This window comes from Diospyros lotus, chromosome 4 (assembly GCF_014633365.1).
Source record: "Diospyros lotus cultivar Yz01 chromosome 4, ASM1463336v1, whole genome shotgun sequence".
In the NCBI taxonomy this organism is placed as follows: Eukaryota; Viridiplantae; Streptophyta; class Magnoliopsida; order Ericales; family Ebenaceae; genus Diospyros; species Diospyros lotus.
In genome coordinates, this window is record NC_068341.1 from 44,918,642 (window position 1) to 45,045,435 (window position 126,794).

Below are 126,794 nucleotides of genomic sequence, written 5' to 3' on the forward strand. Positions count from 1 at the left end.
ATGTATGGTATGACTATGAGTGAAAAGAACTAGTTGTCAAATTCTCATGAATGAATGTTAAAAAATTTCAATTCTGCCAATATAATAAATATAAAATATAAAATTATTTGATTAATTGTTTCAATTAGTTTAGCAATCAGTATTATTTTAATTCACTATTACTTGTCCGGCCACATGATCTGTTACTTTTTCTAATCAATTGCGTCCAAATCACTACTGAAGAAGAAATATATAACTACCAATCAAATCTTTTTCTTCGAAATGACTACTATACATACGCATATGTGCTTGTGATGAAGTCGAGCTACAAAGATTAGATTAATTTGTGCAGCGTATGCTCAAAAATACATCAATCTCCTTAGATTGGATTTTTAAAAATACAGAGAAAATTTATTAAATGGATTTTTTTTTTTTTTAATTAGTGGCGGCAATGCAGTCAGTCAGTCAGTCACTACTACTAGCTATTTAAAGGTATATATATATAGTAAAAGTATATTATATATATCACACGTGAATAACCCACAAACTGTCGAGCTCTTCTTGCCGTGGCGGCTCATGGGATACATATGAGATTAATAAAGCGCGATTGATAATTTGATTATTTGATACTCCCAATAAATAAAGTAGACATCGTCGTCATCGATCAATTAGTTGAATTTAATGCTTTTTGGCTGTGGATCCATACCAAGCGCACGCACAATGAGAGCGATAGCAGGAGCTGCTATTTTTATTATTATTATTATTATTATTATTCACACAGACTAATTCGTGTTTCGTTTGGAAAGGCGGCCGCCATTCCATAACGAAAGGCTATAAAACAAAGCATACGCAATTGATATCCATCCAAATGGAATTAGATTGCGAAAATATAAGCAAGGATTATTAAAATAAATACTACCGAGTTTAAAAGGAATTCTGAAATATATATATATATATATATATATACTATTCAGAGACCAATCTATCTATTTAACAAAATGTTACATTTTGTTTCACTTAATCACTCTCAACTATAATGATTCTAGCGTGAGTTATATTTTTAGGAAAATAAACTCTAACAAGTCTTTAATAGAATTCCTTGTGAACCCGACAGTTTGCAGATAATCGTTTGCCTTTTAGTTTCAAAATTAGAATTTTAAATTTAGAGAGATGCATGGTAGTGGCACACTGAACACCATTAAGGGTGAGTAATTGTATAGATTAATCGAATTAATCGAACCGAATCGATTGATTTAATTGATTCGATTCGATTACTCTTAATAACCAGTTCAGTTCAATTATTAATTTATAAAAAAATTAATTAACTCGGATAACTGAATTGCACGTGACACTTCCCCCCCCCAAAAAAAAAAACACAAACTCCCAAGCCTTTTCTCTCTTATTCTCTCTACCAACACTCCCCCCCCCCCCCCCTTCTCTATCTGCCACCGCCAAAAATCCACCCTCGTAAACCCAACACAAACCCCAGAAACCCCCCATCTCTTTCTCTGCTCTTTCGACCCTCCCTTCCCCTTCCTTTTCTCTGGTTCTTCTGCCCTCCCTTCTTCGCGGCAGCAACTGCCCCCCCTACCTCTCTTTTTCTTTGCCATCCCTTTCCCTTCGATCATCCCCTTCCCCTTTTGTTCTTCATCACAAACTCGCTGGTGCGACGGCAGAGGCATTTGCCATTGCTCTCTCCGATGAAGACACCGATGCCGTGGACTCCAGTCACTCCATCTCAGCCCTTCGTCAAGTAAATTCTTCAGAACTTTTTTTTGTATATTTTTCACTATAAAATTAATTTTTAGATCTATACAAAATTAACCTTTGAATCAATCTTATTTTTTAATAAATGAGACATCATTGTTGTGAGAATCTGATAATCGATTTCGATCATCGAAATAGCCAACCGGCGACAACAATGATCGATTAAATTAGTTTCAATTAGTTTGGTTAGGTGAGTTTTGTTAGTCAATTCGGTTCGATTATTCTCTTTCAAACAAAATAGTTCAATTTGATTAAGAATTTTCAAGAAGTTTAGTTCAATTATAACCAAATATTCACCCCTAAGCACCATATGACGTTTTACATGCTATTATTGTCGCTACCCATCTTACTTTTTAAAAATAATTGCGAAATAGACGACCATGTGTTTCACATTCTAGAAAGCTTTCATATCAGCTTTTAGCCTTCCTTTTTGTCCGTCTGTATAAGCTAGCCCTTCCAAACACGCTGAATCAAAACCGTCTTCTTAGTCTTCTTTTCGGCCTCTTTCTGTGCTAGGTCCGACCGACGATTGTTCAGCAATAGTGATGAGGATGTACAATACATACAGAGATGAATACAGAGGGATGCAAAGACAAAGGATCCCGGGCCAGTGGAAGGCAATAAATAGATGGATGAAAGACCAAAACAGAAGAATTGCTGGTTTTAGCTTTTGTTATACTAGTATAAATAAATGAAGAACTACCACTACTACTACAACTTGATTTCGGAAATGAGGTCACAAAATGACCAAAGCACAATTGCAGATCTGCAAACCTTGAAAGCACCCATTCTTTTACGTCATAATTCTTGTCCTAACAACGCTCTAGTAGTACAAGATTACAGTTAAGAATGAACCCAAAAAAACAAATTCCTCCGCCTTTTAACACGATCTAGATACCCCAAACAGACTACTCCCAGGATATATAGTGGTCCCTTATAAATATAGAAACAGTTGCAGATTGAGCAGCCATATATATCTCCCCTCCAAAGTACTGCCAATCCAAACCCACAAGTCGATTCCACTTCGACAAGAAAACAATATTTGCCAAGCGCATTGGAACCGAATCCTCAATTAACAAATGAAGAGGTGAATGAGGTGCAGTCAATCACTGTCTATGCTTCCACCGTAAGATCCGCTGCCAATGCCACCTTGCAACGAGGAATGGCGCGGGCCAGAACCGTCCAGTGAGAGTCCCCTAGCATGGCCAGAGTGACCAGAACAGCCATCTAGTGACAGGCCCCTAAAATGACCGGCCAAATTAGGACCATCCATTCTTTTCTCCTGGAAGAATTTCTGTCTCTCAACATGTTTTGCAGGTGGAGGTGGAAGCGCTGAAGCTGGACAAATCTTGTTTGATTCTTGAGATGGCTCCACACTCAAGGGCCGTATAAGAGGCCGGTGCAGCTTTTCTCGTGGACTCAGAGATCCAAACAAATCCCACGGCCTCTCTTTTTGGCGCTCTTCATCTTCAGGCCGTACACATGCTTTCCCTTTCCTTATCCTTTCAATATGCAAGTTAGTCCAAATTAGAAACTTACATATATGAACTGCATTGAACTACAAACAGCATAATGTAAATACATTATATTACACATCCCTTTTCGAGTTACTGAAAATTGAGCCTACAAAGAGTATTCATCCACGACCCAACATAATAATGGTCAGACAAATCTCTCATGATTGAAGTAGCAGAACCTAGAATGAATATAATTATTTGTACCTTTGGGAAAGCTGTTCCGCTTCCTCTTCCTCTTCTTCCTCCTGGACAAAGTGATTTGAAGATGTTGGCCTACGTGAAACAAGCATATCATGCCTTGCAAGTACTTTTTGCAGTTGCTCATTCAATTCAATTGCTCGAGAAACCACCGCCTCATCACTGAAATACACAACCAGCGACAATTAACATTGCAAATGTCACACTACAAATGATTCTCCATCAAGCTTTCCACTTTGAAGTAATTATTTGTAGTTTAGCTCCCTCAGAGAATAATGACTCCCTCCCTAGCTTTTTCTCAATATATATCAATAACAGGAGGGGATAAGAGCAAATAAAAAACAAATAAAATGAAGAAAAGAAAGATAGATCACAAACAGAAAAAAGGACTAAGAGCAAATAATTGAACAGGAACAAAGAATAGAAAGGTGGGATGGAGGAGTAGATGTCACAGTGCTACAGGCTGTAGCATCTCGAAATCCTAACTGCTTTGATGATGGAGTAGCAGCTTGAGTCCACTCTTTGTCTGGCTAGGGAGGACAAGCAACCTATCTATGGAAGGCTCCACCTCCAATGCTAGATTTAGTATCCAAGATAGATACCTCCTGTATGACAGGATAATCCACCTGGAATCCTCTCCCCATTCTCCAGCCATATCTCCTCCAACTTCCCACAGAAATTTGCTATCTCTTCTGATTGCGTAGCTCTTCGCCTTCACATATCTCCAATAGCACAACAATTTCGTGGTGCCCACCATTTCCATTACAATAACTGCATTTCCATTGTGACACTATTCCACACATGATTATAGCCTAAGCAAATCTAGTTGCTTTGTATCACTGGGATGATGACATCAAAGATAAAACGTAGAAATGCAGTGAATGGCTGTATGTGTTCTATAGAACTTCTTTAGTCGTGTTTAGCATTGCAATTGGTCTGTCCTTGATAGTTTTGGACAGTAGATGGAATAGAATTCGGTAACCACAAAAATATTTATTTTGAAATGCTATGGGAAAACTAATGAAATGCAAGAGGCATCTAAGATGGTTTGTGTTGGTGAGAAGACTAATAGACATGTCCATGAGAAGAGTAGATAGAATGAAAGAAGTTTGTAGTAAAACAGGGAGAAGACACCAGAAAAAAGTGACATGGTATATAATGGCCATAACAAAAGATATGATCATGTAGACATGATAGGTACAATCCATGGTATATAAACAAGACGCTGCATTGAGAGATCAGGGCTAACTCCACAAAAGCATTCCAGATAACCAAAAAACAACCTTCTAGATCGACTGGGGTACAAATGGCTTACCCTTGTCCACTGGAGCAGAGTCTGAAGCTAAGATGGGGCTTCGTCCCCCCTTTCCAACCTTTACCGTCTTTACTTCCTGTACCCTACAAGGAGACTCCTCCCCAAGAATGCAAATAGAGTTTAGGAAAGGCATAGGAACTGCTGATGCAGCAAGCAGAAAATCCATTCCAAGAATGACTTTGAAGTTATCCAAGGGTACAGACATCAGACTGGTGGTCCTTGTACATGACTGCCAAGCCCTCAGATTGTGGGCTGGGCAATTTAGGAAGAAACAGATAGAATGAGGAAAAGGAAGAACAAGAGAACAAGAGGGAATGAGAGAAAGTCAAGAGAGAGTATTGAAAGTAAAGAACTTGTAATTATTCTCGATTATCCTTCCTCTTACTGTCGTGGGTCTCTTATAGAACCTCTAGCAACCATAACAGCAACTCTTAACAATATAACACCACAGCTATCTAAGATAACAGCAAAACAATACCGTTAGCTAACCCTCTAACCACTTAACCCACATCTAGTAAGCAATTAACGGCTCATACAAGTGGTTATTACCGACCATTTACTAATTTACCCCTAAGGTCGTGACAATCCCCTCCCCTTCAAACAATTCTTGTCCCCAAGAATTTAGAACTACTGTGCCTTCTTCGTCACCCAATTCCCACTGGTTCTTCTTCATTTTCGTCCTCTATTCCTTCCATGTTAAGCAATTGTTTTTGGCAACGATGGCTGAGGCTGAATTTGTCTCCACACTTATAACATAATCCTAACTTCCATCGTTGCTCCATAGTAATTGATTTGGCTGCATTAGGGTTAGGGAAAACCTTAGAATTCATGTTCACTTGATCCCCTTCCAATGGTTGATAGAACGAACGCTAAATTTCCGTTGCCATCATGTACTTATTGGAGATCGCTTCCAATGTGAGCTCTTGTAGGTTTTCCTTCTCCATCGCCTGCCTTACGAATGTAGGCATCGTTATCTTCACCATTGATTGCAATTCTTCCCTCAGTCCACTGATGAAACTGGACACCAAACATTGCTCTGTCAATCCCGATTGCACAATACACATAATAGATCTCAATTCTTCAAACTTCGCTTGATACTCCACCACAGACCCTTCTTGCTTCAATTTACTAAATTCCTTGATCACATTGGCCATGCTTCTTTCACCAAATCGCTCGCACAACCCTTCAGCAAATTCTGCCCAGCTACCCTGATTCCCTTCATCTTGGATCCAGCCTTGATACCAAGAATCTGCTGCATCTTTCAAGTAAGCCGCAACCAAGTTGATCCTATGCTCTTCCGATATCCTATAGAATTGGAAGAATCTTTCTTATCCACCATCTTGGTTTCATCCCATCAAACATTGGAATCTCCAATCTTGGCATGGGTGGATGATTATGAATCAAAGGCTGAAAATTCCTACGCTGCGTCTCCTGATCTGTAGGCTGGTCCTCTACTTCAAGAAGCCCCTGAGTTCTTGGACAACTTCCCTGGTGTGGCAAAATCGAATCAAAGATCTGCTGTAGTGGAAAATCCAGAAACGATCGGAATTGGGGAAAGGAGGACAGCATGCTGAGCACGCTGTTGAGCATCTGCCCATACTGCTCCATGGTTTCCTTACACTACTCCAAAGCCTCCTGATTTTTCTCCGACTCCCTCCGCACTGATTCCCTCAAAACCGCCACCTCCTCCTTGCTTTGAACCATCGCCTCTTGAGTTTGTGACATCCCAAACTCCAAAGCTTCCATCCTAACCTCCAACTGCTTCATCCCGGTGCCCTCTACCATAGCCGATTACTAGGTTTCCCGATCAGGTTCGCCTCACCGTCTGGGTCAGAATTGCCCCCCGATCAAAGCAACAGCCACAGCAGTGCACCAGTCGGAGGTTGCACCATCTAGGTCAAAATCGCCTTTCGATCAAAATGGCAGCACCTGCCTCGAATTCGTCCATTCTGCCTTGTCTTGCGTCCGTCAACCCAGATCGTTGTTCTTGCTCACTTCTGTCAACCCAGATCACTGCCCTTGCTATCGTCCATCCATTCTGCTTTGCCTTCACACATCTTCAAATCTGAGCCGCAACAAAAACACAGCTGAGGATTGATCAGCTCTAAATTTTCCGAAATCATCGGAATTTGCTGCTTCTTGAATGCCTCCTGCCACTCGTTCAATTTTGCACCCAATCGTTGATCATGTCTTCATCCTTTGTGGACCGATAATCCACAATGCCAAGCCGATCGCTGTGGGTCGCTACAATTTTGGGTTCCACACTCTCGACTTCAATCAAAATTACCTCTTGAACGCCCATTTCGCATTCAATTATGAACCAAGATTGTTGGAATTCGATTGAGTTCGTCAAAGTCATACTGGAATTAGTTAGAACCACAGCCAAGAACCGTTGGCTCTGATACTACTTGTCAGGCCCTTGGATTGTGGGTTGGGCAATTGAGAGAATTCGAGTTGAATTCCAAGAAAGAAGATATGAATTTAGGAAGAAACAGATAGAATGAGGAAAAGGAAGAACGAGAGAATGAGAGGGAATGAGAGAAAGTCAAGACAGAGTATTGAAAGTAAAGAACTTGTCATTATTCTTGATGATCCTTCCTCTTACTGCCATGGGTCTATTATAGAGCCTCTAGTAACCATAACAACAACTCTTAACAATATAACAACACAACTAACTAAGATAACAGCAAAACAGTACCGTTAGCTAGCCCTCTAACCACTTAACCCTCATCTAGTTAGCAACTAATGGCTCATACAGGTGGTTATTATCGACCATTTATAGATTTACCCTTAGGGTCGTGACAATGACCAAACCTAAACAGGGACCCCCTTTGCCGACCCCACGTTAAGGCATGTAGCTTTTGATTGTAAAACCATGTTCAACATTCACTCCTTTAGTTTTACTCCTGAATAATCGACAACAGTGAGATGCCTCTTTTCACTTCCAGCTCCCCCACCCCCCAAATATATATCACTAATCACTCTCTCTCATAGAGTTTCACCAATTTATTCTCTTATTTATGTTCTTTAAAAATTTCATTTTACTCGTTATTCCCAAAATTATTAGCCATTATTATTAAAGACCTACAAAAATGTAAAAACACAGAACACACAAACGACATTCAGCTAAGGGCACAAACATATACATAACGACATACCGAGAAGTCATTGCAAGATGCATTACTCTTTGCTTTTGGAATGAACATTGTTCAACAAGATCAAGTGTGAACTCATCTGTTGCTCCCTACAGAAAAAAAGGGTCAAATTGTATAAGAACATTGTATTAGCAGTTAAAGTTCATGAATGAAGCAACAAATTAAACCACAAAGGTTATCATCATGAAACCACTATGGGTCACCTCTGTTGTCATGACACAAAAAAAGTGGGTGTTAATCGAAATTTAATATGAAGGCATATAAAGCCTGTGGTTGGCTCAAAATAATTAATAAATGTAGGAAATCAGAATTGTTCTTCCTTGATCATTGAGTATAAACGGAAATCCTCTTATAGAGGAAGAGATTACAACATATGGAAACTATCTCTAAACAAACAATTTAAAAAAACAAAGGAAATATAGATCAAGATATGTAGAAAAAATCAGAATAATTCTTCATATCTCCAATACCATGTACACTATGAACTTATAGATACAAACTCCTAATAATTCTCCTAAGTTTTAGGAGTAGATTACATTCCTAAAAATTAGAATTAGATCACATTCTACTAGATTACAACAACTAATTTACAACAGATAAATAAAACACAAAACATATAAACAAAACAGATAAATTGAATTTAGATAACACTATAGATAGCACCCATATCTTCTTAGCTCTTGGCACTCAGCTTTTCTTGTCAACACTCCCCCTCAAGTTGGGGAGTGGATGTCAATCATACTCAGCTTGCTTATTATAACTTCAAATTGGGTACTAGGCAATCCTTTGGTGAAGATATCTGCTACTTGATAGTTGGATGGTACATAAGCAATTTGTAGGACATTAGAATCTAATTTTTCCTTTAGGAAATGTTTGTCAATTTCAATATGTTTTGTCTTATCATATTGCACCGAGTTATGAGCTATGCTGATAGCCGATTGATTGTCTCCCAACAACTTAATAGGTTTTTGCACTAGAATCTTCAAATCTCTAGGATAATTTTCACCCATAAAAGCTCACACACACCTAGGGCCATGGCTCTAAATTTAGCCTCTACATTGGATCTAACTACCACCCCTTGCTTCTTACTCCTCCAAGATACCAAATTCCCCCCTAAGAATACACAATACCTAATTGTGGATCTTCTATCCACAAAAGAACCAGCATAATCCACATCTATATAGCCTTGGATATTCAAATTAGCCCCTGGAGTGAATAGGATCCCTTTCCTTGGAGTAGCGTTGAGATAACTTAGGATTTTTCTCACTGCATTCATATGAGCTTCAATAGGGTTATGCATTGACTTATTAGGCTAACAACAAAGGATATGTCAGGCCTAATATGAGAAAGGTACATTAGCCTCCCTACAAAGCATTGGAATCTCCCTTTATCCACTTCCTTTTCATTAGTATTTGCTTGTAATTTTGTGTTGGAATCAACTAGAACCCTTGCCCCTTTTCCTCCAAGTAACCCAATTTCAACAAGTAAATCTAGGACATATTTCCGTTGGGACAAGAAGATACCTTCCTTAGAGTGGGCCACTTCAATGCCTAAGAAGTACCTTAATCGTCCAAGGTCTTTTATCTCAAACTCCCGAGCTAAGTTCTGCTTTAGGCAACCTTGTTCATTCAAATCATTCCCCGTTACCACAATGTCATCGACATATACAAGTAGAGCAATTACCTTCTCTCCTTTATGTTTGATGAATAGGGTGTGATCCCCTCGACTTTGGTGGTATCCCATAGATAACATAGCCTTTGAGAATCTGCCAAACCAAACCTGTGGGGATTGCTTGAGCCCATATAATGCCTTCTTGAGTTTACACACTTGATTGTGCCTTGTTTTTTCATGCTAATATCCTAGAGGAATTTCCATGAAGACCTCTTCCTCTAAATCTCCATGTAAAAAGGCATTCTTGACATCAAGTTGCTGCAATTTCCATCCATAATTAGCTGCCAATGCTAGGAGAACTTTAATAGTAGTCATTCTAGCTACCGGTGCAAATATTTTTAGATAATCTATAACATAAGACTATGTATAGCCTTTGGCAACTAGTCGTGCCTCATACCTGTCAAGTGTCCCATCAAACTTGTATTTCACATTAAAAATCCATCTACAACCTACCGGTTTTATCCCCTTTGGTCTGGGTACTAGCTCCCGTGTATGATTCTTTTCTAGTGCTCTCATTTCTTCTAACATGACCTCTATCCAATTGGGATCTTTTACTGCCTCCTCCACTGATTTGGGAATAGTAATTGCATCCAATGAAGTCAGGCTGCTTTTATGGATAGGAGATAGGAGATGGTAGGATAAATAGTTGGCTAATGGGTGTTTGGAACAAGTTATAACCCCTTTTTGGATAGCAATAGGCAAGTCCAAATCTGTAGACTCAGGTTGAGTTTGAGGTGGGTTCGAAATGTTGGGTGAGTTCTCACAGTATGGTATTTCCAAACTAGGATCCGGGGCTGTTGTTGAGTGTAGTTGTAGATCACCAATGGACTGTCTTCTCTTGTATACATAGGGAGAGCCCTTATACATAATACGAGAGATAAGCCTAGAATTTGTCTACTCAGTGGGAGAAATCGATGGAATTGGGGAGGCATGCATTGGGTCAGCAAGAAGAATGGGATCAGTATTCTCATGTGAATGACTAGAACCCAATGGAGTTGTTTCAAGAATAGGACTGAGGTATTCCCACTCTATATCAGCTAGTCTACCAATGTATTGCATGGCTGGAATTGGGTTAAAGAATGACTAGGATTCAATGAAAGCGACATCCTTTGAAACATAGAATTTACGTGTTGCAAGGTGATAGCATTTATACCCCTTTTTGGTCGGAAAATATCCAAGAAAAACACATTTAAGGGCCCTAGGATCCAATTTGTCTCTATGTATTTTGAGTATGTGGACAAAACAAACACATCCAAACACCTTTAGAGGTAATGGTGTATGGAGATGAGGTCAAGGAAAAATGATGCTAGAAGCTGGAAAGGGGCTTTGACCATTAAGAATCCTAGAAGGAACCCTATTGATAACATAGGTGGCTGTCAACACCGCTTCACCCCAAAAAAAAATTAGCCATGATGATGATGTAGGATAGTTCGGGTGACAGTGAGGAGGTGTCTTATCTTCCTTTCAGCCACCCCATTATGTTGAAGTGTATCAATGCAAGATTCATGGATAATGCCCTTCTTTTGAAAGTAATTATGTAAATGATTGTTGAAATAATCTCTTGCATTATCGATTCTAAACCTTTTGATAAAGGTGTCAAATTGGGTGTGAATCATTTTACAAAATGAGGGCAACATAGACGCAATGGAAGCCTTATCTTTTAGAAGAAACACCCAACACATACGAGTACAGTCATCGATAAAATTTATGAACCATTTTGCCCCAAAGCAATTTGGTATTTTGGATGACCCCCAAACATCAGAGTGAATCAAATTAAATGGTTTAAAGGAAAATTTATTGCTGATAGGATAAGAGACTTGGTAATGTTTAACAATAATACATTCATCACACTTAAAACTACTAGGATCTAAAGAATTGAACAAATCTGGAAACATTTGTTTAACAAGACAAATGGAGGGTGACCTAATCTAAAGTGATGTAACCAAATAGCAAAAAGATTAGAAGCAGATTGGGAGGAGTAGGCTATACTATGTTATCTCCTTGTAGGACAATGACTCTTCCCTTCCAAGGTATAGAGCCCATTATGAACCTTAGCCACACCAATCATCTTCCCCATGTCCTTGGCCTGAAACTTACACGTGAGGTGAGAATACACCCAAGCAATTCAAGTCTTTGGTTAACTTATGAATAGAAATCAGGTTTGTAGTTAATCTTGGGACATGCAGGACTTGATTAAGTGGCAACCAAGGGGTTAGAGCTACTCTGCCCTTTCCAGAAATTGGGACAGAGGCTCCATTTGCAATGGTGATTTGTTTAGTTGGTTCAATGATGTCATAGGTTTCAAAGGCATGGAGATCAGGGGTCATATAATCCGTGGCTCCTGAATCAAGGATCCACTGGTTATTCTTATCAATTTTAGAAGTTGTAAAAGTCTCAAAGGTTAAGAGTTTTACCTTGTTGTACCAAGGAGTAGGATGCTCCATCTTGGAATGTCCGAAGAAAGGCCTTTAATTTGCCTAGCTCCTCTAAGTTTAACTGAGTAGGATTAGCTTCTATTGAATCCACTTTATCGGTTTCTTCTCTGGAATCTTTATTGGAAAGGTAGCTTTGGTGCTTCATATTTTTGAAGCCTCCAATCCTGCTCAAGACCACTTCTTTCCCATGCAACTTGAACCATGTTTCCCTAGTGTGTCGTGGCCTTTTGCAAAAGGTGCACCATTGCCCTTCACGGTTAGGTCCACGATTCTGAAATCCAGGTTGAAACCAAATTTTCCAAGGATTTGAATTCTAGGTTTTCCAGGCTTGATTCCTCATCCTCCTTGTTTGCTAATCATTAGTGCTGACCCTTCGTTGTTGTGTTCTATAAGCATGGCGTATCTTCGATTTTCTTCACTCCTGATGATGGCATAGACTTCATTTAAGTTGGGGAGTTTATCCTTACCCAGGACTTGAATCCTCACTTGATCAAATTCTAGATCAAAGGCCAGCTATAAACTCAACTATTCAATCTCTTTCAAAAATCTAAATAAGAGTAGAAGCATCCTCTTGGCACACCATTTTGATAGCTTGATAGTGATCAAGCTCCAACCATAATCCTTTCATCTGGTTGTAGTACTCCGTCACTGTCAAGTGCCCTTGCTTGGTAGAGTTTATCTTTGTTTTAACCTCAAAGATCACTGAAGCATCCTTGACTTTCGAGAAGGTTTGTTGGACAGTCTTCCATGCCTCCTTGGTTGTACTTAGGAACATAAAATTCTGACTAATCTCTGGCTGCATTGCACTCCACAGCCAGGACATAATCCGTGAGTCTTCCACATCCCAGGCCTTAAAGGCTAGATCTGCTTCCTTTAGTAGAATTTCGATTAGGTGATTCCCTTTCCCACGTCCTTTGAGAAGAGTCTTAACCAGTTGAACCCATTGTAGATAATTCCTACTGTCTAACTAATAGGACTAATGAACAATCGACAATTCACCAACTATAGGGGATTGATCAACTGGAACTAGATCTCCAGTTATGGAGAAAGGAGGTGTGTTAACATTTGAAGTCTCTAACATGATCTCCAGAAAAAAAAAACGCAAAACGATGAAGGTTCTGACGGATGGGAGAAGAGGCTATGCACTAAAGGCACTAGGGTTGCTAGTAGATCAAACCAGAATTGAGTGGCTTTGATACCATGTACAAGAAATTAGAATAATTCTTCATATCTCTAATACCGTGTACACTATGAAGATACAAACTCCTAATAATTCTCCTAAGTTTTAAGAGTAGATTGCATTCCTAAAAATTAGGATTAGATCACATTCTACTAGATTACAACAACTAATTTACAACAGATAAATAGAACACAAAACATATAAACAAAACAGATAAATTGAATTTAGATAACACTACAGATAGCACCCAATAACACTATAGATAGCACCCTTATCTTCTTAGCTCTTGGCTCTCATCTTACCTTGTCAACAAGATACATATAGACATAATCAGACAAGATTCCTAAATGACATTTAGCAATCATTCCCAATTTAGGCTTTAACATTCTCCATCAAGCTGGAGAGTGGATGTCAACCATTCCAAGCTTGCTTATCAAAACATCAAATCTCTTTCCAGGTAGCCCTTTAGTTAACACATTTTCCACTTGATTTCCAGATGATACATATTGAATTCGAATTAAACTAGCATCCAATTTTTTCTTGATGAAGTGCCAATCAATCTCTATATGTTTAGTCCTATTATGCAGCACAAGATTATGGACAATGTTAATTGTTGATTGATTGTCACAAAGTAGGTCAATAGTACCTTTAACCTTGATCTTAAAGTCTTCTAAAATAATCCGAAACCACAAAAGCTCACACGGTCCAAGGGCCATTGCCCTAAATTCTACCTCTGCACTAGATCTTGCCACAACACTTTGTTTTTTGCACCTCCAAAACACCAGATTTTCCCCCCAAAAACACACAATATCACGTGGTAGATCTCCTATCAACTATGGAGCCACCATAATTTGCATTAGTGAATCCTTGTACATTCAATTCAGTTCCAACCTTAAACAAAATATCTTTACCAGGTGTTACCTTTAGGTAGTTCAAGATTTTCCTTACAGCTTACATGTGTTCCTCGGTTGGGCAATATGCATGAACCTATTTACTAGGTTGACAGCAAAAGCAATATCAGGCTTAGAATATGAGAGAGATATTAATCTGCTAACAAGTCTCTGGAACCTTCCTCTATCTACCATTTTTCCCTCTGAATTCTCCTGCAATTTGAGATTAGGATCCATAGGTATGCTGGAACCTTTTCGTCCTGTCATTCTAGTTTCAGCTAGAAGGTCAAGAATGTACTTGCGCTATAATAGAAAAATTCCAGCCTTCAAGTAAGCCACCTCAATTCCTAGAAAATATTTAAGCACCTCAAGGTCTTTGAACTCGAACTCCTTAACTAATTTCCTTTTTAGAATGTCTTGTTCTTCCATATCAGTTCCAATCACAACTATATCATTAACATACACTAAGAGTGCTATAACTTTTTCACCTGAATGTTTGAAAAAGAGAGTGCGATCACCTCTACTTTGAGCATATCCCAGACTTCATTACCTTAGAAAACTTGTCAAACCATGCCCGAGGAGACTATTTAAGCCCATATAGGGCTTTTTTTAAGTTTGCACACTATACCTAGGTCCCTTCCCTAAAATCCAAGGGGTACTTCCATGTAGACTTCCTCTTCTAAATCCCCATGTAAGAAAGCATTCTTTACATCTAATTGTTGCATTTTCCACCCAAAATGAGCTACTAGGGATATAAGAATTCTCACCATTGTCATTTTTTCCACTAGTACAAAAGTCTCAAGGTAATATATGCCATAGGATTGAGTATAGCCTTTGGCCACTAGTCTAGCTTTATACCTTTCCAATATGCCATCAACTTTATACTTCAAGTTAAATATCCATCTGCATCCAACCGGAGTGACCCCCTTAGGTCTAGGCACTAATTCCCATGCCTGATTTATATGTAAGGCATTTAGGGGGCGTTTGGTATAGGAGAAATTTTAAAATTCCTGAAAATGTTAAGTTGGAAATCTATATTCCCATGTTTGGTATAACTTTTTTATAAAAAGAATTATGGGAAATAGGATTCTTGGGAATGATTTTTAAGCAACTTTCCCACAAAAAGATTTCCATGGGGGGGTTGGGAATCCAAATTTTCCATGGACTTGGAAATATTTTTAACAAAGAAAAAGACTAAAACACTCTTTACCCTTTTATAACCCCATACAAACATATTATATATTATATATATGTAATATATTTATATTAAATATATTGTATATATACATATATGTATATATATTCATATATTATTATTAAATATAAACATATATATTATAATATATTTATATTATTTATTATAAAATATTATATATATTAAAGTAGATATTCATACAAATATATATTATGTATATATATTATATATATGCACACGCATATATATACATAATGTATAAAAAATAACAATTTTTTGACTTCTTAAAGATATTGTGGGTCCCAATATTTTATACAGTAGAAGGAATTTATTATTTTTAAACAAAAAATCAAATAAGGGTAATTTTGGGAAAAGAACATGAATTTCCAAGAAGTTGCATTTAAACCAAACATAGGAATGTAAGATTCCCATAAAAGAATACTCAACATTCCTGAAAATATTTAAATTTAACCAAACATAGAATTGTATAAATCCTGAGAATCAAAGATTTCCAAGAACATTCCCAGAAATTATAAATCCCAGGAATTTAAAAACTTTTCTCGTACCAAATGCCCCCTCATTTCCTCTTGCATGGCTTGCTTCCAATTCTGGTCTTTTAGAGCCACTTCTACTGACTTAAGAATAACAATAGAGTCTAATGAGGTCAGGAAGCTTTCGTGGTTTTGGGAGAAACGATAATAGGATAGGTAATTAGTCAAAGGATGCAATGTACAGCTTCTAACCCCTTTTCTCACAGCAATTGGTAGATCTAGATCATCAGAAACAGGGCTGGAAAAGATGAATCTGATGATTGTGCAATTTCAATACTTGGGACTGGGACTGATGCTGGTAAGGGCTAAGATTCTATAATAGGCTGCCTCCTTTTAAACACATAGGGAGAACCCTTAAACCGAACTGGAGATGGAGGCCTGTGGACTGCTTGCTTAGTACATTCCGTATATAGAGGAGTAGGGATGGTAGATTGAGCTAGAAAAGTAGGGACAATAGAAGAAGAATCAGCATTAGAAAAGGATGAATCAGAACTAGGCAAAACAGATGTCTTGGGAGCTGCTGGGGCTGGTGCTAAGTTAGGATAAGTATAAAAATCAAAGAAGTCTTGGTCCTCATTTCCTCTAGTCTCCCCCTGAGGACCAAGTTGCAAAGATCCAAAGAAGGACTGAGATTCAAGAAAAAAGACATCTTGGGAGACAGAGAACTTCCTAGTTGGGGGGTGATAACACTTGTAACCCTTTTGGGTTAGAAAATACCCTAGAAAAATACACTGAAGAGCACAAGGATCAAGTTTATCCCAATGTATTCTGGGGATATGTACAAAGCACACACAACCAAACACACGGAGGGGAAGAGGAGTATGCAAATAGTAATCTGCAAAAATAATGATAGGCACTAGGATGGGCTGCAATGATTGAGGACTTTAGAGGAGACTCAGTTGATGACATAGGTTGCGGTTAGAATAGCTTCACCCCAATAGGTTTTAGGGACATGATTCTGATGGAGAAGGGTTCTAGTCACATTAAGGAGATGTCTCATCTTCTTCTTAGCCACTCCATTTTATTGTGGAGTGTTTATGCAGGAAGACTCATGTATAATGCCCTCGTGTTGGAAGAAAGAATTCAACTGGTTATTAAAATAATCCTTGGCATTATCTATTCAGAATTTTTATACAGGAGTACCAAATTGAGTGGAAACCATTTTGCAAAAATAAGGCAAGATAGTACTAATTGCAACCTTTTCTTTTAATAGAAATACCCAACACATGCGAATACAGTCATCAATAAAAGAAACAAACCACTAGGCCCCAGAATAGTTGGGAGTTTTGGATGGTCCCCAAACATCCGAATGAACTAGGGAAAAAGGTTTAGAAGATAATTTGTTGCTCATAGGATAAGACACCCTATGGTGTTTGGATAGCGCACACACATCACATTGAAGCATCCTAGGATCTAAAGATTTAAACAAATGAGGAAACATAGTTTGTAATAAAGGAAAAGGAAGATGACCTAGCCTATAATGCTGAAGCCAAATGTTGCAGAGGTTGAAATGAACTGAGATGAGCAAGCAATGGTAGGTTGCCGCTTTTCTATAGGATGGTCAGCCTTGTGTAAGAGGTACAATTTGTGCTCCTCAGCCACACCAATCATCTTCCTTGTGGTCATGTCCTGAAATGCACACATATGAGGATAGAAGATTGCATGGCAATTTAATTCCTTGATTAGTTGATGAATAGATATAAGGTTGGTAGCTAAATGTGGGACATGAAGGACTTGTTTGGCTGATAACAAAGGGCTAAAAGTAATTGTGTTGTGGCCAACAATAGGAACAATGATTCCATTAGCAATAACAATCTGTTTAGGGCTTACAAGGGGTTGATAAGTGTCAAAAGAATTTAAGTGAGGGGTCATATGATCAGTAGCTCCTGAGTCAAGAACCCAATTGGTATTTACCTTAGAATTTATGTATTTACCTTGCAAGGCAAGAGAGCAGGTACCATCTTGGATTGTCTTGAGGAAGTTTTTAAGTCTGTTCATCTCTTCTGCATTCAATTGTGTAAAATCAGATCCAAGAGACTCAGTTTTACCTGCAGATTCACCTTCTCATTGGTCTTTGCTTGATAGATAGGCTTGAGTCTTGGGTGGAAGGCCCTTAAATCTGCCCATCTTGCTCAACACTGCTTCTTTGCCATGGAGTTTGAAGCAGTTATCCTTAGTATGCCTGAGCTTTTTGCAATAAGTGCACTATAATCCTTCTTGCCCTGAATTTTTCATTGAATTTTCTGCCTTTCCTACCTTAAATCGTGTCCCTTCTCTATTGCTTGACACCATGGCCGAGCCCTCTACATTGTGATCACCTACCATTGCCACCCTCCTGTTTTCCTCACTTTGAACAATGAAAAAAACCTCATTAAGAGTAGGTAACTTTTCCCTACCAAGCACTTGGATCCTTACTTGATCATACCCCGGATTAATCCGTTTTAGAAACTCTACTATCCTGTCCCTTTCCTGAATTTGTTTAAGTTTGATAGCGTCATTGCTACACTTCATTTTGATATCTTGATAGTGATCTAATTCTAGCCACATCCCCTTCATCTTATTGTAATATTCTATTATAGTGGATGTCCCTTGCCTTGTCCTACTAATCTTAGTCTTAACCTCAAAAATTATCGAGGCATCTTGGACCTTTGAATAGGTTTGTCTCACAGTCTCCCAAATATCCCTAGCTAAAGTTAAAAACATAAATTTTTTACTTACCTCTAACTACATGGCACTCCAAAGCCATGACATGATTGATGAATCTTCAATCTCCCATGCCGTGAAGGCAGGATCTGAATCTTTTGAAGGGGTTCCAATCAGGTGGCCTTGCTTTCCTCGACGTTTGAGGAATGTACTCATGAACTGGGACCACTACAAGAAGTTTCTTCCATCGAGCCAGTAGGATGGATGCATGCCGAGCAGATCTCCCTACTCCCATTGGTTGCTGATCACTTGGATAGGATTCGGCAGTGGTTATGACTAGAGTGGCCTCGGATATTTCGGAAATGCTTTAAAAATTGAGCCGGAAAAGAAGACCCTTGATCAGAGACAATAGAAGGAGACCCTTGATCGGATCTAAAAGTGCCGAACAAGAGGGCTGGAAAAAAAATGACAGATCTGAAACCCTAGAGGCGGCGACGCAAAGAAGTGCAATGAAGGCACTACTAGGGTATTGAAAATATTGGTAGTGGAAGGGATGGCTCTGATACCATGTAGGAAATCATAATTGTTCTTTCTTGATCATTGAGTATACATGGAAATCCTCTTATAAAGGAAGAGATTACAACATATGGAAACTATCTCTCAGCAAACAATTTAAAAAAAAAAAACAAAGAAGGAAATATACAAAGAAAAAAATATAGATCAAGATACATATAGACATAATTGGGTAAGATTCCTAAATGACATTTAGGAATCATTCCCAATTTAGGCTTGGGAGATCTACTAGCATCCTCGTGAATTAACAATAAAAGTCATAAGCTTTATAGCCCCTAGTTATAATATGTTAACTTGCACAAAGTAGATGCTCCTGTCAAAAACTTAAAAAAAAAAAAAAAATCAGTATTCAACTCTCTGAGGATGATCCTTGGTAATAACCGTGAGGTTGCTCCTTGTGGCTAGAAGGTCATGGTTTCAGGCTGTGGGTACAGCCGTACAGCCACCTTGCAGAAGGGGAAAAAAAACCAACGGTAAAAGGTAAAAACAAAATAATCACCCCCAAACCCCCCCCCCAAAAAAAAAAAAAATTGCAGAGGAACTGCATAGTCACACTGGGGTTGCCTATTTCATCATTCAGCTCTCAGTTTCCTGACATCAAAATTATGAAAGAATAAGTTCACTACATTTCACCTCTCCACAGACAAATTTGTGTCCTAGAAAGTGCAAGCCAGCTCATAGAAAGAGCTTTCACATCTAACCCATTTAAGATTGAGAATAAGTCAAGGTACCGCACATCATGCTTGGCGCTAGATAGATTGATATTTGCACATCAATACCAATTTTTCCTTTGCTTTGTCCCTTTAGGTATGATTCACCATATTTCTAGTCCTGGAAGTATGTTAACACTCAAAATCCTTTTTAGAGAATCAAGGTTGAATTGACCAACTCAAAAGAACTAGCTCTAGTATATTAATCATATACTAGTCCTGAAAGTATGCATACACCCAAAACCCTTCTTAGAGGATCAAGGTTGAATGGAACAACTCATGAGGCCTATAATAGGTTGGGTATGTTAACCGTATAACATCAAAATTACAAAGATACGACCACTAGATATTTTTTAGTAAGGGAACAACGGAAGCTGCTAAAAATTTATTGATTTTCATCAAGACCCTATGGTTGTACTAGGGGTAAATTTGTAATTCTGTTTACATTTGTAAGGCAGTTATTAGCTGTTGTACTCAAGCAGCTGCTTGAGTTGTACTTTGAATAACTGACAGTTTATTTGGCGCCATTGTTTGCATGGATTAGTTATAAATTAGCTAATCCATCTGAATGAGTAAGGCATTGAGGAACATTCACAGAATCTGATTCTCTCTCTCTCTCTCTCTCAATTTCTCTCCCTTAATTCTTTGTTCTTTCTCGTTCCCCTCTGCATTCTTCTCTCATTTCCCCCTCATTTCTGCCCTAATTCTCTTCCTCATAAGAGAATTTTCCTTGTCACGTCCTTAGGACCTGACAACATTTAAATTGTATAATCAACTTATCAGCATCCACATCAAGCACCAAGGCTTGTGTCTTGGCTGTACTTTTCTAAACTGTTTAGCCATAACAAACTCCACTTGTGTACATTCAGAGTTTCTGAAATAGGTCCCCACGAGATCTTACACCATATGAACAGCCTATTGAGTGACAGGCACATCAAAACAAAATATGTGATAGCCTTGTTATATAAAAAATGTCAAAAATATACCAATATCAAACACAAAACAAACATCCAATGGCCTTATATTCCAAAGGAGTCAACAAATCTCAACCAATCACTACAAAAATTACAAGTGTTATGAGATTGACATCATAATACTGAACATCAATTCACCAACACACCTCCGGATGTTGGGTGTTGACAGCATCAAGGACTTCTCTCAACACCTCCATGGCAGAGCCAGCCTTCTGAATAATACTGCACCAAATAAAACAGCAAACTAAAATATTTTCCACAAAGGGATTCAAAAAACTTCAATCAGTATCCAGATAACCGAATACAATATATTAGCCATTTGTATGACATTCAAACATATGTAAAAGCCATACAATCACCTATGAATTTTAAAATTTTGGTAACTGGAACAACTCACTTTATTAGATACAACCTTCTATCCAATTCACAGGCCAAGCAAGAAAATCATCCAAATTAGTTTTCTACTACATATCATGAAAGCTGGGAATGCCTATTTCCTATATATAAAAGTCTAGACATGCCACACCTATTCTTAAATGAGAATTTGTACCTTTGACCCCACAGAAGGAAATTAAACAACTCAGGTACTTTGCAACTTTTAATGACAGTTGGTACGCATTATCTGTCGTACCGAGGTTTAGAAATGCTGCATCCATTCTTCACCGAGAATTCCACTTTGTTGCTAAGTACCTGATGTGGATTTAAATAACCCATTGTCAAACCACCAGATCTAACAGGTATATGGAGGTAAATTTTCCAGAAATTAACAGAAGTTGCTGGAAGGGGAATTGAGAGAGGGAGGGAGGGAGGGAAAGATTCAAGTTAATCCATTCATGAATTCCATCCTCAGGCTGTGGCTCTTTATATATAGCCTCACAACCACCCACATGCACCCATGTGCAGTACAAACAGAAATATAACCACCTCCAGTTACTGGACAATTATCTATAACAGAAAAGAAAAGACAAAATTACAATAGCTACCCTTGGCATGTGACAAATACAAACCCCCCCGGGGGGGAAACATTTCTTGCCCTCAAAAAATCATAACAGCTAGGCCACTCGGGGAAACTGCTTGAGAAAGTCTGGAAGATACTCCCATGTTGTATGATCAAGACTTAGGTGAGTCCATTGGACCAAGACTTGAGTCAAGGGCAGGGAGTCTCGGTAGATCACCCTCTTTTCTAACACTACTAAGGGTTCCATATTAATTACTGCATCTTCCAACGGTAAGGGAATATCCTCATTGGGTCTGTCCTCAAGTCCAATGGATTTCTTTAGCAAAGAAACATGAAAAACAGGGTGGGTTGACACTCCCTCCGACAACTGTAATCTGAAGGCCACCTCTCCCACCTTTGCTAATATGGAAAAGGACCACAGTACTTGGGATTTAGCTTTGAGTTAGGATTGTTAGAAAAGAGCTGCTACTAGAACCTTTTGAGCTTCAAGTACACCATGTCCCCCAACTCAAATGACCAATCACTCCTCCTCTTGTCTGCCATTTGTTTCATTCTATTTTGTGTTGTAGTTAATTCCCTTTTAATCACCTGTAAAGCCTCCTGCCTCTGCTGTAAGTACTAATCTACTACCATCTCCACACTCGAGTACTGCATAATAACAGGTAGTATACGGGGGTTTATAACTGAATAGAGCTTCGAATGGGGTCCTCTTCAGTGAACTGTGAAAGCTGGTGTTGTACCACCATTGGGCTAGGGGTAGCCATTTGTTCCAACTCTTTGGTTTAGCAAAATAAACACACCATAGGTTAGACTCCAAACACTGATTTACTCTCTCAGTCTGTCCATCTATTTCTGGGTGATATGCTGTAGATAGATGCAATTTCACCCCCAAACTCTTGAATAATTCTTGCCAGAAGTTACTAGTGAAGATCTTATCCCTATCTGGAACAATGGATGGAGGCAATCTGCGTAACTTAACAACGAGTCTAGCAGCCCTCTAGCTACTTTCGAGGCTGTGAATGGATATGCCAAGCTCATGAAGTGACCAAACATGGTTAACCTATCCACCATCACAAGAATCACATCCTTCCCTTATAACTTAGGTAATCCTTGGAGCTCCCTGTTTGTAGATGACTTGTTTGTCTAGGATGGCAGGGGGCTCCAGAGGGGGGCTGGTGTCTATGACTCCCAGAGGCAGCATAGGACTCACAGGTTATACTCCTGCAAACTTCTTAAGCAATGACACGTGGAACACTAGATGAATTTGAGATCCTTCTAGTAATTTTAGTTTGTAAGCCACACTCCCAACCTTTGTCGCAATAGGGAAAGGACCATAATACTTGGGACTCAGTTTGGAAATGGGGTTTGTTTCTAGAGATTTGAGATGGGTTGCCCTCAACTTCGCCCTTTATCTACTAATTGTTTCATATGATTCCGAGCGTTGGCCAGGTCCCTTTTTAGCTGTTGTAGGATTTGTTATCTCTGTTGGAGGTGTTCCTCCATTGCTGCAACAGTTGTGGTATCTGGAAGGGCTAGTAAGAGGGGTGGTTTGTACCCAAATAATGCTTTGAAGGGAGACATTTTAACGGAACTATAGTGACTAGAATTATACCACCATTGAGCTAGAGAGAGCCATTTGTGCCTAGAATTATACCACCATTGAGCTAGAGAGAGCCATTTGTGCCAACCTTTAGGGTGTAGGAAGCATAAGCATCGAAGATAGGTCTCTAGGCATTGATTGACCCTTCCGGTCTGTCCATCTATTTAACGATGGTAGGCTAATGACATACTCAGTTTACCCCCAAGGATCTCAACAGTGGCTCCCACAATAAACTAATGAACACCTTATCTCTATCTGACACCATGGTCTTGGGGATGCCATGCAACTTAACCACTTGGTCTAAGAAGATTCTAGCCACTTCCTGAGTTGTGTATGGGTGGGTGAGGCTTAGGAAGTGAGCAAATTTCATAAATCGATCCACCACTACAAAAATGCAGTCCCCTCCTTCCCCAGATTTTGGCAGCCCCTCTATAAAGTCCATTGAGACACTCTCCCATGCCTATCCTGGGATTGTCAATGGTTGTAACAGTCTCGAGAAGGCCACCGTCTCATGCTTGCACCTCTTGCACGCATCACAAGCCATAACAAACCTAATCACCGACTCCTTATGCTTAGGCCAATAGAAGAGTTGCTTCACCTTATGATAGGTGTTTTGCATTCCTGAATATCCCCCAGGAGGAGACTCATGTAAGGTTTGTAGGATCTTCTTCTTTAGTGCTTCACAGTCCCCAATGACCAGCCTTCCTTGATATCAAAACAATCCATTCACTAGAGTATACCCCTTCTTACTCAGAGGGTTTACAATCAACTGTTCAAGTAGGGCCTTAGTCTGATCATTAGTTTCATAACTCACTGCCACTCATGACACCAATATGGAATTAACACCATGTTGGTTATTGATGTTCCTTCCTCTTGACATCAGGATAGGACATCAGTTACAATGTTCTCCTTTCCTTTCTTGTACTATATGACATAGTCTAAGCCCATTAACTTGGTCATCCCCTTCTTTTGTAAATGAGTGTGAAGTTTTTGTTACAACAAAAACTTCACGCTCTCATGATCAGTTTTCATTATGAATTAGCCCCCCTCAAGGTAGTGTCTCCATTTTTCCACCACAAAAATCACTGCCAATAGCTCTCTTCCGTAGATGCTTAGGCCTGCATGTTTGGGTGCCAATGCTTGACTTATAAAGCCCAAGGGTCTCCCTTCCTACATAAGGACAGCTACAATACCTATGCCACACACATATGTCTCTATCACAAAAGTCTTACTGAAATCTAGTAGGCCTAACACTGGGGCCTCGCTCATTGATATCTTTAGTTGCTCAAAAGCCTAGCTATATATCAATATGTCATCAAAGAATACAAGGATAAAGTTCCTTAAGTGAGGCCCAAAAATTTGATTAATCAGGGATTGAAATGTAGCGGGTGCATTGGTAAGGCCGAAGGGCATAACAAGGAATTCACAGTGTTCGTGATGGGTCCTAAATGCAGTCTTTGGCATGTCCGTTGGGTTCATATGGATTTGGTGATAGCTAGACCTGAGATCAAGTTTAGAAAAAATGGTAGCAGATTTCAACTCATCCAATAGGTCTTCAATAAGGGGAATAGGGAATTTGTCTTTGATTGTCACAACATTTAATTGGAAATAATCAATGCAAAAATGCCATGAGTCATCTTTCTTTTTTACTAATAACACAGGTGATACAAATGGGCTATGGCTTGGCCCGATGAGAGATTTCTAAAGCATCCCTTTGACCATCTTTTCTATTTATGTCTTTTGGTTAGGAGGATAACGTTAGGCCATGGTATTAATAGGTTTTGTCTTAGGTTTTAGGTTGATCAGGTGGTCAAGGTATCAACTAGGGGGTAGGGAATTAGGCTCTACGAAAAGATCCTCAAATTCAACTAGGAGTATATTAAGAAGGTCAAGTTGGTGTACCTCTATGTTAGATTGAAGCAAGCTGCCCACAATCAACATGAATTCCCCCTCTAATCCCAAATCCTCCTCCATCCGATCTGTGGCTTGAATGGAAAAAAATTAAGCCACTTGATTCATCTTGTGCTTGAGTATCTTCTACTGTCTTTTCCCTGTGATCATTTTACATATTCCTACCTCCTTGCTACCTGTTAAGGTCATTTTCCTGCCCTCCTCCTTGAATATTACCTCCATTTTATTGAAGTCGAAGCAGATTGGACTCACATGTTTCATCCAATCTACTCCTAGCACCACATCACACCCCCCTAATTTAAGTAGCTTGAGATCAGCCTCAAACTCTTCTCCTTGCATCTCCCAACAGAACCCCGCGCATGTTGATCGGCTCGTAACCTTATTGCCATTGGCCACCATCACCGTTAAAGATTGTGTTAACTAAGGAGCATGTCAACGTCCGAGCTGTACTTCATCCAAAAAACTGTGGGTGCTCCCACTATCAATTAGGATCATCAACTTACAATCCTCCACCTTTCATTCCACTTTGATTATTTTGCTATTAGTCAATCTCTTCAGGGCGTGCAGAGATATCTCACTATTGTCTTCATCTTCCTCTCCATGAGAATTAGGTGTGTCTTCCTCCTCTGCTGCTTCTCCTTCTTCCACTTCTAATAGCAATAGTTATTTCTTACACTAGTGGCTTGGGAAGTACTTATCCCTACATTGAAAACAGAGGCCAACTTGCCTCCTCTACTCGATCGTCTTCCCTCCTTAAATTGTAAGGGAGGGTAATGGTAAACTTCAAGCCCCTTGAGATCCTTTGCTTATCTCCTCGATATAACTCTTTCCCCCTGGTGTTAAAACACTTTGGTTTCCCCCATTGGCTATTGATCTTTGCCTTCTCATCAATGCCTCTACCATCATCTCATGCAGCCTTGCATTGTCCGCCACATGCTTAAGGGTCTTATGTTGTAGCACCTTCACCATCGGCATCAATTCTTCATTCAAGCCACTTATAAAGCTTGGAACGAAGTAGGCCCCTGTCATGTATGGGTTATGAATTAACATGCCTTCAGCTCATGCAATCTTAGCTGATATTCCAGCACCAATCCTTCTTGTCTAATCTTATTAAACTCCTCCACTATATCGGTCAGCCCTCGATCTCCAAACCTCTCGCATAATTCCTCTGCAAAATCATCCCACCTACAGTCGCCTCGCACCTTGGACCAACCTTGGTACCATGCATTGCCCTCATCATTGAGATAAGCCTCAACCACGACCACCTTCTATCTCTCTGTCACTCAATACCACTCAAACATCTGTTCACATTTTCTAATCCACCATCAAGGGCTCACACCATTGAACAATGGAATATCCAATCGCGGCATAGGAAAACCATGTTGAGTTTGCACTACCGGTGCTTCCTGTCTACGTCCCCACACATTCTCATCAGTCTCCGACTGATCTTCTCCTAATTCAAAAGTTCTGATAGCCCTCTGATTCACTCCCTACTCGAGAAGAATTGGATCCAATCACTCCCTAGGAGGGATTGGGAGAAATTCATACCTGATTTTGCTTAGCAAACATCACCATGAATCCCAAGAGTTGCTCTCTGATCTAAACTCCCAATTCTTCCCGAATATGAGTAACCGCCCCATCTAGTTTCCTGTCGACCGCCATGATGGCCTCGTGATTCCTGTTGGAGCCTAACTCCAATTGGTCCACCCAAGCTTGCAAATCAATCACTGTTGAACCAAACTATTGCAACTGAGTCTCTAAATTCTTCATTCTAGTTCCTTCAGCCATTGATGGTATTCGTGGAAAGCCCTCCGGCCAAGGACAAGCTTTGATACCAAATTGTTAGATCTTAAGGGATCTAGCAATTGATCAGGCAATTAATCTCCTCCAATAGGAAGGAAATCATAGAAATCTGAGAGAATTATCGAGAGAGAGAGAAAGAGAATTGGAGGGAGGAATACAGAATTGAATTTGATTGAACTTTCTCCAAATGCCTCCACTAGTTGGATCAGCGTCTTTTATGCTAATCCTCCTGTCACATGGGTATTTCTCACTCAAAAGCCTAATCGCCTAAGTACAACATGTTAAGGCTTCCCTAGGTACAACATACAACAACAGTCTATAACTACCTTTCATTCACCTATACAACACAGTTATAATTGGCAAGTACATGACACCGCTGTTTCTTCATCCAATTCCCATTTTTTGCTATTTGGTTCATCTTCCCTTCTCTTTTCTCCTTCTCCTTCTTGGTTTTATCTTATGGATGAAAGAGGAAACAACATCTCTTTGTTCAGCAAGTATTTCAAGCTCTCTTGAAGCACCTACTTTACTTACCTTTGCTAAGACCAGCACCAAATCCTCTCCATAGATAGCTGCCAAGATATCTCCAACAATATCATCTCCAATGATTTCCTTGGTGGTGCCTATAAGATCAACACAGTCTGTTGCCAAACATTGATATTTTTTTTCTTCCCCCCCCCCGGCTCTATTCTGTAGATCCTCAAATACTAGCTTTGCATTATTATCAGGTATTGGAGGAGTACCTATTTCTTCAAGAAAAAAAGACTTAAAATCATCAAAATACAAAGTTGATGTGATCGTATATGTTCTGACATTCACAGCATCTCTTACTTCCTTATTTTCAAAAGACATCTCCTCAATTGGTGTCACGTCGATTTTCCCATCAACTAACATTCTTTCCTTGGCATCCGGTATTACCTGGTCCAATTCAGCTAATTCAATAGCTTTTTGTAGATTGAAGGTATTAGGTAGGATTCAAGCTTCTACTGGAATTGGTTTTGCTGCAGTAGATCTTAAAAGAAGTTCCATTGGTAGGCTAAACTAAAATTTTTTTGACATCAAAATTACTAAGTCATCCAGCTTGTGGTTGAGGTTAGCGAGTGTTTCATGTTCTTCTTGGATTCCTTTTCTTGTTGCAATGCATGCTTCCTTGATTCGTTTTCTTGTTGCGGCGCATTCTTCCTCAATTCCTTCTCTTGTTCGGCACTTTCTACTCAATAGCAACTCGCCTCCACCTAAATCTGTCCTAAGCCTATTTCCAAATTGTCCAGCCTGGTTTCTAATTGTTTCATTTGATTTTCTTCTTCCATCTCCACTGCTTGCCTCGTTTAGATAGTCACCTAAGATCAGAAACAGGCTCTTGAATCAATCATTTCTGTCTCAGCTAGCTCGCCGGAAATTGCTTGGCTTTGCTTCAATTAACAACAGAGATATAAGTATCGCCTCACAAGTTAGCAACCAAAAATCGACTATGTTGAAGTAACTGTTACGATTGATTAACCTAAGATCGGCTAGAATTCTTGAAATTCGCCTCTTGATATCAGCTAGATCTACATAACTAGTATCCTCTGAATCAATCGAAATTACTGCCTCCTAGTATCACCTGCTAAAATAGCCTAAATCTACAAAAATTGTTTCTTGAAATTGATCGACTCAGACAACGCTTCCTAAAATTGATTGCCTCTATTGCAGGTTCTTGAAAATCGCCTGCAATCAACTCCCAAGGATAACCTTACTATGATACCAAATGTCACGCACCTAAGATCTGAGTTAGGGCTTTTTAGGTAGGAACCAAGAATTAGAGGGAGAATTAGACAGAAAGAAAGGTGAGAATAGAAGAGATCGAGAGGGAGAACAGAGAATTGAGAAGGAAATTAGGGAGAACCGAGAGAAAAGAGAGAATCTAAGAGAGGCAATCTGAATATCATTCCACAGTACATTCTCTAACTACTTTAAACTATTTATAGGTTGTTTTCTCTTTCAGTTAGTAGTTAACTAAAAGGTACAATATGAATCAACATCCTAAGGTACAATACAGCCAATGCATTATACTACAACTACTAGCACATTTACTACTATACCCTTGGAATCGTGACAAAGTGGGCCATATCACCCCCACCCACCTTATACCTCTCTTTCTCGGAAACAACTATTACCAACAATACCTTCTAGATTCTTGCTCCACTCACTTCCAGATGCACGAAAATCTAAGTTCAACACTACAATAGGAGTCACTTGGGGTTGCTCGACTAGTCAGTTGTGTAAGCAAGTGTTTTAAAAAGTGTGCTTTAAGCACAAACCGCAACACATTCAGAGTTTTGTGTGTGTGAAGGTCAACAACTTTAGCATAGTGAGAGGCCCCCGGTCCACTGGATGTACCAAAGACGATCCAAGGGATAGGGGTAGGAGAGTAAATTGGTTGGCTAGCATAACAGCCATGTGCCCCGAGGGGGTTGTAGAGTTGGAGGAGAATCCAAATTTAGTTAGAGGAGGAGGAGACGAAAATATAAATAGGAGAGAAAATTGTGGGAAAGGGTCTGATTTTTTATTTTGGACTCAGTTCTTAGAGAGTTAAGGGCCTCTCGAATGCCCTGTTTTCCTTGTAATCCTGATCCAATTGGTGGATTGAATCAAAGTGCAGTGAATTTTTTTTAGGTACCCATCATTTTGGTATCAGAGAACTTCGATCCTCATGGTGAACTTAACGGAGAGAGTGGGTGATTTGGAGTCGAAGATGGATGGCATGCAAAGGGGAGTCAAAGCCATGAGAGACTGGATGGCATGCAAAGGGGAGTCAAAGCCATGAGAGGAGATATACAGACGATGGAACGGAATGTGGCAGTGATAATCGAACAATTCGCCTTCATGCAAACGAAGTGGGACAAGCAGGAGTGAGAGAAATAGCAAGTCCAAGGAGAGCGAAGGACCTTCAAAATTCACCTTGGATTCCGAAGTAACCCCTAGAATTGGAGGCGGCAACGACTTGGAAGGAGGAATCGGGGGTGGGTGTCGGTCAGAAACACGAGGAAGGCAGCTAGAGATGCCTACATTCGAATGAGAGAACCCGAATGATTGGATATTCCGAGCAGAAAGGTACTTTGTGATAAATCAACTAACGGAATAGGAGAAGATAGACACGGTCGCACTATGTTTTGAAACCGCGACTTTGGCTTGGTTTCAATGGGAGTCACAGCTGTAGAAGAGAATGTAACATTGAGATAGTGTTAGCTTCTTGTTTACTATTCCATTTTATGTTCTTCCTTGTAGCTGTTATGTTATTATTTGTGTTAGGCGGTAATGCCTCATTGTCGGTTAAGTTGCATATATAAGCAACTCTTGTTTAGTTGTTGTTATTGATTTTATTCATTCAATAAGATTTCCAGTGCACGAGTATTCTTCTTCTCTCTGCCTCTCAGTCTCTTAAACCCTAGGCCTCATTCTTACATGGTATCAGAGCCAAACACGCTAATGGCGTCAATTCGTGAAAATCGATCCTCCTCTCCTTCTCCTACTAGATCTACCTCAAATCTATCATCGGTCTCTCAATTCGATTTTGCTGCAGTGTCTAAGGCTTTCAGTTTCATTCCACTGAAGCTTGATTCAAAGAATTATATCTTTTGGAAGGCTCAAATCTTAGCAACTATAAGAGCCTTTGATTTGGTTTCATTCTTGAACAACTCATCTCCTCCTTCAAAATATGTGCTCGACTCGAATGGAGTTAGTTCAACTGTGAATCAAGAAGTCAATCCAGAATACATGAGCTAGCTTCGATCTGATCAATTGTTGTTAAGCTGGCTCTTCTCCACAATTACCGAAGAAGTGTTAGCGCAGATGATTCACTGTGAATCATCTGTCAAGGTATGGCTTATCTTGAAAAATTGTATGCTAGACAAACTATAGCCAAGTCATTTCAGCTAAAGCAACAATTAAGATCTGTTAAAAAGGAGAATTTATCGATTAATGACTATGTTTTAAAGATCAAGACCATAAGTCATTCTCTTGCAACTATAGGAGAACCTTTAAGTGACAAGGAGTTGTTGCTTGCAATTCTTAATGGTCTAGATCGAGATTATGACACTGTTGTGAGTTTAATCACCTATCAAATGGATGATATAGATTTCAAGAAGGTTTAATACTTGTCACTCATGCATGAACAACACTTAGCTGCTAAGAATGTACCTTCATCTTCTCTACATTTTGATTCACTGTCCTCTCCTATGAATGTTAATATGGTTTCACATCAAAATAATGGAAATTCTGGTTATAATAGAGGAGGATATTCTCAAAGATGAGGAGGTCCTGGATTTAGAGGAGGTAGAGGCAGAGGTAGATCAAACAGAAAATTTTACTGTCAGTTGTGTGGGAAACCAGGACATTTAGTGGATAAATGCTATTATCGGTTTGATCGAAATTTTACTCGAATAACCAATCAAGGCACTGGTAGATCCTCTGGTGGTTATAATTCTAGAAATCAGTTAGATTCAAGTGCTTATATGGCTACCTTTAGTGATTCTACTAGAGTTTACTCTAGTGATAACGGTTCAATGCTAGGCTCACCATATAATAACACTCCTGAGCAATTTGCTACTCCACAACAACCATCTTTTTCTAATCCAGCCTGGTTTGTGAACTCCGGAACCACAAATCACATTACTTCGAACCTTAACAATTTGTCCCTGCATTCACCTTATCATGGTGGGGACAAAGTTACCATTGGCAATGGTAAACAGTTGCCTATTACTCATGTCGGTACAGGTATGTTAAATACCTCTTCCAATTCTTTTCTTTATATTCCTAATATTCTTCATGTTCCTAGTATACATAAAAATCTTCTAAGTGTTTCTCAACTTACTAGAGATCATAATGTGGTGGATGAATTTCATTCTGATGTCTGTTTGATTAAGGACAAAAGATCCGGGGAGGTTCTTCTACGAGGACACCTTAAGGATAGGCTATATCGACTAGTTCTAGCCTCTTGTTCTGCTGCAACAAGCACTCCAGTTCAATCCCTAGCGCCAATTTCTGTTAATTCTGCTAGTACTTTTTCCACTTCCTGTAATAATAGGAAAGTTTGTAACCGACAATCTTCATTTGTTCATGAATTGTTACATGATGTAAATTTGGCTCAAAATACTGGTATATGCCAGGATTGGCACAATAAATTGGGTCATCCCTCTTTGAATGTTCTTCGGACTGTGTTGAATAAAATTGAAATTTCTTGTTCATCTTCCAATTTAGTTTTCTTTGATTCCTGCAAGATGGCAAATTGCATCGATTGCCTTTTTTCTACACATGAGATTACTGTTGTTTGCCCCTTACAACTAGTATATTCTGATCTATGGGGACCAACTCCTATGTTGTCAATGCAAGGTTTTCGGTATTAGGCCATTTTTGTGGATGCTTACACTAGATACACTTGGTTATATCCTTTAAAACTAAATCCGATCTTCTATCAGTATTTGTTACCTTTCATAAGCTTGTTGAAACTCAATTTCAAACCAAAATTCAAGCCTTACAAACTAATAATAGGGGAGAATTTCGTGCCTACAGAGTAATGGCATTCAGCTTAGGTTTACGTGTCCTCACACTCATCAACAAAATGAGGTCACTGAGAAAAAACACCAGCATATAGCTGAAATGGGATTAACCTTATTGGCCCATGCAAAAATGCCTTTAACATTTTGGGTTGAAGCTTTTCTAACTGTTGTTCATGTGATTAATCTTCTTCCTTCCTCATCGATTAATTTTCAGACTCCATTTGAACTATAATATCAGAAGTCTCCCAATTATCATTTTCTCCAACTGTTTGGCTATGCTTGTCTCCCTTTCCTTCGGCCTTACAACAAGCACAAGTTTGAGTTTCATTCAACCAAGTGTATCTTTATTGGATATAGTAGATCTCAAGCTAGTTATAATGTTTACATCCATCTGGTCGTGTGTATACAACCCAACATGTACAATTTAATGTTCGGGATTTTCCTTACTCCACCATATTTTCTTCCTCTAATGTGCCTGTTGCATTACCTCATGGTTTCAAGCCTAGTGTTCCTTCTACTGAATTTCTTCGTTCTTTTGTTTCTTCATCTCCTTCTTGCAAGTGTCCCTTGGTAGCTCATTCCCCAAGTTCTTTTCTGAGATCCACAGACACTGTTCCTTCTTCTGCCACCACATTTCCTCCTACATCATCTGCCCCTCTTATCTCTAAGACTCCTAAACATAAACCTGTTCTAGTTCCTTCTGTTCACCCTATGCTCACTCAGCTTAAAGCCAAACAACTTGTTACTTCTCCTCATGCCTTAGTGAGCTCACTTGAACCTACATCAGTTAGAGAAGCTCTTTTAGACTCACGATGGGTTAAAGCCATAGAAGAAGAATATGTTTCCCTACAAAGGAATAATACTTGGGAATTGGTTCCCTATACTAATGATATGAATCTCATTGGGAATAAATGGGTTTTTCGGGTGAAGTTTAAGCCTGATGGGTCCATTTTAAAGTATAAAGCCAAATTAGTTGACAAAGGATTTCTTCAAAATCCAAGTGTGGACCATGCAGAAACCATTAATCCAGTGGTTAAAGCTCCTACCATTAGAGTTTTGTTTTCCATGGCAGAGTCTTTTGGTTGGGAAATTTAACAAGTGGATGTTAACAATGCATTTTTGAATGGTGATTTAGTTGAGACTGTGTATATAGCTCAACCAGAAGGGTTTATTAATTCTGCTACTCCTCATCATGTTTGTAAATTGAAAAAGTCTTTGTATGGATTGAAACAAGCTCCTCGTGCTTGGTATAATAAATTGAAGGAAGCTTTAATTCACTGGGGTTTTGTTAGATCAGTTTCTGATGCTTCTTTGTTTATCAAGCGAACAACTGAGTATGTGTTGTTTCTGTTAGTATATGTGGATGATATATTTCTAACCGGATCTAGTTCTACTGCACTTCAGGCCTGTATTCATGATCTTGATCAACAGTTTGCTTTAAAAACTCTAGGAGCTATTAATTACTTCCTCGGGTTTGAGGTGTATAGAAACAAGACTGGTCTTTATCTTACTCAAACTAAATACGTTGTGGATTTGTTGAAAAAAGCTGGGATGGAAGATTGTAAGCCTTTTGACACTCCTATGACTACTGGTCTTTCTTTAACCAATGAAGGAGAAGGATTTTTTAATCCAGCTATCTATAGAACAATTATAGGATCTTTACAATATTTAACCTATACAAGGACTAATATTGCCTTTGCTGTTAACAAGTTGAGTCAGTTTTTAGCACATCCTAAATGCCAACATTGGTCAGCTTGCAAGAGACTGCTTCGATATATAAAGGGAACTACTGATTTGGGCTTGTTTTTCTCCACTACACCTGGAAATCTAACCTTATCAGTATTTACTGAAACAGACCATGCTAACTACAAGGTCACCAGGAGGAGTACTAGTGGATTTTGTGTTTATTTTGGTAGCAATCTTATAGTTTGGGGTTCCAAAAAGCAGTCTGTGGTTGCTCAATCAGTAGGGGATGCTGAGTATAGGGTTGTTGCCTTGGGAGTGATGGAGTTACTATGGCTTAAGTCATTGTTTACAAAGCTGGGATATTCTATTATTTCAACTCATGTTGTATGGTGTGATAATTTGGCAGCCAAGAATATGGCTGAAAATCCAATTTTTCACTCTCGCACTAAACATGTTGGTGTTGGTGTTCATTTTGTTAGAGAAAAAGTTGAAAATGGTGAAGTGGAAATACGGTATGTCCCTACTTCAGAGTAAGTTGCTGATATTCTGACTAAGAGTCTACCTCGGGACAGGTTTCAACTCTTGTGTGGCAAACTACAGCTTACTTGGAGTCCTATATGTACTGGTAAACAAAGATATACTGCAAAGGAAGCATTTTCTAACAGCTTATGTGCAGAGACACTAGAGAAGCTTGATTTGAGGGGAAGTGTAGAAGAGAATGTAACATTGAAATAATGTTAGCTTGTCGTTTACTGTTCTGTTTTATGTTCTTTCTTATAGTTGTTATGTTATTATTTGTGTTAGGTGGTAATGCCTCATTGTCGGTTAAGCTACATATATAAGCAGCTCTTGTTTAGTTGTTGTTATTGATTTTATTCATTCAATAAAATTTCCAGTGCACGAGTATTCGTCTTCTCTCTACCTCTCAATCTCTTAAACCCTAGGTCTCATTCTTATAGCGGCGAAGGGGAATTCGGAGTTGGGAAGGCTTGAAGCAGGGAAATTCTAGGCAAGTTTCGCTCCACTCAAGAAGGGTCATTGGAGGAGCGTTTCTTGGCTCTCCGGCAAGAAGGAACTGTCAAAAAGTATAGGTTGATGTTTGAGACGTTAGCCACGTCCGTATCGAATGTTCCTGAGGCATTTTTGGAAGGCCAATTCCTAAACAGTCTCAAACCTGAAATAAGGGCTGAGATCAGGGTGTTGCAACCCCGAGGGCTTGATTGGATCATGACAGTGGCTCAAAATATCGAGGACAAGAATGCTTCAAAACTGCTTCAGGACAACAGGACCACCAAAGAGTGGGTACCCTCTTGCACCATCTGTCACCAACCGAACGTCCCCTGTATCAACGAAGAGTTCAGTTTCCTCCCAAAAGTCCGTGACCCCAACGGGACTCCAATTTCACGCCTCTGGAAGTGTCAAGAATTTCCCTTTTAAACAGCTTAGTGAGGCCAAATGGAAGGCTAAACGTGAAAAGGGCCTTTGTTTTCGCTGCGATAAGAAGTATTTGGTAAACCATAGGTGCAAAAACAAGGAACTCCAGGTTATGATAATCCATGACGAAGAAATAGGAGAGGTTGGGGGAGAGGAGGAAACATTGGAGGGAGTTGGTGAGTGGAGGGGAAGTGATCGAGCTATCCATGAACTCAATTGTGGGATTGACTACACCACAAATGATGAAGCTAAGAGGACACATAAAAGGGCAGCCAGTAGTGGTGCTTATTGACGGAGGAGCAACACATAATTTTATAGCAACCGAGCTAGTGCAGCAGTTAGGTTTACCAAGGGTGGAAACAACAAGATATGGGGTAATTATGGGAACGGGAATAGCAGTGCAAGGGGCTAGAATTTGCAAATGATTGAAACTTAATCTCCGAAATCTGCAAATTGTGGAGGATTTTTTACCTCTAGAATTGGGGAGCTCAGATGTAGTTTTGGGAATGAAGTGGCTATCAGCCGTTGGAAAAATGAATATGGATTGAAAGACCCTAACGATGAAATTTCAAATAGGAGGCATAGTTGTAACGTTGTAGGGGGATCCTAGTTTGAGCAAGACCTTGGTGTCCTTGAAGGCTATGGTGAAAGCCTTTAAGGAAAATGGGGAGGGAATGCTGTTGGAATTGGGAACCCTGGCAACCGAAATTAAAGATGATCAGAAGGAAGCTTCAGTGATACTAAGGGGGGTGTTGGCTGAGTTTGAGAGGGTTTTCTTTACTCCAGAGGGGCTACCACCTTGCAGGAGGAAAGATCATGCCATAAACTTGGTTTCAGGAACCACCCCAGTTAGTGTAAGACCGTACCACTACCCTTATTTACAAAAAAAAATGAAATTGAGAAGGTGGGAGAGATGTTGGCAGCTGGAATTGTTCAGCCTAGTTCCAGCCCATTTTCTAGTCCTTTGTGGGTGGCTCTTGTGTGGACTATAGGGTTTTCAACAAGGTCACTATTTCGGACAAATTTCTCATTTCGATGATAAAGGAGTTACTTGATGAGTTGCACGGTGCCATGGTCTTCTCCAAGCTCGATTTGAAATCTAGTTACCATCAAATTAGAGTCAAGTCTGAGGATGTTCCCAAAACCGCTTTCAGGACTCATGAAGGGCATTACGAGTTCCTAGTAATGCCATTCAGGTAGACAAATGCGTCAGCCACCTTCCAATCGTTGATGAATGATATTTTCAGACAATATTTGAGGCGTTTTGTGTTGGTATTTTTCGATGATATATTGGTGTATAGCAGGAATTTTGAACAGCACACACAACATTTACGTTGTGTCTGAAAGGTACTAACGGACAACCAGCTCTTTGCCAACAGGAAGAAGTGTGTGTTTGGGTAGTTGGAAATTGAATATTTAGGCCATATTATATCCCAGCAAGGGGTTTTAGCTGATCGAAATAAGGTAAAAGCTATGTTAGATTGGCCTACTCCTACAACGGTGAAGGAATTGAGAGGGTTTCTTGGCCTCATATGGTATTATAGACGTTTTGAGAGGGATTATGGCAAGTTGGCAAGGCCTCTAACGGAGAGAATAAGGAAGAACAATTTCTTTTGGGATGTGGCAGCCGAGCAGGCCTTCCAGCAACTTAAGGCTAAAATGGTATCTCTACCTATCTTAGCCTTGTTGGACTTTGGGAAGCCCTTCGTCGTTGAATCTGATGCCATGGGACAAGGTATGGGGGTTGTATTAATGCAAGAGCAAAGGCTTATTGCTTATTTCAGTCATGCTTTTAGTCAGTTGGAGAGGAAAAATCTGTTTATGAGAGGGAACTGATGGCCACAGTGTTTGATGTGCAAAAATAGAGACACTACTTGTTAGATAGAAAGTTTGTGGTTCAAACTGATCAAAGGAGTCTCAAATACTTGATGGAACAGCGGATGGTGAGTCCAAAATACTTGAAATGGATGGTGAAATTGATGGGGTTCCAATTTGAAATACAATATCGGCCAGGTTTGGAGAATAAAGTTGCTGATGGGCTGTCACGAATCTGCCACCTAGCAAAAATAACAGCCTTAACAGTGCCTAAGGTGGTTCAAATTGATCAGTTAGCCAATGAGGTAGAAGCAGATGAAATATTGCGAGGAATTATCAAAGATCTCCAAGCTGATCCTTCTTCACAACCTAGCTTCTAGCTAGTGAACAATCGTCTCCTTTGCAAGGGAAGGTTGTATTTACCAAAGGGATCCACTCTCATTCCATTGTTACTTCATGAGGGGCACGATGGAAGTGTAGGAGGACATTCAAGGCTCTTAAAAACTTACAAAAGGGTGGCGGCAAATGTCTATTGGCAAGGAATGAAAGAGGACATATATCGGTATGTAAGTGATTGCTCGGTTTTCTAACAAAATAAATATATGGCCTTAGCACCAGGGGGACTCTTGCAACCCCATCCTATCCCAAACCAAATTTGGGACAACATTGCTACGGACTTCATTGAAGGATTGCCAAAGTCCGGCAAGATGGACTCAATTTTGGTGGTGGTGGTGGACAGACTTAATAAGTACGGGCATTTCATTGGCCTTGAACACCTGTTTACAGCTAAGGAGGTGGCAGGAATTTTTTTTAAAGAAGTGGTGAGGCTTCATGGAATGCCAAGGTCCATTGTATCGGATAGAGACAAAATTTTCATTAGCAAATTTTGGAAGGAGATGTTCCGACTACAAGGCACAAACTCAATAGAAACACAGCCAAGAAGAGAATAAGATTCTTCTGCAATTTCAAGATCTTAGAAGCAGTGAGAGGGAGATTTGAGTGTGAAAAAGAGAGAGAGAGAGAGTAAGAGCGAGAGAGAGAGAGAATAGCCAAGAAGAGAATAAGATTCTTCTGCAATTTCATAACCTCACAAGCTAGGTCTAGAGAGTATTTAAGCCCTTAGCATGGGGTGCTGCCACAGTAGATCCCACCTCCAATAACTAACTCTTTTATCTTTTCCCCAAGGCCCCTTTACACGTAGACCTGCCCCTAAAATATCCTAACTTCTTACAGTTAGCATATTCCACAAGTACAATTGCATAAAGTAAAATAAAATAAAACAACATAGCATGAAAGGAAAGACCACTAAACAGATCCACCTAAGCTGATATCGCGCCATTGTTACCATGCGTGACAATTATCTCTTATAATATTAGCTCCTATAATTTCTCCTATTATCTAGGAGCTCTTCCTTAAATCTCTTGGGACTTCAATCTTCCTTATCCTTATCTTCAGCTACCTCCATGTGGCCGTGTCTCTTCCGTAAGCTATCTTTATCATAAGATAGCTTGTTATCTCATCATCTCGGATTTTCAACATTTATAAAAGTTTATAAGCATAAACTTTTGTTATGTTCGCTTCACTTCAGTTAAGTGAATGCTTCGCTTTGCCCTTTGTGCTTAAGCTACACATAATCCACACATAAGCCTTCTGCACTTAAGTGTGCTTAGTACTTTTGAAAACACTGTTGTGTGCATCTATCTATATATCTACTGTACATCTCCAGTTTCAATGATCCTCTTCCATCCTAATGTCATCTCTATTTCCTTGTACAAGTGTTTTGAAAACACTGGTGTGTGCATCTATCTATATATCTACTATACATCTCCTATTTCAATGATCCTCTTCCATCCTAATGTCATCTATATTTCTTTGTACAAGTGTCCAATGGAGCTACCAAGTATATGTTCCCTAATTCATTAGACAACACGTGCTATTTGTAATATCCTAGTATTTTGAGAATAATAATAATTAATTTTGTATTTAAAATATTTTTTGACATTAATTAGAAATTATAATTGAGAAAACTAATGGGTTTAGAGTTAGTGGGCTAACTTGAAAAATGAAATGTTAAGTAAATGGGCTTAAAGTTAGTAGGCTAAGTTGAAAAAAATAAATGTTAAGTAAATGAGCTTAGAATTAGTGGTCTAAGTTGAAAAAAAAAAAAAAAAGAATGAGTAAATGGGTTTAGAATTAGTGGGCTAAATTGAAAAAGAAAAAGGCTAAGTAAATGGGCTTATAGTTAGTGGGCTAAGTTGAGAAAAGAAAAAGGCTAAGTAAATGGGCTTAGAATTAGTAGGGTAAGAAAGTGGGCTTAAAATTTATGAACTAAATGAAAGAATAGTCTATTCAAAATAAGATTTAGTTGAAAATAATTAAAGTAAAAAAAATAATTTAAAGATAGTGGGTGAAATAATGGAGAAATGTGGAGACAAAGTAGAGTGTGGACAAATAATCAAAAATAATGGGTGAATTAATGGAAAAATGTGGGAGACAAAATATGGTGTGGACAAATAATCAAAGATAATGGGTGAATTAATGGAGAAATATGGGAGACAAAATATGATGTGGACAAATAATCAAAGATAATGGATGAATTAATGGAGAAATGTGGGAGACAAAGTAGAGTGTGGCCAAATAATCAAAGATAATGGGTGAATTAATGGAGAAATGTGGAAGATAAAGTAGAGTATGGACAAATAATTAAAGATTATGAGTGAGATTTAGTGAAAAATAATTAAAAAAATTATAAAATAATAAAAAATAGTGGATCACTATAATTATACTAAACTTAATTCAATCTCTATAAATAGAGAAAATTTGAAAGATTGGAGGACTTGAATTAGAAAGAGAAAGGTTGTAAGAAAGAAGGATTCGAGAGTAAGAGAGAGATTTGAAAAAGAGAAAAAGAATATAGAGAAAAATACCAAAAATTTCTAGAAAAATGCTATAGGTTAGGTTTAGAAGTTCGTGTGAAAATTTGTGGCAAAAGGCATTGTTGGATACGCAAACCGAGACTTCATCGCAATATAGAAGAATACCAAATCACTCCAGGGGGAAGGTAAGTTATTTTCAAAAATTTCTTTAAAAATTCTAGAAATATTAGAATGATATTTTAGAATTTTTGATAATGAAATTGGAAGAGAAATGCATGATTAGTATTTATTATGGATTTTTGAGGCAATAGATGCTTGAAAATCAAAGAGAAAATGAGAAATAAATAGAGCGTGGATTTTAAAAATTATGAGGAAATTTTTGGGGCGTAGGAATATTGTTTTAGGAATTATTGTGAAGAGAAATTGAGAAAATTTTATGAGAAAGTATTTATTTCATAATCTTGAGGAAATAATAGGAGGAAATTGGAGAAATTAGAGAAAAATTAGAAATCTAATTTTCTTAAGTAATTATGGTGCCAGGATACGTCAAGGTTCATAATTGAGTACAATTAAAAATCCGACGCAAATTTTGAGGCAAAATTACGTTAGGAGCAAAATTGTCTTTTTACAAGGTAAGTGGTACTTTCCAACTAGACTAAGTGTTATGATCTTATCATGTTGTCATGCCTTGTTATGAGTATGTCATGTAGATTGTATTTACATGTTTTGATTTATGAAATATGCATATGAGTATGATGAGATTCACGGTCATACGATGCATTGGTTTGGGATTAGGTATTGGCACCGTTATTTTGCCAAGGGTACACCCATACACCCCTGTCTGGCAGAGAGACTAGAAAAATGGCGGGTAATCTTAAGGTGCAGTCGACCCAAATATGAGAGAGATGATGTTATGTGCATTACATACATACACGAGCATTAAATGTTTTATTTCCCTTACTTAGATGATTCATCATCTAACGTGGGCTTTGCCCCTAGAATATTCAAACATTCCAGATGAAAATTGTAGCAGAAACGAAGATAAATGAGACATGAAATGGCACTTAGCAAAGTGCATGATGAGTTGTATGATCAATTGAATGTATGTTATGTAGCTCATGTATTTAAGTTCTGCTACTTCGAATTCTGAATGTTTTGAGGAATGATGATGTAGAACCCTATTTAGGGTTAATGTTAGTTGAGAACTTATGTTATGTATTAAGTCATGTTGAGAAATTTATGTTCCCGTGATGTAAGCACTGATTTATGATTAATGTTATGATATTAGGTTCGATTCTAACTTCCGCATTTGATATTTATGATGATTCTCCTTGGAGATAAATGAATGGAATTTTTGGGATATATTTAAGGAGTGATATGGTTTAGTCTTAGTTTTAGTAGTATTAAAAAAAAAAAAATTATCCTAGAATTATCCTGAATTATAACGCGCTCGGAAAACGGAGCGTTACACTATTAACTGCCACCAATCCCTCCCTCCATATCGCACATTTTCCTTCTCAGTCATCCTCTTCCTCCTTATTTTATTTCTCGCTCCATGACCATGTAAAGAAATTGGCTAGCTCCAATTTTTTCTCTTCATATTTTCCTCTAAAAATAATAATAACATAATTGCAAGATTTCAACCACCCCCCCGAACCCAAATAACCAATATAGTTTAATCTAAAAACTGTTTGTTTTATAAAAAATTCATGTATAAACTGTAGCCCACTATTCCAAAGGATGCAACTTTTAGATCAGGGACTTAATGAAAACCATTCTCTGAAGAGACTTACCATTAAATATCAGTCAATCATATGAAACAAATACTATCTAAAGTTGTTTTTGACGTTTATCATAATTAGAACTAAATTCTAATTACAAGTGGCAATAAAATGCATGTATACATAACCAATCACTTTAATTAATTTTTTATTTCTTTTTAGTTATAAGGCTCATATTTCATTCAATTCCAATCAGTATCTCACCGAATTTTAGTATTAAATGGACCAGTTTAACTATTTATATCACATAGAATGAGTTAATTTCATCAAATAATTAAAGTAGTCTGCCATGGAAGCAACCTTCAACAATTATTTGCACAACTTAACCCATCTAATCCATGAAATGGAGAGAAACAGGAGCTTAATAAACATCTAATTTTCTATGACATATTGTTTGCAACAAGGACATCATACTCATCTCTGATGTAGGCACAAGGATGGACTCATACCTAGATTCAGGAACATTCTGAGGTTCTGCCTTCGCTGGAGGTCTCTGTTGTCTAGGAGGTGCAACTTCCTTATCAATGGAACCATTCACATTCACATTTGAAGTCGGAAAATTTGGAGGAGTAACATGAGGCCTTCGAGGAAACTGTACTCCTGAAGTCTGAAATCATATATTAGTATAGCATCTGAAGTAGTACAGTTAAAAAAAGCTTAAAATAAAACAAACCATTTCAGTTACCGTCAAAACTACATCAAATGAACATTCCACAATGACCATAAATAAAAACTCAATCAGATAGCATGACTCGTGGATGACCCCTGTAGGTCATGCATATTGTTAAGAAAATTACAGAAATAGACCCAGACCAATAGAACTTGATATTGCATATAGAAACATAAAAGAAAAAGAAGAAACTCTTATTAGGCCTTTGGCTGCCCTTTTAATTCTGTATCTCTAACCAAGACACATAATATCCTCAAACCTGCCACATCATACAATTAGGTTTCCCCAGTATCTCCTAATCTTGAAAGACTGTGTTTTGGTCCTCCATCACAACTTTCTGTTGCTAACCTGAAATCACTGCTGTCTCAAGTTTGATTTCTCACAACCTGGTAGGTTACCGTTCTGCACATTAATCTGGTTTCCCATTAAATATTTAAGTTCCACCCTAATACAAAGTTTTATCCCACACCAAGGTCTATTACATATTTTTTCATTGCCTTTTGAATCCACCACCTTTTCAAACAAGTAATTAGAAGAACGGGTAGAGGAAGACCCAAAAAAACTTGGTGGGATAGAGTGGGAAACATTTAGGTTTGACATTAAGCATATGGGCCTTCCAGAAGATGTGACCTGGATTGGTTTTGTTGTTCTAAAACTGATGACCCTACCACTGCTTACGGAATTGCAAAAGAAACTGATCAGGAAACTGGTTGACAAAATGGTACGGCATATGAAAGCGAAAAAGGATAAGCTAAGCCATGAGTATTTGGATTCATAAGCAGTAACTATGTCAACTTTCACTGGAACTTTGCTGAATCATTTGCATCCCTAAGAAAAATAAACAGAACTTTACTGAAAGACCAAAACCATTGTTTCCACCAAAACATGCTGAAACACACCAAAACTCACCAGAACACTACAAAATATTTCAAAATGACTTGTTTGACAATATGAAGAATATCTAACTGCAGCCATTTTTTTCCTTTACCGTTATATCTGAACAGAAAACAAAACCTTAGGACCTACAGGGAAATTTGAGAAAATGCTAAGCACATAAGCAAATTGAACATCACTTAATACTGATTCTCTGTTACATGTAGGCATTTCTTTTCATTCAAATATTGTCATTGCAACTTTCCTTTTTCTTCATCTTACTACACCATGATTTAGCCTTTTGTGAATCCCATCAGTGAATCCCATTGTTGAACCATATTCCCAATGTTAAAGAAAAGAAAATTATCCATATTTTCAATAAGAACCCCTCACACATTAGGGATATCAAAGCATTTGTTTACAATTTTTGTCACTGTCTCTATTACCCTAGAAAATTTGTTTGGTTGGAACCTATGAAGCACGGACACAGACACAAGACACAACATGATCAGTATAAGCTAACTAATAAAATAATTTTTATATTTTTAAAGCATAATAAAGTATCAAAAGATTTAAAACTATATTCTAAACTCAAAAATATGCATTTAAAATTCATAGGCCAAAATTCCAAATGAATAACTCGAATCTAATTAGAAATCAACTCAATGTCCAGTTGTCTGCGTCCCTCACAACCCAGTCAATGTTCAAAGAGCTAGAGAATAAAAGCGTGAAAGGTATGAAAATTAAAGAGTCATGCAAGCAAAACATGGAAAAACAAAAGAATCAGGCAATTACCAAGTTGTAAAACTGAAGAGTAAAAAGAAACCTTACTGTTTAGTCTTCAAAGTTTCAGAATAGGGGCAAGCGTTCCTGCAAGTGTCCTCATAGGGGACACACAAGTCCTACAAGAGCCCCCTCCTATATCCTTCTAAAAAAAAAATTAACTAATTATCTAACAAGCGACGTGGGCCTGTTCAATACACATCAGAGACCTATTTGAAAGTATATGATACACGTCTAACACACCAAAGACATTGGTAAGACAACCCCTAGGAAGTGTCCATGCTTTATAGGTTGGAACCTTGTGTATATTTGAAAATATATATACTTATGGTATATGACTAATTGATTTTATATAATTTTAATGAGTTGAATTTATTTCCAGACTATTTAAAAATTTAACACATATATATTTCAATTTTATTTTGGAGGAATTCTCATTTTCTTTTCTTTTTTTTCTTTTTTTGCTGTTTCCTTTATAGTTTCTGAGCTACCTAAACAGCACACCAGAATGAAACTTGGATCCTTACCATTTTTTTCCAAGAAAATTTTGAACGTTAATTCTAAGACGTCGTTGATACTATCAATTCAATTATTTTATTGTGACACAGTTTAAAACTATCAGAATAATTAGAGAAATACTGGTACACAACCCATCTCCATATTTTTTCTAATGTACCAAAGTCATTACTGTTTCTTATATTTTAATCTTGCCAACTTAGATCCTCATAAGGGAACAACAATGTTTTATGTGAATCATAGGGAGAAGTGTTCCAGAATAGGATCATATCCTTCAAAGAAGGTTTGTGTAACTTCCAATAAATCCTGCTGTTTTCAGTAACAACTCTTTTATTAAAGCCATCCAAAATAGTGAAAGATCACAGAGTATTTCACAATAATTCAAGGAAATGCATAATTTATTACTATCAAATATTCAGAAGAAAACTTTTAAAGCAACAGGCTTTTTATACCTACCACTAGGTCATAATATGCGTTATAATATTGTGGGAACTTTCCGGACACTCCACCAAGAGAAGTCTGTGTGGCATCAAGAAGAAGAAATATCTTCTCTCTTACAGGTGAATCTGACTGTAAAATAGAGATCAGTAAAACTAGTTATAGAAGGAATAAAATTAGCAGGCAGGTACAAAATATCAATAAAAAAATGCCATACCTTCTTCTTTACTATTTTCACAAGTATAGGGAGGAGACCTAAATCAATCACATGCCTATGGACATGGTCTCCTATATTATTCATCAACATCTCCAACAGCTGCAAGATCAAGTTATTACTCACTGTCATAGACAAGCAGCAGAAACATGATGGAAAAAGACATCTGCCTCATAACATTTATTCTCTTCTTTCTTTTTTAGTATTCCGTTTGTGATATGCTGTTGGCAAGCCTAGGTAGCAATGATAATGTTGCTTCCTTGTGATTAGAAGGTCATGGGTTTGAGTTTTGGAAATAACCTCTATGAAAAGTAATCAGGCTGACTGGCTGAGTGCAAAATGCCCCTCCCTCAACCCTTGCAATCGAAGAGCCTTAAGCACTGGGGATGCCCTTTAATTTCTTTGGGATATGGTATTTAAATTAATTTGGTAGGAAAATACTTTTGTACTTTATGCTATAAGAATTAGAGAAAAAAAAAAAGTAACCTTCTCTTTTCTCATTATTTCTTCTTTTCTCATTATTTCTTCTTTTCCCATTTTTCCTTTCTTATCTTTATTTCCCTTTGCTGAAAATCTAACCAAACTGTGGATGTGGATTAAGTAATCCCCTCAAGATTTCTACTGTTGAAGATATTCCTCCTATTCCCATCCCGTCCCAAGCCCAAAAAAGTGAGGGTTGTGTTAGGTAGAGGACTGCCAGCACACAAATAGTCAGATCTTATATTATGAATTCTGTTACCCTTAAACATGACATAGGATACAATGGTCTTACAATAGATGCGGCCATGGATAAACATGGCTGGGGTGCTAGAATTAATGTAGTTGACCCCAGTTACCTTGGATTAGGCTTGTACTTTATTTTTTTGGTCATCACTATCATTGTTGTTCCTGAATATTCAACCAGTTACCCTCCCCCTCTCAACAAAAAGGGTCTACAAAAATATTCCAATATGATTGACTCCTTAATATAACTTCCAACAACATAACAAGCCTTAAAACTAATTGGTGGCATTGGCCTTAATAGAGTTTCCACATACACAGATTTGTTTTCAAGTTCTGTTGATAAGACTTCCCTATTTCAAGTTCTGTTAATTTGCTTTAGAACAATTTAAAGCATGGAACTGAGCTTTTTGGCTTGGAAGGTCCAACTAGGGATTTTCTAGGAGTTTTTTAAAACTTTCTACAAAAACGTTTCCCAAACTAAAACTCTCTACCATCAGCACCACCCCCATCAAAAGAATAAGAAAAGAGCCACTGGCCGAGTCTGCAGTTTCCAAAGAAAACCATTTGGAAACCGCTGACTGGCCCAGCAGTTTCAAAATTGGGAACATCAATGGAAACTGCAATTCCCATTTTCTTGGAACCACTAACCCAGCAAGTGGTTCGTGTTTGGAAGTGCTGCCTCAGCCATTGATTCTCTCCTCTGTCCTTCCCCTGACCCCCCATGTGATGTTTCTGTGCGATGCAGCCTGTGACATGACAACAGAGTTTTATATTAGGAAAAAGTTCGGTTAGGGCCTCGGTTTGGAAATTTGTTTTGCATAAAGTCTTGATTCTGTGTGGGGAAAAAAAATACTTTCCTAGTCCATAAAAGTGAGTTATCACAACATTTTCATCTTTCAGGGCCTTTTTGTTGTCGGTTTTGCTAAACCTAACCTCTCGAGTAATCCACAATCTTGTGAAAATTTCAATGGTTTTTTTTAACTAAGACAGTGTTTTGTTTGTCATATATACTATTGCTTTCAGAAAAATGGCAATAGGAAATAAGGATCAACTCGAATTAAGGAGAGCGTATCCATTTCTTTTGCATAGAGATAGCAAATCTCTTCAAATAATTGCAGTTAAGTTGGATATCGCCAATTACTGTTTTGGTCAAATTCATAAAAGTTGGTTATCACTACTTGTCCCCAGACTGGTCCTATAGAGGAGCTTTTCAGGATTCAAGGCGGACCACCACTATTCATACCTTCTATCCAACCCTCAAACTTGAAATGAGTAAGTTTTATTGAGATTAATGCCAGCTTCTCATTCATATCCATGAACCTGTTACTGTAACTTGTTCAAGAAACTCCATCTGACCAAAGTGAAAGGTGATGACAAAAACAGCCTCTTATAAGTGAATTTTTCTTAGTGTTTGAAAACATTCCAACTTAATGACGCCATTGACCAATTGCTTGCCTATGATTACTACAAGATGAGGAAAGCAGAAGAGGAAGTATGACCATTCTTTCTCCCTCTCTTTTATTATTTGCTCCTTTTCAATAACAAGGGAGAAAAAATAGCAAGGAAGGCTTCAACATTTCTGGAATTCAGATTAAAATTCAAATTAACTTGGAACCAATAACAGTGGAATAGGGGCAGAGCATAAAATTGGGTATACAGCAAGAGTATTATAAAAAATAATTAAATAAAGAATATGCTCTAAATTGAAATATAGTTTTGAAATCATTGCATCACTCAATCATTTAATCTTGCTCCATCAGTTATAGGGAAAGCATTCATAGTTGGACTTAAACGAGTAACTTATATTTTTCTATCCCAACTATTCTTCGTTTCAAGTAAAAAATAGAAGAGTTGACCAAATAAAAGAATGCATAGCAAGTTCATGGCAAGCATAAAGATGGTTATTTTGAATGCATCACTTGCAGCCAAAATTGAAACAATGTTTATAAGGCATTAAAACAAGATGAGTAGTAGTCCCCCAGAAGGGAGGGCCAGAAGACATTTCTTTTATAGAACATTCTGCCAGCACATTATACTCATTGCTCGGACCGGGTGTTGCTCCAGCTTAGGTACAGTTATTACTTCTTCGGGTAGCTTTAGGAATTTCCTCCTAATGTGAGTTCAACTCGTTGCCAGTTTCTCTAGTTTAGACAAGATAATGGGACTCATACCCCCTCTGTGCTTTCAAATGCATGCGTAAGCCTATGAGTATATTTTTAGATAAATTACCAAAAACTTAAAATTCCAAAATGAAAAAAGAAAGAAAAAGAAATATATGCATCATATGGGCCTAGAATTGGTATATACAAAAATAGCCAAACAAAGGAATCACATAGGTCTCTGCTGTACATTTACTCCACGTTAAGCTAGGTCAAGGCAATAAAAGGTCATGTCCTTTCTCTTAAACACTGAAATACGGAAGTTGATCAAAAAACTTGTTACTTACCATAACTGTATATAACTGAGTACTTGAGTGTTTACTACCCAATCGCTTTTTAATAGCCTTGATAATATCCCTAGCTTGCCTGTATAATTAGACAAGGAAAACCATCATAAAGGAATGATGAGATAATAAATTAAACAGATGCAATTTAAACAAAGCAAGCACCCATGAGAAAGAGAGAGAGAGATAAATTATAACGGATGAGATTCTATGATTTCAAGCAACCCAAGGTTGTCAGCAGTGAAAGACGCCCTTAAGGTGCTATGAACCTTATATTGCCCTAGGTGCTAGGCACTAAAAAAAATCTAAAGCAATTCAATTGAAAACTTGATGCTAAGAAAAATTTTAGAAGAGATGTTCTACCATATAAAACAACCTAGTCTTCGTTGATTTAGCACAAAGTTTAATTAATAAATCCAAGGATACATAGATCAATATAATCCCAAATACATGGAAAGAAAAGAATTAGCCTACATTTGATTGCTGTCGATTGATCTGTTCTTGATATTATAGAAATGACATGGTTCACAGGCCAACCTCTTTCAGCAAGAGAAACCTCAGGAACCCTACTGGCATTTTCAGCACTTGGTGGTTCTTGAACTCCAAATCATCTAGGTAAGGTTGATAGCATAGTTGTGGATGGTGAATTTGTTGGCTACTTTTAGGTTCTAAAGACCCATCTTCAACAATAAGTGATTGTTTATTTATTATTTTAATTATTTTTGCTTGGTGAGACACATGAGAACAACGAGCCCACCCTAGGATAAGAAAAGACTAAGAGAGCCAGATTGGGGACACTGAGATGAACTCAAGCCAAACTATTTAAGGAGCATGTTGAAGAACCTAACCACCAAGCCCGGCGAAAAAGGCACAAGCCAGAACAAATCAGAAACCTAATGACCCAACAACCAAAATTAGCTGTCAATCAAGACGCATGGATACAAAACCAAATAGACAACCAAGATCTAGGTGTCACAACCCAAAAATATAATAGTAATTATATATTATATGTAATTCTTTTTTGTTGTACATTCCTGTTGTAGCTGTACCTTTCAGTTGTACTATAACTGAAAGATAGAACAGCCTATAAATAGGCTAAACCAGTTAGAGAGTTGATATTGTTGAATGATCATAGAAATCTGTCTCTCAACTTCTCTAATCTCTCTCCCAATTCTCTTTGTGCTCTTTCTCTCACGGTTCTTTCTGCTCTAATTCTCCCTTCTTTTCTGTTCTATCTCCCCCGATTTCTTCCAAATTCCATTCTAAACCCTAGGTCAAATCTAGGTTCATGACAATTGGTATCAAAGCCGGTTGATTCTCAGCTGTGAATTTCAGCAATCCTTAGCAAGATTCTTAGCAATTGAATTTAGGTTTTGAAGGAAACACGCAACAAGGCAATTCTCGACTGTGAGTCGGGTGATCTTCAGGCAGTTTCAATGACAGAATTTAGGCAAATTCAGTCATCTCTAATCTCAGTGCCGATCAATTTAGGGGGCGGTATCGCATCAAATCATATCACAGGAAACGGTTTCAGATCAGATCGATTTCCTTGAGGCAGTGATTGAGGCAGATTCAGGTTGCTAAATTCAGATTTTGAGACAAAGCAGAGCAAGATCTAGGAGAGCATTGGAAGGTGGTATCAACAAGCTGCAATAGAACTGATCGTATCCTCAAGAGACTGCAACAGAGCCAACCGAGTATTGATCCAGGTGAGCAGAGACAAATTCAGGTTTGTTAAATCCAGATCTAGGTGAGGACTAGAATCAGTTTCAGAGGCAGTTCTTGGATCCTTTTCTTAGGTAAATCCAGATCGTATCCTTCCTTTGCTTTTTCCCTTGGATCCTTTTCTTCCCTTGCTTTCTTCCTTACTTTTAGCTTTACGTGGTCCTTCCTTCTTCCCTTTATATAGTCCTTCAACCCCAAATCTCCAAGATCTCACTTAGTTCTTAAGTTAGCCATTTTCTCTACCCTAGTAATTATGACAAGCTTTGAAATTTCTTCATTTAATTCGTTCTTTCAAAGGAAGCCTTCCATTCTTCCAATCCAATGCTTCCAAATGCCCCTCATGTGGCCTTCAAGATAAATCTCTTTATCTACTTCTTTTGGTAAGCCAATACAACCCTTCCAAGTTTTATTACTTTTGACTTTAAGGGTGAATCTAATTATTACCATCATAAAGCTTTAGGACTTTAGGAAAAATTCTCCAATCCCAACTCTCCAACTCAAGTCTTCTTAGATAAGTATTCATCATTACAAATATTTCTATTTGTTGGAACGTTTCGCGTTCCATGTATGTTTGGTGTGCCAGGAGCTAAGGAAGTGAGCGAGGCAAACGGGAAAAAATCTGTGGATGTTTAAATATTTTTTTTGTCGTTTTATGTAATCCTATTTCAGAAGTGTTGTAATTATTTGGAGATTGTACTTTTTTTTTCTTATGTTAGACTTTAACTCTGTCCCATTGAAAGGTTTGTGCATATTTAGCTTGTATGGGAACCCTACAAACATTTTGGTAGGTTCGATCCATTGTTTTCGCTACTTAGGGTTTCCAAACACCTCTTGGGCAATTAGGTGTAAACCTACCATGTTACTTGAGACGAGGAAGTGTTACAGCAAGTCTCTCGAACCAGTTTACTCAAGAGGGCTCCGTTGAACAGCCCAAATTTTCAAATACCCAAGCCACCCCTACTTAAAGGTAATAGACCATATCATGAACCACAAGATTAACTTGCACTCATCATCACCCAATTGAAAAAGATTGTCCTAAGTTCTCTAGGAATTATCCACGCACTCATGAATCATAAACAAACACCAGTAAGTGGGAACATTAACCAAGTTGCTCTTAATGAATGTTAGGCCTATTGGCTACCACTTTCTACTGTTCAAAAAATAACAGATCACCTGTCCACAACAACTTAACAGCCACCCTTTTCATTGAGGCCCATTCCAAGAAATAAATCATAACTTCACGAGAACAATGCACAAACCGCAATCCCTTTCCATCAACAGCTCAAACTATATTTACTCCATTTCTCGTAATAAAGTTCGTAATACTCAATACCTGAAAAAACAAAGTTATACTATTCGGAGCATTGATAAAATGTTTTGGAATATGACAAGCCCGTTCTTCTATGATAGGCTTTCTTACCCTTTTCCATAACAGCTTTCCCCCATTTCACTCCATGTAATTTATTTTTGGGCATGCATGACATCCCATGGTCCAGAGTAACAAAAATAATGAGTAAGAAGTGGGGAATCAACAGAGAGTCCAACAGCAATGCTAGAAAGTGATATCAAAATATATTGACACAGTGATTACAAGAGCGAAGAAAAGTCAAACAAGAAATTATTGTGAAACGACTTTCACCTTGCCAAATGAAATGATGTTACACTATTATGGATCCAAAAAGGGGTATTTAGTTACATTTGTCCTCTGTATTTATGACGCAGCGTGTAGCGCGCGTGTGAAAGAACACACCAAAATAAACCCTTGAAAAAACAAACTTCAATAGTCGAAGCTTGACTTTCAAAACAACAACATATCCAACATTTATCCCACTATGTGGGGTCGACTACATGTGTTATATCTAGGGTTGCTGGAACTAATTTCTTGGATAGAAATTCTACCACACTTACTCTCACACACTCACGGATTTGATCTAAGGAACGGATTTAATAGAATCAACAGAAAATAAAATAGAAAACAGAATTAAACCAAACAAGAAACACAAACCACACATCCACAAGAACATCAAGATTATGCTGGTTCATGCCATGTGAATGGCACTACATCCAGCCTCTAAGATCCTCCCGAGAGCAATCTTTATTTCCAGAAAATGATCAGTACAGTAGCGGCCCTTCTCTCCCTTCTATTCCCGAGCGCCCCAATTGTTTTCCCCTAAGATTACAAAGCTAACAGCCCTAGCCTTTCTCTCAGAAACAATCAGCACTCGTTACAAACAGAAAAATGAGAACTCTCTCTCCATTTGCTACCCCTTACCCTCTATTTATAATAGTGGGTGGATGTCCCAATGAATATTATAGATATTTACAGTTTAACCCCCAAACTATAACTAATTACAATTTAGGTTACAACTTCTATCTAAAATTTTCAAAAGGAACTCTAGCAAACTGACATCATTCACTGCTACTGCCATCATCTTCTTCTTATACCATATACTCGAGACAACCTTTAACAACATGAATTCTAGACTTCCATGTATTTCTGTCTTTTATCATATCTTCATTTAGGTCCATACACTTCATATCAAACTTTAATGTCTCTCTCAAAATTTTCTTGGATTTGCCTCTACCTCTTTTTTTGACCAATTGTTCCATTTCATCAACTCTCCTCATAGGAGCGTCTCTTGGTCTCCTTTTCACATGACCAAATCACCTTAGTCTAGTCTCTCTCATCTTCTCCTCGATTGGCACTACTCCTACCTTATTACGAATAACTTCATTTCTAATTTTATCTTTTCTTGTATGGCCGCACATCCATGTTAACATCCTCATCTCCGTTACGCTTATCTTTTGCTCATGCTGGCATTTAACTGCCCAACATTCTGAACCATACAACAAGACTGGTCTTATAGCTGTCCTATAGAATTTTCCTTTCAGTTTTTATGGGATTTTACCATCACATAACACCCCCAATGCATTTCTCCATTTTATTCCACCTATCTTTATTTTATGTGTGACATCGTCATGAATTTCTCCATCTTTTTGAATCACTGATCCCAAATATCGAAAATGGTCTTTTCTTTGTAAAATTTGGTCTTCTACTTTTATTATAACATCCTCCACTTTTACATTCTTACTAAATTTACATTCCATATATTCTGTTTTCTTTCTACTTAATTTAAATCCTTTAGATTCTAAATTGTTTCTCCACAACTCAAGCTTAGTGTTCACTCTTTCTTTTGTTTCATCCACCAACACTATGTCGTCTACAAATAGCATACACCATGGCACCTCTGTCTGAATATCTTTAGTGAGTTCATCCATTACTAGAGCAAATAAGTATGGACTTAGTGCAGAACCTTGATACAGTTTTATTGTAATTTTAAACGGTTCAGTATCCCCTCTGCATGTTCTGACCCTTGTCTCTGCACCGTGATACATGTCCTTAAGGGCTTGTATATAGGCTATTCGGACTCATTTCTTCTCTAAAACCCTCCATAATACTTCTCTAGGGACCCTATCATAGGCATTTTCTAGATCTATAAACACCATATGTAGGTCCTTCTGATGATCTCGATACCTTTCCATTAGGCGCCTCAATAGGTATATAACTTCCATTGTTGACCTAGCAAACATGAAACCAAACTGATTTTCCAAGACCTCTGTTTCTTTTCTGAGCCTCTGCTCTATTACTCTCTCCCAGAGTTTCATGGTATGGCTCATTAACTTAATTCCTCTGTAATTTTCACAATTTTGAACATCTCCTTTGTTCTTGTATATAGGAACTAAAGTACTCTTCCTCCACTCATCTGGCATCTTTTTTTATTTAAGAATCGCGTTAAATAATTTCATTAGCCAGGAGATGCCCTATTCTCTCATGCATTTCCGAAGCTTGGCCTTCAAGAAGACACAAAAACAAGACTGCTAAGAAAACCCAAATAGATTGCTGAAATTTGATTGAGAAAAATTTAATTACAAACTCTAGATCCTAGGCATATTTATAGTATTTGGTGAATCCAAATCCATCTAATATTTGTAAACAAAATCTAACTAGAATCGTAATAGAAATAAATCCTAATCAAACATGAAATAAAATCTTAAATCAAGTAGAAACATGAAGTAGAATCCTAAATCAAGTAGAATCCTAAAACATATAAAGTATTAAAAAATTGTTCTGGTGTTACTATTCCGGCGTGGTCGGCTCGACCTTGGCTTGGGCCGAGTCTTGATCATTGTCCGCATCATTCATCTCCACTTGAGAAGAATTCGTCCTCGAATTATAATCCGGGTATGATAGCTCAACATTTGGCAAATACAAAGAAAGATCAACAACATTGAATGTTTTGAAAATACCCATATGATTAGACAAATCCACAACATAAGCATTATCATTGATCTTCTTTGTAATCTTGTAAGGACCATTTTTCTTTGGCTTGAGCTTGTTCTGCTTCCCTGTTGGAATCCATTCCTTCTTCAAGAATATCATGACTTCATCTCCAACTGCAAATACCTTGTGCTTCTTATACTTGTCAGTTGCTGCCTTGTACTTCTTATTCGCCTTGTGCAACTTTTGTCTGACATCTTCTTGAACTACTTGAACGTGCTCGGCTAAGTCACTAGCTACAACACTAAAACGTGGTACCTTTGGCAATTTTACCAAATCCAATGCATGATTAGGAACTTTCATGTATACGATGGAGAATGGTGATCTTCCTGTTGAGCTATGCACGGCATTGTTGTAGGCAAATTCCGCTTGAGCAATGACTAGGTCCTATTGTCTTGGCTTGTCTTTGCAAACACTGCGAATCAGATTTCCCAATGTACGATTCACCACCTCAATCTGTCCATCAGTCTGGGATGTGTTGTGCTACTGAAATTCAAAGATAAATCGAACATCCTCCACAAGGTAATCTAGAAGTGACTCAAGAACCTTGTATCACGATCTGAAGTAATAGTTTTAGGGACTCCATATAGTCGAACAATCTCCTTGAAAAACAATTTGGTTGTAGCTACTGCATTTGTCGTCTTCTTGCATGGAAGAAAATGCGCCATCTTGGAAAACCTGTCAACCACTATAAAAACAGAATCCATACCTCTTTGGGTTCGCGATAGACCCAACACGAAGTCCATAGACAAATCATCCCAAATAGCATTGGGAACAGGCAATGGCATGTAGAGACTGGTGTTAGAAGATTACCCCTTAGCTGTTTGACATATATAACATCTCGCCACAATAATAGAAACATCTCTCCTTGCTCTTAGCCAATAATACATTCCCATAACAGCTTCAATAGTCTTGTCTCTACCAAGATGCCCTACTAAACCACCACCATGCAAATCCCGAATAATTTTCTCACGAAGGGATGTGCAAGGGATGCACAACTGATTTCCCTTCATGAGAAACTCATCATGCACATAGAAATCTCCTGACGATTACTGAGACATGCATTGTTCCCACACGTGTTTGAAATCATCGTCTATCGCATATAATTCTTTCAAGTACTCAAACCCAACAATCTCAACACTAAGGGTCTAGATCAAATCCACACGCCTACTCAAAGCATCCGCCATTCGATTATGTTGTCCCGACTTATGCACAATTTGATATGGAAATTTATCAATAAAAGCAGACCATCTAGCATGCATATCATTCATCAATTGCCTTTGACTACTCAAGTACTTAAGAGCTTGGTGATCCGTGTAAAAAACAAATTCTTTGGCAATCAAGTAATGTTCTCATATCTTAAGAGCCCTCACCACTGCATAAAACTCCTTATCATAAGTAGACCACTTTCTTCTGGCTTCACACAATTTCTTACTGAAAATTGCAATTGGTCTCTTCTCTTGGGACAACACAGCACCTATACCCACTCCACTCGCATCACACTCAACTTCAAACAACTTGGCAAAGCTAAGACAAGAGCAGTACATAATTTCTCTTTTATCAAGGCGTAACTTTGCTCTTGTTCTTCATCCCAATAGAACTTTCATTTCTTTAAACACTCAGTAATTGGAGCCACAATACTACTAAAGTGTTTGATAAACCGCCTAAAGAAAGTTGCTAACCCATTGAAACTCCGCACATCACTGGCATTTTTAGGGGTTGCCCACCCTCTAATAGCTCGCACATTTTCCTCAGTTACCTTTATGCCCTCTTTGCTTATAACAAAGCCCAAGAACAACAAGCTTTCACTCATAAAAGTACACTTCTTCAAATTAGCATAAAGTTTGTTTTCCCTCAACACACTCAATGCCCCAAATATGCCCCACATGCTCATCAATAAACTTAGTGTATACCAAAGTATCATCAAAATACATCATAACGAATTTACCAATGAAATGGCGTAATACTTGATTCAATAGTCTCATGAAAGTGCTCGGTGCATTGGTTAGTTCAAAGGGCGTGACTAACCACTCAAACAACCCATCTCTCGTCTTGAAAGTTGTCTTCCACTCATCTCTAGGTCGAATTCTAATTTGATGATAACCATTTATGAGATCAATTTTGGTAAAAATCACAGCCCCATCAAGTTGATCAAGCATGTTGTCGAGCCTAGGAATTGGAAACTTGTACCCAATAGTAATCTTGTTAATGGCTCTACTGTCAACACACATCCTCCAACTCCTATCTTTCTTTGGTGTCAATAATGCTAGCACTGCACATGGACTCATGCTAGTTTGAATGTGCCATTTTCTCAACAATTCCTCTACCTGCTCACGCAAAATCTCCTTCTCTCTAGGACTCATCCTGTAGCGTGGTAAGTTAGGCAAGCTAGCACCATGAATCAAGTCAATATGGTGTTGAATATCCCTCATAGGAGGTAGCTCATTAGGTAACTCCTCAGGAACCACATCGTGAAATTCCTCCAACAATCCTTGCACCTCCATTGGAATTTGATTAACCTTCAGTGGCTCACTCACGCTCTCTCCCTTAACAACCAATAAGTGAACCTCTCGAGTATCCTTACACTCCCTCACAAACTTAGTGTGCTTATGTGTAATGGTAAGAAAATTTCGCCCCTCTACTTTAGAAGCTTTGGTTTGGTTCTTTTCCACTATGGGTAACAAAGTATAGCGCACACCTTCTTTCTCAAGCTTATATGTGTTCTTCCTACCCGAGTACTTAGTATCCACATCAAATTGCCAAGGCCTCCCAAATAAAATATGGCAAGCATCCATATCAACAATATCACAATAGACTTCGCCGGAGCACTTACCAATAGAGAAAGGCACCCTACAGCGTTCATCCACATGTATGCCACCAACTTCTTTGATCCATCCAATCATGTAAGGGCTTGGATGTTTTTCAGAAGTTAACTGCATCTTTGCCACCACGTCTCTTCCTATGATGTTCTCCTGACTTCCACTATCAATAATCAACTCAAAAGATTTTTCCTTTCACTGTACACCTCATGCGAAAAAGCTTATGCCGTTGAGTAGTATCTTCATTCTTTTGAGATAGCATTAACTTCCTCACGACACAGATATACTCCCCATGTCCATAATCTTCTTCGTCGTCCTCCCCATCAAGCCCGAAATATACTTCCTCTTCAATAACATCTTCTTCCTCCTTTTCTACAATGTTAACTGTTTTCCTCCTTGGGCAATCACTAGATCGATGCCCAACCTCATTGCACTTGAAACACTTTAAAAAATAGACTTCGCATAAGGATTAGGGGATTTTGAAAGATTAGAAGTAGAATCTCGAATGTTTCCCCCTGTTGTAGCCTTGTCAGGGTTGATTGTATGAGGTGGATTTGAGGGTTGCGCTCCCTGAACTGACTTACCTTTTTCAAAAGCTGTTTGTTTATTTTCATCCCCACTATACCGACGATAGTTGTCATTGCGGACTCTCTCACTCAACATTAACTCGGCCTTTAAAGCTAAGTTTCTTGCTTCTTGCACACTCAGAACCATCTAAACCCCAATTTTATCACGAATGGCAGACTTCAATCTATTCAAATAACGAGCTGCTTGTTGATTGTCACTTTCAGACAATTGGTTTCTCTCCACTAATTGCAGAAACTCAGAGGCATATTCATTCACATTCTTCATTCCCTGTGCACATCTTTGATAAGGTTCAAACATGTATTGTTCATAATCAGAGAGTAAAAACCTACCTCTTAACAGCTGCTTCATTCGTCTCCATGTCTGAACTGGTTGTCGACCTTCCCTCAATCTTGTCTCTCTCAATCACTCCCACCAAACAGATGCACCGCCCTTCAATTTGTAAGCCACTAACTTTACTTGTCGTTCATCTGGGATCTCCATGTATTTGAAAAAACGGTCAACCTCAATGATCCAATCCAGGAACCCCTCAATATCAAGATCTCCACTAAAGGTAGGAATATCAACTTTTAGTTTATACTCATCGTTGCCCCAATGTTTGTGTTGATGCGCATTCCTCCTGCCCCCTCTACCACCAGGGTTAGCTATTGCGCGATCAAGATCATCCTCTTCATTGCTATCTTCAACCACTGGTCTTCTAGGATTGACAAGGACATGATTAATGGGTGGTCTCCCCACTCCGGCTTGATTCGCCCCATTATTCAGGTTCCTGTCATCATCAACTCGTAGTAGGGCGCCCAATTGGTTGTTAATTTGCTCCAATCGCTGCTGGATAGTACGAGTTACTTCCCGTTGTTCTTCGATTGCTCTCCAAATTGCGGACAACCCCTGATCACCGTCACGAGACTGGTTGCTACCGTTACCTTCAAGATTGGCCATCTGATTGGTTGATGAACCGCTCTAATACCACCAGACGCAGCGTGTAACACGTGTGTAAAAAAACACACCAAAATAAATTCTTAAAAGAGCAAACTTCAATGGCCAAAATTTGGCTTTCAAGAAGACGCAAAAACAAGACTGTTTTGCTAAGAAAACCCAAATAGGTTGCTGAAATTTGATTGAGAAAAACTTGATTACAAATTCTAAATCCTAGGAATATTTATAGTATTTGGCTAATCCAAATCCAGCTAATATTTGTAAACAAAATCCAACTAGAATCCTAATAGAAATAAATCCTAATCAAACATGAAATAGAATCCTAAATCAAGTAGAATCCTAAAACATATGAAGTATTAAAATATTGTTCCGGTGCTACTATTCCGGCGTGGTTGGCTCAGCCTTGGCTTGGGCCGGGCCTTGATCAATGTCCGCATCAATCTAGATCATATAGCATGCACATCTTCCATAAAGAGCAAAGATATTAACATTGTCTAAAAGAGATAATATAGTGACAGTATTGATCAACAAAAACTACACGGGATGTACCATTCACATTATATCTGAAACATTTAACAGTGATAAGTTGGGTGTACCTTTGATCATGTGATACCAATTCACAAATTTCAATGTTTTTTGTCCAATCCATTTCAGTTAGCTTTTCACTGGTTGCAGAATTGACAAGCTCAGCTGCCATTTTTGTCTTATTTCTGGATCAAGAAACAAGCCCAAAGCAAATAAATAGGTAACAGTCTCAAGGACAGAGTAAAAATTGTCAATTAAAATTGAAAAATATTTCAATAGAAAATTTCAGATAACAGGAGGAAATCAACTTGAGTAACATCATTATGACAAATTGACAAACTTTATGAGGTTAGTCAACACTCTAGGAGTGAGCTCAATCAGATTGATGTGTATGTTCATGCTAACTTGAAGTATAGGGTTTATAATGCCAAGAAGCCAACAATAGTGCCTTGCTCATTTGTTTTTTGGGTTGTTTTAATTCTCATTCTGATTCCACAATCTAGCATAATGGCAAGAGATCATCTGCCCCTAACAGCAGCACAAGTTAAAAATCAAAAGAATGGATCTCTTCACACCCACGGTCAAGTAGACTGCCTATTCCCTCTCCTATTATAGTAAAAACAAGAGTCATGTGCACTGAGTTATAGCCTTCTCTTTGTATATATTATGTACATCATTTGCTTACAATTAAGCATCAAATACCTTTACTTGAAGAAAATAATTAATACTGAAATTAATTAAAGCAAATGTATATAATGAGACAAGAGAATACACTCAACAAGCATTATTGTCATTAAGTCTACAAGTCCACTCGTACAAAATGACTCCCAAGTATTTCCAGGTTTAAGTATTGAGATGATTAAAACTGTAAACAAATAAATATTCCATTTGTACAGACAAAAAATAACCAGTATTTTTTTCATTTTCTTACAGTAAAAACACATATATATGCTTTATTATAACAAGATAGTTATTATTTTTCACATTCTACCGACTAGAAAAGAATTATGCATCAAACTATTAATTAAGACTTTAGAAATCACTAAATTTAAAAGTTCAATGTGTTGGCTTCTAGTGTTATTGAATTAAAAATTATAGAGGAAATATAATTATAGAGTTATAGAATTAAAAATTATATAGGAAGCATAATCAAATATTATTTTTACTTTATAATTGATTCTTTTACTTGTTTTTCTAAACTTAAATAGTTCTAACTCTGATAAACACATATGCCCACTACGAAGAAATAATCCTCCAAGTTTTGAGTCCCAAGAAAAAGGACTATTTAGATAGTCTCAGGCACATACCCAAACATGTCCAATAAGTACCATTCCACATAATATTCAACATGATGAGAAGATGAAGCTGAGATGGATTTTTTCTTTTTGAATCTCGTGTTTTCTTTCTAGGGCCTTAAAATGGTCAAACCTATATGTTGCAATGTTAGGCTAATCAATAATGGATGAGTCAATTAGACCAGGTGCAAAGAAGTTGCATGGTGACCTTATCCTTTTAGGTCTCATTATGAGCAGGTAGCGAACAAGGCCTGATACGGATACTGAAGTTTCAAGAATCCTCTCCATTTAGAGAGATGGTTAACTCCATCACTTATAAATACTACAAGGAGGCCAATGATGTGTGGATAATTAAGTTAAATTCAAATGATTTATCCTCAAGATAATGCTCCTAAAATTTCGGTATTCTCAAAGCTGAAGATAAGGCCTAATATCTCTCCTTTTAGTTAGCTTATTTTGTTTTTCAGTTTCTAGTTTATCTATAAGTTTAAACTAATTATGTTTTGTAGATAAGTTAGACTTGTATAATAGGTAGGATTCCTATCTCCTAATCTTGTATAAATTCAATTCTATCAATGAAGCCGAGATCATCTCTCTATTCCAATTAATTCTTCACGATGCATGGATTAGAATCACGGATTTTGCTAGAATCAAGGTGAAGGGCTATGGGAGGCCTGTACTAGTAATGATTAAGGTTAGCCTAGGCTCACTTTGTCTACATTGCTACATTGGCGTGTTATAACCCTAGGGTTTGGCTAGGGTTTAAATGGAAAATTGAGAAGAATTCGGGAGAGAAAGAGAGAGGAATTGGAGGGAGAGCAAGAATAGAAGTAGAACAGAGAGGAAGCACAAAGGTGCGAGAGATAAATCTGGGAGAGAACTGAAGAGAGAGAAGCATTCAATCAATTATTACTTAATATACTCCAAAAGGGCCTCTCGGGTAGCTTATATAGCTACTCTTACTATTAGTGCTTTTAGTTATCATTTGTAACGGAAAGTATTACAATTTCTCATCTAAAACAAAAATGTAACTAAAGAAATACAAGAAAAATACAAATCAGTAATTGCCGCATGCTTAATGACCATTGTATCCTAAGGTCATGACAATCCCCTCTCCTTAAAAGATTTCTCGTCCCCAAGAAATCACAGCAAGGTTCTGAAATGATTTTGGCCATTGATTCTACATGCCTCCCCTCAAAAAAAATTACTTCATCCAATTCTCATCTTCACTATCTAGTCTCTTCTTCGCCTTTTCTTATTCATAGCTCTTGGTTTCCTTTTCCTTTGCCTTCCCATTTCTTTTTCTCCAAAAACAGCAGTATTATGATTTGTTGCAACACCTAGTTCAGCCACCCACCCATTCCCTATTGCTATCAGAATTAATTTTAATTGACCAGTCATACCTTCCACCATATCATCTCCAATAGTAGAAAGGAATTCAAATTGCTCTGCAGGCCAAAACCAGATTCGATGTTGCCGCTCTCCGAATTTGAACAAGCAAAATAGCAAAAAACCCTTCCACAATCTTCCTAGACTTATCACGTTTCTTCCATTCATCTTGCTTCAATAGTGTCCTTTGTTCCTCCTGAGTTGTTTCTTGCTTTCTTTCATTCACCAACAGTTCTTCTTCAACCAGTTTCTCCTTCATTGGTGTCACTGTGCTATCTCCAGTATATGCCCTCCCTTCCTTCCTTGGCATCTGGAATTGCATGATTCACTTTAGTTGCTTGATCAACTTCTTGTTGTAAACTAGAGTTAGCCATAGAAATACCTTTGCTCTACTGGTTGCTCTTAAGCTAACTTCTCAGCAGCATCTCATGCTTTCTGCAAATGGCATCCAGTGCCAATTATTGCAACCTCGTCCCATCTGTTGCTTGTTCCACCATAGTAGGACAACACATCTCCACCATAGGCCTCAGCATATCGTTGAGACCATTACTGAATTTCGACACAAAGTAAGACTCATTCAAGGTCGGATGGGAGTTGAGCATCAGCGTTTTCCATTCCTCAAACCTGACCTTATAATTTGTTATTAAGCCCTTTTGTTTTAGGTTGTTGAGTTCTTCATTGCATCTCTCACCTCCGGCCTAATTTAATTTTACTCCACCTGTTGTCTGCCAACTGTGAGCATTAGGTATGCTTCCAACGCTTGCTCGAATTGGACCTACTATGGATCTTAAGCTTTCCTTTATCTCTAGAAGCTGACTCCATGGACGAGTAACGTCAAGATCTCCACCTGTCATCGGCTCTAATCTCTTTCTCTGGATAATCGAATCCAAATTCTGCTTGGAAAGTAACTTTGCTAGAAGACCAATCTGAAATCGATTGGCCATCATAATCATAATTTCATCCAACTGTCTATTTATTCTAGTGCATGTTTCCTCAAATCTTGTGTCCATGACTTGCTTCTGAACTACTTCTACTATGTAACTATGTCATAACTCTTGAATGCGCTAAATTCGCCTGAAAATCACAGCTCGTTTATGATCTACTTTGATGAAGTCGAAACTCTCTTGGCTAGCATCGTCTTCAATTTCGGGCCAAAGTTTGCTTCGCACAGCATTGCCTTGCAAATTCAAGTTCAATTCCACCTCAAACGAAATCCACTGAGATCCGGAGCAGAAGGAGTCGCCTGTCAATTTGATGCTCTAATCGCCATAGTTACTATGGAGAATCTACAGGCTCTTCGTTGCCTTCAAGTCAAACCAAGAATCACCGTTAAAGATTAGATTTATCACTATCGAGGATCATCGTCGAACCAAGCTAGAATTTGCCTTCAAATTCCAAACCTAATGGCTACGAGTTTGCCAATTGTCGGACTTGCTTGCAGCTACTTGCGACCGCTATAGATTCAAGATCGCCCCAAGCTTGCGTCCAATTCTTACCCAATCACCAACCACTGGCTCCGAAATCACCGACTCTGCTGCAATCTTCTTCAAGTCTCTGTCAAAACTCCCCTATCCTACTTCGCCCTCAAGATCAGAACTAGAATTGCCTGAGCTCGGTCGTTACCACCTAACACTGCTCTATCTTTCAATTTCGAACCACTTCGGATTAAACGATGCAATTGCCGAGACTTAGCAAAATTCACATCCACGAAGCTACCACCTGCTTCCCCTTCAAAATTCAAGTCGGATCGAAATACGAAATCGGCTTCGCCTACAATTCACCGGAATTCCACCAGGCTTAGTTACACTAAATTGCCTTGGTTACTACTAAAAACTTCTGGATCACCGCCAAGAATCGTTAGCTTTGATACCAAATGTTACGACCCAAGGGTTTGGCTAGGGTTTACATGGAAAATTGAGAAGAATTCGGGAGAGAGAGAGAGGAATTGGAAGGAGCCAGCAAGAATAGAAGTAGAACAGAGAGGAAGGGAGAGAAGAGCACAAAGATGCGAGAGAGAAATCTGGGAGAGAACTGAAGAGAGAGAAGCATTCAATCAATTATTACTTAATATCCTCCAAAAGAGCCTCACGGGTAGCTTATATAGCTACTCTTACTATTAGTGCTTTCAGTTATCATTTGTAACTAAAAGTATTACAACTTCTCATCTAAAACAGAAATGTAACTAAAGAAATACAAGAAAAATACAAATCAGTAATTGTCGCATGCTTAATGACTATTGTATCCTAGGGTCATGACATGGTGGAGTCAAGCCTCTACAGCAACGTTGAACTACTTTTTTAATTGTGTGTCCATTGCTCGTTAGATTTAACGATATTGAATGCAAGTAACAGACCAATATGCACTAGGAATGAAACTAGATCAGATGGTGTAAAAAATTCAGTGGGGGTAAGCACTATAAGTTAGTGTTAGTGACCTAGATACTAGATTTACACTGCATGTGATGTATGTGCATGGCACTAATGATGTAATCTTGTTAATATATAAAAGGTTATATCTTCACTCAAACTCTCCGTTTTTCCTTTTTGAATTAATCTGGAGATTTCCTAGTAGATATCTAATTCTTAAAGAGTTAAGAATGATGTGACACAGATGTCTAGTTCAAGATTTCTTAAAAGAATTTCTGGTCCTGAGATTTATTAAAAGGGGAATATGGTTTATCCATTACAGACCAGCACATATGCTACTACCATTATTTAGATGAGTCGTATGCCACCTTACATGAGATGGGAATAGTAAACATGTGGGTAGGTGTAGTTGAACATCTACAGAATGTGACGCCTGTGACATATCACATGGCTTTGAGAATTAATGATCTATTGCTGGTTCTCAATTGCTTATTTGGTCCTTTGACCGGAAGCGACAAAGTTGTCTTGTGCATTGGTGTCGAAGATTTACCATTGGGCAGAACCATCCGGAGTAAGAGGTGGGAGTGCTGGTTGTGTGGTCTTCGTGCAGTGGTGTATAGAGGTAAATGCTCACTAATGGGATCCATTTGTCAAACCCTTGAATTAGGGCTGACGATTTTGGTAATTACAAAATGTAGGAGTAAGTGAGAGAGAGAGAACGAGAGGGAGGAAGAGATGATCCTTATTATTCATTCAATGCCCTTCCATCTTGCCGAAGGTCTCTATTATAGAGCCTCTAGCTACGTCATCTTCTCTAACTAACCTAACAGCCATGCTAGGTGTTATACAAGTTAGTTATTCCCTTTCGCACCTAACCTCTTAACCCCTTTCTGTTAGCCCTCCTAACAACTTATACATCACTAATTTCCCCAATTACAAACATACCCATAGGGTCATGACACCATTGTCCTCCATCTAATAAGAGTGAATATCCTATGTGGTCTTAGTTGGTTGTGGTTGGTAAACCCTTAGCTAGGGTGAGCATGATTGGAAAGGTGTTTCTGATGTCAGAAGAAGTTCTGAGATGCTACCTCAATCACACCATACTGGATCTGGCATAGTCACCGAGTCTAGTGAGTTTAATCAATCCATGACACTCACTCGATGGGATGTATATCAGTGGAAGGATTGATGTGCACGGTAATCGAAAAACCTTAATAAATTCATCTGAAGCTCAGACTTCATCGCCATTAGGATCGTCTTAAGTCTCGACTAGGGATACTCATGATCTTTCAGGATGTTATGGGGATTTGGAGAGATCTTCTTAGTAGGTCGAAATGTTCGACCGACGTCAAGGAGTTGACGTGTCTTGATTGCTACATGGTCATGGACTTAGAAAGCCACACGCAAACCAAGTGATGTGTCCAATTATTAATTCATTACTGTAAGTGTGTTCCTCTTCATTAAAGAGTTAATGATGCCAGTTGCGATTAAGTGTTAACCAAACTGATCCAGATGTATGGGAGATTGCTAAGATTTAGCGGGGCACATTGTTAAGAGTTAACAGGCTTTGGTTCCACTAAGTGTTAGTGGAAAGGCTATTAAGTGTTAATAGCGGGGCTAAAGTGCAATATTTCATAATGGCTACTAACATAACTGATTGACCGGAAAGCTTATAGCTATCAACCGCTTGGAGCGGTTGACCGCTTCTATCAAAGCTGTCGACCGTTAGTGCCAGGCACAGCCTCCTATGAAGTGCTATATCTTGTGGTTGTTGGAGGAAATGGAGGCTCCACTAGCGCATTTGGAAGCTTGGAGAAGAAGAGAGAAACTTCAGAGCTCTCTCAGTTGCTTCTTTCTTCTTCCTTCTTGTTGCTTCCTCCATTGTTGCATGCAAGCTGAAGGATTGTTCTTGCTCCAATCCTTAGAAGCTTGCTTGTCTCTTGGATATCTTGTTGCTGTTGGATAGCAAGGAGCAAACCTTGGAACTACTCCAGCTCTGCATCACCTTCCTCGAGAAGGTGCTAGCCGTGCTCCGAGGAAGGGTTCGGTAGCAACTCAGGCATGGACAAACTAGGACCTCCACATTTGAGGAGGCGGGCTAGTCACCCGACTTGAGGGTTCGTGGGAGCGGCTTGGAGTTGGCTTTGTGGACAACCGGCAATTGCAAACTCTTCCTAAGAGGTATTTCTGAATCCCCCTATGGTTGGTTTTAGTTTTGAGCGTATGGATGAATTATACCGAGTCTTGCAAGGGCTGTTTTGCTTCTTCTGTTTGCTTTGGTTTTTGAAAAGTTCTAAAAATCGGTGTCCCTTGTATTGATCCACCAAGTGTTGGTTTTTCGAGCCTCTTCCTTTCACTATAGACGGTATCCAAAATCTAGTCTAAATTGTGACATGAATGGTTTGTATTACACATATCAAAACATGCCCTTTGGCCCATTTCATTTTACTTCTTTTACTACCAGACACTTTGAAAAACAATGAGCCGCTCAGAAATCAAGGAGATCAACTTCACTAATGTTTAGAGAAATAGGAAAAATGTATTCCAATTTTACATTTGGAAACTACTCCCATCAGCAGTTCCCATTCCTGTTCCTAACAATGGGCACCATTGTTGGAACAGCAGTTCTCCTCTGGAACCACTAGCCCAGCCAGCTGTTATCCCCAGGCTCCTATAGCCAGTGTAATGGCCTATGACGTCTGTGACAGCATGGGACTTTGTGGGAGAGGGTTATTATGGGAAATAGTTTAGGAAAGTTTTACTTGCGAATTTTTTTATGGAGGGTTGTGAAGTGATCCTTCTTAACATACAAGCAGGAATTTGATGATCTTGAAAATTGGGATCAAGCAAAACAAAACCACTGTCAAGGAAAAGCACCCATCTATGTTGTACTCATAAGCTATTAGCGGAAGCACAACCTTCCTCATCGGCAGGACCTCATAATTTTGAGCTCAGTTGAGTAACTGTTTTAACTTATCCTGAACTATAATCAGTAATAAGATTAAGAGCAAAGTTCAACTAGCCTTGTAATTTTCAAACCAACCGATCCCAAATTTCTTAACTTAATTTTCCCAGCAGATGAAATGTCACCTCCATTCATATGTGGTGAAGAAATGTGGAAAATAATTCATACAATTCATTATCACGCTGCTATTCCTTGGATTTTGTTCAAATTAATAAAAGGCTGGAACCAAGTAAGCAACAACGTGAATATGCCTGCTTGAGCGCCTTTTTTTCCTTTATTCTGGAAGTTGGTAATTTCTTTCTGATCTGTCCTTGTTTTTTCATTATCTAAATTTCCATCAACTCAAATGGATCATTACCCTAAGAGCAGATCAAATTCCCAATAAGATTTGGATGAATCAAATAGCTTAACCAGGACAACCACTTTGCTATCTCAAACCACCAAAAGAAAAAGGCAAAGAAATAAAAAGTATGACGCGATCTGAAATGAGAGGTACGGATTGAAGATACAATAAACTAGAGGAAATCCACGCGAACAGCAAACTTATCAGTGGCTAATAGAACATAAGAAAAACCTACCGTCTGAATGAGATGAAGATGAAACCAAAAAAAAAGCAAGAGATCAATTGCGTACCGGCGGCCGGAAGAGTTGAAAGAGCCGATAACCTACGCACTCACCCAAATAACTTCTTCAGTCATTTGATCGCCTTGAATACATCTTCGAATGCCTTGACATCTATTTTACAGTATGAGTATCAGATTTGAGAATCTCTCTCTCTCTCTCTCTCTGATGGAACTGGAACGGATTCCTTTTCTCTTTTCTGCTTTTCCTTTTCTTCTTTTCACCACTTCCCAGCTTTTGCTCCCAGTAATTTCCAATTATGTGTATTGGATGGCCTTATTTGTGTTTGTATTTTAAGAAGAAATTGTTAGCTTTACTACTACGAGCAAAAGCCGCACCGCCATGGGACTATCCAGCGGAGCTCCAAGACGAGTGCACTTCCCATAGAAGTAAAAGAAAGGAACCTCCTACGAATAAAATAATGTCACCCGCTGTGATGCTCTGTCTCAATCCGTCGCACGACGCGTGACACCACGAACGGTCGAGAACCTTCCTTTTGGCATTTTTTTTTTCTTTTTCTTCTCTGACTGAGAGTTACTTCTCTGCACAAAAAAATATTTGTTTCATTTGACCGCTGTCAATCTATATTCGCAACGGGAATGCTGAAATTGGGTGACATGATGTTTTTTAAAGAATTTTTCACAAATTTATGACTTTTTTAAAATATTGAATATCAAACTGATTAGTGGGCTTAAATATACACAAATTTGTTTCTAATGAATTACACATTTGTTTTTAAGTATTTAGCGAATTGAATCTTCGTGTTTTATATGAGTCATTAAAATCTTAGTGAATGCATAGATTGACTTTATTGTAGTTTGATAAAAATTTTAAAGTTAAGCCAAAAATAAAAATTTCGATGAATTAATTGTATTGTGTAATCATATTATTTGTAAAAATTATGTTATATTATGAATCTCGGGGGAATTTACACATGAGCTGTTCTAGGCTAAAGCTCACTATTAAAATTATTTTTTATATTAAAATTTAATTCTTTAAATGTAAAAAAATAATTTTTAATAATAAATTAATTTAAAAAAAATTACAGCTCATGCCAAAATCTGTGATGTACAGTTTTACATATTAAAAAAAAAATACAGTCACCCCTACATAAATTTTTGGATTTACCCTACTCATGTGGTTATTGTTTTGATGTAAATCTATGTGGTATCATGTATCTACATTATGTGTGCTTTGAGTTGTGATTTTGTCTTCAAATTGTGGCACATTTTTGTAGTAAGACATGATATTTGCTAAGTTATATACTCAAATATATGTGCACTCCTGTGTTAAAAAATACAGATTCTTGGAGAAAAATGGGATTGCTTTAAGCTGAATTCCTGTCTTGAAGATTGCCTAACTAGGTGATTAAATGTATTAATTATAATCTCTCGTACATTACATTGCATAAAGTTTTCAAAATAAAAATAAAAATATCAATGAATGAATCATCTTTTTTGTTGGTTTGAAGAAAATGCATACGGTGAGTGTTAAGTCTTTTGTTTCAATTTAGGCCAGACCTTGATTCTTATCATTCATTCAACATTGTTGGAGATGATCTCCTTCCTTGAAAGAAGCACTGGGGAGCTGGACTAAGATAAATAGAATAAACCAACATTAAGATAAATACAATAAGTAAAGTGTGTAAGTTACATCAATATTGTATGAGATACATAATATATAATTAATCATTATGTATATAATTGTAAAATTCATATAAATCACATAATACTGTAATTAAATGCGTACCTAAATCCATAAGAAAAAATACCGTAATAAGAAATACTAGCTGAAGACGAAATATCGAAATCTGGTTTCTCTCCCTTGATCTCAACGTAATGATGGAATAATATAATTGTAATTATTTTTGATTGTGTTAGGTAAGGAGAGGACCAAGCCCCTTGTTTATAATAGTAGAATTAATATCTCATTAAGATTCTTAAGAGTCATCATCATCATCTTCTAAATCAAATAAAATTAGAATTAACCATCGTCTTATTAAATTCTTATATTTATCTTACTAGATTAATACAATTATATCTGATAATAAACTTGATTATCTCGTCAGATAAATACTATAATATCTATTGAAATATACACATTAATTATTATGTGAGCTATTAGATAATTCTTACAAAGTGTAATTAACGAAATTTGCAGTATTAATGCGGTTTGCAGCATATGTATAGCTACAACTTCATAATGTTTATTGTAATAAACTAATTATATATATCAAAGAAACAGAACATAAATGGGAATAGTTTGAAAGTGCACTGCAGATCCATCCATCTAGCTGCAACTATACACTGTATACACATTGCTTTATTGCAGGAAGTTGTTTTGAGGGACCAGACCCGCTGCTCTACAAGGTGTCCGTTGACGTTCACAATTGCTATAAAGAAGAAGGAACACTAGTGTTGGTCGTCGCCACAACAACACAGGTCGTCGCTCGTCAATGGTGCTATTCGAAATATTACAAGTGCTTGTAGGACACTTGTGCAAATGCCAAATGTGCCCTCTATTTTTAATAATAGTTTAATTTCCTTGACTATGATAACTAAAATATAGAATAAAAAAAATAAAATATAAAAATATCTTAAATAAAAATATTTTTCATTTTATTTATTAAATTTATCTAAATATAAATCACATAACTTCTTATTTTGAATTATTCAAATAAATTTATTTATGTTCATCATTTGAATAAGTTATATTGAACTTTACAATAAGAAAAATTAAAATGTGTCATTCAATATTTTTCAAAACATTTAACAAATAGTTTTATAAAAATATTGAAATGTTTTTCAGTATTATCTTGATCATTTCATATCTGAATTTGAAAAACATTTAAATCTTATCTTTATACAAATTGTATCTTAATCATTTTAACAATTTAAACAAACATAAAAACTTTTAAATACATCTATTAAACTAACTTAGACAAACATAACAAGTTAAAAGGAATTAAAAACAAATTAAAAAACTAAATAAATTTATATTATTAAACTTCCCTAGCCTTTTAGTTTTACGAATTTTGAATCGCTAAAACTTTTTATAAAAGGTTTAAGAATCATATACAATAATAACCACAAGTCTTAATTGCACTAAGTGAGTCAACTAGATGAATTTTAACTTTTCAATCATTTATGTACATATTCATATATTTTGTAAATTATATATTATGGCATGCTAAAGTTTTTTAAAGGATGTACAATAACAATTATCCCATGCCTTAATCCCATTATCCTAATAAGATGGGTCAATTACATAGATTATATATGTGGCCATATTTCTTATAAGACAATTATATCTCATATCAAATTTTAGGGCTTTTACCTTGTTTATTTGATTTTTTACTACATCTTTTGTACAATTATTTGTTTACTTCTAACAACTTGTCTCGTAATGATAGATTTATCTATTGATTTTTTTCTCAATATTTGAATAATCATAGTTGTTATATGTATTTCCCGCATCACCCCGTATGGGCCAGACTCGGTCCGATAGACCGGCCCAATCACCCAAGGCCAAGAAGGCCCGGACGACCTCGTCAAGGAAGGTCCAGCCTCCACCAAAGATCCGGAACTCGTAAAGCGAGCATATGGCGAGCTCCCAGTAATCCCCCAACGAGCTCGGAGCAATCGACTAACGAGCTCCTGAAATATCCTCCAGATCGCTGGCCCATCCAGGTCGCTGGCCTAAAACCTCCAGCTCGCATGAGCGGCAAAGCTGCTGAGAAGTCAGAGGTAGGGTCCGATCACTTTATCTGTAACAGCCCATGCCCCTCGTAATGAGGATCCCACTCCCGGTCTTGCGAAGGCGGTAAGAACTGTTTGTCCCCCATTATACAAACACTGTATTTTTATATATTATCTAGATTGTAAAAGCCCCTCAAGATAAATGAGAATCAAAGAGACCATGAGGGGCAAGGAGGACAAGAAAAATAATAATCAGATACCGCCACTCTGGGAGAATAATCAGATGGCAGCCGTGGACTAGGCATCGTTCTGGCCGAACCACGTAAAAGATTATGGTGTACACGCTTGGAACTTTGGGGGGAGGGGTTTTCTTCCTTCCTTCTCGGTATTTTTTGATTGACTCACCGCAGCCCAAAACGAATCACGGTCGGCCGAAATCAAACGTCGACAATAGTTATGTCCCACACAAGACCGACTCAAGGATCAGTGAGGCCTTAGGCAATAATTAGTTTAGTGAATTTCTAAAAAATATTAAAATTTTATTTGTTATATTATAGTTTAGAAAGTAAACATTTTTCAATTGACAATATAAACAAGAGAAAAATATATGAAAACGTTAAAATTAAATAAGCAAAAAATATGAAAAATTGTAAATAACAAATTAAATGATTTATTTTTGTTTTTTTCTTGAATACCCATATTAGTGCAGATTCTCAAGATAAAAAATCGTTGTCCAAATAATCATTTTATTAAATTATTCTCATAAAATAATACCATTTATTATTTTTTCATTGCATTACTAGTTTATCCCATATTATTCATTGCCTAATATTAAAAAATAATTCACATACTTAAGAAATTAAGGTTGCATTCTCTTTATTGTTTTTAAATCATTTTTAATTTTTAATTTTTTAAAATAATGAATACGCGTTCTATTTACTGTTTTTAAAAATGTATTTTTGAAAACAAAAACAAAATTGTAAAAAAAACTCAAAACAACAAAAAGTTGTTTTGAGTGTTTTCATCCAAAACAAACTCAAAACATATTTATTTATTCATATTTTATTATTGTAATGGGAAAAAATATTATAAAATTCATTAACTTTAGAATGTATATATTTTTTTAATAATATATTAATATTAAATATTTATAGTTTACTTAATAATCAAATTTATTGAATAAAATATTATTAAAAAATATTTTCAAATTTTCAAAGAGAACGCGTTTTCTAATTTTCTGTTTTGAAAAATAGTTTTTCAAAATGACAAAAAGAACACATTTTCAATTTTTTAAAAATTGACTACCAAAATAGAAAATTAAAAATGAATTCAAAACTCAAAACTAAAAATTTAAAAACAAAGAAAACGGAACCTAAGGGTTTCCTCATCTAAATGACATTTCATTATATATTATCTAATATTAGAAACTAGTTTATAGACTTTGAGAGTTACTAGTCATTTTTGTTCAAATAAAATAACAAAATAAATAAAGTATAAATTCAAATAAAACCATCATAAAATAAAATTATTAATTTTACATCTCAACACATACAAAAATAATTAATTAATTACTAATTTTGGACCCTACTTCGGGCCTAATGGCCTACGCCATCAGTAAGGGTTGATGTCTCATATATATATACTAGCGTATACCCGTGCCTAAAGGCACGGTGTAAATAATATTAATAGTGTGTGAGAATATGTATATGTTTGCATATGTGTCTTCGATCATAAATAGAAATTACCATTAAGCTTGTAAAACAGACAATATAGTTAACCATTGGTTACATGAGATAGAAATTAGCAAAAGAAAAAAATACAGTAATTTGTACAAAAAAAAAAAAAACAAAAACATACATACACTCCTCGTAATGCTCCATATCGTGGATAGTCAATACTAATCTGTATAATATGTTAATATTACAATTCTAAGAAAGAAGCATCACGGCAAGCATTAGATAGTTAACCCTCGATCCTTAAAGTGACTTGGTAAAAAAAATCAGCTATTGAACAATGGATCTAATAAAAAAGAAAGATAATTTTAAGCAAAGGGGGCTTTATATTACTTGGGCCCACAAACTCAATGGTCTAATTGGACCCGACTCGATGTCAATTGAGTCCAAATGACAAAAAGAAAAATGAGCAAAATAAAATTAACCCAAAATGAAAAAAAAAAATTTGAACCAAACTGACCCAATCACATTGGTTTTGTTTGGCTCTCAGGCACCTTGATTTATGAGCACCCCTAATCTTAACCCATGAACAAACACAAATGTAAGTTCAATCATTCATAATAAACTTCATTTAAAGATTAATTATATCACAAATTTACAATCCACATACCATTCTCTTGATCCTCACACTTTGAGCCTTTAAGTAGATCAAATGTATATATGAACATAAACACACGTATTGGAACACATCACACAACATTATTACAAATATTATACATGAATAGAATGAAACATGCTTAAGTGGTTGCACCCTCTTTGGGTGTGCCTCCACTTCACGTCTCAATTTACCCTCAATTTCTCTAATAATAATCTCAACACGGCAAGCATCAGATAGTAACATGAAGTCATAGGTTAGACCCTCAATTTATACATACATATCCTAAATTACTATTTTTTCTCAAGAACCAAACAGGAAAAAAAAAAAAAAGAAACAGAAAATTTGATCAAAAAGAGATAAAAATTAGATTCATCACCATAGCGACTTGATTAAAGAACCTTCAGACAACACAATGGTGAAAACACCTCTATCTTTGGCAAACTTATTCGATAGATCAACAGTTTGATAAAAGAGACTATTTTTAGTTGTTTAGAATTAAGAGTATCAACATATAAATTTAATTAAAATTAATTAAAACTAAAGCTATATTACATGAAATAAAGGTGAAAAACAAAATTCAACATTAAAATTGTAAATTAAACATAAAAAAAATTAGCATATTGTATATCAGTAAATCATAGCTCATTGTATATCAGTGTCATGCTCATTCTACTTATATATTCCATTATAAAATTTGAACTATGGTGTATTTAAAAATATGATCTCTCAAATTTGATTAACAGTTTATGTGTGGAATTTAATTAAAAATTTATGTGCTACATTTAATCTCTCAAATTTCAGGAACTACAGAAATATATACTAACTAATTTTAATTTATAATATATTGTGAATCAAATTGGATCAGGGACTACGGAAATATATATCAATCTTAATATATAATATATACATATATATTAATTTAATGAATCCTTGAAATATTCTTGAATCAATTCAAATATGAGTGACTGCAGAAATATAAACAAAAATAATCCATACATAATGTTGAATGAAATTGAATTATATATTGCACACACAGTGAGTAATACACACACACTGAGCTCCAGGCACACACACACATAGTGATAAATACATACACACACAGTGAGCTTCAAGCATACACACTGATGTATACATACACACACACACAAACACACTGATATATACATACACACACGGTGAGCTTCAAGCATACACACACACACACTGATATATACATACACAAGTAGTGAGACAAACCAATATATACACACACAGTGATATATACATACACACACAGTAAGACAAAAACCCATAAATGAAGATGAAGAGGACACAAATAATTATAGTAAAAGTAGCACTCAGGAAGTGGAAACCCAAAAAAGTAAAATGAAAAAAGGAACCCATCAAAGGAGAAATCGAGGTTAAATTAAATTTCACGGTTCGATCATCTATGTGGGTAAAAAAAAGGCATTTTTGGTACTGTATAAATAAATGTGAAAATTGAGGTTAAATCTCCCTATGGGCTGTATATATATATAGAGAGAGAAAGAGAGAGATTTGTGTTGCCTTTAAAGGTGGTTGGGTTGAAGATGACTAAACAGTGAAAAACTAAGAATCCGAGATGGATTTTGAAGAAATAACATACAGATTTAATTGACTTATATATTTTTTATTTTTTCTTATTTTTCTTTTATTTTCTTTCTGTCACTCGAGCTTCTGTCATTCTCTTATGCAGTTTTTTATTTTCCTTTGGGCATAATGGTAGTGGTAGAACTGGAAAATTAAATAGAGTTTACCGAGTGTTTGTGGGTTTGCTGTTGGTGGCTTCTCGGCCAGTCATGGCTACTGCACCTTCGTGCAGAACAGTGAGCATCGCACTGGCGCCGTGCCTCATTCGTGAAAGGAGACGACTCCGGGGCACGACCATCGGATGCTTGTTGTGCAGGTGTTAAGAAGATAAGCAAGTTGGCCAAATCACACAACGACAGAGTGGCAGTCTGCAACTACGGCAAGGCCGCACTGTCTAAGATCAACTATTATGATCCCTCTCTCATCCCTTTCATTCCCCAACAATGCAAAATGGCCATTGATTTGCCTGCAATCGATAAAGATTTCGACTGTTCTACATATCCCTCTCTGTTTCTCTCAATCGATCGATAAAGAACAAAATACGCCTTCAATTACCTCTTTAAAAAACGCAGAAACCCTCTCTTCTTCTTCGACGACCGCTTCATTCTCGGTTCCAGATGCTTGACGACCGTTTCTCCTTCACTCACTGCCGAACCACCCGCGCCAGTTGCCTCCAGCCACCGGCCTAGGCCCTCGCCGACCATCGCCGTGGCCTTTCCCGCTGCCGTCTGCAGCCCCCTAGCCACCATCGGACACTATTGCAGCGCCGATGCTCGCCTCCAATCGCCATCTCTGGCCGCCAAACGTCTCAGCATCCAACCGCCATCGCGGCTTCAGGCCGCTGCCGCGCCTCCGCCCGCCGCTGCATCGGCCCTCCACCACGAGACCAGCTCGTCGTTCGCCACTTTTGGCCTCTCCATCCTTGGTCGCTACTGCAATCGGCCCCACTGGCCAGCCCATGGTAGGCCACCGTTCGGCCTTCATTGCTTGCTCTCTGTAGATAGAGAGAGAGAAAGAGAGAGAGAAGGTCGGCCAGAGAGAAAGAGAAAGGGAGAGAGAGGGGCAGCGAGTGAGGGAGTGGGTGAGCAGGTGGGTGTAAGAAAAAGAAAGAGAGGTAAGACAGAGTGGGCGGGAACTTAAAATTAAAATTCATCACAACCATCCATTTATAGTGAAATTGATCTCAGCCTTTCATTTGACATCTATCAACACATTTTCAAAAACAGTTGTGCCTTATTATATAGATATATATATATATATACACATAAGCATGTATAAACATATACATATATATACAAGTACATATATAAATCAATGTGACTGTCGTATATGAAATTTTAGAGCTCTGAGTTGAAATGTATAAATGGGTTCTTTTGAAATTTCTTGACATTCTCATTCCAAATTTCTTGTTTTTTTACTAAAGTTTTATTCAAGTTTTTTTTATTATTAAAATATTTAAACATATCACTCATTTGACATTGAATTAATGATAATTATCTCTATTTTTATTTTATTTTTTTAGCTTTAGACATATATTTAAGAGAAATAATTTTGCGACTATTGGTTAACGTTAAACCTAACAAAAAAAAAATAAATGTTATGACAATACATGTAACACTCTATACTTTGAAAAAAAAAATTAATCATTGGGTTTATGGAGATTTGTGTATGATTATTGATTAATCGCAATGTTGAGATGAATTATTTGTGATTTATTAAAGAGTTGTGGTTATGAGAATTTAATTATGATTTATTAAATGGTTGTGGAGTGGGAAATTAATAAGGAATGTTGTATTTAATGTAATTTGGAGGAGAAGGCAAGGATCACTTTAAATTTAATTTGGGCTCATTAAATATTAATGGTGGAAGCCAACCCAGCTAGTCGCGTACACAAGGGACCAACGAGGTGACCTGGGATCGAGTGGGAGAGGGAGTAGCGCGAAGGGGAGAAATTGGGCGCCAAATGGCGTCGTTTTTAGGGCGTGCTAGATGGCACCCATGTCGCTGGGGGCGTGTAGTCGCGCAGCCTTGTTGCACCACGCGGCACTGCTGGGGCTTTGCCCTAGCCACCCAGCTTTCATATCTTGCTGTCACGTGGCCAGCATTTGGGGGCTTTCTGTAACCCAAGCTCTTCACCTCCTACCGAATTCTCCCTTTCCCTCGCCTATAAATAGCAGTGTTTTCACTGCTGCAACGCGATAAATTTTGGGGAAGTGCATAAATTCTGGCCGTGTGTATATGCTCATACATACATATTTATATTTATACTAATATATAAAAACAATTTATACTTATATATATGCATACATTAATACATATACATAAATGTACAAATATACATATGTATGTTTCATACATTTATATATATACATATCTAATTGATATGTATATAGTTACACACATTTATATATACATACTCGTGGAGAGATATTTATATATTTGTATATATATATATGCATAAACATATAAATATACATATACATATATATAAAGATATATATCTATATACAAATCATATATATGTATATATACAGGGGCGGATCTAGGAATTTTAATTGGGGGGCTGAAATTTTAAAAAGATAACAAGTTTTTTTTTTCTTCGTAGAAGTTCATTGTTCCATTCTAAATTCTAAGATACACAAACAAAAAATAACATAATTCAATAATTGAACAATTAAAATATTTAACTAAAGATTTGAGGCAATGCAAGGCCAATTTAACAAATTAACAATTGACAATTGTATTCCTAATCCTAACTGAATGCAGCAGTCAAACAGCCAACTCCAAGCAGACACAAAATCAGCAAAAAAATCACTTATAACTTGCTCAAAAAAGACAACAGCTTCAATGAATCAATCAACAACAAAGTTGAAACCCACAAACAATTTATTTTACTTCTTAAGCAGAGGCAGAGGCCAAAAAAAAATAAAAAAAATACTTAGCTCTCAATCGAATAAAGCAGAGGCAGCGAGCAAGGGCAAGGCCGAGAGACAGAGCAGAAGGCATCGGGGCGAGACACCGAGAGCCGAGAGGCAGTGTCGTAGTAGCTAGGGCCGGCCAGAGCGAGAGCGGTCGAGCGAGAGCAAGAGAAAAGGGCGAGGGCGAGCGAGAGGCGAGAGCGAGAGGGGCTGAAGGCGAGCGCGAGCAAGAGAGATGAAGAGAACGAAGGGCCGAGGGCGAGCACGAGTAAGAGGGGTCGAGGGCGAGCGCGATGTGAGCAAAGTAAGAGAGATGCAGATATGAGGTAGAGAGCGAGGGCCAGTGCGAGCGGACGCCGGACGAGAAAGAGAGAGGAGGTAGAGAGCGAGAGGCGGCGATGGTGAGAGAGAGCGAGAGTGAGGTTGGGAGATGAAGAAGAAGTGGAGAAGATAAGGGTTTCCAGATGGGGGCTTGGATGGGCTGGGATCAAAGAATTGCAAATTTATGCCTACCTAATTCATTTTTCTTGTGGGCTGCCCTGGGCTTCAGCCCAGGGCAGCTCACACGTAAATCCACCCCTGTATATATATGTACATAGACCTATATGTATATATATATTTCTATAGGTATATCTGTATATATTAATACATATATATGTATGTATATATATGATTTGTATATAGGTATATATGTTTATATATATGTATATGTATACATTTATAGATATATATGTATAAAATATCTTTGCATGAGTATGTACATCTGAATATGTATGTATAAATTTGCATATAACTATATACATATAAATTAGGTATGCATACATATATATAAATGTATGAAACATACATATGTATACTTGCATATTTATGTATATGTATGGACGTATATAGTTATACATATAAATTATTTTTATATATTGGTATAAATATAAGTATGTATGTATATATATACAAGTACTTGTATATACATAAGTGCATATATGCTTATATATATGTATGTATGAATCATAAATACATATATGTGCTTACAAATATGTATTTATATATAAATATATGTACATGTATATACATATAAATATACAGGTACATATGCAAACAAATATTTATATAAAGGTATACACTTATATATGTATATATAAATATGTATATACCTATGTATTTACATAGATATATGTATACATATACCTATATATTCATACTTGTATATATGTAAGTTTGCATCATAAATACAAATATATAAGTATATGTGCACTTATATTGTAAAAACCTGAATAAAATAAAATAATAATAACAATAATAATAATATATAAACTGATATATGTGTGTGTGTATTATTATATATTAAAAGAAAAAAAGGCAGGCGGATCCGGTCGGATCAGCCCACCAAGAAAGGGGGCGGCCTGTTTGAAAACGGGTCGGGATAATAGAGGTTTGGGGGGGGGGGGGGGGGATTGGTCGGAGACGAAAGCCCTCCCCACCACGTCTGCTCTCTTCCTTTCTCTCTTCAAATTTCTCTCAAATACACCCAAAATCCAACCGTTCGATCTTCGATCCGACCCATTTTCACCGTTAAAGTGCCCCGATCTAGAAGTAGGTAAGTCTTTTAGTTTCGTCGGCAATATTTTCAGTATAGATGCATGATATATACATTTATGCGCGCGATTTGGGTGTTGGGGGAGAAATTAAAACTTAGATCTACGAAGATCCGGCTGTTGGATCTTGTTGATTTTTGGGTATGTTGGTCGATGGGGGTAAGGGTGTCGAGGGGTTGCCTCGGATCGCCGGGAAAACGCCGTCCGCGGTGTCCGGCGGCGACTGGCAGTGCGTTTTCGAATGTGGCGGAAAATTAAAAATTAGATCTACAAAAATACAACCGTTAGATCTACCCCATTTTTGGATATATTAACTCCCTTAGCTTGGTATTGCAAACGGTAGGATTTGATTAGGGAAATCACCAGCCGGCGGCGGTCGTCGCCCGCGGCCGCTGGTGGCGGCGGTTATGGCGGTTTAGGCTATTTTTTGGGGTTGGCCCAGTTTGGCGGGGCCCAGCTGGTTCGTTGACCAGCCCAACGTGTTGGGCTGGGTCTGGCCCAATTGTGGTAGCAGTTGGGGGCCCAGACCCCAAGTTTATTAACCCATTAATATTGATTGTTATTCTGTTTGTGTAGGGCTGGATTTCTAGGATTTTACTCAACCTCTTCCCCAGGCTGACTTGAGTTACTCCTTTCCAGGCGAGTAGAAAGATTATGTTATGTTTAACTTACGTTCTTTCACGTATATACTACTTCATGCATACATGATCTTTGCATGTGATTTCTTTAATAATATGCAAATTGTTCTAAATACATGAAATATTTTCTTCCTACTGGGAGAGTGTCTGGAATAACAGATAATTTTCTTAGAATTATCTGGTGCGTGAATTATTGTTTTTCCATGTAATTGTTGATGTGTTTTTCAGTTGTATTTATTTAGTAGTGGGCTAAGTTATGTACTTAGTTTGTGGTTTGTTTCAGATTAGGTGGTCAGCTAAGTGCTTCCTTATTTTAAGGAAGTGGGGTAGTGTAGTAGTGCTTCTCCTAAACTGTATATATACTGAGATAGTGTACTGAAAATAAGAAGATTTTTCCTTGCTAAATCCTAACATGGTATCAGAGCCATAAACATCCTATTTTGGAGAAGCCAACACCTTGTTCCACGACCTTAAGCCTAGCAATCTCGTGACCCCTCTTGTGACCCAAGAAATCAAGCACAATTTCCCTGGAAGCTATGTCTACTTCAATCGAATCAAGTGGTGCATTTGAAGCACTGGTTCTAGCAACGGTTAGCGGGGAGAACAAGAATAGCCCCTCAACTGGAGAATTGCAGACCATTCAAGAAGCCTATAGGCTAAATGGTAAGAACTATTTAAAATGGTCTCAATTGGTTCGTACATTTCTAAAAGGGAGAGGCAAGTTGAGCCACCTACTCTGTCTTGGACTTGAATAAGGAGGCTCTATGTTTGAAGCCTGGGATGAATAAGATTCTATCGTAATGTCTTGGTTATGGAACTCATTGCTTCTTGAAATGAGTGATACTTTTATGTTCTTAACTACAACTAAAGAAATTTGGGATGCAACCAAGTAAACTTATTCTAAAGTGACAGATGTAGCCTAGATCTATGACATTTAAAAAAAGATCTCAGTATCAAAGCAAGGAAGTAGATCTATCACTGAATATTCCAATCTATTGCAAACTTTATGGCAGGAAATAGATCACTATTAGTGCATCAAGATGACACTCAGTGAGGATGTAGCCCAACTAAAAAGGTTTGTTGAAAAGGGAAGGATTTATGAATTTCTTGCTGGCCTAAATATTGAATTTGATGTAGGAAGAATACAAATACTTGGGATGCAGTGATTCATGTTCTTCAATATATTAAAGGTGCCCTAGTCGCAGTGTGATGTATGAAGATCATGGAAACAACCAAATTGTGGGATATATAGATGTTGATTGGGTGGGATATATAGATGTCGTTGGGGGTTAAATGGTTAGGGGGTTAGCTAACTGTACAACAACCTACTTCCTTTGTTGTTATGCTGATAGAAGTTGTTGTAATGTTGTTGGAGGCTCTCTGAGAGACTTGCAGATATGGGAAGAAAGGGGTATCGAGAATAATAAGAAAGTTCGTCTCTTTCAATCCTCTCTGAACTTTCTCTCATTCTCTCTCGTTCTCTCTTTCTCCCTTTCCTCATTCTATTTGCTTCCTCCTAAATTCATATCTTCATTCTCGGAATTCCGCTCGAATTCCCAAAATTTCCCTGCCCTCAATATGAGGTTGTGCTAGCAATTTAGTCTCTTAGAAGATTAAGAAACAAAGTGTTGTTGTTAGGTCTAGTGCAAAAGTTGAATATAGGGCAATGACACTAATGACTTGTGAGTTACTATGGTTGAGACAATTAATTTAGGAGTTAAGAATCATTAAGGTCAAGTCTATGCAATTGAAGTGTGACAATTAGGCTACCATGCACATTGCTTCTAATCTTGTATTCCACAGGGGAACTAATCACATTGAGATTGATTGCCAGTTTATCAGAGAGAAGGTGCTTATGGGGATGTTTTTACAACATTTGTGGGCTCCAATAATCAATTGGCTTATTTACTCACTAAATCACTTAGAAGTCCTTGTGTGAGTGACACATTTGTACCAAGTTGAGCATGCTTAATATATATGCTCTAGCTTGAGGGGAAGTGTTGAAATGCGAAGTACATTGAAAGGGTATTATTGTAATTAGGGTCCTTAGTATACTCTTGTATATATACCTTGTCTATACATTTTAGAGAAATATACAGATTATTTTATTCCTCTACAAACCTAAAGATGGTTCACTCGATTAGTATCTTGTTTTAGTGCAAAAACAATTAAAAATTAATTGGTTCCTATTAATTAATTTACTAATTACCAGGATCCATCAGACATCATCTTTGGCCCAAACAATGCCACAGGGAGGGGACTCTTGAATGCACACTGTTTCTCTAAGAAAATTAGGGTATAACTGGAGATTTGAATGTCATAGTTTCTAATCTTCCAAGCTGCTGATTACTGAGAATCTTCTGACTTCTGACTTTCCTGTAAATTAGGAAGACCATGCTCAATAGAGCAGCCACAATTTCCACCATCCACCTAAATGACTCTTGTTAGATAAGACCTTTAATAGTTTTTAATTTTGATGTTATATTATATGATTTGCAATCTGAGTTTTTATTCCATTCTGGATTTCATCTGATATGTGGCATTTACAAGTATCTGTTCCTCTGATTTTTCATCTTGTTTTTGTCATCAAGGTTTGTAATTGGGAACTGCAATGGGTCTATCATCTGTTGCAAGTGTCAGTGAAGCAATAAAGTTATGCATATTTGATTTGAGAAGAGGGCAACACGAGGGACAGGAGCTGGACAAAATTTTGTTCTTCTTTCCTGCTGATTTGTCCTTCTCAACACAACTTTCTGTCATAGGTCTCAGTGAAGGACTTATCACATTTACAAGGTAACCACATCATTATTTATGTGCACATATCTCTGTGGAAATGACACAACCTGGCATTAAATTTTAAATGCAAAATTGCCTATTTTTTATGTATCAAATCATCTAGTTAAATTACATTTCTCTTTGCTTCCTTTAGGCACAGGGTGGTTTTCACATGTAAATGGCACTTGACAGTAATAGATTTTTCTTTCTTTTCTTTTGTTTATATATAGCATCCTGTTCCATGAAATCTTTAGGAACTGCATGCTCCTCAACAAGTTTAACTGCAATTAAGTTGGTATGGAACATTTTCAAGGGTCATGTAGATTCAAGTTTTAAGAAATGTTGAGCATTTGCATAATGACAAACAAAAAAAGATTATTAAATAGCAGAGTAATACATAGGTAGCACAGCAATTTTGCCTCCTGACATCTTTTCAAGTCATCACAAAGAACAATATTCTAGATTTGGTCAAGTGATTGCCGCAAAAAAGAATAAAGTTGGCCAACAACCCACTGGTCTTTGAAGATAAAGTTCTAAGTTGTCAAATGCTCAAATGAAGATGAAAAGTCTGGGGAGCGAGTTTCCTGGAAAAAAAATACAAATTTGGTGCTTGGAGCACATTAAAACATGTAATTGAGAATTCGAAGAATGGTAGAGAGTAGCAAAAATCACTTATGATCTAAAAGCCATGGATAAAGAAAGGGATGTTATTATCACATTGCATGGAATCAAGGACATTGCAATAGGTAAGCATATTTATATACATATGTATCAAAGTACTAAATATGTCACATTCCAATTCTTTTACTTTAAAACTTAAAATGCATCTCATCTCTGTATAAGTAATACATGAGCTTGTTTTCTTTTCTATTCATTTGACAAGTAAAGATATCTAATGAATGTGTGACCATAAAGGAAATGATGGAATTGAAAACAAGGTCATTTATAACAAGATTGGAGTGGTTCCTATTGAGGATAACATGTGCGAGACACGATTAACAATGAGTACTGGAGAGGTGTATGGACTAAGGCTGGGCTTGATGATGGACCTTTGTAGCACGTCCTTGATCATCTTTTCTATCTCAACCTTCTGTTTGGGAGGATAACGGTAGGATCATATGTTTATGGGTTTAGTGTTAGGTTTGAGGTTAATTGTGTGGTCTAGTGGTCTCTTAGAGCATTGGGTTCCACAAACAAGTCTTGAAATTCAACTAGAAGTGAATCAAGATAATCGAGTTCTTGTACCTTCCATGGAGTTTGGGGCTGGTCATTAGTGGTTAGCATCAATTCTCCTACCAATTCCAGTTCCTCCTCAATTTGTTCCATCGCAAGGATTGAGAATAGTTGTGCTACTTGCGATAATTTGCTTCTAGAAATCTTTTGCAACTTCTTTTTGGTTATCATCTTACACAACCCTGTCTTTGCATTGCCTGGTAATGTCATTCTCTTGCCCTTCTTTTCAAATGTTACCTCCATCTTATTGAAATTGAAACAAATTGGGCTCATATTCTTCATCCAATCAACTCCAATTACATTGTCACAGCCCCCAAGCTTTAGCAATCGTAGATCTGCTTCAAACTCCTCCTTGTGGATTTGCCAATAGAACCCCACACAAGCTGACTTACAATTCCCTTTTTAGCCATTGGCCACTGTCACTGAAAGGGGTTGTGTACTTGTAAGGTTACACTTAAGTTTCTTTGTAGTACCCTTATCTAAGAAGCTGTAGGTACTCCTGCTATCCATTAATATCATCAGCTTGTTGTCTTGGGCTCTGCCCTCCACCTTGATGATTTTATTGTTGGTTAGCCCCCTTAATGCGCGCACTGATATCTCCACCTTCTCCTTCCTTTCAGTTTCCACATAATTGGTATCCTCCTCTTCCTCTGTCTCTACTTCTTCCTCCCCTTCCAATGGTAGTAGTTGTCCCCTACGTTGGTGCCTCGGGGAGTATTTATCTCCATAGTGGAAATAGAGGTCGGTGTTACGACCCAAGGGTTGAATTGTAATTGGGGAAACTACTGTAACTGTTGTAGCAATCTAATGTTTAGGTAGTTACAACAAGCCTAACTAACTTTGGCTGATAGTTAGCCCTCCTAACTGAAGGAGGTGCTTTAAAAGAAGGTTGTTGTAGAAGGAGACAACAGTTTTTGAAATAACAGATTTCCCTCCAATTCCCTTATTCTCAATTTATCTCTCTTTCTCTTCTCTTCCTTTCTCTCATTCTCCCCAAATCCCGTCTTTTTCTCAGAATTCTTCTCGAATTCTCACAATGCTCAACCCTCAATATGAGGGCTTGGCAATTTGGTATCAGAGCCACCTATCCTCGGTGGCTCCCAGGTGTGGCGGACAACAGTAGACTCTAGTGGAACCGACGATCGGAAAGTGGTTTGAGATAGACCCATCAGCATGGTGGAAGGCACCCAATTGAAGTAGTTGGAGAACTAGATGGAGGCATTGGAATTCAGCATGTCTCGGATGCAAGAGGCCATGATCCAGAGTTGGGAGGACATGGCAATCATCAAAGAGAGCATACACAAATTGAAGAAGGGCAAGGATAAGGCGGAGGAATATGGGCAAAAGATCAACGCCATGTTCAGCATGATGGCTGCCTGGCCCCAGTTGCCCCCCCCCCCCACCCCCCAAGAATGGGTCCTGACTAGATCTTGGACAGGGACGACATTCTGCCTAGGTCGGATGAAGGGCTGGAAGTGGGAGATCGGCTTGCGTTGTAGCGGGAAAATCAAGTAGGGGGCAGTGTTCTAAAAGGCACTAGGCTCTAGTCGGGCGCTAGACCGGGGCCTAGCGCCTAGGCGGAACCTAGAAAAATTGCTATTTTCAGCACATAAACCTACATTATTTTATAACATTTGTTGTTTTCTTGCATTATTTTGTATTTTTATCTAATAGTAAATCACACACAAATTAAATTATATATTAATAATAATTTAACCCATAAAATATACTTTTTGACTTTTTTTCCCCATAAATTACCTACCTTTTTGACCATTGCTTTGTTTTATTTGGTGTTTGGTCTCTCTCTCTCTCTCTCTCTTGCTTTCTCCCCCCAACCTAAATCTCTCATCTCCCAGACAACTTCCATTTTCTCTGCTCCCTCTGTTCAATGACTACTACTACAAGAGGTAAAGAGCCGCCGCCTCTCTTTCGCTTCTCGGAGCAATGAAGCGACAGTTATGGCGTGTTCAATTCTTGAGCTTCAGAGGTGAGAACACTTCGTCCACCATCTCTACACGCACGGCTCTTACAAATTGCATCGGTCAGGCTGCGCGCGGCCCAGGTAGGTAGGCACCTTCGTCCACCATCTCTACACAAACGACTCTTACAAATCGCAGCGGCTAGGCCGAGTGTGACCCAGGTAGGTCGGCGGCTAGGCGCCGATCGGGTTGGATTAAGCCCGACGCCTAGGGTGCTGGTTAGGGCTTAATTGCGGCGGCCAAGGGCCGTCTAGCGCCTGGGCGGTCGCCTTGGCTGCGTTTTAGAACACTGGTAAGGGGTACTTCTTCCCAAGTTATTGGTCATACGCCTATGCCTCGATTGGAAATTCCAGTCTTTGGGAGTGTAAAACCAAGGTGGTGGATTTGCCGTGATAGATTCTTTGAATTTTACTGAATTAGTGAAGAGCATAAAGTAACCTTGGCAGCCTATCTCAATGATATGACTGACTCATGGTATCAAGGTTGGAGGCAAGCTAAGGGTGGGGTAATGAGTTGGCTTGAATTTTCGGAAGAACTATGTGATCGGTTTAGAGAGAGGAGTATGGTGGACACAGTTGAAGAATTTAACAAGTTAAGGCAAGAGGGTTTAGGGATAGATTACCAAATGAAGTTAAAAAAATTGCGGGCATTACTATGGTTATCTGTCAGGTCCCGAGAGACTGATTTGGGATTTTAGAGAATGGGAGAGGGAAATCAGAAAGAATTGAGAGAGAAAGGAAGAATTGAGAGAGAAAGGAAGAATTGAGGGAGAATTCAATAGAATAGTGATAATATTTCTCAATGATGCTCGAGAGGGAGAGAGAGTATCCATATATAGCTAGGATTCCCTCCTCACGTGCTGTAACCGATTACAGCTATAGGAAATGTACAAGTTTGTCATAGCAGCAACAAATTCTGTACTACTCCCTCAGCAGCTAACTAACTCTGCTTATATCCTTTCTTATTTAGTCCCTCTATTACATTTAATTGCAAAACTACCCTTATCCCTATGGTACATGACAATTACCCCGCCCTTCAAAACTTTTCTTGTCCATAAGAAATATGGAGGAGGTTGGCCACGCGCGGAAACTGGTTCAAGATGTCCGGAAGATACTCCCATGTGTTATCTTCTAAGTGTTGATCAGACCATTTAATGAGAACTTGAGTAATTGGAGAGCCTTGCGTGTAAATCACTCTTTTGTCCAGTATAGCTATAGGTTCTCGGAGAGGGTCTTTAACGTGGGGAAGATTTGGTAGGATGGAACTTGCTGGTTGTGCACCCACTGCTTTCTTGAGGAGTGAAACATGAAAAACTGGGTGTATATTAGAACCCTTCGGTAATTTCAATCGATATGCCACTATTCCTATTCTTTCAATAACTGGAAAAGGCCCATAGAACTTTGGATGTAATTTAGAACCAGGGTGGGGAAGTAGTGTCCTTAGGTGTCCAGGTTTCAGCTTGAGATACACGATGTCACCAACCTGAAATTCTCTTTCACTACTCCTCTTGTCTACAAATTGCTTCATCCTATTTTGAGAATTAGCCAACTCCTCCTTAATCCCCTGCAAGGCTTGTTGCTTCTGCTATAGATATACATCGAGGGAGGCCACAGTTGAATTATCTGCCAGGGCTGGTAGGAGTGGTGGTTTGTAATCGTAAAGGGCTTCAAAAGGGGACATTTTTTTGGCTAAATGGCCGCTGGAATTGTACCACCATTGAGCCATCGGAAGCCACTTGTGCCATGTCTTTGGTTGAAGGAAACAAGTACACCTAAGATACATTTCCAAACACTGATTAGCTCTTTCGGTTTGCCCGTTCGATTCAGGGTGGTATGCACTGGACATTTTCAATTTTACTCCCAGCAATCCCATTAATTCCTTCCACAGCTGACTAGTAAAGATTTTATCTCTATCAGAAACTATAGCCTTGGGTGTTCCATGTAGTTTCACCACCTGGTCTAGGAATATTTTGGCCAGCTCTTGGGCAATGTATGGGTGAATCAGTCCCATAAAATGGCCATATTTGGTAAAACGGTCCATGACTACCATAATACAGTCTCTACCTTCTGATTTGGGTAGCCTCTCTATAAAGTCCATTGAGATATCTTCCCATGGACCCCTAGGAGTATTCAGAGGTTGGAGTAGCCCAGGTGTTGTCACATTCTCTGGTTTGCACCGCCTGCAAGTATCACACCTAATCACAAACTCCATAACATCCTTCTTGAGTCCAGGCCATCGGAAGAGTTGCTTGACCCGATGATAGGTGTTTACAATACCCGAGTGTCTCTTGACGGGAGAGGCGTGCAGTGCCTCTATAATTCTCTTTTTCAGTGCTTCCTGCTCCCCAATCACCAGCTTCCCTCGGTGTCTAATCATCCCATTACTTAAAGTGTAGCCTGGTTTAGATGAGGGATTCACTACCAGCTGCTGTAAGAGTTCTCGAGTATTTTCACTTGAGGAATAACTAGCAACAATCTCTTGGCACCTATCTGGAACAATAGTTGAGATTGCAGTTACACTTCCCTCTTCAAGACATCTGGATAGAGCACTTGCTGCTAGATTTTCTTTACCTTTCCTATATTGGATCACATAGTTCAAACCCATTAATTTAGTCATACATTTCCGTTATAGTTGTGTATGTAGCTTCTGTTGTAGCAAAAATTTGAGGCTCTCATGGTCAGTCTTGATTACAAAGCTTCCCCCTTCGAGATAATGGCGCCACTTTTCTACCGCCATTAGCACAACCAAGAGTTCTTTCTCATAGATGCTCAACCCGAGGTGTCTTGGTGCAAAGGCTTGATTGAGGAAGGCTATGGGTTTGCCTTCCTGAACCAAGACTGCTCCAATCCCATTGTTGCTTGCATCGGTTTCTAGGATGAACTGTTTGTTAAAATCAGGTAAACCTAGAGTTGGCATTTCGCTCATAGCCTGTTTAAGTTTGCAGAAAGCTTCCTCGCCTTCAGCATCCCACTTGAACCATCTTTCTTCAACAGGTTAGTGAGGGGCCGATTGATTATGCCATACCCTTTAATGAACCGGCGATAGTATTCGGTTAACCCTAAGAATCCTCTCAACCCTTTCACATTGTGCGGCTTGGGCTAGGACACCATTGCCAATACCTTACTTGGGTCAGTGCTTACCCCTGAACTGGAGATGATATGCCCAAGATATTCCATCTGTTGCTTAGCAAAAATACACTTTGACTCCTTAACATACAACTTATTGATTCTAAGGACTTCAAAGGTAATTTTCAGGTGGTTTAGGTGTTGTGCAAAGGTAGGGCTGTAAATTAAGATGTCATCAAAGAATACTAGGATGAATTTACGCAAGTATGGTTCGAAAATTTTGTTCATTAACGCCTGAAAAGGAGCGTTAGTTAGGCCAAAAGGGCATTATAAGAAACTCGTAATGCCCTTGATGAGTGGTAAAAGCTATCTGAGGGATATCTTTAGGCCGCATCCTGATTGATGGTAGCCTAATCAAAGATCTAACTTGGTAAAGACAGAGGCATTTTTTAGTTCATCAAGGAGATCTTCCACAATTGGAATGGGAAACTTGTTTTTGATGGTCATGGCATTAAGTTGACGGTAGTCAACACAAAACCTCTATGTCCCATCTTTTTTCTTAACAAGCAATATGGGTGATGCAAATGGGCTATGGCTGGGTTGAATAATGGACCTGTTCAGCATATCTTTGATTAGTTTTTCTATCTCAATTTTCTGTTTGGGTAGGTATCGATGGGCTCTTAGGTTAACAGGCTCTGCATTAGGCTTAAGGTTGATAGCATGGTCATAGGATCTCTTGGGTGGTAGGGAATTTGGCTCGGAAAAGAGGTCCTTAAATTCAAGTAATAGTATGTTAAGTGAGTCAAATACGTACCTGCCATGGGCTATGAGGGTTATTGCCAAGTGTCCTTGCCAGCTGGTGCTCAACTCCTTGCTCCCCGAGGGCAACTTCCATGGCATGGATAGAAAATAGTTGAGCCACCTGTGATAACTTGTTCTTGAGTATCCTTTGTAACCTCTTACCCAAGATGATTTTGCATACTCCTACCTCTGGGTTGTCCGTTAGAACCTTCTTGCTGCCATCTTTTTCAAAGGTCACTTCCATTTTATTGAAATCAAAACTGATTGGACTAACTCCCTTCATCCAATCTACTCCCATCACAACATCACAGCCTCCCAACTTTAGCAACCTTGGGTCAGTTGAGAAATTTTCTCCATTCATCTCCCAACAGAAATCCCTACAAGTTGACTGACTCAACACCTTGCTGCCGTTGGCAACCGTTACTGATAAGGGAAGGGAAGGACTGACTTCACACCCTAATTTTCTTGCCACAACTTCATCCAAAAAGCTGTGGGTACTCCCACTATCAATGAGAACCATGATCGGATTGTTGTTTACCCTTCCTTCTACCTTGATAACCTTACTATGGTTAACTCCTTTCAAGGCATGTAATGAAATCTCCCCTTGGTCCTCCCTCTCATTTTCCGAGAGTTCCTCTCCTTCCTCATTGTCCTCATCTTCCCCTTCCAATAGCAGTAGTTGTCTCTTACACTTGTGGCCCACAAAATACTTGTCTCCACATTTGTAGCATAGACGAGCTACTCGCCTTTGCTCCATCAGTTTACCTCTAGGGGGGGAGCAGGGTTGGTGGAAGGTAGAGCTAGGACACCTCTTCCTTGGAACCCACCTTCTCTAGGTGGCAACCTATTCCTAGCTTGCCAGCCTCCTGTGAACACTCCTTTCGTCTGATTCCTTTGTTTCTTGGCCATCGCATCAACGATCATCTCTTGTAACCTCGTGCTCTCCGCAGCCTGTTTCACCGTGTGAGGCTGCATCATCTTCACCATCGGTCTGATCTCATCCCCTAGGCCACTAATGAAGCTCGAAACATAATACTCCTCGGACAGCTAAGGATTATGTACCATCATCAGCGACCCAAGCTCCTCGAATTTCTGCTGATAGATCTGGACCGTCCCCTCTTGTTTGAGTTTATTAAATTCTTCGATTATGTCCCTCATGCATTTATCTCCGAACCTTACACACAAATCTTCTACAAACACACCCTAGGGGCTTCCCTCCTTGACCGCGAGCCACCCTTGATGCCAAGCATCTCCCATATCATTCAGGTAGGCAGAAGCCATGGTGACCTTCTGTTGTTCCGGAATTTGATATAAGGAGAATACTCGTTCGCATCTTCTCGACCACCACCTCGGGTTCTCTCCTTCTCAATGAAATCTCGAGCTTTAGCGTGGGGTAGTTCAGATGGTGTCGATTAGCCGACGTTCGCGGCCTCCTTTCCCTTACATTCTCCCCCATTGTGTCCGTATCAAACTCGAACTCCGACGTTCCCACCGGTCGGGGTTCTACCCCTACTCTTGGAAAAGTGGGCTTTGTTCGGTCTCTCGGAGGAAACTCAGGAGAGAGCCTTAATGGTTGCTGCTGGGTGAACATTTGCGCGATCATTTGCATTTGTTCCATCATTTGCTCCCGAAAGATAGTGCTCTGCTCGCAACTCTCCAGCCTCCAATGTTCCATTGCCTGCTCAATTCTGGAATCAACTCCCACTCCAATTGATAGTTCGAGCGTTCCCATTCGATTCTGAACCTCCGTTATTGCTGTCGTCATTTGTTGTAGCTGAGATTCCATTTGCTTCATTCTTGTCCTGTCGGCCATGGTTGTCACACGACACCCAAGAATGTTTTTCTTTGATACCGGATTGTCAGGTCCCGAGGGACTGACTTAGAATTTTAGAGAATGGGAGAGGGAAATCAGAAAGAATTGAGAGAGAAATGAAAAATTGAGAGAGAATTCAATAGAATAGTGATAATATTTCTCAATGATGCTCGAGTGGGAGAGAGAGTATCCAAATATAGCTAGGATTCTTTCCTCACGTGCTGTAACGATCACAGCTATAGGGAATATACAAGCTTGTCATAGCAGCAACAAATTCTGTACTACTCCCTCAGCAGCTAACTAACTCTATTTATATCCTTTCTTATTTAGTCCCTCTATTACATTTAATTGCAAAACTACCCTTATCCCTACGGTACATGACATTATCACAACCAGGCCCAATAGAATCCTATTTTGTGTCTAGTTTTATTAGTGGATTGAAGGATGAGCTGCGACCGATGGTTAAGATGATGCCATCATTGGTGAAACAAGTAGTGGAGAAATACTGGCTGCAAGAATTGACTCTAGAGGCAATATTCAAGAAGAATAAGATGTGGACGAAGCCTAACATGATCGAAAATCCACAATTTGTGGGTAACTTCAAGGCTGCAGCCATGGGTGCAAGTCAAGGAGGGATCAAGAATTCCACAATTCAAGGGGCAAATAAGAATCAGACTATAGAACAAAGGAGACAACTTGGACTATGTTTTAAATGTGGGGAGAAGTCAATCCAGGGCATTAACGTAGGAGGCAATTGCTGAAAATAGAAGGATCTGATAAAAAGGATGAAGAAGAAGAGGAAAGAATGGAAGAAGAAGTAACTGAAGTGAATATAGAGGAGACACAAGGGGATGGATAAGGAGAGATTTCTTTTCATGAGCTGAAGGGGAGTCCAACTGGGGAAAATCATTAAAGTGAAAGGGTAGGTAGGAAAAAGAAGATTGATAGTCCTGATAGATAGTGGCAGCACTTTTAGCTTTTTGAATAAGGCTACTGCTGTAGGTCTCAAGTGTGAATTTTTTGAAATTGGGAGCACTGTCAGTCCACTAAATCACCCAATAAAACAAAAAATCTATTCACTTGGACACTATCTCACCGATTAAACATACAACAGAAACAGAAATTAAAAGTATTAACAAAAGACAAAGAGAGAACAATCAAACCACATGAAAACACCGAGACTTTATCCTGGTTTGAACCGGTTTTCACCAGTCTTACATCCAGCCTTCAAAGAGAGCAATCCACTATAAATCTTGATGAAGAACAGTACAAGCAATCACTCTCGCACATTCCCTCAACACTCACTGATACCCTCAAGAACCCTCAATGTAGATTACAAAGCTTTCTCTACCTCTTATGCCTAACAATTCAGCACTCAAGCCTCAATGAGATCGATCAGAGTTTAGTACCCAACATACTACCTATCGCCTCTTATTTATAGACATAAGAGGTGTTAGTTACAAGGGGTGAAAATAACCGAAATACAATACCCTAACTACCCCTCACATAAATACACGCAATTAGCCCTTTTATTCCTAATTTGCCACTGTTGAGTATTCACACTAATATGCCCGAGATCTTCTACTCAATGCAAAACTTGAATAACAATTCTCCACCATTTTGCTTTGAGTTTCTGCCTGAAACCTGCATTCATCAAGCTGCTCATCATCTGGACCCGCATGAAAACTAATCATTTACATAAGATAACGTGGAAGAGTCTTAAATAATGGTGTAGTTTAGCCATAGGTACTACTTTAGTGAATATATCGGCTGCATCATCATCGCCAACCACCTTTACTAGGTCTACTTACTTTCTCTTAAGGATCTCCCTAATAAAATGGTACCTCACATCAATATGGTTAGTTCTTTCATGGCGAGCTTGATTCTTAGCTAAATGAATAGCACTTTGGCTATCACACATTAGAGTAGCCTTTATACTTTTCTCTAAGAGTTCACCTACTATACCTTTCAACCATAAGGCTTCTTTTATAGTTTCTGTAACGGCTATATATTCAGCCTCAGTGGTAGAGAGAGCCACTACAGATTGTAAATTTGTTTTCCAGCTAATGGTTGAATTTCATAGCTTAAACACAAATCCTGTAGAGGATCTCCTCTTATCTATATCCATTGCATAATCAGCGTCAGTAAATCCTAGAATATTAGGCTCTTCATTTAAACTAGCTCTACCATAAACTAAAGCCATATTGATTGTTCCTTTTAAGTACCTAAATATCCACTTAACAGCAGTCCAATGGTTTTTCCCTGGATTAACCATAAACCTGCTAGCCACACTCATAGCATGGGCTAGATCCAACCTTGTACACACCATATAGTACATAAGACTACCAACAGCACTAGAGTAGGGAATATTCTTCTTCTCTCTCATGCTCTCTTTGTCACTCGGTGATTGACTGCGGGACAACTTAAAATGCTAAGCAAAAGGAACATTGACTTCCTTTGCCTTCAGCATATGAAACTTTCTAGTGAGCTTTTTGAGATAGGTCTTTTGAGAAAGCTGGACCTTCCTAAGCTGTCTATTCCTAGCTATTTTAATAAGTAAGATCTTCCTTGTCTCTCCTAATTCCTTCATTTCAAAAACTTAATTTAATTACAATTTTAAACTTTGGATTTCTCCATGTGATTGACTAGCAATCAACATGTCATCCACATAAAGAAGGAGATATATAGAAGTCTTAGAGGAAACATGTCTAAAATGAACACAACTATCAAAGTTACTTCTCTTGAACCCTTGACACAACATGAATGTGTCAAATTTCTTGTACCATTGTCTAGGGGATTGCTTAAGTCCATACAAGGACTTTTTCAACAAGCAAACTTGTTTTTCCTTTCCCCTAACTTCAAATCCTCTTGGCTGATCCATCAGAATATCTTCTTCTAATTCACCATGGAGGAAAGCAGTGGTCACATCCATCTACTCTAGGATAAGATCTAAATGAGCAGTTATAGCAAGTAAAATCCTTATAGAAGTGTGTCTTACCACCGGGGAGAACACTTCATTAAAATCCACTCCTTCCACTTGAGTGAATCCTCTTGCTACTAATCTGACCTTATACCTAGGTTTTGATTCATTACCTGCTCCATCCTTGATCTTATACAACCATTTGCAACCTACCACCCTTTTACCCAAGGGTTTATCGACAAGGGTCCTAGTTTTCTTCTTTCTTAAACAATCCATTTCAGATTCCATGGCTGCAAGCCATTTCTTTGAATCTTTGGATCTCATAGCTTCTTCATAAGAAGAAGGCTCATCCCCAGCTATCTCTAATGCACTTGAAAGTGCATATTCCACTAAGTCTGAGTATCCAAACCTTGATGGAGGTATTACTACTCTCCTTTGTCTATCTCTAGCTACATTATACCTATCTAAACTAGGGCTGCTGTCTGATCTAGAAGAACCAGCACTGTCAGTATGCTGGTTTCCATCATAACTAAAAGAATCATCAAAGTCTGATTGCTGCAAGTTATCTGAACTAGAGGATCTTAAATCTGCACTGTGCTGACCTACTGCTAAGTCCATAGGACTATCATAAGCAGCGTCATCCAAGTCTCAGCTGTCACTAGTAGCATCATGACTGCTGCTGGCAGTATCCTGACTGCCACTTGTTGCCTCATAACCAACTCTTACAGCATCATGACTGTTACTAGTAACATTATAATCAAGCTGTTTCTGAACAGCTTCTTTTGCCTTTCCTAGCTCATCCTCTATCTGACCATTATCCAAGAAAGAATTTTCTTTAAAGACTACATCCCTACTAATAATATTCTTTGGCATATCTTCTTCCAAACACCAAAGTTTGTATCCCTTGACCCCTATAGGATAACCTATAAATAGGCAACGTTTGGCCCTAGGTTCTAACTTGCCTTGTTTTACATGAGCATAGGCAATACATCCAAACACCTTTATGTGCTCAAGGCTTGGCTTATGACCTTTCCACATCTCATAGGGTGTTTTAAAATCTATAGCTGCCGAGGGGGACCAATTTATCAAATAAGCAGCTGTAGTTAGGGCTTCTCCCCAAAAGGATTTTGGTAATCTAGCATGTTTCAGCATGCATCTTACCCTCTCTAAGAGTGTTCTATTCATCCTTTCGGCCAAGCCATTTTGCCTAGGACTTCCGGGGACTGTTAGGTGTCTCACTATGCCATTTTAACTACACATGGAAAAATCTTTACTACGATATTCAAGCCCATTATCTGTCTTAATTATTTTTATTTTCTTACCCATTTGATTTTCTATCATGAGTTTCCATGTTTTAAACACTTCAAAAGTTTGATCTTTTGATTTTAAAACAAAAACCCAAACCATCCTAGAGAAATCATCTATTATGGATAAGAAATATCTTGCTCCTCCATGTGTCAAGGATTGACTAGGGCTCCATAAATCCGAATGGATATAATCCAATGGGGCTTGAGATGAGTGGGTGACTTTCTTAGGGAATTTGATTTTTATAGACTTTCCTAGAATGCAGGTTTCACAGTTGTCTAATGCTGTAAATTTCTCAGCACTTAAAATTCCTTGATTAGATAACTCCTTAAGGCCTTGATCACTTATATGGGCCATCCTAAAGTGCCATAAGCTAGACTGATCACTACAGTTGGCTTCTCCTAAGGCTGCATCACCACTCAAAGTGGATGCCTGCAGCACATAAATGCCATTCTTAAGGACAACCTTCATACACACTAAGGACCCTCTCAATACCTTAAGCATTCCACTATCTCCCTTATAGGAGTAGCCATTCTTATCGAATTCTCCAAGTGATATTAAGTTCCTTTTAAATCAGGAACATACCTTACATTAGTTAAAATTTTAACTAATCCATCATGCATCCTAAGTCTAATATTTCCAATTCTCACTATTCCACACTCATGGTTGTTTCCTAGAAGTACTCTTGCCTCCACCAATTTCCTTATAGTCTAGCAACCATTCTTTGTGAGGAGTCACATGAAATGAACACCCCGAATCAAGCACCCACACATCCTTCTTATCCTTACTAGACACTACTAATGCATCAGCGCTATCATAGTTACAAATGGAGTTTGAAAATTCTGGACTGGACTTGTCAGGGTAATCTTTCTTCCTCTTGGGACAGTGCTTCTTTATATGCCCTTCCTCATGGCAATAGAAGCACTTGATCACTTTATTGCCATTTCTAGACTTTGTCTGAGACCTATTTTTCTGTCTGGTGTCTTTCTTTTCTGATCTAAACTTCACTGCTAGAACATCACCAGCAGTCTTTTTAGCATCTACTTTCTGTTGTAATTCCTTAGAATTCAAAGCCCCTATAACATCATCTAGAGCCAATTTGTCTCTACCATGTTTCAAGATGTCAACAAAGGTCTCGTATGATTTTGGCAATGAGTGCAATAAGACCAATGCCTTATCCTCATCATCATATTTAATATCAATATTTTCAAGATCTAAACATAGTTTATGTTATGATTAGGAGCACTTAGAAACTCAATTCAAGATACTAGATTGCAATCTCTCTCCACTCCTCACCCAGAAATCAACCCACAACAAATTATATAAAACTGGAAATGAAAAACAACAAAGAAATTAAAGTAAAAGAGCAATCAAACCAAACAATAGGTGCTGATTTATCCTGGTTCGGATTGCAATAAGCAATCCTACATCTAGCCTTGATCCCGAGAGCCAAATCCACTAGAAACCGATGAACAAGATTACAAGAACTCTCATTCTCTCTCTCACACAAGTTCACTGCCCTCTATACAAGAGAATACCAAGACAAACTTTCCCTCTAAGCTTTTCTCTCTCTCGGCAGTATCACTTGCATTCAGAGAAAATAATAGAATGATTGTTATGTCCGACTTTCAGCCCACTCGCCTCCTATTTATAAACCATAGGGGCGGTAATTATACGCCTAACTATTTTGCCTATACAAAAGACTAAAATATCCCTCGTAATATAACATCTAAGTTAACTAATCTAACTTAGAAAAAATCTAGCCTCACATCATCTTCATTCTAACAGGTTCTATTCTTCATCTTCTTGAAATAATTCTCCATGCAAAAACCCGACAGTTTATTAAAACTATCAATGTGATCTTGTAACTTTTGACTTTCAACCATCTTGAATGAAAAGAACTTTGTTTTCAAATATAATCCGGTAGAAAGAGTTTTAGTCATCTGGAGTGTCTCTGGCCTATTCCAAAGATCTTCTGCAGTTGTTATCTTTGACACCTCCCGCAATACTTTGTCTCCAAGGCTAAGGATTAAAGTGTTAAAATGCTTTATTGTTGATTTCCTTTCTCTTTTCACATATTTCTCTTTTCTGTTCTTCAGAGAGAAACTCGGGTATCTTCTTTTCAGCCTCTAAGGCTTCATCTAGACCCAGGTTTCCCAATAAGGTCCTCATCTTCATCTTCCATAGGCTAAAATAGTTTTGGCCATCAAATTTCTCAACATCATACCATGCGACAGAGGCTGTAGAAGCGGTATGTGTCAAATTCTAATGAATCTTGAAGGTTCTTGATGAGAGACTCGGCTATGATTCCAAATTTGTTGAGATTGGGAGCATTGTTGGTCCACTAAATCACCCAATAAAACAAGAAATCTATTAACTCGGACACTTTCTCACCGATTAAAGATACAACATAAACAGAAATTAAAAATATTAACAAATGACTAAGATAGAACATTCAAACCACATAAAAACATCAAGATTTTATCCTGGTTCGAATCGGTTTTCACCAGTCCTACATCCAGCCTTTAGAGAGAGCAATCCACTATAAATCTTGATGAAGAACAATACAAGCAATCACTCTCGCACATCCCCACAACACTCACTGATACCCTCAAGAACCATTACTGCAGATTACAAAGCTTTCTCTAACTTTTCTCTAAGAGTCCAGCACTCAAGCCTCGATGAGATCGATTAGGTTTCAGTACCTGACATACTACCTATCTCCTCTTATTTATAAACATAAGGGGTGTTAGTTACAAGGGGTGAAAATAACCGGAATACAATACCCTAATTACCCCTCACATAAATACATGCAATTAGCCATTTTATTCCTAATTTGCCACTGTCGGGTATTCACACTAATATGCCTGAGATCTTCTACTCAATGCAAAACTTGAATAACATAATTGATAGAAACAAACCCTCTCTCTCGGTGACGGTGGAAAAATGGGAATATGATGTATGTTGGTCCCTTGGCCACTCAAGAGAGGGGCGGGGGGGGGGGGGGGGGGGGGGGTTGAATTGAGTGATTAAAAATTTGATCGAATTTTTAGGGAAAACTTTTGAAGGATGAAAACTCTTGAAGGATGACTTTATGAAAAATATGTTTGTACAAGTATGTATAGATGAGATTGATATTTGTATAGATTATGCCACAAGAAAAACAAGTAATGAAAGAATGAGACAAGACATAATTTATAGTGGTTCGGTGTTTCACACACACCTACACCATTCTCCCAAGGTCTAGCCACCCTTGGGGTTCCACTAAATCCAAACACACTAATGAGTTTGTTTTCACCTTGGCTCACATTGGAAACTAAATACACACCTAGATTTTGAGGGTTCTAGGTAACCAAACAATCCACAACAATGAGTTCAATGAATACAATTTTTTTTCCACACTTGCACACAAATAGAACAATAATACAAGGCAATGTAATAGAAATAAATGATGAACCTCAGTTCAATGGAGAGCAAAATGGATTTGACTTTGAGGAGCCTTCTTCTCTAATTGCCTTGTGGCTCTTGATGGATTGACAATGAAGTTTGAGAGCCTTGGATTATTTGGAATGTGTTAGAGAGCTTTTTGAGAGTTGGATTTCACTTTAGATATTCAGGAGAGCAAAACTTGTCTTTATCTCGTGCTTCTCTTATTTTTAGGCAACTTTGGAAGACTTGCATAACGTTTAAAAATCTGATCGTTGGACTCAGACAATCGACTGTCCTAAAGCCATGGTCGACTGTCACTTGAACTGGAGTAAACTTTTAGGGAGCGGGAGTTGATTATCCAAGAGAGGCTTTTGGCTATGTTGACTCTGCATAACATGCTCTTAGCTATGTTGACTTTGGCTTTACCATAGTCAATTGGCAGGTTAGGAGTCGACTCTTGGTTTAGATTTTAGAAAAACCTACATAAATATATCCTTGATTTGCTAGAAAATAATTTCTATGGAAAATAACACTTTTTATAACAAGTATAATATGAGAAAATATTTTATAATTTGAACGGAAATAATTAAGGGTTACAATTAATACATATGTTCAAAATATTATTTTTGTTAATCATCGAAAATAATTTCTATGGAATATAACACTTTTGATAACAAGTATAATATTAGAAAATATTTTATAATTTGAACGGAAATAATTAAGGGTTACAATTAATACATATGTTCAAAATATTATTTTTGTTAATCATCAAAACTTGATTAGAGAGTGAATGGAGCAAATTGGCTCAACAATGTACAGCTATCACAAGTCCCTTGATTTCAAGTGGTTGATGTAAGGGGTGGAGTTCATGGCTGACTTTTTTTGAGGGTATTGGAATTAGGGCAATGTAACATTGTTTTGTGGGTCGATTGGATGGGAACTGTAAGTCCATTAAACTTTGACTTCAACCAGTTGGAAGTGACGGTTGAAATTGAAGTTGGAAGTTACGGTTGAAATTGAAGGGAAAAAGCTGACCTTGGTGGGCAGCCTAGAATAGGGTGAGTGCAAGATGATTTCTGGGAAAAAAACTATAGAAGCTGATGGAGAAGAAAGGGGGGCAGATTTCCCAATTGTATTCCACACAAGCGGTGAAATGGGAGGAACAAGGAGCGGAGATGGAGGATTAGTAGGCGAATTCCGGGCCAGCAATCATCCAACTCCTCATTGAGCTAAATACTTGTGATAACTTGCACTTATTGTTGATTGAATTTAAGGACTTATTCATGGAACCCAAGTCCTTACCACCCTTAGTTGTTGTTAGGACTGTCAAACGAAGACCAACCCAAAGAGAATTTCCACTCAAATTCTTGCACACTCACATAACTTAGAAACCAAATAAGAAAACAGACAAAACAGAATGAAAATTGAAATTGTAGAAAGATAAAACAAACCAACAAAGAGTCGAGATTTATCCTGGTTCGGAATGCCTTTGGCAAACCTACATTCAGCAGTCAACACCCACACACAGAGCAACCTTTTATTTAGGATGAAACCGATTAGTACATCAAGCCTCTGAACCCTCATCTATATCCTCGAGTACATACACACATTCTCTCAAGAATACACAAGACTAAACTCAGCCTTTCTTTTCTCAAGAATGAAAAACCAGCACTCAATCATAGACAAAATAGAAGCTCTCCCTTGGAATGATCCTCGACTGCCTCCTCTGCCCTCTTATTTATAGAAAGGGCGAACATCCCAATATAACTAACTACTATTCGGATATTACAATTAGGCCCCCTAAAATACTAAGTAATTACACTTGCTATTTTAACCCTAATTGATCTAATCTTCCAGTTCCAGCCAATGAATCTCTAATACTTTACTGATCTTCTACCACATAAATCCTAAGCAAACACAACCCCCCCCCCCAGACCTTTTAACCATTCGATACACATTAAAACTAATATTGAATCTGTTAATATGTAATCTTACTGCTATGCACCTATACAAAAAATTGAAATCGAAAAGCAAGTCAAGGAAATGCTAGCTAATTCCATTATCCAACCTGGTCAAAGTCCCTATGCCTCACCAGTGCTCCTTGTAAAAAAAAAAAGGATGACACTTGGCGATTCTGTGTGGATTATAGATAGCTTGCTTCTATCACTATTAAGGATAAATTTCCCATGCCTATTATTGAGGACTTCTTCGACGATTTATCCGATGCTACCATTTTTTCTAAATTGGACCTTAGAGCCGAATACCATCAAATAAGGATGAAACCCTCAAATATACCAAAAATAGCCTTCCGAACACACCAAGGGCTATATGTGTTCACTGTCATGCCTTTCGAACTCACTAATGCCCCGACTACTTTTCAAGCCTTAATGAACCAAAATTTCAGTCCTTATCTATGAAAATTCATACTTGTTTTCTTTGACGATATACTTTTGTACAACCCTAACTTTGAGTAACATTTATACCACCTAAGAACAGCCTTTGAAGTCCTTAGATTTAATCAATTGTATGTCAAGTTGTCCAAGTGTACTTTTGCCAAAGGGCAGGTGGAATATTTGGGCCATACCATTTCAGGAAGGGGAGTAAACACTGATCCATAGAAAATAGAAGCTATGGTGAGATGGCCTAGACCTACAATAGTCAAGGAGCTTAGGGGTTTTTTGGGATTGACTGGATATTATAGAAAGTTTATTAAACATTATGGGGTGATAAGTAAGCCTTTGATTGAGCTTCTTAGGAAGGATAACTTCCATTGGAACCCTAAAGCTGAGGTAGCCTTCAGGGCCCTCAAGAAGGCTATGACCCAAGCATCGGTTTTGGCATTGATCAATTTTTCCATGCCCTTCGCTGTGGAGGTTAATGCATGTGACAGCGGAGTGGGAGCTATACTTATGCAAGAAGGAAGACCTTTGGCTTATATCGACCAAGGCTTGGCTCCCAAACACTTAGGGTTGAGTGTCTATGATAAGTAGTTGATTGTTGTTTTAGTGGTTGTGGATAGATGGTGACATCATTTAGAGGGCAACCCCTTTGTGATTAAGATAGACCGTGAAAGTCTCCAATTCTTGCTTCAACAAAGATTTTATACTCATTTGCAAAGGAAAGGTGTCTCCAAACTACTTGGGTTGGATTACGCAATCCAATACCGAAAAGGAAAAGAAAATTTGGTGGCGGATGCCCTATCTAGAAGAGAAGAAAAATGCACTTGTCAGGCCATCATGGTTGTAGTACGAGATTGGGTTAAAGATATTGTGGGGAGTTATGAGAAGACATATTAGTTGCAGAGGCTAATAGCTCAATTGGCTGTCTAGCCCGATGATTCATACGTATATACCCTCTCTAATGGGGCGATCAAGTTTAAAGGGAGGTTAGTTGTGGGGGATGATGAGCGGTTGAAGAATAACATTATGCAAGCACTATGTTGTTCACCTTTGGGAGGCCATTCAGGGGTGAGAGCAACCTATTACAGAGTAAGGCAACTATTTTAGTGGCCTGGATAGAAGAGGGATGTCGTGAAATATGTGCCAGCATGTAAGATATGCCGGCGTTGTAAACATGAACAGGTAGCTTCTCCAGGGTTATTGCAGCCATTGCCCATACCGGATCAAGCATGGGAGGGAATCTCTATGGATTTCATTGAGGGTTTACCAAAATCGGAGGGAAAAGATGTAATTTTGGTAGTAGTGGATATGCTGACCAAATTCGCTCATTTTCTCAGCCTAATCCACCATTTCTCAGCTCAAGAAGTGGCACGGTTGTTCTTAGATTCAGTGGTGAAGATTCATGGAGTCCCTAAGACCATTGTGTCGAATAGGGATAAAGTTTTTACCAGTACCTTTTGGCAGGAGTTGTTTAGGAGTTTGGGAGTCGGGCTGCAGCATATCACCTAGAAACTAATGGCCAAACGGAACGGGTTTATCAATGCCTTGAGGCATACTTGTGGTGCATCTGTTTTACTAAGCTCGGGAGTTGGAATAAGTGGTTGTCTCTAGCACAATGATGGTACAATTCTAGGCACCATATTGTTATTAAAAGGACTCCTTTTGAGGCAACATTTAGTTACAACCCACCCCTACTATTGACTATTCCTAATTCCCCAACTACTATGACAGAAGTGGAGCATTATCTACAGCAAAGACATGAGGTTCTAACAGTCTTAAAAAGGGAATTAGTTGTAGCTCGGAACCGGATGATACAGAGTGCTAGTAGGAGGAGTGCAAGGACGTTTGCTGTGGGCACAACATGGGACGTTTGCTGTGGGCCCCCTACGACAAAGGAACTTGAAGGTGCCATTGTGGACAAGAGGGTAATTTACCAGGGCACAACACCAATTATACAAGCTTTGGTAAGGTGGTCACACCTACAATTGACTCATACAGCAGGGGAGTACTTGTCGGATTTGTTGAAGCAGTTTCCAAGAGCAATCAACCTACTCTAAATTCTTGAGGACAAGAATTTTTCCATGGGGAGGGGGGGAAATTGTTACGACCCGAGGGTTGAATTGTAATTGGGGAAGCTACTGTAACTGTTGTAACAACCTAACGGTTAGGTAGGTAGAACAAGCCTAACTAACTTTGGCTGACAGTTAGCCCTCCTAACTGAAAGAAGTGCCTTAAAAGAAAACTGTTGTAGAAGGAGATGACAATTTTTGGAATAACCGATTTCCCTCCAATTCCTTCGTTCACAATTTCTCTCTCATTCTCTCTATTTTCTTTTCTTCCTTTCACTTATTTTCTCTCTTTCTCCCCAAATCCTATATTTTTCTCAGAATTCTTCTTGAATTCCTACAATTACCCAGCCCTCAATCTGAGGGCTTGATAGTTGGCTTGCCTCCTCTATTCTAGGATCCTCCCTGCAAAGGGTTGAGTAGGGGTGATGCTGCCATTTCCTTGTTTCCCTGACTGATCTTGCCACTCTCCTTGCCGAACCCCTCCCTACTAGGGTGAGCCTAAGTGCGTCACTCTTCACATCCATCCATCTTAATCGTAGGGCGTAGTTCTTTGCTCAAGCCACTGATAAAGCTTGAGATGAAATATCCCTATGTGAGCGTGGAATTTAGAGTCAACATGAGTGATTTGAGCTCTTCAAATTTCAATTAATATGATTGCACAGTCCCCTCCTGCTTAAGCTTGTTAAACTCCTCCACAACGTCTAACATGCCTCGATCTTTGAAACGTTCGCATAAGTCCTCCACAAACTCCAGCTTTATACAACTCTCCTCCACTCTTGAAACCAGGCATCCCCGACATCATTAAGATAAGCAACGACTATGGTAACCTTTTGCTGTTCGTCCATGTTATAGATGCTAAACATACGTTTACATCACCTAACCCACCACATTGGGTTTTGGCCATCAAATAAAGGAATCTCCATCTTTGGCGTGTGAAATCCAGTCTGATAAAGAACAACTGGAGCTCCCTACCTTCTCTCCACATTATTCTCTTTGACCACTGGGGGTTCTACCTCAAACTCCGACAATCCCTCGGATCGGTGGGCTACTCCATGCCCAAGAAATATTGGCTCAAATCTCTCTCTAAATGGAAATTTGGGAGAGAGCCTTACCGGTATTTGGCTGGTGAACATTACTGTGAATTGTTGCATCTGATCCCATAATTGTTGGTTCTGCTCGTGCATCTGATCTTGCAGCTGATTGTGCTGATCACAACTCTTCTTGCGCCGTCTTTCCATTGCTCCTTCGATCCTTCTCTCTACCATCGAATTCACCGATGTCTCCAACGTTCCCATCCAAATTTGCATATCCGCCACCACCACAGTAACTTGTTTCAACTGCAATTCCATATGCTTCATTCATGGCCATGGTGAAGAGATAAGGATTGTAAACTGCTGCCTTGAATTGTGCTCTGATACCTTGTTAGACTCTTAGTTCTGATCAGGGAATTTCTCATCTGGAATTGAGGAGAATTAGGAAGAGAATTGAGGGGGGAAGAATGAGGGAAGAGTCGAGAGAGAAGATGAAAGTGTGACAGGAAGAGAATTTTGTTTATATTGATTGATGGCTTCTTTTTGAGCAGGATCAGAGTTATATACTGATCCTCTACTATCAAATTAACGTAACTGCCTACTTCTAGGTTATTATAGGAAAGCCCCTACTATCTATGCAACATACAATTATGCCCCCTTTGCCCTTATAACTTGCGGGCGCATGACATAATCCTACTTTTTTTAATGTATCTCAAATAAAATATCTTTCTTAGTTAGTGCATTACTTAATATGTCCCTACTAGAATTTTGTCTTGCTGTTTTTTCCTTTTTAAAATGGCCTAGTTGTTCAAGTAGATTAAGTTATGAACTGGTAAGTGGTAACCGACCATGTGAACCTTGTTTTCAGATATTTGAGTCCTACTTTGCTACCATGTGGGTTAGTCTTATTTTAATTTTTTTTCTTGTTTAGAAAAGCATCTAGTTCGTGAGTAAGGGTAGCAAAATGGAATAGATTATTATTGGCTTTTAAGTACAATAAAGAAGGTTTTGGAAACATTTATGATTGGTTATTGGGTGTTCAGAGTATAGGGCAAGAGTATGTGAGTCTGATTTGAGAATTATGTTGGTAAATTGCCTTTAGAGCATGTAAATATGTGTACTATCTTATGATTTCAAATTTTCATATTTGCAGAAGCACTTAGGGCAAGAAAGAAGTAATAGATTGATAAGCAAACTGTAATGGCAGTTATAAGTAGTTCCATGACATTATCCCTAGTTCCATGAAAACCAACTGAGAAATTGCTCCCTGTCTGCCAGTTCATTGAATTTTATTTTGTTATGTGTGTTATTATTTTTTTGTTTTGTTTTTTTTTTTTTTTGGGGGGGGGGGGGGGGGGGGGGGTGGGGGTGTGGATGCTATCTTGTGTTCAATTAGGAAGTTGGCTTACACATGTACTGTCTCTTCTGCGATGTTTTCTTCCTGCTCTTCTTGATGGCTCCCTCCTCCCAAAACCATCCTCTTGTTATAGCAGTCAAATATCATATGCCAATTGAATAGATCAGGAAATTGCTTCTCTTTCTATCTTCCAAGGAGGAAATGTTGCAGATCTCTAGAAAGTTCTAACTCCTTGACCTGCTAACATTGTGACTATTAATGGTACTATTTTGAAATTCTTGGGTCTATTGATTCAGTATTTCTGAACTTCCATTCTAGTTTTGCTAATTTTCCTTTCTAATGTCTTCTTCACGCCTCCGCTAACTATTTTTATTATTGTACTTGCTAATGACTGCCTTTTATTTTTGTCTTTCTTTTCAAATATATTCATTTAATGGGCATGAATTGTAATAGCATGGAATATGACATTGTCAATGCCTTGGGTTGGAGCCCCTTTTTTTATCACACTGAGAATTTACTTAATCATCAGAAGAATAGATTGTTTAGTGGCACATTGATGTTTCAGCATTTGGAAGACGTCATTTTCTGTATTCATTCAATCTAGCTTGCTGTCATTCATTTTTCATATGATGGCACGCCTTTATAGTTACTACCCATTTTATCAAATTCCTTGGAAAATGATATGGGTTAATTCACTGGGCAGTAGAATTTGTTGTCATGGTCACTAGCCACCAAAAAAAGGAAAGATTGTTGTCATAAAATTTTTTGCACTTTGTTATTCTCTTTCTCTCGTTTTCTTGGAAGTATGATGTTACCTTTTCTGCAGAATTTTCTCTCCAGAGGCAGCATGTGAACTCATAGAAGCAGAGGGGCATTCTCATATTTTTCATGAAGCAGAGCCAGATATTTGGATGGTGATGGTGCGGTATCTGTTTATTTCATAGTGTTATATTTACTCTGGTTATGACTTGATTAAGTAATGTGCCACATTGTTCATTGGTTTATCCCATCTATAGATTTATTATAGTCGACCTGTCTTGTTTCAAAGTTAATAGTTTTCTACATCTAGTCCTGGTCTTTCCATACATTCATATTCCCATCTTTCAAGCATTTTCTCAGTGCACTCAGTGAGTGAGTTCCTTATGCCATTGTTGTTAATCTTGCTCAATTGTGTAGATTGCCAACACTCACACAGTGCTCAATGTAATTATGTATAAAACTTACATGTGCCACAGGTATGAGTCCTCTGTTTTAACTTTTATGAATTTTGCATGATCAATTTAATACAATCAACTAATTATGACTTGCAAGAATTCAAGAGTATATATCTGTCAAGTGCTTTAGCCATATTGCTCCCTTGGAAACGTTCATCCCTGAGTGTAAATTTTATCAGGGTGGATGATTAGCTTCTGTCATTTATGTGCTTCAGCCACTTCAAAGGTTCTCTTTAGCTGCGTGCTTATTCCCTTGGGAGGAGGGGGAGAGGAGACTCTTGTAGTTGGCACATTTAAAATAACTCGCTTGTCTTTGTGAAAAAATGTCTCCTCTAGTTCTCTTTAGGAAATGTAGGTTTGAATAGCATGTGTATTCTTTTCTCATATGGTTTGATCATCAGATTTTTATCAATGAGATGTAATTGCATGTTGTCACTTCATATTGTGCTTTCTCTTAATTGTTTAATTAGAGTGCCCTGCACTGTTTTAGATAGTGGAGAAAAACAAAGAGTCAGAAGCCATATGGCGGGTTGATGCATTGCGTAGGGTTCTCAAGGAAATACATTCTCTATTTGTGATGTTCCATGGATCTGTTAGAGGATTGCTTGATAAAGAACCTTCGGGGAGACTTATTCGACCTTTCTTGCATTCTTTCATCATGGATTATTTAAGTGGTAAGGCTTTAATAGATAAGCAATTTTTGCTTCATTGGAAATTTATTTTTCTATATTTTGGAGTTCAAAATATTTTACTGTAAGTCACTAATTGTCAGCATTTCAAAAGCGATCTCCATTGGATTTGTGCTGCTGGGGTAATGCTGAAGTTGCTGTATCAGATGATTTCCATTGGATTTATGCTACTGGAGCAATGCTGAAATTGCTGTATCTCATTCCTTACATATGGTTCTTCTCTTTGAGGCAGATTTCTTTGTTGGGAAGAAACTTCAGTTACCAAACTTTCGTGACTCTTTAAAGGAACGTGGAACTGTACAGATGTTGACAGTGGGACGGGAAGCTGCAATTGAAGTTCAGGTTTGCCTTAAGAAAACAAATTTGTACATTTTTTGGGGATAAATAATCCTGTGTAAATTCATCATCATCACCAACTGAACGTTATTCTAACCAAGTTAGGGTTGGTGGCATAGCATCCATAATGTCAAGTCACATTGACAACAATATGAATCCATGCAAGAGAACAATGTAGCAAAATTTTAGGCTGGATGCCCTTCCTAACGCAACCCTCTAGTGAGGGAATGTTTAAATAAAGTTTCAATGCCATCTTCATATGAAAAAGTTTCACGAGATGGCAGTAAATGAAGATCATGCATTAACAACAAAAAAATGAAAAAAAACCACTGAGGTCCCTGCACAAAGGGGAGATAGGGAACCTGAAGTTCATATATTGAACTTCTGGAATAAAACATCTCATTTATGAATTACATAAAGGAGGACAGCCGAAAAAGGAATCCACCTTCAACCACAAAAGAAGGGTAGAGAAAGTGAGCCTTACAACAAAACATAGAACTATCTGCTTTCAAAGTCTTTATTATTATTACAGTTATTTTCTAACTTAATATATACCATAATAAGTAAAAAAGAAAGGACACTCGAACTGTATGCTTCCTAACCCAGAAATACATCATTGAGGCCAACACTTCCAAGGATTCACCCAAAAATATTATAAACAGAGCTCACACCTCCTTGGCCATAGGAGCAATAGAGTAAAAGATGGTCCATCAATTCACCATTACTTTATACATGAAGCTTCAATCAAGGACTACCTTTCTAGGCTTCCTTGATCGTCCAAAGTAAGGATGGCATTTAGAGTAGCTGTTGAGACGAAGATGGTAACTTTGAGGGAACACAGTATGCCCAAATCCTTTCCAATGGAAAGATAAGTATATCTTTATATGATTGAGCCTCATAAAAGGGCAAATAGAAGGTCTTCACCTGTAACTGGCACCATACCCATCTGTCTTCCCATTGGCTAATCTATGGTTGGTCATCAGGCAACCTTAGAAAGCAACATGCAGTCAGTTTCTGAGTCTTGAAATTGCATCTAAACCTTTGGGACAAATTAACTCTCTAAAACCTCTCCCTATCTACATGGCCTGGATTGCACATTATTGAACTTGTAAAAATGATGATATCTTTCTCATCTTGTTGAAGAAATTCGTTCTGGCCTAATGTACCACCCTGTTTCTTGTGTTTTCCTGGTGATTGCAGTGTTTCTGCTGATGCATCTCACTGACTGTTTTATGTTTCTAAATGGCATTTTCCTTGGAATGCATGTAGGGTCTCTTTTAAAATTACAGGAACACAGGTCAATTTAGAGTTCTAGTTGATTTGCATGGCTGCCAATCTGTTTGACACTGTTTGCAGTCTTATTTTTATGTGATGTGTGAGTTTCTGCCTGGTTGTTCTGGAAGAGCCCAAGTAGAAGTTCTGTAATAATTTCCTTTGTGCCTGGTTTTTCGTAAAGAGTCCAAACAAAGGTTCAGTAATTTACCCTTTTTTCACGGTCGAGGAGGGATTCTCCATTCTCTTTTGTTCCCTTTTACTTTTCTTTGGATGATGTATCAATTTAAGTACCCTTGTAGGTTTTTATTTTTAGAATGGGGTTTACCAGCTACTGGTTGTGGTTTGGTTCTCTGGTATCGTTACCTACACTTCCAATTCTTTTTAATCACTCGCATTTTTTCTGATTAAAACTTGCTCTATCTGATTAAAATTCACATGCATATGAAAATAAGCAATGTCATATTTTTTGTTAGGGCTAGTTCAGGTTTGGTGAGATTTTCTTTGGCATATTTTGATTATGATGTCCTTGTTTGGCAGTCACTGGTCAGAGTACTTGAATCATGTGCTGGCAACATACCGTGCTACTCTATGATCTTGTTTCAGGACCTGCTGGTGTCCACAACACTTTCCTCGGTATGGTCTCATCTCTGGTGCCTCTTAGTTTTGGTACTTTTTACTTTATTTTTAGTAATAGAGTATCTCTAGTATTCTTTGAAGTTGAAAAGATGGTTAGGGATTGATGCAATTCTGATAGGGGCTAATGCAGGATGTTTGAAGCCCTAATCATCATTATGGTTTTTTGTCAGGAGGACACTATAAACTTATTTACATATGCCATCCTAAGGTTGTCTCCACGTGCTTTATCCTCTGGGGTGAGTTCCTGGTCCTATTTACGTAAAGGAAGTGCCTCATCTCATCCTGAAGCCGGATCTATCTCAGGAAACACTGCTGCAGTTTCGGATCAATATCCTTCATCTGGTGGTGACAGCAGTTGTAATGTTGCTAGGCCCTTACAACATGAGAAGTGGACCAAAGGGAAAGATGGTTTTCTTGTCACTGATATTTGGAATGCAGAGGCTGGTAACTTGGTTCCTACCACCCCAACAATTTGGCTCCAGCAAACGATGAATAGAATGTATCTTTGTGCCTTTCAGCATAAAAACCTTACCTTGATCCTTCTCATTCCTGTCACTTCCATTGTTAATGGGGAGCGAGACATCTCCTTGGTGAAGCAGCAAATTCTTGAAAATGTAAGTCTTGTAGCAATTTAAATATTTTTTTTCCACAGTTGTGTATCCGCGGGTTAAAAGTGTGCGATCCCTTGTGCTTTCTCTATTGTATGTGCTTTTGATATTGAATTCACTTGTTGATGCTCTCGAGTTCTTTTTCTGTTCAGCAGCTTGAGATGATGGGATGATCATTGAAAATTTTTAAGTGTAATGCTAAGCTTGATCATTTATTGAAAATAAAATATAGCTAGACATACAGTTTGTTATTAAGCCAGGCAAGGGCCGAAATTTACCATTCTGGAAAGGTGGTATAGCTTGCTATCATATTTGGTCATTTGTTCAGCTCTTGCAATTGGAAGACTTGCTCTTATGATGTTCTGATTATGGATGCAATTAAAATAAATATTCCATATTGGGTTCTATGAGCTCAACAATCTATTTTAAGCTTGTGTTTTATCCCTTCATTTTCTTCTTAAACCTTTTATGGGTTAGATGCAACTTTTTAATCTGGTGATCTCTGTTTAGCTATTCCCTCTCCTGCTGCGAGTCATAAGCATCATAAACCTGTGGTCTTATGCTGCCTGGTTTTATAAGTACTGGGCAAAAACGTGAAAGCTTGCTGAATGATGATTTGGTGTTAAGCTGTTGTTTTCTTCTACTGAAAAGCAAACAAAACAAACAAAAGAAATGGCTTCCTGTAAAAGTTTTGACTAGATCTCATAACTATCCTGTGTAATCTTGAGGGTGGGTGAATAATGTTGCTCATGATTAATTTATATTTGAAGAAATATTGGAATGTATAAGGGAGAATGAGCAATAGTACATTTACTTAAATGTCTTTTTCATAATGAGCACAACAGAGTAGGCATGGGATATCTGATCTGCAATTCTGCGTCTTTGTCTCTTGGGCCTATGCTTAAGATTAAAGCTTATTTTGCACAAAGCTTCTGTTGGAGATTCAGTCTAATATGAATTTTGCTAGAGGTTGTGTTTTTTCTGTGAATTCCATATTAAAGTATGCTTGTCAGCACATTGTAAAAGTCTACCTAAGAGGTAGGATTTGCTCAAAATTTGTTCTTGGATGCTACAAAGATTCTCTAGCATTATGCGGCATGTTTATTAAATAACAACAAATCCTTGTTGAATTATTTTATGCTCTGGAAGAATTTGGGTTCTATTTTCTGCCAGAGTAATATGATATGATGATTTATAATGTTTCTATATGCTTTCTGATTCTGTCTCTTTACTTTCAAAATCTGGCAGGCATCACTAAAAATTCTCAAAGTCGAGGAAAAATTATCAAAAGGATGGGGTGGGGAGAATGCTTATCATGTCAGTGGTTACCGTTATTTACTAGTTGATGGTGATAGAAATGTATCTAGAGCCTCTCCACCTGGTAAAGTGACAACCTTAACAAAGGTTAGCAATTCTTGTACATATGCCAGGTTTTGTGTTTGTTTTCAATCCTTATTTGTGTTTAGTTTAGTTCTCTATTAAAAGAAAGAAAAAACTGAGCATGTTATTTGTTGATAATGTCTATTTTCAAAATTTTGAAAATAGAACCTAAACGTATTGTCTGATAAAAATTTGTCTCATTTTACATCAGCAAGAAAGTCAAAATTTTCAAGGCCAAGGGTATTTTCACCCATATCAAGTAAATTATTACACATATATAATTGGTCTCTTTTTGGTCAGTGAAAATGACTCATGCAAATCTGGGTTTGGTCAGCAAACCCTGATGTGTTGATAATTCTTCTTCTTTCTTACTTGCAAAAGAAGATCTGGGTTTGACCAACCCAAATTGAAGAAAAGGAAGAAAAAGAATCCTGATGAAGAAGAACAGGGTGTATATATGTTGGTCTTTTTACTTTTGAGAAAATATATAATGTAAAACCGCATGTGTGCACGTGTGTTGAGTAAAAGTCACAACCTAATGTTTTCTGGTGTGACTCATTCTAATAAGAAAATAAAAGAGTTGTGGATTTTTTTATTTTATCTTCTTTTGGACTGAAAATAAGCAAACTGAGATGTTGGGTATGCTAATGGGAATAATTGTGACAGGAATCTTTAATTGGCTTGAATAAGCTTCGAGAAGAGGTTGATATGGAAAAGAGCCGAGCAAAATGGGATGGCCCAGACCATGAGAAGGATATGGAGATATGTATTAGGGCAAGAAACAATGCATGGGTGATTGCTGGGGTTATGAGAGGGAAAGAACTCTACATGGTTTTAGAGAGAGCCAACGAGACACTTCTCTATGCCTCTGATGCAATTGAGAAGTTCAGCGACAGGTAAAAATTTCTTAAAAATTTCTTATGCTTCTGTACTTTCTTCTTATTGCTTGGTTATTTAATTTCCCTTTTGTGGTTTCTGATAGCCCCAACTCTCCAGCTATATTTTGGAGTTTTAAGATCCATCTTTCAGCTTGTTAAAATATTGAAACAATTGGTATGATTTCGTTCTCTTGGATTAATTCAATTTGCCAAAAAGGCTTAACAGCCAAATTGTCTTGTGAGTGACCTTTGTACTATTAAGACCTAACTAGTTTTTGCACCAACCCACACCTGAGTTGGGGAAAAAAATAAATAAGAAAATAATTACAGAACTAAAATTTTAGCCCAATCACTTTAAAGTGAATTCATAGCATTTATATGTACTCTTTGTTGTGCACCGATCTCTGATGTGTAGAAATCATATTAGTAACTGCAATAACTGAAAAATACAAGAATAAAAAACCAAGCCAAGCCTGCAGCAGACTTCTTAGATGGCTTGAAGTATGAAAATTCCTTATGCAGGGGATAACATTGATAATATGTTTTGTTTCTTGGAGTTTAAATGTTAATGAGATCTTATTATTGTCAAAGGAAGAAATCTGAAAGCCTCTCCACTTGTTCTTTAGTAAAATGTGCTGTTGAAAAGCAGAACCAGAAAATTTTGAAGATTTGTACTCGGATACCAAGTAGATTGGCAATTCCAATCAACCGTTGATTGGATATTTTCAGAAATATTCAATACAACATTTTATGTGACTAGAATGTCACATAAAATTTCTGAGATGTCAGGCTTCTTTTATGACTAGAATGTCATGAATTAGGAATTACAAGACATTGAAACCCTGGTAGATAAGAATAGTAGGTTGTTTCTTTATGACTGAAATATTATGGTTTCATGTTTTAAAAATAGCCGCTTTGCAAAGGGTAAGACTACAAAAATGACCCATCCCCAAATCCTCACAAAGCAAAGAGCCATGTTAAGTGGGGATGCCCTTATGGTTCTTGGCTTTCTGACCCCCACATATTCTGAAAAAAACATATTTGTCTACTTATATTTTTTCAATTGCGCAGGTATTGCAATGGAGCTTTTTCTTTGGATTAGAAAGATATTAGTAAAGCTTCCAAGTTCGGACACTTAGACTGGGTAGGGATGCATGCTTCTATAGACATTGGATACTCAGTTCATTCTCTGCCCTTGAGTGAGTCGATGATATCAGCCCTTCCCCTGCATCTGTATAATTCTGTAGCAAGCCCCAAGCAGGCAATGCATCCAATTTCAGTGTTACATATAATTAAGTGATCGTTGAAAGGGAGACAGTTATAGTCAGCTCCTTGTGCGCGCATTCGCAAGTCAAGTAAACTGTGAACCTTGAAAAGTCACTCTATTTGGTTATGCCATTGAGAATGGGTTGGTGTAGACAATGACATGTCTCTTTTTGTGGCTTATGCTTGCTTTTCTTTCTTGTTTCTTTTTTTTTTTTCCCTTCAATTTGTAATGTTGTATCAGAAAAGATGAAAATCATCAAAGTATTTTGTAATTAAAAAAATTGTGTATTACGCGTGTATTGGCACTTTTTTTTCTTTTCTTTGCTTTTGTTCAAAGGAGTAAGTGATGTCATGTTCACCTAATAGAATAAAAATTTAATATATTATTGTTGAAATGAGTAGGATCGGGTAAGTTTTTTTTTTGGTGAGAGAGATCGGGTAAGGTTTAAGAGATTGGGGTTGGGGTTTGGAGATTTGTGAATTTGGAATTTGGGGGTTAGGGGTTTCAGGTTCGGGTTTAAGGGTTTGGGGTTTACATATATATGTGCATTTATATGTATTTATATATATGTATATAGACATTGGTATAAACCTATGTATGCACATGCATACATGTACACATATGTGCGCATATATGTTGTTTGTGTATAGTTATATGCATGTGTGCATGTATACTTTGTACATGTGTAGATTTAGGCTAACGCATACTCAACCCTTTCACCTTTTCACCATTTAACCATTTTGTTCCCTTAACTTAAATAAGGATATATTATGTACCTCAATTACTAATTTTGTAATAGCTACATACATTAGTGCAACAAGCATTGTGTGTGAGTCACATATGCAGTCAGATGTGGGCCCTAGATTGACCAAGCCAATGGAAGTGTGTCACGTGTCTTGATTTACAAGAGAGGAAGAGGGCCGGCGGCGATAGATAGCCTCTTGAAACGATAGAGAGATAACGAGAGTGAGAGATACAGATAGAGAGAGCGAGAGATATAGACAGAGAGAGAGAGAGCGAGAGATACAGACAGAGAGAAAACGAGAGATGCGAGAGTGAGAGAGACCGATAGAGAGAGAGCGAGAAGGAGAGAGAGGTAGAGAGAGGAAGAAGACGACTGTGGAAGAGGAAGACGACCGCTCGCCCCCCGACCCCAATCGACGCCATCGCCCAGATTTGCCCACCCACGCTTGGTCACTACTATTGACGGCCCCCCAACCTTGGTCGATGCCTCCGACGCTGCTGGCGACCATCGACAGAGAGAGCGAAAGCGAGCGGGAAGAGAGAGGCAGCGATGAGGAGGTCGCCGGAGACAAGGAAGTTTGGGAAAGAGGAAGAATGAGGTGATGTGCTGCACGCACCTCAATCGCGTGTGTAATACACGCATTGACCCAAGTGTCTATAAAATTCAAAATTGGAAGTTGAGGGGGCTAATAGGTCCTTATTTAAAGATGTATATACTTGCATAACTATATACATATTTAAATGTAAGTGTCTATAAAATTCAAAATTGGAAGTTGAGGGGGCTAATAGGTCCTTATTTAAAGATGTATATACTTGCATAACTATATACATATTTAAATATACATATTTAACTATATACATATTTAAATGTATGCATAACTATATATAAATGTATACATATTTAAATATACATTTGCATATTTGTATATATATGTTGCATATGTACACATATCTGTATATACACAAGTATATGTAAATATCTATGCACATATACATATGTATGCACATATACATATTTATATAAACACAAGTATACATATATGCAAGTATTTATATGTATACACAAACATATATATTTATGTCTATGTATGTATATATATAGGTATACATATATATAAATTGTTTATATGTATAGGTATACATACAAGTATGTATGTATAGGTTTATGTATACATATTTATATGTACATAAGTGCATATATACTTATATGTATGTATGTATGAAGCATACAAACATATAAATATTTGTGCATAGATATATACTTCTATATATGTACATACATACATATATGTGCATGTATATAAATATAATTATTTGTGTATACATATATATATATACATATAAAAATGCATACATATATTTATATATATGTATACATATACCTATGTATTTACATGTATATATGTACACAGATATCTATATTTATATATACATGCTTAAATATATATAAGTATACATATATAAATGTGTATGTATACGTGTACATGCATCTATGGACATATATATACTACATATGTATACATATATGTGAATATGTGTATCTGCATTTATATGTATTTTTATACATGTATATAGACATTGGTAGAAACCTATGGATGCACACGTATATATGTATGCATATACATATAAGCACATATATGTATTTTTATATATCTATATGCATGTCTGCATATATATTTGTGCATACATAGGTTTATAAAGATGTATATATACATGTATACATATATGTAAATGCATGTAGACATACACATTTATGTATATATACAAATAAGTGTATATAAGTATATATTAATGAACACATATATTTAAATATACACATATATGTTTATATGTATATGTATATAGATATATTTATATACATATGTATCTATATAATAAGGCAAGAAGGTTTTTGAAAAAGAAAGAAATAAGGAAAGAGAGGGGCAATGAGTGAGGGAGTGGGTGAGTGGATTTGTGAGAGAGAGAAAGAGAGGGTAGACAGAGGGCAGTGAGAGTGGACGAGAAGACTTAAAATTTGAAATTCATCTCAGTCATTCATATACATTGAAAATTCATCTTGGCCATTGAAGTTAAATGTATTTGTGATACATTTGAGACATTTTCAAAAATTATATTTCTTTATTATATAGATATAGATATTACATTTGTATATATATACATATATATGTGAATATATGCATATATGTATGTATGTACATGTATATAAGTATCTATATAATAAGATAAAAAGGTTTTTGAAAAAGAAAGAAAAAGAGAGGCAGTGAATGAGAGAGTGGGTGGGTGGGCCTATGAGAGAGAGAAAGAGAGGGTAGATAGAGGACAGCAAAAGTGGGCGAGAAGACTTAAAATTTGAAATTTATTTTAGCCATGAATACACTGAAAATTCATCTCAGCCATTAAAACCAAATGTATCTCTATAGATATAGATATTGCATTTGTATATGTATATACATATATATGTGGATATATGCATATATGTATGTACATGTATGTATATAGGTAGACATAGATGTACACATATATATATACATACTTACAAATATATATGTAAGCATGCACCATAAATATGTATACAGCAGTGTATGTGCACATGTATATATATTAGTATATATGTATATGCATATATATACATATATTTATATATTTGTATGTAAATATACATACATATCAAATACATAAGTTTGTATGTTTAAAAATGTACACATATATTTATATATATGTGTATGTATAAATGTCTTTATGTAAGTATGTATATGTAAATATGTATGTATATATCCGCATATAACTATATAACTATATAAATTAGATATGTATACCTACTTATATAAATGTATGAAACATACGTGCATATACATATAAATTATTTATATATATAGATATACATATAAGTATGTATGTGTATCAGTATGTATATAGATAAATACTTATATGTACATAAGTGCTTATATGCTTATATATATGTATCTATATATATTTATGTATATGTATATACATATACATACATATCGAATACGTAAGTATGTATATTTAAAAACGTACACATATTTATATATACATATATACATATGTATAAATATCTTTATGTAAATATGTATGTATATATGTGCATATAACTATGTACATATATAAATTAGATGTGTATACATACATATATAAATGTGTGAAACATACATACGTATACATATAAATTATTTATATATATAGGTATACATATAAGTATGTATGTATACCAATATATGTATATAGATAAGTACTTATATGTACATAAGTGCTTATATATAGATGGTATTTATATGTACTTGAGTGCATGTATACTTATATATATGTTTGTATGAAGCATACTTACAAATATGTGCATACATATATCTACATATACTTTAAATATTACATTTGTGTACATATATTTATTTATGTATATACATGTAGACATGCTCATAAAAATTTGTATATACTTATGTATGTTCGTGTAATTAGTACACAGATGTATACCTATATATACATATTTATAGCTATATATATATATAAGTATGAATCATAAATACATATACAAAAATATGTGCACATATATACATATATATATGCAAGGTAGTTAAAATCGAGATTTTAAGTGAGATCGAAAAATGGTCCATAAAATCGGATCATAAAATCGAATCATAAAATCGTAAGATTTTAGAGATAATTAAAAATATCTTTTAATTTTTGTAAATATATATTTACAATAATATAATTTTATAGAAAATAAATTAATATCATTTAATAACCTAATTATTCATTATTATATCTCAAAAGATGATGTTTCCAAAATATATCTCAAAAACTAGTAGGTTGGTATAGGCAATTTATAGGCAAAACATAGGCAATTTAGAGGTAAAATATAGCTTAAAATTCTTTAGAGGATGCTTCCAATGTCTTCCATCATATTTAAGTTACAATTTTTACTTGATTTAACATTGATTAAATCAAGTAAAAACTCGATTCAAGATTGGGTGGTCCATTAATTAATTATCTGTTTGTCTTGATTTACTTATACAATCAATGTTAAATCAAGTTTCAATTCAGAGGCAAAATATAGCAATTCGTTGCATAAGTTTCAATGTCAGATGCTATGTGACATTTAGAGGTTGGAAACATCCTCTAAATTACGACTTAAATCAATGGAAGTCACTAAATCGTAAAATCGTTTGAGGGTTTTTGAAGCGTAAAATCGTAAAATCGTAAAATCGTACACGTAAAATCAAGATTTTATATGATTTTACCTCAAATTAGATTTTACATGGGATTTGAATCGTTTAGGGGTTTTCAAAGCATAAAATCGTAAAATCGTATACATAAAATCGAGATTTTAACAACTATGTATATATGCATATGCATATTCATACATATCTATTTATATATAAATATATATATATATATAAATATTTTTGCATTATTATGTATATCTAAATATGTATGTATATATGTGCATATAACTATGTACATATAAATTAGATATATATACGCATATATATATAAATGTTTGAAACATACATATGTATACTTGTATATTTATGTATACGTATGCATATATGGGTATACATATACTTATAAATTGTTTATATATAGGTATAATATAAGTATGTATGTATATGTATATATAAAAATATTTATATGTACGTAAGTACATATATGCTTATATATATGTATGTATGAAGAATTAATACATATATGTACTTACAAAAATGGACATATATAAATATACATTAGGGTTGTCTTAAGAATATTTGTGATCTTATACAAAAGTTATTTTGGTCGACCCTTAATAATATAAATAAATAAATAAAATTATTAATTTTTTTTTTAGAGATGGAAAATTATTAATTAAATATTTATATTTAAATTTAGGAAGCAAATCTTTTGAATTGACAATATACACAAAAGAAAAAGATTTGCAAACTCACAGTCAAATCTTATAAATTAAAATGTCATTAATTTACTTTTATTTATTTTTAACATAAAAAACTAACCTAAATCTTTTTCATCTAAGTTCATTTCTAACAAATTTTAAAGACCCTTTACCTTACATAAGGGAATTGTCCTTTTTTCTTTTTTAGCAAGTTGTTTTACTTCTAAATAACAATTATCCTTAAATGAACCCCACTAATCTTTTAGAAGTGAGTGTGTGTGTGTGGTTTTTATCTTTATTTTTATTTTCTTTTCTTGTTTGGTCCTCAAGGTGTTCTAGATTTCCTTAGCCCCCAAGGTCTTCTAGAAATACTTGGCCCCCAAGTTCTTTTAAATTAGATTGGTCTCCAAGTTTCCTTCATTGCTAAGTTTATGGGGTGCCTATATATATTGGTTGTGTTGGCTCATTTTTGTGTGTGAAGTTTTCCATTTCTCCACAAACTTTCAAGTTGTTCTCTCTTCTCAAGTTTTGCCTCCCATCTTGAGTTTTCTTCATTGAGAGCAACCCCGTCTTGAGTTCTGCTAGCTCCGGTTGTTCGTGGCTGCCGTTCACCAGAGAGGTCGTTTCATCCTGCTGAGACAGTCGCCGTAGTCTGCTTGCCGCCGGTGCAGGGTGCTAACTGTCTTCAGGACAGCGCAAAGCGCGACTCGACTTACTTCTGTTCCTGCCTCTTCCACAATCCAGAAGTTTGTTCCTGATTCCTTGTCGTTCCAGCTGGGAGCAGTGTTGTTCAACCATCTTCTCTGATTTGCTGTTTTAGTCTGGTAATCTCTGTTGTTGTTCATTTAATTATAAGCTCTTGTTACCGTAAATATCAGCTGTTATAATAGTGGTCAAGTATATAGTATATGTTTCTTGTATCGTAGCCGGTTAGAACTACTTTCTTGTATCAAGCAAGTTATTTTTGTATTACGTACGCATCTATACTCTCTGTATCCCTAACAATATGAATACAGTTAGTAAGAGAGTCTAGAAAATATGGATGCCCCTATTCTTGTTGATGGTTCCGGTGCTGCTGCTGCTGGTGTTGCCTCGGGTTCAAACCAGCCCCTTGTTGTTGCCTCGGGTTTTCGCCCACCCATTGCCGCTGTTTTTGCAACAGCTTCTATGCAAGGGCTCGGTTCAGCCGTGGCCAAGCCAACCCCACATGTGGAAAAGCCACCACCATTTAATGGTGAAGATTTTAAAAGGTGGCAACAGAAGATGTTATTCTATCTGACCACACTGAATCTAGCCCACATCCTCAAAAAGGATTGCCCCGTTGTCTCGGAGGAGAATATGACAACAGAGACTGTGGCTGCGAGGGAGGCATGGATGCACTCAGATTTTCTCTGTAAAAATTATATTCTGAGTGGCTTGGCCGACCCGCTGTACAATGTGTACTGCACAGCGTATGCTACTTCCAAGCAATTGTGGGAGACCTTGGAGAAGAAATATAAGCTTGAGGATGCTGGCACCAAGAAATTTCTAGTAGGTAAGTTCCTAGATTACAAGATGGTTGATACCAAATTGGTGGTCAACCAGATGGAGGAACTGCAAATCATCATTAGTGATTTGCATAGCGAGGGATTGGTCATCAATGAACCATTCCAAGTTGCTGTTGTGATTGAGAAGCTGCCACCTTCATGGAAGGATTTCAAAAACTATCTCAAGCACAAGCGCAAGGAGCTGTCTATGGAAGATCTGGCTCTTCGTCTTCGTATTGAAGAAGACAATCGCAAAGGAGATAAAGTCTCAGACAGATATGAAGCTAAGGCTCACTTAGCTGAGGCTCTCAAATCTCAACCTAAGAAGCAGCAAGGCAAGAGAGTAAGTGGATCGCTGGGTCCGAAGAAGTCTACTACTAAAAAACGCATTCAAGGCACCTGTTGGGTGTGCGGTAAGACAGGCCATAGGGCTATGGATTGCAGACACAAGAAGGGTCAAAGCTCTGGTAGCAACCAGCGCAAGTCTAAGCCTTCTTATGCCAATATGGTGGAAGATGATGAGCTCGTTGCAGTCATCACTGAAGTTTGCATGGTTGATAACGCCAAAGGATGGTGGATCGATACAGGTGCTTCAAGGCACATTTGCAAGAATAGATCCTTGTTCTCAACTTATGAGAAAATAGATGCCACCGAAAAGGTGTACATGGGAAATGCCGCAGCCTCGACTGTGGAAGGCAAGGGCAAGGTACTGCTAAAGTGGACATCTAGGAAGATCCTGACCCTCACAGATGTATGGCATGTGCCTGAGATTCACAAGAATCTGGTGTCTGGAACCCTGCTGAACAAAAATGGGTTTAAACTCGTTTTTGAATATGATAAATTTACTCTTACCAAGGGAGGAATGTATGTGGGTCGAGGATATCTAGATGATGGCATGTTCAAGTTGAATGTACAGGCCCAAGTGCCTAAGAAGATTAATAAGAATGACTCTTCTACTTATATTGTTGAGTCGTGTGATGTTTGGCATTCAAGATTAGGACATGTCAATTATCGTTCCCTCCAAAGAATGGTTAATCTAGGGTTATTACCTAGTTTTAACATTGATAAGGGACACAAATGTGAAATTTGTGTTGAATCAAAGTTTACAAGAAAGCCGTTTCCATCTGTGGAAAGGAATAGTGAATTACTCGACCTAATTCACAGTGAAGTTTGTGATATGAAAAGTACTCCCACTAGAGGTGGAAAGAATTATTTTGTCACATTTATTGACGACTGTAGTAAATATTGCTATGTATATTTACTACGCAGTAAAGATGAGACCTTTGATGTTTTTAAAACATTTAAGGCAGAAGTTGAAAATCAACTGGGAAAGAAAATTAAGGTGCTCAGATCAGATAGGGGTGGTGAGTATGAATCATCGACTCTGTCTGAATCTCATGGTATAATCCATCAGACGACAACACCTTATACACCACAACAAAATGGTGTAGCTGAAAGAAAGAACCGAACCTTGAAGGACATGATAAATTGCATGTTAAATAGTTTGGGTTTACCTCATAATTTGTGGGGGGAAGCGTTGCTTACTGCAAACTTTATATTAAATAGAATTCCACATAAGAAGTCTGGCAAGTCGCCTTATGAAGTGTGGAATAGTAGACAACCCTCTTACAAAATCCTGAAAGTGTGGGGGTGTTTGGCCAAGGTGCAGGTTCCTTTACCTAAGAGAACTAAACTTGGTCCAAAAACTATTGATTGTGTCTTTATAGGCTATGCCTCGCATAGTGCTGCCTATAGGTTCCTGGTAACAAAGTCAGAACTTCCTGACATTAATGTTAATACTGTTCTGGAATCTATAGAAGTGGAGTTCTTTGAGAACATCTTCCCTTTTAAGGGAGATAAACCCTGTGCAAGTGGTTTCAAGAGAACTCATGAAGCAAGTTGTCCAAAAGGCCAAGATGGGCAGAAAATTGACATCGAGCCTCGAAGAAGCAAAAGGGCAAGGAAGGCCTCTTCCTTTGGCCCAGATTTCCTAACCTTTGTGTTAGAAGATGAGCCGCAAACATATGGTGATGCAATGTCATCTCCCGATGCTCCTTATTGGAAAGAGGCTATTAATAGTGAAATGGATTCCATCTTGCAAAACAATACCTGGATATTGGTCAATTTTCCACTTGGGTGTAAACCAGTTGGGTGCAGATGGATTTTCAGGAAGAAATTAAAGGCCGATGGTACTATTGATAAGTACAAAGCTCGGCTGGTAGCTAAAGGCTATCGTTAAAAAGAAGGACAAGACTTCTTTGACACGTATTCTCCAGTGACGAGAATCACGTCTATCAGGATGCTGATTGCTATTGCAGCGTTACACAACTTGGAGATACATCAAATGGATGTAAAAACAGCGTTCCTGAATGGAGATTTAGAAGAAGAAGTCTACATGGAACAACCTGAAGGGTTTGTCGTAAAGGGACATGAAATGAAAGTTTGTAAACTAGTAAAGTCTCTTTATGGGTTGAAACAGGCGCCTAAACAATGGCATGAGAAGTTTGATCACACAATGCTATCAAATGGATTTAAGATAAATGAGTGTGATAAATGTGTTTATGTGAAAATCATAAACCAAGAATGTGTCATTGTGTGCCTGTATGTGGATGACATGTTGATAATGGGCACGAATCGAAGTGTCTTACAGTCCACAAAACAAATGTTGAATTCGCACTTTGACATGAAAGATCTTGGTCTTGCAGATGTCATTCTTGGAATTCGAATAATAAGGAATTCCGAAGGGTATGCTCTTTCTCAGTCTCATTACATAGAGAAAGTGTTGAGAAGATTTGGTCACTTCGAGAGTAAGCCAGCAGTTACTCCGTTTGATCCAAATTCAAAGTTGAAGAAAAACCATGATGAAGGTGTATCTTCTCTGGAATATGCCAGAATTATTGGGAGTCTGATGTACATCATGAATTGTACTAGACCTGACATCGCCTACTCCGTAGGCAGACTAGCGAGATACACGAGCAATCCTGGGCATGACCATTGGGGTGCATTGGTCAGGATACTTAGGTACTTGAAGTACACCCTGGACTATGGATTGCAATATACAAAATATTCACATGTACTGGAAGGATTTAGTGATGCTAATTGGATCTCCGATAGCTTAGAGACTAAATCAACCAGTGGGTATGTGTTCACCCTAGGTGGTGCTGCTGTGTCGTGGAAGTCTTCAAAGCAGACGTGTATAGCACGGTCAACCATGGAGTCAGAGTTTATAGCTCTGGACAAAGCAGGCGAAGAAGCTGAGTGGCTTCGCCATTTCCTCGAAGACGTTCCATTATGGCCAAAGCCTGTTAACGCCATTTGCATATATTGTGACAACTTAGCTGCTTCAATGAGGGCTAAGAACAGTGTCTACAATGGAAAGTCAAGACACATTAGGCGCAGGCATAACACTGTCAGAGAATTGCTCACAAATGGAATAATTTCCATTGATTATGTAAAATCGAAAGAAAATCTAGTTGATCCTTTGACGAAAGGAGTGACTCGTGAGCAAGTCAAATTTACATCGAAGGGAATGGGGTTAAAGCCTTTTAAATGACTTTTCCGGTGGTAACCAAACCTAGTTGACTGGAGATCCCAAGATCTAGGTTAAATTGGCCAATTGGGTGGAATAAGTCATAGTTGACACATTATGAAACTTTTAGTTTCTCCCCATGTCTCATAAATTGAAGAGTGTGTCCTGTCGATGTTAAAGGGAAGGTTGATATCTTGATGTAAGAGGAGTAGTGACAGGGTACTCTTAGTCAATGCTTCCCTATATGAGAGTAGAAGTGGGGTCGCTTCTATGAGAACTGTTCAATGGCTTGGGTCCTCTAGAGCTCTCATGAAATCCAGGATGCTATCCAGGACCAAAATGGACACAATCGTATAGAACTCAATGGGTTAAGACATGTTGTGTGTGATGTCTATTGTCTCGATTTACCTTCAAAAGAATAGTTCAAGAGCTAGTCTCACTATTTCTTCGGTAAATTCGATAGACATTCACTAAGGAAGGTTCAAGT

The 126,794-nt window shown here is 37.7% G+C and overlaps 2 protein-coding genes across 10 annotated transcripts; one reads left to right on the forward strand and one right to left on the reverse strand.

Annotated features, from left to right (window-relative positions):
- Positions 1 to 2,331: 2,331 nt before the first annotated feature.
- LOC127799138 (TOM1-like protein 5) lies at positions 2,332 to 68,778 on the reverse strand. 5 transcript variants are annotated; one of them, XM_052332887.1, is made up of 10 exons: positions 68,439 to 68,778; positions 59,815 to 59,928; positions 48,818 to 48,896; positions 45,652 to 45,750; positions 45,453 to 45,566; positions 42,604 to 42,761; positions 20,900 to 20,975; positions 7,935 to 8,020; positions 3,468 to 3,623; positions 2,332 to 3,248 (listed from the first exon to the last, which is right to left on the reverse strand). In XM_052332887.1, the coding sequence occupies exons 2-10, from the start codon at positions 59,913 to 59,915 to the stop codon at positions 2,849 to 2,851; spliced, it is 1,269 nt and encodes a 422-aa protein (XP_052188847.1). In that variant the 5' UTR covers positions 59,916 to 59,928; positions 68,439 to 68,778; the 3' UTR covers positions 2,332 to 2,848. The 5 variants fall into 5 exon arrangements, with proteins under 5 accessions (XP_052188847.1, XP_052188846.1, XP_052188848.1 ...); XM_052332886.1 differs by having other exon boundaries at positions 68,395 to 68,777; XM_052332888.1 differs by lacking the exon at positions 68,439 to 68,778 and adding an exon at positions 47,020 to 47,117 and having other exon boundaries at positions 59,815 to 59,884.
- Positions 68,779 to 80,364: 11,586 nt separating this feature from the next.
- Positions 80,365 to 115,924, forward strand: LOC127799189 (vacuolar fusion protein CCZ1 homolog B-like). Of its 5 annotated transcripts, none has more exons than XM_052332970.1 (12): positions 80,365 to 80,531; positions 81,106 to 81,168; positions 83,759 to 83,960; positions 108,170 to 108,263; positions 109,048 to 109,231; positions 109,330 to 109,368; positions 109,479 to 109,588; positions 111,395 to 111,490; positions 111,664 to 112,107; positions 113,350 to 113,505; positions 114,148 to 114,377; positions 115,431 to 115,924. In XM_052332970.1, exons 3-12 carry the CDS (start codon positions 83,779 to 83,781, stop codon positions 115,459 to 115,461), a joined length of 1,566 nt encoding a protein of 521 aa, XP_052188930.1. In that variant the 5' UTR covers positions 80,365 to 80,531; positions 81,106 to 81,168; positions 83,759 to 83,778; the 3' UTR covers positions 115,462 to 115,924. The 5 variants fall into 5 exon arrangements, with proteins under 5 accessions (XP_052188930.1, XP_052188933.1, XP_052188932.1 ...); XM_052332971.1 differs by having other exon boundaries at positions 80,377 to 80,527; XM_052332973.1 differs by lacking the exon at positions 109,330 to 109,368.
- The last annotated feature ends 10,870 nt before the right edge of the window (positions 115,925 to 126,794 follow it).

Coding starts and splice junctions, on each gene's coding strand:
- LOC127799138 (XM_052332887.1), bottom strand. CDS start 59,915: ATGGCAGCTGAGCTTGTCAATTCTGCAACCAGTGAAAAGCTAACTGAA. Junction 45,751..48,817: donor CTCAGTTATATACAGTTATG/GTAAGTAACAAG, acceptor TTGATCTTGCAG/CTGTTGGAGATGTTGATGAA. Junction 3,249..3,467: donor GCGGAACAGCTTTCCCAAAG/GTACAAATAATT, acceptor GCATATTGAAAG/GATAAGGAAAGGGAAAGCAT.
- LOC127799189 (XM_052332970.1), top strand. CDS start 83,779: ATGGGTCTATCATCTGTTGCAAGTGTCAGTGAAGCAATAAAGTTATGC. Junction 111,491..111,663: donor TGTCCACAACACTTTCCTCG/GTATGGTCTCAT, acceptor GTTTTTTGTCAG/GAGGACACTATAAACTTATT. Junction 113,506..114,147: donor AAGTGACAACCTTAACAAAG/GTTAGCAATTCT, acceptor TAATTGTGACAG/GAATCTTTAATTGGCTTGAA.